Here is a 144,179-nt window from a genome sequence, read left to right as displayed (position 1 = left end):
GCAAAAGAGTTACTAGAGAAGTCAAACTGAGACAATAGTGATGTTTTCCTGAATCTCTTGAATTTCAGAAACATTCCTCTTGATAAACATCTTGGTTCACCTGCCCAGAGACTTCTGTTGAGACAAACCAAAACCACATGGCCAGTCAGTAGTCAATTGTTGGTTCCATGTATCAAGAAAAACAGGTCAGTGAAAACAAATCTGTTGAAGAAGCATTTCATCCAGAAGTCCTACTATGATAAGACCAGCAAACCACTCAATCCTCTATCAGAAGGAGAAGCGGTAAGGATGCAAATGTCCAAAGGTTATGATCAGACTGGGGTTGTGAAAAATATTTGCCTAGAGCTGAGATCATACATTGTGGAATCACAAAGAGCAGAGTTTAGATGTAATCAGAAACATTTGAGACCGGTGTCTGAGCCTATACCACAGCACATAGCCTGTGAGAAAGACTCTTTATCTCACAGTGAGTTGTCCGGTGTTCCAATTCCAGAGGATGTTCCAGAGAATATTCCCATTCCTGTGATGAATCCAAAAGTTCCTGATATGAGTTGTTCACCAAAGACTATCCCTGTTGCTAAATTCAGCCCAGATTGTTATGTTGTGAGATCCAGTCATATCTCCAGACCATGTAATTGATACATGGCAATTTGGACATGAACAATGTGTTTGTTTCTAATGTCTATAATAATGCATGTCTAATGCTGTTTTTACTAAGGGCAATCTTTTTAAGAAGGAGGATGTAGATCAATGTGTGTGCATGTATCTTTAAGAAACTATCCAATGGCTTGCATAAGTGTATAAATACTGAGCACATGCAAGCCTGACCGCCATTTTGTAGTAAACTGTTGAGATGTAAGCATGTATGTATTAAGGTCGGTCTGTTAATCAGTCTGTTTATATGCTGCAATCCATCCTGATGTGTTTCTATGTATTAAAGCATCTAAATGAAATATGCCACCTGCTTGTCATCTATGTTACAGAGGGACGAACGACATATGGTAATGAAGGCCTGTGATTCAGACATTTTATTGTTTTGGCTTCTGTCATTTGGCAGTACTAGCTTGATAGCTAGTGTGAGAAAACTGAGGGGTGAAAGGTGCAGGCCATCACTGGCAAAGCAGGAGGACCTGTTGACCATTTCATCCCATGTAGGTACACACATTGCATCCCTGTAGAATGACACCAGCTTTAGTCTCAGTTGCTGCAGCCTTTTATTTTGTCCATGAATTTAGGCGACATTCTTGGGGAAGGTGGAATACTTCTCAGTGAACAGGCCTTATCTTAATCAGAGATATGAGCAGACACCTTACCAGTGTATATCTGTATTTCCCCAAGGTGGAATGCCTAAGATCATTCAGACCTATGTGGACAACTTCAAGGTCATTATCATATATGGGAAGTGCAGGCACACAAGGGCCTATTGACATCCCAAATCCTGGCATTAGAAAGGCATGTAACTCTCACCCTCATTGCCAGTCAAGTGAGTGTTGTGCCAGTGGAGTCTGCAATGACTAAGACATTCCTGAGATGTGCTTCAGGCTTGTGGGACCTTAGGAGTACAGGCTTGCATTTCAAGTGGCTATGAGTTGCAGTAGGTGCATGTATGGGATTAACTTTTTGATTACATGGCTGATGCAAGCGAGGATGGTGCAACAAGGACTAAGGGGCTTAGGTATTTTTTTACTATCACAGCATATTTAGGAGTGATACTGTGGTTCTATGATAGTAAAGTATTGTTGTAGTGCTGTTTACTGACTGTCAGTAGGGCAGAGAGATTAGCCTCCAGTTTAGATGAATAAGTGCATGTCTCACAGGGAGAATCAATACGTGCTAGAAGTAGGAGGTTGTCAGTAAACATGGAGCACTTGGTAAACTGCCTCAAAAAATTGCTAATAGACTAGCTAAGGATGAGTCTGGGACTCTGTATCAGATAGTGGTATTTAATCTGACTGCTGCTTAAAGGGTGATGGCTAGGGGTGCCAGTGGTATAACAGCAATAATTGGAATAATTACACAAGAGATCTGGAGATGCCTCAGTGCCAAAACTATGGGTCACACATTTCAACTTTGAAATGGGAGAATCAGGTACAAAGGATCATAAAAATCAGGGACAGAGATGCCTAATTAACATAACATATGCATATTCAAATTAGCACATTAATACATATATGTTCAATTACACAAAACAGGACATTATTTAGAGACATTCTTTATTGAAAAAGAGTTATATACATGTCATCACAGAGATATGCACATAATATGAAAATGCTCATATTTTCAGTTTATAAATGCACACTATTTTCATGGTAGAGAAGCTTATACTCACCATACAGACCCCAGCAATTCTACAGTTTTAGAAAAAAAAGTTACTTTACATATATTTGAAAACACAAAAATAAACACAAAAGTATAACACTGAAACAATATGCTTTATGTGTAAATTTACTTTCAGCAGACTGGATATCCAACACTCCCGCAGACTGCATGTACATTATATGTCTACACTTCATACCTCATGGTCAGAATACATCAATGCATACAAAGGAACACAGTTATTCAACTCAGTCTATCAATCAGAGTCATGTTCTGCAGTTGACACTCTGGAATATTTAAGCACTAATCCATGACTGGTTGTGGGTATTACAGGATTAACCCACAGTTGGCATCCTTTATCATGATGGTGAAGTTGGGTTATTGCTATTACATAATGACATAATTTCAGAAAGAAATTGCTTACCTCTCTTAAATAATGTCTTTGCATAAGGGTGCTGAGATACACTTTACAACTTTTTTCTCTCCTAACTTTTCCTTTTAATGATGGCCTAAACAAAAATCAAGAGAAACGAAAGATATTCAGTCCTACAGTTTTTCTCTCATAGAAGAAAAAGTAGTCTCCAAAGCTTAATGTTCAAAGCTGACAAAACAAAACTGCACAAAGAGTTAAGATGGCAAATACACATAGTGAATGCCACCATATAACCCGGATTGAATGAGACACTATGTTTAAACAGTGTCTTAAAAATATAGCTGCATTATTGAATTAATAAAATGTTAATAGTTAGGGAAGTTTGTATTTATTTATTTTTTATTTAATGGAATATTTTATTTTATTTATTTAATTATTTATTTATATTTGCATTTTTAGACACTTTACCAGTGTTTTCTATTTAGCTGAATTTATTGTACCTTTTAATGAAATGTTGCTTCTGATTGGTGGTTACATTGTATAAAATGAAGTGTTTATTATGTGTTTTTTTTCCCTGATGAAGTCTTATCTTTTGAAGATGAAAGCATTTAGATCAATTAAAAGTTTTTTTTTTTTAAGTTTTTGGTTTCCTGTTTTTTAGTCAGGTTGGCATTCTTGATAACAGTGCACTTTCTTCCATGGTGGTTGTAACTCACTGTAGGAGTATGGTACCTTGTTGGATTGATTTAAACTGAGAAGACAAATGCCTGAGGATAACTAAATCCTAAATAGGAATAGTGTGTGACTCCCGACCACACAAAAATAAATAAATAACTAAAATACAAATCACTAAGTATTACATTGCCATGGAAGTGAAATAATAAATGGCTGTAGCTATATAATTCAAATTGTTCATGGCATACATTTATGCAGTCATATGCTCTATGCCCCAAATGACAGCCACCTTCTATGTACCTGTATATTAGTTGACTAGAACAAAAGTGAAAAACAAATGGCCAGGCTACTGTAATATGTCATCGTATATACGTTTCATGCATCCATACCACCAGCCCCCAAAGGACTGATGTGTATGCACATCTGATATTTGATTACATTAGAGTACTGGTATCTATTGTCCGTCATGGCATTGTACAATGCCCTATGCAAGCTGTAGTGACCATTAGCCTCCTTCAACCTCAACTCTGCAGCTCTCAACTGGTTCTTTAGCTACCTTACTAATCGACAATAGGCAACTAAATGGGATAGTAAACTCTCCACACTCCTCCCAGTCTCTGTTGGGGTTCCACAGGGTTCCATCCTTGGGCCTCTCCTTTTTATTATATTCACAAATAGTCTAAACACTGCCACTAAATATACTTCTATTATTCAATATGCTGACAACACTGCTCTTATTTGCTCTGCTCCCACACCCCAAGAACTCCAAGATAAACTGCAAAAGTCATTTCTAGATATTGAATATTGCCTAAATGAACTTCAACTCATCCTAAACCCAAAGAAAACAAAATTAATGATCTTCTCTAACAGGAAATCCAAAGCAAAACCACCTCCCCTCTCCATCTACGCCACTAATGGCAGTATAATAAAACCAGTTAACCACACAAAACTACTTGGTGTCAAGATAGACAACAACCTAACATTCAATAAACACATACCACTCACAATAAAGAAAGTTCACATCAAACTTGGTGCTCTATACAGGGCCAAACCTTACCTTACTCAAAATGCCAGACTTGCCACAGCCAGATCCCACCTCCTATCTACTCTTCTCTACTGTTTACAACTTTTCACTAACCTGCACAAGTCTGATTTACATCTACTTGACTCCTGCTACAACAAAATACAAAATTTACTGCTAATATACCCAACATGACCCATCACTGCCTTGCTCTTCAAAAATTACACTGGCTTGAATTTCCCAATCTGTTATTGCTCATTCAGTTCACCATTGCCCACTCTATTATCCACAAACCTGAAAACTGCCCTGCACTCTCCAACCTAGTGCAACTAAATATCAACCCCCGGGACCCTTAGATCATCCGATAAACTTATACTCAAGGTTAGAAAGTCCCATAATTACTTCAGTGACTCTCTCTTCTCCTTCAAAGTACCCAAACAGTGGAACCTATTACCCCAGAATATCTTAAAAAACACAGATTGTTATAGCTTTAAAAAAATTCCTAAATGATTACCTTACTAAACAATGGCTATGCTCCTGTAATACTCCTGGCTAGTTTATCATGCCTTTGATCAAATGTTTTCTATTCTGCTGTCTTCTTGTCTTACTTCTACCAAATGAAAATGCCACAATGATTTTTAGTTATATATCTAATGAGTTTCATATTACTGTCTGTAATAAGGCTTAAGAAATGTAATGTTTTCTGTTTTACATTCACCTTTTTGTAAATTGTGATTTTTGGCAACTGTCAAACTTTTTCGTATATTGTTTGGAAATCTTTTAAAAATTTTTTGCAATCTTTGTGTACTATTGTTATGGAGCTTATCTCCCCTGGTCTCTGCTGAAAATGGGCTACTTGCCCAGCCAGACTCTACCTGGTTAACAAATGTAAATAAATAATAAAAATAAATTAATTTGTGCACACTTCTAAGGTTTGCTTTTGAGGTACATTATAACCACACTGATGACAGTCCAGCCCCCATATAACTTACAGTGCAATGACAGTTTGACTCTATCTGAGGGTCCAGGACAGAGGTTGGTGACAAGACCCTAAGCCTGCACCAAAATCCCTTTATACAGCTGGGAAGTCTAAGGACCACAAGGTTCCCTGAATCTTTGAAGGACTATGTTCTGTGATGAGTTTTAAGCCTTATTTTTAAAGGTAATTAGTTGTTAACATTTTTTGCTACTAAGCAGGAGAGCTGTGTAGTACCCACAAACAATCAACCTAGGGGCCAAGGTCTGTGAGATGGCAACATTACTTCTGTACCAGTGTGCTAGTGATTAGTTCCTCACATGGCAATACTGCCTGGACCACAGAAACAGCCACTTATGGTATATCATGCCGATATCTGACTTTGATGAAAAATATGTCCAACTTACATCTTGCTACCGCATTGCAACATCCATTCCCTGACATCACATACATGCATATGTAAGCCATAGCAGTGATGGTTTTACACCAGTTTCAGCAAATGCAACACATTGGTACTGCTCTTGTTAAGCCAGGTCACCAACTGTTTACCTGTGATCAAAGAACAAAAGGATGGAGTAAGTCTCTTTTATCACAAGTGGTATGAATGGTATCCATAGTCATTCATTTTGTACACCTCTGATGGCAGACTGTTCATACTAGGCATGTGTTTCAGGAGAATAGCCCAGTTTTCCAGTTGCCCATCCCAAAGATGTTTGATTAACCTACAGAGTCCCACAGTAGGCAAATACAGGCTGAGGGGACTCAAACCCTGGATCCGCAGTTCATAGACTTAATTCTCTAAGACATTGCGATTTAAGGGAAAAAACATAGCTACTATTCCAACCTGCATCATACATAAATATGCAGTCATCTTGCAAACTCAGATTAATGACTGTTCAATTTTATCTTGATATCAAGATCACTAATTTTAAACACAGACAGTACCTGATGTACCCAGCCATTATAGGCACTCAGAAAAAAGGACATGTTGATGAATTTGCTATAGTCATATGGTTGTCACATATTATGATGTGAGTACTGCAGTGCTGGTATACATACAGTCATGTAAACAATAATTATGGAATATAACAGCTAAAAATGGTCAATACTGCCTGACACACACATGTTGGTATTATAGTTCATAACACAGTGTGTGAAGACCATATGACTATAGCAGGTTGTACAGATATGTATAATAATGCACACACCCAGTTGGGAAAACAAAAAGATGGCAGTGCTCACAGATATATATTAACCACCAACAATTATAGCAGAGCATCTCAAATATACAAATAAACAAATAACATTCACTTGTGAAATAACTTCAAAAGGTTGACATACAAGCTTAACTCATTCACTAACACCTCTGATATGTTATGGAGTGTCATATCTTTTTAGCAGCTGACATTCATCCTCACATCACAGAGAGCAGAGCATTTTCTGATGTCACAATAAAATTATAAGCCAGTCTATAAATATCTTGTTTGCAGTAAATACTATTAAAAAGCAACAGACAGCAGTAAAGAATCTTCTTTAAAATTAGTCATTCATAGAGAGCACAGCATTATTCTAATATACACAAATGCAGAATTACAGTCTCTATAAAGTGTCACAAAATTTCATACCCTGGAAACTGTACATCCTAAATATATTTTGTCAGAACTCTAGTTAGCCAGATTAATGAAAGGCAGCATGAATTCCTGTCTGACTGCTAATTTAACAGTTATGTACTGATAACATAGAAAGCATTATACGTTTCCTTATAAATATGCTTATTTCACATAAATAACTATGTCTCAAAATGTAGACCTTACCAATAACATAATCTTCTGCACCATCATGTAAGCTGTCACATAATGCCATGCAATATTTTGTTAAGTCATTTGTTTTTTGAAGCATTAATGCCGAAACTCTCTAGCACAAAAGTTCCTTGACTTTGTGAAATCAAATGCCCTGGAGCAAATTGTTCATACCCCGACAAGAGGAACAAACATTCTAGATCTGGTCCTCACCAAAATGTCAAACAGGTGGACTTCTGCAACTGTTGGACCCTCAATAGTTAAAACTGACCACAAATCAGTCACCTTCGAACTGACACTAACACCAGAACTCACAAAGGGTGAAATCAGATTAAAAAATTTCACCAAGACAAATTATGCCCTCCTAGCTGAAGGTATAAATGCATTTCTAAGCCCCACCCCAAGCTGAAAGTGCTAACTATGCCAAAGTTTACACTAAAGCCCTGTACAATCACTTGCATAAGTGTATAAACTTGGTGTTACGATATAGAATCAAAGCCAGATTCCCAAGTAAAATCAAGCTGCCATGGTGGACTTCCAGCATCAATAAACTCTACAATAAATGTAAAAAGTTGCTATCCAAGAAAACAAAGACAAGGAACCAACAATGGAGAACAGCCTCCTCAGCCTTAATAGGCAAATAAGACAACTTGCCAAATTGTCCAAGAGCTCCTTTGAGAGAAACCTAGCAAGTACTGCCAAAGATAACCATAAGGCCTTTTACAGCTATGTACGTAACTTAAAGGGTAGGACCCAACCGGGCCCCCGCTGAAAACAGGATCTGTGGAACCTAGTTGGACTTTCCCGGTCAACAAATGTTAAAATAAAATTAAAAAAAATGTACAAAACTGGTGGACAACAGACACACTGAACCCACAGAGATAGCGAACCTGCTAACAGATAGGTTTGGTGAAAATTTCACTCCTTATCTCCTCCAAAATTACAACAAACCCTCTCCCAAGCTCCCTCCCACCTTATATATCTGAAGAGCAGGTCCTCAAAGCCCTGTCCAATGCAAAGAACACTGCCTCTGTGGGACCAGATGACATCCCAGGCTGTCTTCTAAACAGGCTAAAACATGAACTATCAAAACCAGTAAGTACCCTTTTCAATCATAGCCTAAAGACAGGGCTTGTTCCTGCAGAATGGAGAACAACTACAGTTATTCCTCTCCACAAAGGTGGCCTAGCAACAGACCCAGGGAGTTACAGACCTATAAGCCTGACCAGTCTCATCTGTTAGGCCATGGAATGTATCATTATGGACCTCATAAATAAAGACATAGGTGACCTCCATACCATGGACCCTACCCAATTCAGCTTCATGAAGGGCAGATCCTGCCTGTTAAATCTGGTGGATTTCTTTGAAAGTGTGACCAAGGCCATTGATGAAGGCAAATATGTGCACATAGCATACATCGACTTCATACCAATCAACCTGTTAGAGCAAGAAATATGGACAAAGCCATAAAAATTGGGAGACAATAGCCTGGAAGTAGGGACAATTTTTAAATATTGCTCTTACAAACTTAGAAAGTTGATAGAATAAAAGGTTTTGCATTAGCATGAATTTTTTGAATGGTATGAAGTCTGAAACTCAAATATCCATCATTATTTTCTGAATTCCATCCTTAATAATTAGCCAGTACTTGCCCAGCCAGACTCTACCTGGTTAACAAATGTAAATAAATAATAAAAATAAATTAATTTGTGCACACTTCTAAGGTTTGCTTTTGAGGTACATTATAACCACACTGATGACAGTCCAGCCCCCATATAACTTACAGTGCAATGACAGTTTGACTCTATCTGAGGGTCCAGGACAGAGGTTGGTGACAAGACCCTAAGCCTGCACCAAAATCCCTTTATACAGCTGGGAAGTCTAAGGACCACAAGGTTCCCTGAATCTTTGAAGGACTATGTTCTGTGATGAGTTTTAAGCCTTATTTTTAAAGGTAATTAGTTGTTAACATTTTTGCTACTAAGCAGGAGAGCTGTGTAGTACCCACAAACAATCAACCTAGGGGCCAAGGTCTGTGAGATGGCAACATTACTTCTGTACCAGTGTGCTAGTGATTAGTTCCTCACATGGCAATACTGCCTGGACCACAGAAACAGCCACTTATGGTATATCATGCCGATATCTGACTTTGATGAAAAATATGTCCAACTTACATCTTGCTACCGCATTGCAACATCCATTCCTGACATCACATACATGCATATGTAAGCCATAGCAGTGATGGTTTTACACCAGTTTCAGCAAATGCAACACATTGGTACTGCTCTTGTTAAGCCAGGTCACCAACTGTTTACCTGTGATCAAAGAACAAAAGGATGGAGTAAGTCTCTTTTATCACAAGTGGTATGAATGGTATCCATAGTCATTCATTTTGTACACCTCTGATGGCAGACTGTTCATACTAGGCATGTGTTTCAGGAGAATAGCCCAGTTTTCCAGTTGCCCATCCCAAAGATGTTTGATTAACCTACAGAGTCCCACAGTAGGCAAATACAGGCTGAGGGGACTCAAACCCTGGATCCGCAGTTCATAGACTTAATTCTCTAAGACATTGCGATTTAAGGGAAAAAACATAGCTACTATTCCAACCTGCATCATACATAAATATGCAGTCATCTTGCAAACTCAGATTAATGACTGTTCAATTTTATCTTGATATCAAGATCACTAATTTTAAACACAGACAGTACCTGATGTACCCAGCCATTATAGGCACTCAGAAAAAAGGACATGTTGATGAATTTGCTATAGTCATATGGTTGTCACATATTATGATGTGAGTACTGCAGTGCTGGTATACATACAGTCATGTAAACAATAATTATGGAATATAACAGCTAAAAATGGTCAATACTGCCTGACACACACATGTTGGTATTATAGTTCATAACACAGTGTGTGAAGACCATATGACTATAGCAGGTTGTACAGATATGTATAATAATGCACACACCCAGTTGGGAAAACAAAAAGATGGCAGTGCTCACAGATATATATTAACCACCAACAATTATAGCAGAGCATCTCAAATATACAAATAAACAAATAACATTCACTTGTGAAATAACTTCAAAAGGTTGACATACAAGCTTAACTCATTCACTAACACCTCTGATATGTTATGGAGTGTCATATCTTTTTAGCAGCTGACATTCATCCTCACATCACAGAGAGCAGAGCATTTTCTGATGTCACAATAAAATTATAAGCCAGTCTATAAATATCTTGTTTGCAGTAAATACTATTAAAAAGCAACAGACAGCAGTAAAGAATCTTCTTTAAAATTAGTCATTCATAGAGAGCACAGCATTATTCTAATATACACAAATGCAGAATTACAGTCTCTATAAAGTGTCACAAAATTTCATACCCTGGAAACTGTACATCCTAAATATATTTTGTCAGAACTCTAGTTAGCCAGATTAATGAAAGGCAGCATGAATTCCTGTCTGACTGCTAATTTAACAGTTATGTACTGATAACATAGAAAGCATTATACGTTTCCTTATAAATATGCTTATTTCACATAAATAACTATGTCTCAAAATGTAGACCTTACCAATAACATAATCTTCTGCACCATCATGTAAGCTGTCACATAATGCCATGCAATATTTTGTTAAGTCATTTGTTTTTTGAAGCATTAATGCCGAAACTCTCTAGCACAAAAGTTCCTTGACTTTGTGAAATCAAATGCCCTGGAGCAAATTGTTCATACCCCGACAAGAGGAACAAACATTCTAGATCTGGTCCTCACCAAAATGTCAAACAGGTGGACTTCTGCAACTGTTGGACCCTCAATAGTTAAAACTGACCACAAATCAGTCACCTTCGAACTGACACTAACACCAGAACTCACAAAGGGTGAAATCAGATTAAAAATTTCACCAAGACAAATTATGCCCTCCTAGCTGAAGGTATAAATGCATTTCTAAGCCCCACCCCAAGCTGAAAGTGCTAACTATGCCAAAGTTTACACTAAAGCCCTGTACAATCACTTGCATAAGTGTATAAACTTGGTGTTACGATATAGAATCAAAGCCAGATTCCCAAGTAAAATCAAGCTGCCATGGTGGACTTCCAGCATCAATAAACTCTACAATAAATGTAAAAAGTTGCTATCCAAGAAAACAAAGACAAGGAACCAACAATGGAGAACAGCCTCCTCAGCCTTAATAGGCAAATAAGACAACTTGCCAAATTGTCCAAGAGCTCCTTTGAGAGAAACCTAGCAAGTACTGCCAAAGATAACCATAAGGCCTTTTACAGCTATGTACGTAACTTAAAGGGTAGGACCCAACCGGGCCCCCGCTGAAAACAGGATCTGTGGAACCTAGTTGGACTTTCCCGGTCAACAAATGTTAAAATAAAATTAAAAAAAAATGTACAAAACTGGTGGACAACAGACACACTGAACCCACAGAGATAGCGAACCTGCTAACAGATAGGTTTGGTGAAAATTTCACTCCCTTATCTCCTCCAAAATTACAACAAACCCTCTCCCAAGCTCCCTCCCACCTTATATATCTGAAGAGCAGGTCCTCAAAGCCCTGTCCAATGCAAAGAACACTGCCTCTGTGGGACCAGATGACATCCCAGGCTGTCTTCTAAACAGGCTAAAACATGAACTATCAAAACCAGTAAGTACCCTTTTCAATCATAGCCTAAAGACAGGGCTTGTTCCTGCAGAATGGAGAACAACTACAGTTATTCCTCTCCACAAAGGTGGCCTAGCAACAGACCCAGGGAGTTACAGACCTATAAGCCTGACCAGTCTCATCTGTTAGGCCATGGAATGTATCATTATGGACCTCATAAATAAAGACATAGGTGACCTCCATACCATGGACCCTACCCAATTCAGCTTCATGAAGGGCAGATCCTGCCTGTTAAATCTGGTGGATTTCTTTGAAAGTGTGACCAAGGCCATTGATGAAGGCAAATATGTGCACATAGCATACATCGACTTCATACCAATCAACCTGTTAGAGCAAGAAATATGGACAAAGCCATAAAAATTGGGAGACAATAGCCTGGAAGTAGGGACAATTTTTAAATATTGCTCTTACAAACTTAGAAAGTTGATAGAATAAAAGGTTTTGCATTAGCATGAATTTTTTGAATGGTATGAAGTCTGAAACTCAAATATCCATCATTATTTTCTGAATTCCATCCTTAATAATTAGCCAGTGATTTGCCAGAAAACCAAAATTTTATGAGGAACAGACAAAAAATATAAGGCAAAAATCAGGACATTCTGCAAAAATCTGGACAGTTGAGAGATATGCTTGACTTGGCAAAGGCTTTCTACAGAATCCCACATTCAGGCATTACCGATAAACTTAGCAAACTGAATGTAAACCCTTTCATTGCAAGATGGGTTGTCAGTTGGCTGCCTGGCTCACAAACCAGACACATACTATCAAAGTTGGTGACTCCACATCAGTCAGCAGACCTGCTACCAGCAAGGTGCCAGAGGGGTCAGTGCTGGGCCCCGTACTATTTGGTATATACTTCTTAGTAGTTCAGGTCAAAACTAAAGGGTTGTGGCTGACCACGTTTGCAGACGACTGTAAACTACGTGCAATCATTGAATCCCCAAATGATGTCAGTATACTCCAGGATGGTCTCACACAGACCAATGACTGGTGTATTAGTCATGGTCATAAACTGAATGCAAATAAATGCATCATCATTCTCTTTGGCACAAACAATGTCCCTTCACACTATCAAATCAATAACAATACCCTAAGTACCCATGAGGTGGTAAGGGACCTGTGGTCACAGATTGACCACAACCTTAACTTCAACCACCATGTGTCTACCATTGTAAGAGAAACTTTTCATGTAGCTCACTTGATTAGCAAAGGCATTGCCTTGAAAGCAAAAGAAGTTATAACCCCCTATAGGTGGGACTTATCTGACCCATAATTTTAATGCCCCATTTGGCATGTACCGTACTAAGCATCTACAGCAATTAGTGAGACCTCAGAGGTTTCTAGCAAAAAAGATCAAGGGCTTCCAGCATGTGCCTTACACAGACTGATTAACATCCCTGTCACTATACTCTGCATTGTGTAGACTTTTTAGGGGAGACTTATGCCTGGCCTACAGAGCAACCCAAGACCCAAACCTAATAAACTTACTACATATCTGTAAATCAAATGTGTTTAGGATTACCCATTCCAGGGACTTAAATATGGCCTACGACTTAAATAGGACATGCTGGAGGGCTAGATTTACCTCCCAGCCACATCTTTGGAACAGGCTGTGAAAGAGAGCAACTCTATGACACTGTTCAAGAGGAACCTGGATCTGTGGATGTGGCACTGTAAATTCTTACTGGGGATAGCGTCCACAACCCTCCTGGACATGGGCAATCATCACTAAAGGTAAGTCTTAGGTATTGACTAGTACCTCTACGACATTACATTAGCAACCCCTTCAATAATGCATAGCTCTCACTTATGAAATTATAAATGTAAATACGCCATTATTGACAGTCTATAATCCACTTACGAACTTAAAGCTTTTGCATCAACAAGAATGTTCTGAACAGATAGAAGTTTCAAAGAAATGTCTGGCAGCAACATGCATTTTCTGAACAGTGCTGTAATACTGTATCAAAATTCAAACTTCATGTGTATAAACTACAGTAATGCAGGAGAAATATGGATTTTTTTATTTATAACTTTACTGTCCCCCTTCCTTTCTTTCAGCTTTTCCATGCAGCTTCTAAAAGAATTACATTTAAACCTTATAATAAAATAAAAAAAAAATAGCTTAGAATCAAAAGCTTACAAAATTAATATAAAACAGCCCAAGGTACATGGATTATCCTTTAGAGATTCAGCAAAGACACATAATTTTTCCATTCCACTTGATACAAAGAGCATGTTGGACATTTTCTGAACAATTCTGAAGAATGGCTCAACCCCTTTGCCAACAGTTAGGGACAAAACAAATAATAATGGGAAACAAAGGTCCAAAATCAATGGCAATTTTTAAACATTACTCTTACTGTAATTATTCATCTAATTAACTTTTAAAAAGTCAATAGAATGAAAGGTTTTGCATCACTATGCATTTTCTGAAGCTTGCGCTATACGTTGCTCATCAATATATACACAGTAGAACATAACAGATGTTTACAGTGTGGCATGTGCAAGGTACCTGTATGCCTATAAACACATATACAAACATATTTATAGAGGTCCTGCATGTAACATATGAACCACAACATTGAAAAGAAGGTATTAATGGAGTGTAGGGTGTCATCTAGGGAGATGGTCAAAACAGGTGTATTGTACATTGTACTGTCACTTGGCATTTCATTATAGTGAGGCAAGCTTGTGACGTCACTACCCTAACAGTCTACACCCAGCAGATGATAGCTGTCAGTGACTTCCACACCTGTAATCCAATGTGCAATTAAAAAAGATGACAGAATGACCCAAAGTAGGACATCCCACAGGAAAACACATACTCTGAATTTTTTTGTCAAAACATATACAAATATGCATTTCTCTCTCTTTCTCTCTCTCTCTCTTTATATATATATATATATATATATATATATATATATATATATATATATATATATATGTATTTGTGTGTCTATATATGTGTGTGTGCGTGTGTGTGCGTGTGTGTGTGTGTGTGCGTGTGTGAGTGTATATGTGTGTGCCTAAGGATCCCATATCATTATATAGAGATTTTAACATAATGTGCTAGGGTGACACACCACAAAACAGGATTTTACCTGACAATATAGGTGTTTCATCAAAGAAATTCATGGAGGACCCATTCAGAACTGCCAGACCAGTCTCAATTTGCTCTGTAGTGAAACATATTTGCCAACGTCTTTGCTCAATAATTCTGGAAAAAGCCAAACATAATGAGGGGAGTTGGACAAAGGCTCAAAATTGGAGACCAATTTTAAATATTACTTCAATTTACTTAAATGGTTAATTGCATGACAAGGTATGCATCAAGATGTATTTTCTGAATGATAAGAAGTATGACCCTAAAAGTCTGACTTTCCTAGCTGTAACACTCAATGACCTAACAGAAAAACATTTTATGAAAGATAAAGAAAACATATGAGACATCAGGGAGATTTGGCAAGTTGCTGCACTTTATGAAAGGTATTTACTTTACAAACACAAGGTGCAGAGTTTGATTCTCACATGGGGCAAATGGCTAGGCTTGAAGTGGCCCACAAGGGCAGTTAGCCTAGTACTAATCTATGATCCTATGAACAAAAAGAAATATGAAACTCTAAATGCCTGACATTATTGATTGACTATGCCCCTCAGTAACTTACCAGGAAAGCAAACATTTTTATGAGAGACAGAGCAAAAGCATAAGGCAAAATTAGGGATGTTGCATTTTCTGAAGAAAAAAGAAGCACAAAACTCTAATGACTGATATTGCTGACTAGTCCTCAAAAATGTTGTGAGGAGCAGGACAAAAATAAGAAGCAAAATCAAAGACATTCTGTGGGCATTTTCTAAATAGTAAAAATGAGACTAATTCTGGATAAAGCCAAAAATGAAGGGAGTCAGACAAAGTCCCTTAAAATCAAGAAAAATTTTTAAATATTTCTTTAATTCACTTAAATGTTAATAGAACAGCATGTTTTGCAACAACACAGATTTTCTGAATGATTTACTTCATAACTGTAATCCTCAGTGTGTTACCAAAAAATAAAAATTTTACAAAAGACAGAATCAAACAAATAAGGCATCAATGAAGTGGATACGTTTTCTGAGCAAAAAGAAGAACTGAACTCTGACGTCTGATTAGTGATTGACTACAATCTTAAGTGAGCAGAAAATTAAACATATTTTATGAGATACAGAATAAAAGTATGAGGTAAAATTGTGGATGTTCTGTGAGCACTTTCTGAACAAGAAGTCAGAAACATCTGAATATTGGCCGACTGTAATCATCAGTGACTTACCAGAACATTTAAATTTTATGAAGAACAGGACAAAAATATGATGCAAAATCAGGGATGTTCATATTATACAAAATACGGCTGTCACATACTTAGCTGTGTAGTTGTGTACTGTTCTTCATCAGAATTAAAAAAAAAGCTTGTCTCTGAAGCAACAAGTTCATAGGTTCATAGGTTCATAGGTGTGTACTGGGCTGATGGCCCTGGAGCATTTACAAGCCTAGCCCATAAGATTACCCTGGCATCATGCCACCTGACCTTAGTTCCCAGTGCCCCTGTCGAGTAGAGCCACTGGAGTGATCCCCAGGGTGAATTTTCTATTTCCCCACCACTCATCAAGATTTCTCTTGAAGAGGGCCAGTGAGGTGCTCTGTTTGACATGTATGGGAAGTCTATTCCATAGCTTGCACAGTCTCTGGGTTATGAACCTGTCCCTCCAGCACGTTCTGTTGATTGTGGTAATGAGGTTGAGGTCTCTGGAGTATGTGGTGCAGAGGGATTGGGATTTCTTTAGATGTAGCATTTCTAACAGAGCTGGGTCAGACATAGCTTTGTAAGTCAAGCAGAGATTGCCTGTAAGTAGGTGATATGAGACAGAGAATAGTTGGGATTTTTTGAGTCTGTCCATATAGGACAAGTGTTTAAGGCCTAGGATCCTCTTTGTGAGGTACTTTTGCAGCCTCTCCAGTTGTTGCAGGTGTTTAGTGATGTACATGCCAAATAGGGTATTGTCCTCAATGATTGGCCTAATGAGAGAAGAGTAGAGGGAGACAATGACCTCTTTCTTCCTGGAAGCAAAACTCTTAGTAATGACATGTGCCACATAGAAGGATTTTCTGACCACAGTGGCAGTGTGGTGGTCAAAAGAGAGGTTGCTGTCAGCCTGTGTCCCCAGATCTCTTATAATGCCTTCTGTGTTCAGTGGACTACCATCGATGTGGAAGTTCATGGGAACTGGGTTTTTCCCAAAGGGGATGACAGCACATTTTTTGGCATTGAGCTTAAGGTCACGGTTCTGACACCAGTCATTGGTCTCAGTGAGACCTTTCTGTAGGATGTCAAAATCACTTGGGAAGTTAATAATGGCTCCCAACTTACAATTGTCTGTGAGCTTTGTCAGCCAGAGTCCCTTTGTGTTGGCCTGGACTCATGAGAAGTAGATACCAAACAGAAGAGGACCCAGGACCGATCCCTGTGGGACTCCATTTGTGACTGGTCAGCTACATTCACACTATGGGTTCTATCTGTGAGCCAGTTTGCAACCCACCTAGTGATAGAGGGGTTGATGCCTAGCTTAGTGAGTTTTTCTATGATTCCTGAATGGGGAATGGTATCAAAGGCCTTGGCCCAATCAAGGTAGGCTGCATGAACCACCTTGCCTTCATCCAGAACTCTGGTGACTGACTCAAAGAAGTCAACCAAGTTGAGCAGGAATGATCTACCCTTCACAAAACCAAACTGTGTGGGATCCAGAGTTTGTAGATTCCCTATATCCTTGTTTATTAGGTCCATGATGATGCATTCCATAGCTTTGCATATCAGACTTGTCAGGCTAATGGGGCGGTAGTTCTCAGGGTTTGTAGTCGCTCCTCCTTTGTGGAGAGGGATGACTATAGCAGTAGCTGAAAACAAAATAAACAATAGCAATCCCCAGTCCTCCAAATGACCTTAGAGATCCTGTGCACAAGATAAACTTCAAGCTCCAGGTGAGGCAAAAACAATCCAGTATCAGCAAACCCAATCCAACTGCTCAGTGTCTGGCTCCACAGCTGTAATCTTCTTCCTTTCTGCTGGGCACTTCAAACAGGCCAGATGCAAAGACTTCCTCTCTGCTGCAGGCAATAACCTGAATACTTAGTTCCTATTCCTGTTCTGCTTAATATGTGGATGCAACATACCTAATAGATGATAGACTGCATCTCAGGTCTGCTGCTGCATGTTAACCAGGGAGGGGGAGGAAAAAGGAATAGTGATGTCATCAGCTGGCCTGGCAGCATGCTAATTAGGTGCAGTAAAGTTGCAGTCTGATTGGCTGAGTCATCTGCAAACAGAACAGAAGTCTTTGCTGCAAGATAACCAGGACTACAAGCAGCCATATTGTGAGGTTGGGACTGTTGCAATATTTTGATATAAAACCAGGTACACCTGGACAACTAAGGATGCTTGAGAGGTATGCTTTGGTTGAAAAGATGGTAGGTGGAGAAATGTGGATAGGTTAAGTATGGAGAATAGTATGAATGACTACAGGCAGCCAGAAATTGTTCCCGATATCATTAGAATGGAAACAAATAGTTGTTTCTAGCACTACACGTGCCATTGTATCTGAAATTTTAGATGTCAGCTTCTATTTATTCAATGGCACAGATAAACAAATAGAATATAAGAAGAAAACATACAGTTCTGATGAGGGCCCCAGACAAAAGTAACAAGAATGAGCAAGGCCTAAACATATGCACTACAACTTACAACAACAGTGCAACTGTATTGTTATGTTGAAGTTTCAACAGCATTGTAATTCTATTATAGGTATATTACACTGAATATGTATAATGCTGGTTTGCCTTGAGTCAGTATAACAGCATGGATAACAAATAGGTTGTGTATACAGTATAATCTAAAATCAGTGCAAAACAGTAAGTGTTGAGGATAATGCATAGTATAACCAGGGTGTCACAATAGTAAAGGGAACTAAGTCTGTGCAAAAACTGATTCGTTAAAAGGAGTACCAAGCATGTAGTTAAAAATTCAGGGCATTAATGGTTTTTAAATGTTTTTAAATGCATTATTTTAGAAAATATTTTTTAAAATAAGTTTCAAAAGTTTTATCAACATATTTATCATACATTATAAGTTTTTGAATGAGAAAGGCAATTAAATATGTTTTGTACTAGCATTTCATTTATTAATTCATTTATAGGTTATTTGAATTATGAATGTATGTTAAATATATTATTATACTATGTAAGGAACCTCAAGTTTATGCACTAGCACTTTAAAAGTCAATTTGGAACATAACATGTGATTTATTAGGATGTATATAAGGATGGTGTGGTAATTGTTTTTTGTTCTGATGAAGTCTGGATAGATGAAAGCGCTTAACCTGACAGTTATTTTTTTATATTAATAAACTATTTGGAAGAAGGAAAAAGGAGGTGGCAATTTTTTGTGCTGGTGCTCAGTCACATTTGTGGAGCAGAACTTTCAAGTGATTCAATTCAGTTTTGTCAAGAAGAAAGTAGATGAAGAAGTATCTATTGTACATATAAAAATAATAAAAAGTAGCAATTTTAGGTGGAAACAGATTAGGCAGAAACAATAAGAAGGGCACATTAAAAAACAAGTCAGTTAAGTCAAATGCATTATTAAAAGAATAGACCCAGTGAATTCACAGCAAAGACTTATTATTCCAATACAACTGAGTGTTTTCATCTCTCAGATGAAATGATACTTTCTCAGGGATACAGAGTGAATACACAAAGCCACATAATTGGAAAACCCTTCCAGTCACATGACAAAAAGGGGCCAATAAAATGCTAAACACAATAAAAATGACAGTCATCCTGAAATAATCTATTTTTAGCTAACTTAAAGATCTCACTTTTAATAAATATTTGACATTAGTGTTATAATTAATGCCAGGATGTATACAAGAGTTGAAGCATATTTGTCAAATCAACTCTACCTTGTCAAGCAAACTCTCAGCATCACCTCCTCTAGAGTGTTGTCATACATAGGCCTGAACGAAAATGGGTGAACTTCTTAAACTATTTGCATCCTACAGTGGTCCTGTTCTTTTTTTTTTTTTTTTTTTACTCAACTGATTTTTATTTTGATGAAATAACACAATAATTTAATACATTCATAACATTCAATAACTATTTACAGTATGAACAACAAAAACAAACCCAACTGCAGCAACCAAACAAAACTGTAAAATTCCCCAAAGCAGGCAGAAGACAGCTCAGTATGCAGCTAAATCCAAAAACTTGATGAACCAACAAGTAACCATACCAAAAAACTTTATTGCAGAGAAAGAAAGTTAGCGCTTTCACGGTAATACCATACTGCTTCTTCAGACAAACATGAATGGGGACAGAATAACTTATATGCAAATGACATCAACTCAAACAGCCTAGCAGCCAATAGAACAAACATTCGTGCAGCCACATTCTCAGCTTAAAGGCATATAAGGCAGATATTTACTAGCATAAAATCTGATAAAAAATAAAAAAATAATAATAAAAACATTAGCACAGATAAAACATGAAAGACATTCATAAATATGTAAACAAACAACAATAAACACCCTATGGCCATTTATTCCTTAATACAGGCTTACTGGGGACATGATCATTCAATCCCATAATTAGGTGTGCCCCCAACTTCAAGATCCACTCTAACTCGACCACCTCAGTACGAGTCACTATATCACCACCTCGCAGACCTGGGCTGATCACACATAATACCTGGAAGACAAAGTTATGTTCAGGGCCAGTAGACAAAACATGTTTCGCTAAGGCACTAAAATCATATTGCTTCTTTATGCAATACACATGATCCCTAATTCTTTCTTTTAAGCTCCTGTTTGTCTTACCAATGTATAATTTATAGCAGCACTGACAATGTGCTAAATAAACCACATTCCTGGTGGAGCAATCAGCAGATGCCCTCAACTTCCACAAGTAGCCCGTGACAGGGTGTCTAAACAACCTAGACTCATCTATAAACTGACAAAAATTGCATTTATGACATTTAGATATACCCATCAAAACTTGGGATCCAGACATAAAATGTCTAGGAAAACATAACCGTTGCCTTAAATTACTGTGGTTCTTATATACAAATCTAGGGCCATCTGCTAATATATAAGAATATCTGCTGTCAGTCTATAAAATATGCCAGTTCCTGGTAACTATATCTTTCACCATATTTACACCATGGGAAAATTTCAAAACAATGGAAGGACAACAATACCTATGAGGTGATCTGATTGATTGCCTATACATAGCAGAAAAATATGGACATGCTCTACTCTCATGCTTGGTTATTCTGACACAAGCTTGATCAACTTCAACTTGGGTGTAACCCCTGATGGCAAACTATTTCTTCAAATCTGACAAACTTCCTTCAAAGTCAGAAGTAGTACATGACAACATTGAGACCCTGAAGGCTTGACCTCTCACAATGTTCCCAAATATATGTTGTGGATGTATACTCCACCTATGGAGATATGATGGTCTATAACAGTTCTTCCTATGCATCCTGGTCAGCATTTTGCCATTCTTCAGCCAGATGTTCACATCCAAGAAATCAACAGTGACTTGGGAACAAGTGAGGGTAAATTTAAAAAAAAATGACTACTATTATTTATATAGATATAGTGACTTGTACTGAGGTGGTCAAGTTTTAGTGGCTCTTGAAGTTGGGGGCACACCTATCTATGGGGTTGAATGATCATGTCCCCATTAAGCCTGTATTAAGGAATAAACCTCTGTAGGGTGTTTATTGTTGTTTGTTTACATATTTATGAATATCTTTCATGTTTTATTTGTGATAATGTTTTTATTATTATTATTTATTTTTATCAGATTTTATGCTAGTAAATATCTACTTTATATGCCTTTAAGCTGAGAATGTGGCTGCATGAATGTTTGTTCTATTGGCTGTTAAGCTGTTTGAGATGATGTCATTAGCATATAAGTTATTCTATCCCCATTCATGTTTGTCTGAAGAAGCGGTATGGTATTACCGTGAAAGCGCTAACTTTCTTTCTCTGCAATAAAGTTTTTTGGTATGGTTACTTGCTGGTTCTTCAAGTTTTTGGAATTAGCTGCATATCGAGCTGTCTTCTGCCAGCTTTGGGCAGTTTTACAACTATTTACAGTATTTACATTCAGCCTGACAAAAAGGATTCAGATAAAACATTTATAATTAAATAATAAGTTAATATATACACTATGATAGTTAGGAAGAGTTTGGTTCCATCTGTAGGGTATAACAGTGGTCCTGTTTTTGATGGCAATTATATGTTCAAACATCTGCTACAAGAGTCAAATCGTTGTTTTACCTATGTAGAAGGCCTCACAGCCTCTGTACAAAGCTAAATACACCACCATGGTAGAATTAAAGGTGGACAGACCATTGTTTCCTATAAAATCTCTTCATGGAAGCAACAATGATAGATAGAGCCTCATGAATATTTATTTTATTTATTATTTATTTAAGTTTGATGAATGAGGAAGTCCACTGGACCAAGAAGAGCCCGTTTTCAGTGGAGGCCCAGGGAGAAAAGCTCCACAATAATTGCAAGTTACAATTCAAATGTTACAAAAGGACATAGTTCATACAGCTAATTAAACATTTCCAGATAAGCTCCATGATATTTGCAATTGGCTTGTCACAATGTTACAAAAGTGAAAATACATAATTCAATACAGAAATTTCAACATTTACATAAAGTGAATATTTTTGTTATAAACTGAATTGTAGATTTAACATTTCAAAATATATAGCTACTAGCTATTAGTAGGTTAGGAAAATATTATGCATGGAGAGGGTAATAGTATATTTGAGACTGGAGAGTATAGTACAATAGATATTAGAAAGAAAATTAGTTTTTAGTAGGGGAGAGATTGTTTTGGGTGGGATGAAGTAAAGGTAGAGGTAGTTGGATGAGTCAGTGTAAGGTGGAATGAGGGGGGAGGGGTTGAATAAACTTGCACATCTTACAAAATCCATATTTGTGTGTGCCTATCCATATAAATGTATTGTTCACCAAATAGTCCTGTTTTATAAATGCCTTTAAATTAAGAGATCTTTCATTAAGAAAAATGGGGTTATATCCACAATTTCAGTTAATTCCTTATTTCCTAAAATTATCTTTTCAATTTGTTATTAAAAAAAAAAATCTCTTAATATTTTATGCATCCATATAATGTGGTAGTACAAAGACATTTATGTATTATTGTTCTTTATTATTACTCTCCAAATTAACAGCCATTACATTATTGTTACTAAGAAGTAAAAATGTCAAGTTTTCTGGGTGACTAGAAAAATCCTGTTGTCAGATGTTAACTTACAAAAGCAAATACTGCTAGTAATCTGGCATAAACTTGCATGTACTTAAAATGAATGTTTGCATGTAAAATCATGTTCCAGTTCTGCTAGGACCAAATCAACATAACACATGACTATAACAACAACCATTGTAACAACAGTTAAATGGTGAAAGTATTCAACTTCAAAATGAAATAATTGTTAAGTAAAATGAGTCCTAAATGTTCACACAGCATTTCAATGGGCCAGGCTAATATGTGTTATATCACATAAAAACTAATGTAGAAAATATATACCCTTTTCATGAGGGATTGAAGAGTATATTGAATATACATCCAAGCAAACAAAATATTTTACATCTGAAACATTAGGATTTTTAAGTTTAAATGTGAACTCCCATGAATTCTTAACATCAGAGTGTATATTTTGTTCTACAGAATTCAATTTATCATCAAAAAAAGTGATTCCATTTTTTGAATTGCTTGCAGCCATTAGACTAATTGGGCAGTTTTCAGTAGATTAATGAATCTTTGAATGCCAAAGAAAGTAACAATGTGGGATGGTTAACTGCAAAAATGTATAAATCCTTACTGATACCCCCAATCATGCAATGTAAAACCAATGCCCTAGTGTACTAAATTAGTATCTTTAAAGAAATCTTGATAATGTTTTTTGGCTTCTCCCATTAGGGGTCACCACAGAGGATCACCAATTCACAGATATAATATAAAGTATAATTTAGGTATAAATGTATCTCTTCTTTGTATCTACTAATATCCTTGATAAAAAGAGCAACACCTTCTTCAAAAATCATAAATCTTGTGCCATTCATAAGTTGTAGTTATTTTCATGCTCTATTTTCTTCATATGTCAAGTTATTAAAAAAATGTTTAGGGTGCTGGGAAATAGTCTAATTTCCTGTAAAACAACATTCTTCAAAGTTTACAGAGTTGAAGCCAAACGTAGAATGAACGTTTTTTTAAACAGATTAGAGGGAGCAGCTACTAATTATTTACATTCATTGAACAAACATTTAAAATTTAGAGCAGAATTCATAAATATTCACATTTTAGTACTAAGCAAATTTGCTTGATGATCTGCCATATGTAGGATATGAGCAATTCAGAAAAGCTATTCAACATGGCAAGTGAATAAAACATGGCTGGCGATGATATATGCTAATGACTGTATAATGAAGTGACAAATATGCTAATGAGGCAAACATATATGGTAGAGTAACACAGAAACATTCAAACATCTCGCAGTGATGCTGCACCTACACTGGATTTGAACACAGCCAGATACTAGTGTTCAGGCAGAGTAAACTACTGATTAATGCTAGGGTTTGCCTCAGCTATTATAAAGTTGTAACTACAAGAGGCTCTACAACATAACTTTACAAGATAATCTTTATAACATAGCTATACAACAGCTAAGCAGATTCATACAAAGTAAAAATGATGCACAGAAAAACAGCAGTTTGTCCTTACCCATATATAGACTGGTCACACTGTGAAGCAGGCATAGGTAACCTAAGTAACAATGTACAAGGGGCAGGGCACAGTTATCATCAATTGCACAGGTGGAAAGTGGAGCACAGGAGGGCATATCATTCACAGAGAAGTATGTGAGTGGGAGTACAGAGATGCAGGGGAAATATCAGAAATAGTACGAAGGGCTTAGTGTGTGTGTATGTGTTTGTGTGTGTGTGTGTGTGTGTGTGTGTGTGTGTGTGTGTGTGTGTGTGTTGTCTGCAACACTCACACCTTCAGCATGGGGTGTAACACTGCACCATGGTCCACTGGACAGGTCCAGGGACTGCTGGATAGAGGATTCAGCTTCCCATGTATTTCTCCACCCATGACAGCTGGCTCTGCCAGGAGTTGTTCTGGCTGTTCCATGGCTCTGGTTACATGTCAATGTGATACCTAACCATGACCAATGTTCACTGAAGATTTACTAGCATGACAATGACCATGAACATGGGGACAGCCTCTCCTGGGTGCAGATTTTTCCACAACTGATGTTGCATTGGAAATGCTAGCACTGCAGGAGCAGCCAGGTCAACTAACTTCTAAGGACATCACAGATGACTGGCCATGAGGACTGCTTCTCATTCCTGAGAGATGACCTAGAGTAAACATTGTGCATTCCAATGAGTATTTCCTTCTATCCAATGGATCAGACAGATGGTTTATACACTCCTGTATATTAACATATACTGCCTGGATCACCCTCACAACCTCTGCTGAGGCTCTGGTGGAAATCGTCTTGATGGCACTGCACATACATTGGATGGCTGCTACTGACACATCAACCTCATGGGGAGGTTGGTAATCACACCTCCAATGAGCTTCATTACCAGAATCCCCTCCCATGTGAACCCTCACACCCATGACTGCTAATGTCGAACGACTTAGCTAGGGAAAGGAACGAGTTGGCTATCGTAAGAAATTTGTCCTTTTTCCCACTGTAGTGTGATCTTGGGTATATATAGTCAGGGGGTGTGGAGGTGTGGGGGTGCATTGGGAGGTGTGGGGGGCTTCACCCCCCACATGGGTATGTTTGAAATACTGTGCTTTGTGTGAGGGACATATTGTTGGGTAACTCATTCCTTTCCCTGTGTAAGTCATTCATTGAAGTGGATATTTGCTGATGTGAACGTTCGCTGTATTAGGGTCAATGAATGAAGGTTCGTAGAAATTAACCTTCAATGAACTGATATAGAACCAAGGAGGGGATGTGGGAATCAAGCTCCCTGTGTCCATCACATACTCGACATCCTCTGACTGTACCAGCTCATCCCTGCCATCATCATCAGAGGCTAATGATCCTCTAACATAAGATGGGGATAGTTCCACAGTGATGATGCCAGTCAAAGTTTCACCTGTGAACACACCAAAAGAAAACATATCCTGTGTAAGTATGACCTGGTACCAAACCAAATATGAAACGAAACATATATATGATATTGGGGTATAACCATGCCCATACTTTCTGCAGAAGGATGTTGCACCTGGATGTCAGTATACCTACATGACACAAGTGAAATAGGGACTATAAATTATAATATGACTTAAAGGTACAGATAGGGCCAGATAATAAGACTACAAACCTGGGGTGACAGCAGTGGAACTTCTCTACAGTCTAGCCACCCCTGATCTGACATCTAGCATCACACTGTAAAACTCTGTGGAGGTGATACTACTGTTAAGTGAGACCAAGAACTCCTCTGTCTTTTTAAGTGGTGATTCCATAGACAACCCACCACCTGTTCCCCACCATTCCCCTGCCATGGTCTCTGCTCTGTGGGTAGCAGCAATATTCATGTGCTACATTTCCCTGATATATGTGTTTTATGATCACTTCTACTCTGACTTTTGCAGTGACTCTCCTTGTTACTGCACTGTTATGATACATTCCAGTCAAGGGTTCAATTCCCATGAAGATTACTTATTTATTTATTTATTTTTTTTGCCATCCATCTGCAAATATGCATTTCCCAGACATATGTGTTTTATGACCCTCTGTCCTCTGACTGTGGCAGTGGGTTCCATTGCTTGTAAACTGTGGATATACTGGAATGTAGACTGAATTGCTGGATTGACTTGCCTCATGGTGACATGTATTCCTTTTTTAATTAAATTCATCAATATAGTCCAAGAGGTTCCCCTACACATGATCGAAATTTCAGAAAGCTGAAACCTATATGGCCAAGATCATATGATTGACTTTTAAAATTTCGATAATGCAGAATGGGCATCGCCGTATAGTGAGGAATGGGAATATTCCCATCTTCTGCACTGTAGTGCAATCCCAGAGTTGGTATATTTAAATTGCAGGGGGTGTGGGGGGGGTGCAGGGGGGGAGCTTGCCCTCCTGTTAGCAATGTGTAGGTAAGTTTTCATTTTGTTTTTTTTTGTTTTTTTACATGGTTGAAATTTCAAAAGTCGAAGATATGGTCTCTGCCATATGGGTTTTGGCTTTCTGAAATTTTGACCATGTATAGTAGACCCAGTCCACATCCTCTGATGTTGTCAGGACTAGTGCAGGTTGGTATATCATGTTGCTTTATTGCATCTTACCTGTCCTATGTATATTTCACATTCCTCAAATCTGATGCATTGTCATAGAAGCTTCTTCATTCTTCTTTTCCAGCAATTGCTTTGGTATGCAACTGTTACCACTTTATGTTGTTCATCTCTCTGGATTCTGTTACTATATGGCAAACTCTGCTCTACCCTCAGCAATCAATGTTACTTTCCTTTCCATTGCAAATCTCACTCTCTCTCTCTCTCTCTCTATATATATATATATATATATGTGTGTGTGTGTGTGTGTGTGTGTGTGTGTGTGTGTGTGTGTGTGTGTGTGTGTGTGTGTGTGTGTGTGTGTGTGTATATATATATATATCTATATATATATATATATATATATATCTATATCTATATCTATATATATATATATATATATATATATATATATATATACACACACACACACACCCCCACACACACACACACACACACACACATATATATATATATATATATATATATATATATTTGTTGCCATTGACTACATCAATCACATACAACTGTGCATGCATACTTTCATGCATTATGGAGGGTGCTTGTGCACTGACATTGTTTATTTCAGCTGTTTGTATTTCATTGCGCCCACAGGGAGGTTTATCACAGCCTAGCTATGGTCTGTGCTGCAGCCACGACGACAGGGTCCTCATCATGCACACTGTCCTGACAGTATGCATATCTGATTAGCATTTGTTATCGTACCAAATAGTTATCACATGACCCAATTCAACAGAGAATAATAATCCGCTTTATTGCAAAGAGAAACACGTACATAGGAGGCTAGAAAATAAAGGTTGTGTCTCCTCAACGAACAGAATCATACATCCTTAATACATTTTCAGTTTAAAAGCAATATTATTGCAACAATCTTGGAACAACCACTAACCAATTAAAAAATAGCACTATAGCATTAATTTTGCTAAGATCTCCTGACTCCTCTTTTATGACTTTACATATTAGGCATGAATTCGGAGTTCTATAATAACTTTCTACAAAGAACATAACTTTTACATTTCTGCCATCAAACCTTTCAACTGTCCAGATTTTCTGGCAAATAACTGAGGATTGAAGTCACTAAATAATGGCATACATTTGAGTGTGAGACTTTTTCTCCTTCAATATAAGAAGAACAATATTTAAAATCTATCTCTATGTTTGGGCCTTTGTCCTCCCATTATTTTAGGCTTTGTCCAAATTTCTTACCCTAAGAGGTTGAGAGGTGTGTTGGCCATGCTAGCAGTTTCTGATACTTGGCAGGAAGTAAATCATCAAGTAGATATTGAAGAATGCTCAGGGAGACATCTCTTTTTTTAAAAACACCTTTATTGAATTATCAGTTGTGACATAGGGAAAATTTACATTTATACAAAAGTAATCAATTAACATTAGCAAATGTTATAGCTCACATATATTACTATATGTCATATAACCTAAACAATATTATACAAATTATTTAATGCCTGCCCCTTTTTTTAAACAAGAAACATTTTTATTACACCATCACTTATGACATAAGCAATCATACATTTATTTAATTAAAAACAAACCACACCAACACAATCCATGTTGCAAGCATTTAACATCACAAACTATACTGACACACTATCAGTTGCAAACGTTATATATTATTTATAATCTACCCAGTCATTTTCAGTCAAACATTAGATAACTCATTTAAGTCAAGACTTTTTTAAACCTCATTCCTCCCCTGTATGTATTGTTCCCACAATTCCCATTTTTCCTATGTAGTTTATTCCTACTGATTTCTAAAGATCTCATTTCCAGTTTTTTTATCTCTGTTACTATATTCACTACTTCTAATATAACTGACTTAGATTTTTACTTCCATTTTCTAGTAATTGCTTTTTGTTAGCCATTACCTAGACAAAACAAGGCCTTACCATGTCTAGGTAATTCTGATTCTGTATAATAGCTGAGAAAAATCATCACCCTTGTCACACCAATCTGCCCACCCAGCACATCCAACAGCACATCCCGCATGGAATCCGCATCCCACCAACCCACCACACTTCTAGAAAATATGCTCCCAAGTACCTCATTCTTCACTGTCACACCTTCAACATTTGCTGTCTACCTGAGGAAAATTTCTCTGGAATCTACTTGTGGTATAAAGGTATCTATGTAAAGACTTCTAAGCAAAAATCCTAAATCTTCTAGATTGTGTTGCATATTTGGGAGACATACATGTATCCTCCCATTATTTCTTTGTGAATTGCTTATCCATTCTCTCTTTCCAGTCCTTTCTAACCTTCTCTGATTGATTCTTACAGTTATCATGCAATATTTTGTATGCTCTACTAGTTATTTCTTTTGTAACACAAACTTATGCTCTATATTCTATTAAAAACTCTACCAGTGCTAGTCTTTTGCTTAGAATCCCCCTATGTCTTTCGGTTTGCCTATTTATTTATTTATTTATTTAAATTTGTTGACCGGGAGTGTCCGACTGGACGTAGGTCCATTTTCAGCGGAGGCCCGGGGAGAAAAGCTCCACAGTAAAATAAACAGACAGTTACATTGGATTACATAGCGAGTAACAATTTAACATAGCAATTACTTACAACATATTTACAGATGAAGAACATAGTACATCAGTAGACAAATTTTTATCTGTGAAGTACATAACAGACATTAACAAATGTTACAATGACAAGTTCTTGCTGTATAATAAGTACTAGGCTTATGAGCATCTGAGCTTGCTATAATCAAGGCAGTTAGTCGAGTGGAGAGAAAGGTAGTGGTTAGATGGGGTGGATGATATTAGAGTGGGAGTTGCAAGGGCATAGCCAGCATGTTTTTAGGTGAGCTTTTAGTAAAGTTTTGAAGTGGCTACATGATGGTATGGAGGTAATTGTGGGTGGGAGTGAGTTCCATAATTTGGCTAAGGCGCAAGAGAATAGTGCTTCACCAGCAGAGTTATTGGCTTTAGTGATCTGCAAGTGATTTTTGTTGCTGGATCTTAGTGGTCTGGTGGTGTGATAGGGTTGGAGTAGATTCTGGAGGGATGGGACATTAGTGGATGGTTTACTAGTTTGTGGGCGAGTGAAAGTTGATACCACTGAAGTAGGTGAGGGAGTTCAAGCCAGCCCAGTTCAGCAAGTGAGAGACAGTGATGACTATGGTAGGATGCCCCTGTGGCGAATTTGGCGATTTTGTTGTAGCAGGTCTCTAGCTTGTTTAGATCACATTGCCTTAGGTTGGTATATATTGGAGAGGCATAAAGTAGGGTGGAGATAAGGTGGGAATTTGCTATTGAAATCTTTGCTGCTTTGGTGAGAAATTGCTTATTTCTGTATAATGCTCCTAGTTTTTTGTGGACTTTTTTTATGGTCATGGATATGTGAATGTCAAATTTTAGTTTATTGTCTATTTCCACTCTTAGCAATTTGGTGTGTTCAGTTGGGTATATAGTGGTGTATATATATACTATGCTATCAATCCTTGAAAGGGAAGGCAGTCTCTAACCTGCAGACTAAATAGATTTTTGGCCTGTTCCCATTCTGTTGCCTTTCTCTCTCTAGTTATTTGCCTCCAGTACCTTGGTTCCTTTGTCAGTTTTTTCCAATAAATTCCACCTTCCTCTTACCTATCATCTATATCCCTAATGGCAGTCATCCCTTTCGGCAGAATCTGCTTTCTCCATTGCCTTGTTGGCTGCTACCTTATGGATATAATATTCAGCATGATCATTGCTATTCTCCTTAAAGGCCTGCATCAAAAATCCCAGTCTCTCATTGTTTCTTGAGCTACCCCCCTGTTTCACATCATCCCTTTCCACTTTGAATTATAGTTTTCTGCTTGTGTTATGTATAGGAGCCTTAATTGTGCAGCTCTGAAATACCCCTTCAAATTGGGTAATTCCAATCTGCCCTGTTCTACTGGAAGAATCAGCTTATCCCACTTGAATCTTGCTGTTTTCCCCTCCCAGATGAAGTCCTTCAGCTCTTTATTAATTGCTGTCCACAATTTCTCTGATTGATAAAGACATGCCTGACCTGTGTATAAGACTAAAGGGACTAAAACATTTTAACTGCTTGTATCCTACTATCCATATCCATATAACAAAGCTTCCATTTTCTCAGTTTTTGCATTATCTTTTGTTTAATCTCTTCCCACATATCCTTAGCTGCCATGCCAGAATAATTTTTAATCCATATTCCTAAATACTTCATTTTATCATGTCCCCATGAATATGGATATTGCTAAACCAATTAATGTGTGGGTACATAATTTATTTTATTTTTTTATTTTATTTAAGTTTGATGACCGGGGAAGTCCACTGGGCCAAGAAGAGCCAGCTTTCAGTGGAGGCCCGGGGAGAAAAGCTCCACAATAATTGCAAGTTACATTTCACATGTTACAAAATGACATAGTTCATACAACTAATTAAACATTTACAGATAAGCTCCATGATATTTGCAATTGGCTTGTTACAATGTTACAAAAATGAAAAGACATAATTCAATACAGAAATTTCAACATTTACATTTTTGTTATAAACTCAATTGTAGGTTTAACATTTCAAAATATATAGCTGTTAGCCATTTGTAGGTTAGTAACATATTATGCATGGAGAGAGTAATAGTATATTTGAAATTGGAGAGTATAGTACAATAGATATTAGAGAAAAAAATAATTTTTGGTAGGGGAGGGATTGTTTTGTGTGGGATGAAGTAATAGTAGAGGTAGTTGGATGAGTCAGTGCATGGTGTCATGGGGGGTTAAGTTGGAGCATGGCAAGGCCATTTCCATTTGGAAGAAAGATGAGACAGTAGCTGAGATTTGAAATTCGTATGGTTAGGTAGGTTGCATAGGTGTGTGGGGATAGAGTTCCACTGCTTAGCTAAGTAGTGGGATAGCAGTAGATGGCCAGGAGGTCATGCAGGTTTGTGGACCTGAAAGTGATTTTGGTTTTTGGATCTGTGTGAGCGGTTGGGAATGTAATGTTTTAAGGATGTAGCGAGAGCTGGGCAGTTGGCAGGTTTAAAGATGAGCTTGTGGACAATGGTGAGTTGTAGGTAACTGAGGTAGTTGGGTAGTTCAAGCCAGTTGAGGGTGAGGAGGGAGTGGCAGTGGTGGGATGAGTTTTTTGACTTGGTTGTAAATTTGGAGATCTTGTGGTAGCAGGATTCAAGTTTGGACTGAGGGCCAAGATGAAGATTGGTGAAAAGAGGGGCACCATACATAAGGGAGGGGAGTAAGAAGGTGGATGCAAGAGTTTGACAAGTAGAGGGGCTTAGGAAGTGGTTATGCCTGTAGAGGGTACCTAACTTTTGGTGGGTTTTCTTGATTGCGGAGTGGATGTGGGTGTCAAATTTTAGTTCTTCAACAATAATGATGCCAAGAAGCTTGGTGTTGGGAACAATTTCAAGGAGGGTGTTGTTTTGGCTCTGTATGGTGATTATGGATTTGTCAATGGAGTTTTTGGTAGGGAAAAAAAATTAGTTTGGTTTTATTTGCATTTAGTGCCTGATGGTTAGACTGCATCCAGGTTTCTGTTTTGGAGAAGGCTAGTTGGGTTTTTGCTAGGAGCTCAGAGGTGGAGAAGGCTGAGCAGATGATTGTTGAGTTATCTGCATATTGGATGATAGATGAGTCTGGGATGGATTGGAGAAAGTTGTTAATGAATAGGTTGAAGAGAAGAGGGCCAAGAACAGAACCTTGTGGGACACCTGTGGATGTGGGAAGGAAGGGGAAGGTTGAAGTTTTCCATTGGACAGCTTGTTGATGGTTAGACAAGTAGCTCAAAAAACAGGTGATGGTGGTGGGAGAGAGTGGTGTAGGGTGGAGAGTTGGGATATAAGTAGGGTGTGTGAGATGGTGTCAAAGGCCTTTGACAGATCTACAATAGTGTGGATATGAACTTGCCTGAGTCACGTTCGAGGTTTATGGTTTCAAGAAAGTAAAGAAGGGCAGTCATGGTGCTGTGGCCAGAGTGGAAGCTGTGTTGGGTAGGGGGGAGGAGAATGTTTAGTGTTAGGTGTACCATGAGTTGTGCTTGTATTTTAGAAAGAGGGGAAAGGATGGCAATAGGCCTTAAGTTGTTGGTATTTGTATTTTTGCCACCTTTGTGGAGGGGGATGATGTAAGCATGGCACCAGATAGAAGGGAAGTATGAGTCTTGTATGGATCTATTTATAAGAATAGAGATGGGATAATTTACTGCTATCACCTTTGTTTAAGCTTCATTAACTTTGTATTGCGAAAAAATTTGAAAAAGTCTCAAAATGTTCCACAACACTGTAATGTCTCTTTCTGGTTTTGATAGGTATCAAATAATATCATCTGCAAATAGAGCCAGCTTTTTTTTTGACTACCATACCAATTATATCCTTGAATTTCTGGGTCCCTTATTTTCTTTGCCAGTGGTTCTAAATATAATGCAAATAATAAAGGGAAAGAGGATGCCCCTGTCTGTTTCCTCTGCTCAAGCAGAAATTATCAGAGAGGAACCCAACCACTTTACTTTTGCCTCTTATCCCTTATATATCCTCCTAACTGACCTTATAAGTTTTTCAGGAAATGCAAATGCTTCTATTGACCTGCTCATAAAGTCTCAGCTTACTCTGTCAAATGCTTTCTCTGTAAAAAAGCAGTACAAATGACAAAAACTGTTAAAAACAAAAACAAAAACAAAAAAAAAACAAAAAAACAGCAGAACGACAATACTCTCCTTCTCAAAAATTTTATTGCGTCAGCGCTTTCATTTAGACCAATATCTAAACTTCTTCAGACATTGTTTTGCTAAATGCAAAAGTTTTTATACACAACCAATTAACTAATTAATTAATATAAAAATGTCATCAGCTCAATCAACTCATGGAAATACAATAAAATATTAAAGCTATACACTTTAAAAATCATCATCGTTAAAAATAATGCGTTCAAATTCAATATATCTTAATAATGAATCATTCAATACTAAGAAGAAACAAATAACTAAACTTACAAAGATCCAACCAAAGGACCAATACACCATTGTGTCCATATTTTATACTTTTGGTGTTCAGGTGGCATTCACCTATCTAATTGTATAAGTTTCAAAGTGCACATAATAGAAGCATACTCATTGAGGCCAGGGTATATGTGTGGAAATGTCCGAATTTGCCATAAAAGTTTGTTTTCCTCTAGCTTTAATGCCCATGGCCCCCCTCTTTTATTAATTAATTCCTGATGCAGAATAGTAAAAATAAATCTATGACTGGGTTATTGCAATATATGCCAAAGCATTTGTAGTAGGTCCTTTGTTTATATGATAAATATGTTCATATATTCTTTGTCTCACCGTTCTCTCCATTTTCCTTATGTAAAAGGACTGATGTTGACATAATGCAGCATAAACAATACCCTTGGACTCGCAGTTAAATTTCCTGCTTATATGATATTCAATGTCTCTGATGTTAATTTTACTGCCAATAAGTATATGTTGACATTGATGGCATCATCCACACTTGGATATGCCTGCATTTTTTATCCTAGCATTATTTTGTAATTCCAAAAAGTCTTTTAAATTCTGTCCACGTCTATATGTTATCTGCAGCAGTTTTTCAAACTTTTTGTTAATATGCATATCTTCTGTCACTAAGGCCCAATTCTTATATAAAATACTTGAAACTAATTTTGCATCCCTAGAATATGTTGTAATAAATTTAGGGCCTATAGTGTCCAACTTGTTTTTGTGCACGTGTTATTATCTAATTTATCAGTTATGGTATAATAACCCTTAGATAAAATGGGCTTAATGTACCCAATATTTCTTTTAGATGCTACTTCTCTATATGTTTGATCGAATAAGCTTATTGGGTATCCCCTGTTGTTAAACATGGATCTGAGTAGGCTACATTCTGCATGAAAATCATCCTCCAGAGATATTATCCTTGATGCCCTTACTAACTGACCTTTCATAACTGCCATCTTCTGATGGAAGGGATGGCTGCTGGAAAAATGCAAACAAGTGTTTGAATAGGTAGGTTTCCTGTATATAACTATTCTAAATCTATTATGAATCTTATCTTTAGATATTTCCGTGGTATCCCCGAAGTCTCAAAACAACCCACTAAAGTGTAGTGGGTCTAAAAACAAAACAGTTTGGATTACTTTCGAATACTTAGTAATGCTGCAGAATTATATATTTTCTATTATTACTTTTTGACTTGACGAGTTTACGTTCGCTACTTCTACTACTATTGTCTGATCTGATTAATATACAGTGATTAACTAGAAAAATATATGGACTGAAAATCTTCCACACAGAGAAGTTTCTTACACTGTTCTAACTTTAGATATTAAGGCATCTAGATGATTGATGGCTTCTGTTTCAAATTGGAAGGTGAAATCCAAAAAATTGGTGAATTTTTTAATTTTTTTCAATAAAAGGTGGAACAGAAATGGCATCTCCTTTCCAAATAAAGAACATATCATCCTGTTATCTAGTGTACCAGGCCGTATTTTCCTGAAAAAGTTGATCTTTAAGTAAGAATTCATGCTCCCAATAGGCTAGCACACAATTAGCAAAACTCCCGCCGCAAGGTGCGCCCATGGCGACACCTGATGTTTGTTTATATACTTGACCATTAAACAGCATGAAATTATTGTGAAGAACCAACTGTAAGAGCATTTCTAGGACATAGACTTACCTCATTATTCTCTACACCCTTAATAGTGAGTAAATTTCTAACCCAGTCAATGCCCTGGTTCTGTGGGATGAGGGTATATAGATCTTTTATATCAACCGTTAAAAAATTATGATTAACATTAAATTCCAGTTTATTAATTCCATCCAAAAATCACCATGAAAACGGGCAAATATGCTCCTCACTTTTAATAATCGGTTTTAATTTGCTGTCAACATATTTAGCACAAGCATATACAATTGATCCCTGTCCATCAACAACTGGTCGAAAAGGTGGGTTGGATATGTTTTTGTGTATCTTGGGAGACCCGAATATAACGGGTATTTTTGGTGCTGCCATGGTTAAATAATGAAGCATATTCAAACCAATACTTCCCTCCAAAAACAAATCACTTATAATATTCTGTATTTGCTTATAGGCAGTGTTTACTTCATTGGTACTAGTTAAACAATAACAGTCATCATCTAAAACACTAAGCATTTTCTGTGTGTAATCATGCTCATACATGAATATAAGCCCTCCACCCTTGTCGGGTTTCATTACTCTAATTTTGCGTAACTTCAGGGATACTAAAAAGTCTAATTCATCAGGGGTTATGTTACCATTAACTTTTTTAATATTATTTCTGTATAAATCAGTCTTCAAGTCCATTTCACAGATACGTTCAAACAGTGCTATAGTAGGATGTAATGGTAGGTTAAACAGGCTAGAGACTTTTAAGTCATGAGTTAAACCATGAGTATTGCCCATAAGAACAGATAGATTTAATTTCCAGACAAATATCTTCAAGTCCAGGATTGTTTTTGCTAAATCAACCCTCTTGTCAGGAACAAATGATAATCCTTTAGGTAACAAATCAACAAAATGTGTGTCCAAACAGAAGTCTGTATAATTGAACACCTTGAAATCACCTTGAGTACTTGGTATGATCATTGGGTTTCTAAGCGAGCCATAAACTACCTCCTTCAGCGGTTCTGCTTCTTTCACTGTTGTTGTCCTTGACGACTGATATTCTGTTGTGGTAATGTAGTTTTTCGGCGAGCACCTTGAAAATCCTGACCGTTAACATCATTCGATATATGGCCTGACACTTGCCGTGAACCCTCGCCATTCTTAATTCTTTCACTTCTTCTCAACTGTTGAGATTGAGCGATGTCGTCAGAGCCTCCATCATCATCATTGGTATCGAGTAGGCATGGATCATGAATGGTCTCCTCAGCACCAATGGAATTCGGAAGTTGCGGAGGTGGGGGATAGGTAATGCCTTGTGCATAAGCATGCATATCCCTATTCAATTTCTTTGTCTTTACCTCTATTGCTCTTTTAATAACAGAGTCTATAGAGGAAAAAATACAACCATAGTTAAATTTGTACCTAAAAAACTCTGCATCGGATGTGATATTCCTTTCAAGAATCTCTAATTCACTTTTAAGGGAGTCAACCTGTATTCCATAATGTTTAATCAGGACTTCTAAAAATTCAATGCCTTGTCTATCAAACAAGCCAATAAGTTCTTGATGAAAGCAGGATTTGGAAATAAGTTCAACAGGGTACCTCCACTGGCACAGTTTATTAGGTACTAGCCCTTTCTTAATGCATTCTTGTAAATAGCTAATCTCCAGTTGGAGCATCCCGTATTTTAATAACTTCGTATTGAAGTTATTTAAATTAACAATAATGGTAGGATTGTTAATTACCAGAGAACTAGAGCTATTAATGTTGTTGTCATTGTTTTTTTTGTTTGTTTGTTTTTAAATGCTTTCTCTGTATCAAGACCCATCAACAACAGTGGTATTTTCTCACATTCTGCCTCCCTCTAGATCATCAATGTTCTATTAATGTTACTGAATGTTTGCCTCCCCTCCACAAAACCACACTGATACATATCTATCAATTTTGACATCACTTTTGTTATTCTGTTAGCCATTATAGGTATGAACACTTAATAATCAAGGTTTAGTATTGAAATGGGCCTCCATGAAGCTGTGTCTGATCGATCTTTACCCTCTTTTGATATTACAGCTACCACTGCTTTTCTCCAGGATGTTGGTACTTCTCCTCTTAAAATACTGTTAATAAAAACCTTTCAGATCTTTATCTGTTTTTCCTTCCTAGCTTCCAAACTTCCACAGGAATACCATCTATTCCTGGGGACTTTCCTGTAGATTGGTTATATATCACAATGTTTATCTCATCTCCTCCTATCCTAACCATTAGTAATTGAGCCTCATCTGCCTCTAAGCTTGGCAGATTTAATTCTTCCATAAACATTTCCATTTGTATCTTTTCTTGATTTCCATATTTCTCTGCTTTATACAGACTTTCATAGAATTTCTGAAATATTTCTAATACCTCTACAGGATCTCTTGTTACTTTCCTTGTTATAGGCTCCCTTAGCTTGGTGACAGCCCTTTGTACTTTCTGTTGTCTCAGTCATTCTGCTAAAAGTTTTTATGCTCTACTGTTATTATCAAAAAGTTGCTTAACATCAATCTTTCTAAACTTGGGCATATTACCGAGGTAATCCCTTATTTTCTGCTTAGCATTCAGCAGTTGATCGTCTTCTTGTTCTCTGAGATTCTCCATATTCTGAAACACTTTACATTTGCCAGTCCCTCTAAATAATTCTTGTTTCTTTTTAACCATAGCTCCCTTTCTTTTATTTCCACCATTTTTTAACTCCACCTTAATTTTATCCCACTCCCTAGCTATATTTTCAGAAGAAATGTCTATCCTCTCTAATAGCTCCTGAATAATCTCCACTACCCATTCCTTAAATTCCTCTCTTTTCAACAGATAGGTGTAAAAGCTCCAGTGTCTCATTTTTATTTCATTACCCTGTGTTTTTATTTCAGTTATTATTGATGCAAGGTCTGAAATAGTTATTGTGTGCATATCAAGACCTTCAATTAAATGCACATGTTCCTGTGAAATGTAAATTCTGTCTAGCCTAGTCCAGTTTTTATATCTTGGGGAATAATATGTAAATTCACTCTGAACTCCTATCACTGAAATCACATATTCCATGCCAATTATTTTCATAAATGTATTCAACAATCTACCCTCCTTTGTCTCAGGGATCCATCTTGTTAATGAAAGCATATGAAAATGAAATACACACACTAACATTTTCCTTCTCTGTATGCCTCACCCTTCACACATTTCTGCTTGTCACTCACAGTGTAGGCTTGGCTGTGATCGCAGATGTGGTGTTTATGAATTTCCAGGTCAGTGTTCCACACTAACGTTTAAGATTAATAAAGTATCTGTTAAATTTATCCTCCTGGTCAGAATGAAGCTGAATTTCTTTGTTAAAAACTTGCAGTTGAGGTACAGAAAAATGTAAATTCTTCTAGCCAGCATCAGCCACTCTTTAGTCGCTGCATCCTCAACCTTTGTTGCCTGATTGTCCTCTCTGGGGAGCATGTTCATAGGTTCATAGGTTCATAGCTTTGTACTAGGCTAATGCCCTGGGGCCTTTACAAGCCTAGCCCATAGGATTACCCTGGCATCATGCCACCTGATCTTAGTTCCCAGTGCCTCTGTCGAGTAAAGCCACTGGAGTGATCCCTGGGGTAAATTTCTATTTCCCATCCACTCATCAAGATTTCTCTTGAATAAGGCCAGTGAGGCTCTGCTTGACATGTATGGGAAGTCTATTCCTTAGCATGGGCAGTCTCTGGATTATGACTCTGTCCCTCCAGCATGTTCTGTTGATTGTGGTAATAAGGTTGAGGTCTCTGGAGCATGTGGTGCAGAGAGATTGGGATTTCTTTAGATGTAGCATTTCTAACAGAGCTGGGTCAGACATGGCTTTGTAAGTCCAAGCAGAGATCGCATCTAAGCAGGTGATATGAGACAGAAAATAGTTGGAGGTTTTTTTAGTCTGTCCATATAGGACAAATGTTTAAGGCCCAGGATCCCCTTTGTGATGTACTTTTGTGGCCTGTTCAGTTGTTGCAAGTATTTAGTGATGTACATGCAAATAGGGTGTTGTACTCAATGATTGGTCTACTGAGGGAAAAGTAGAGGGAGACAATGACCTCTTTCTTCCTGGATGCAAAACCTTTATTAATGAGATGTGCCACATAAAAGGACTTTCTGACCACAGTGGCAATGTGGTGGTCAAAAGAGAGGTTGCTGTCAACCTGTGTTCCCAGATCTCTTATAATGCCTTCTCTGTTCAGTGGACTACCATCAATGTGGTAATTCATTGGAACCGGGTTTTTCCCAAAGGGGATGACAACACATTTTTTGGCATTGAGCTTAAGGCCATGGTTCTGACACCAGTCATTGGTCTCTGTGAGGCTTTTCTGTAGATTGTCAACATCACACGGGGAGTTAATAATAGCTCCCAACTTGCAATTGTCTGTGAACTTTGTCAGCCAGAGTCCCTTCGTGTTGGCTTGTACTTCAGAGAAATAAATACCAAACAGGAGAGGACCCAGGACCGAACACTGTGCGACTTCACTTGTGACTGGTCGGCAGTCTGAATTGGAATCAGCTACTTTCACACTGTGGGTTCTATCTGTGAGCCAGTTTGCAATCCACCTAGTAATATAGAGGTTGATGCCTAGCTTAGTGAGTTTTTCTATGATTCTTGAGTGGGGAATGGTATCAAAGGCATTGGCCAGATAAAGGTGGGTTGTATGAACCACCTTGTCTTCATCCACAGCTCTGGTGACTGATTCAAAGAAGTTGACCAAGTTGAACAGGCATGATCTACCCTTCACAAAACCAATCTGTGTGGGATCCAGAATTTGGAGATTCCCCTATATCCTTGTTTATTAGGTCCATGATGATGTGTTCCATAGCTTTGCATATCAGACTCATCAGGCTAATGGGGTGATAGTTCCCAGGGTCTGTAGTCGCTCCTCCTTTGTGGAGAGGGATGGCTGTAGCAGTGCACCATTTGGTAGGGACAAAGCCTGAGGCGAGGCTGTGATTGAACAGGGCACACAGGTGAAGTGCCAGTTCACTCTGTAGTTCATGTAGAACACAGCCAGGGATATTGTCAGGTCCCATAGAATCTGTGCAGCAGTAATACTGGATGCCTGTCAATTCACTGGAATTGTGACTGGTCCCTTGGGGGGGGGGGGGTAAAGCTGGCACTGAATCTCTCAGCCAGTATATTGACAATATCTGTTGGCTCAGTGTAGAGGTACCATTGTGCAGTAGTTCAGAGCAAATCGGGGTATTGCCGTGGAGATTATTTACATAACTATAGAAGGCCTTGTGGTTTTCTTTACTATCTGCTGCAATTCTGTTTTCATAGCTAGCTTTAGAGGATTTGATGAGGGATCTCAACATTTTGTTGAGGCTGATAAGGGAGTTTTTCCAGTCTTGGGACTTCACCTTATTCTGCATCAGTTTCCTCCTTCTGTTGTAGAATTTGTTTATGGCAGGGGACCACCAGATTGGCTTCCTTTTTTTGGAGAGCATATTGGTTCTGCTGGGTATGGTGAGATCCATGCATTTGTGTATGTGTTCGTACAGTGCATTGGTGTATGAATCGGCAGTCATTCAACTGATCTCCATTTGCATGGATGCTGTGAAGTTAGACAGCTCTGTTTTTAGGAGTCCAAAATCAGCTTTGAAGAAGTTTTTCATGGTGGTTACCTTTGCGGGGGCTAGGGGTGGGAAGGATGTGGATTTCCAATGTGATTAGTTTGTGGTCGGATCTAACCAGGGAGGAGCTGACTATTGGTGTAGAGCAACGGTCACCCATGTTAGTAATGACCAGGTCAAGGATGTTGCTACCTCTGGTGGGGGTAAGAACAAGCTGGTCCAGGGAATTTGAATTAATGAATTTCAGGAAACATTGGGCAAGTGTATTGGTACATGAGTAGTTTTCCCATTTAATGGAGGGGTTGTTGAAGTTGCCCAGTATGAGAGTGTTAGGTTGGACCCTAATGTTCTCCAGGGTGCTTAGGAATGTGGAGTGTGAGTCTTGGGACATGGTTGGGGACCTATAGCAGGTTATGACCTGAATTGCTGTCTTACCCATTGTTGGCTGCACCTGAAGTATCTCAGATGAGTTATATTGGGCTACTAGTCTGGAGGTCTTCTCATCCTTTATGAATATGGAAACACCACTGCCTTTGGAGCTTCGGTCCAAGTTCTGTAACCGAAAGGTGTGGAATGAGTTATAGCCTGGTAGTGCAGGGGTGCTTTCTACTGCCTTGAACCAGGTCTCTGTTATGGCACAAATGTCGATGTTCTCCATTTTAAGGAGTGCTTTGAGTGAGTGCATTTTGAGATTTAGACTTCTACTGTTGAGCAGCATGACCTTCAGATTGCATTTGTTTGTAGCTGTTACGATGATAATTTGGTCTTTGGAACACTGCATAAAAAAGGCACTATAGGGGTGGCAAGAGCCTTGGCCAGTATCTGGAAGCCCAGGAGTGACAGATGCAGGCAATCTCTGGCAAAGCATCGATGTCTGTCAATCATGTCATCCCAGGCAGACAGATACTGGATCCCCTTAGAATGACACCAGAAACTTTGCCAATTGTTGAAATCAATAATTTTCTGCTTGTACTGTGTTATCATTCTGGGTGATGGTAGGATGCTGCTCAGGGCTAGGGTCATACCCACCTGGGCTGCATGATCCGAGAGCTCCTCCATGTCTCTTTTCATGTAGTCCAGGAAGGTACGTCTCAGGTCATTCACACCCACATGTACAATGACAGAGTCATATTCGTACCTGTTGTTGAGGGACCTGAGTGCATGCGTTATGTGGCAGATCCTGGTGCCTGGCAGGCAGCTGTTACTTTCTCCTTATTCAACCTAGTGAGTGGGCCATCAGTGTGTCTCACTATTGAGTCACCTATGATTAGTGTGTTGGGCATGCTGTTTTGCCTTAGGGGCTTTGGTTGAGTGGCACGCTGTTTAGAAGAGTTATGTGTCTCATGATTATTGTTGTGTCGTGATGGTTGAGTGCGTTTCTGCCTTGGAGGTTTCTGCTGTTTGGGTAGAGTTTTACTGAGAGCCTCTGCAAAGGTGGGTGTGCAGTTTGTGTTTTTATGTGAAGGCAGTACTGGTGTGTGTTCTGGAGGGCTAAGTGTTCCATGTGGTGTGGTTCAAGTGTTGACCTTCTCCTCTTGACCAGCTATTCTGGTCTTGGCTGGAGAGTGTGCGGCTTCCAATTTGGATATGTAAGTGCATCTCTCACAAGTCTGAGTGTTGGGAGGTAAGAGGAGATAGTTGTCAGTGAACATGAGGCAGTTGCTACATTGCCTCAGGATGGCCAATTTCATCAGATTAATAGGAGAATGCACAGGGAACTGACCTTTAGACATGCCTGGAGGGGTGGACATTAATAATAAGTACTGGAGCTGTTTCCTTGTAGAACGTTTAGTGCTGGTAGCACTTTTGTGTGCTACAATAATTGCTCAAGAAGTCTGGTAAAGTGCTAGACTAATAAGCTAGTAAAAGTGTAGGAGAGGAGAGAACTAGTAGATCTAAGGGAAAAATTGAAGAGCAGACTTTGGCACCGCTCAGAAGCTTACAAACAATCCTGGATACAGCAAATCTGTATCTGGACTATACTAGTTACAGGAAAGGTGGGAAACAAGTGCAGACACAGACTTTTAAACCAGAAAGTTGAAAGATATGGAAAAACTGCCCAAACTGCCAATAAACTACAATTTCTGGATCAGAAACCACTCCTATTGTGGTAGATAGGCTACTTAGTGCTTACCACTCCCACTGATAAGCTAGGAGGCTTCCCTTCAACACAAAAAGGCTTGGTGGGCTCAGAAGCTTACATACAGTCCTGGATACAGCAAATCTATATCTGGACTACACTAGTTACAGGAAAGGCAGGAAACAATCTTAGTATTTTCTCCACTAAAAAAGCTCTGCCTTCTGATTGGAGCATTATCAATTGTTGCCCTTGCTGAAAACTGTTACTTTCTCTTTCAGGTAAATATGGTTAGTAGAGCATGCTAGGAACATTTACTAAAGTGCTTCTGGCTGCTGAAACTGAATGGAAGAATTATCATGGAAGAAGAAAGCACACAGAAATTTCTTAATGGATAAAATGTATACTATCCCATTTGTGTAGTCATGTCTGCAATAAATTGATTTTATTACTTGTTATGTAGATCAGCCTCAACTCTTATCTGTTTTAACAAAAACTTCATGATAGGCAGGTTTGGTGTTAATATATTTAGGATGTTTAACAATCTCAGCATTCCATTGTGTTTTGTTTTTGAGAGATGAAAGTCTTCAACTGTCTTAGAGTAAAAGCTTTTGCTGTGAAATTCTGGTTATCTTTTTCTTTTTTGTTTAATGTTTTTTAGGGACTTGTACACTGGTGTTACCAGTTTTGTTGTTTTTTTCATTATAAATCAATCCATGAATTAGTATTTATTGTACATCACAGTGGTATCTAAAAAGTGGGTGGCCACGGTGGTGCAGCGGTTAGCATTGCCGGCTCACAGCAAGAGGTTCTCTGGTTCGGACCTCAGCTGGGGTGCCTTCTGTGCGGAGTCTGCTTGTCCTCCCTGTGGTTGTGTGGGTTTCCTCCGGGTGCTCTGGTTTCCTCCCACATCCCAAAGACATGCTGTAGGTGGATTGGACACTCTAAATTGGCCCTAGGTGTGAGTGTGTGCATGTGCGTGCCTTCTGTGGAAGGTTGGGCACTGGGCTGGCAACTCAACACTGTAAAACTGCACTGCCAATCATGGGTGGACAGGTGATCCGCTGTGGAGACCCCTAACCAGGAAAAGCCGAAAGAAGAAGAAGAAGTGGTATCTGAGAAAAGTAGCTCTTGTACAATAATAGTAGAAAAGATACATTAGATAAATATAGATATGAAACAGGGCTATGCTTAAGTAACAGAAAAAAATGTAGAGTCACTTAACTTGTACAGACGTTAGCAAAATAAGCACAGCCGTATCTTGCTGCATTATGTGATGGTAGCCAAAAATAATCTGATGGCAAAACTTGTCACCTTGTTGCAAGTATTTCTGAGTGATGGTACTAGGTCCAATATATGGTGCAACAGAATACCTAAGGAGTAGAAATAACACATACTATAGCCAAGGAGGAACTAGGGATGGTATGGCAGATATGCATTAGGAGGGAGACCTACATGTACTATGACTGATGCACATTATGGGAAAATTAGCTAACCCTCCTGTCATTAAGGCCAAACCAATTCAATGAATATACCTACAATAGCAGGTCCTTGAGGTCACAAAATTAGCTTGTTGTCAGGTCGCAGATAAAAACTGGCCTTGGTATTAGTAGTCATTTCCTTCTCTTTCATTTGTCACCAATGTCATATGAAGATCAGTACAGCACAAAAAGCAGAAATCTCCATCAAAACTACCTCAGGGACATACATTAAAATTACTGTTTAAAAGCCAACACTCGCTTTTGTATTTAGAAATGTATTTACAACAACATCAAGCTCAGTGTAACATAAGTGGGATAGAACATATGTTGGTCTTGAAGAACCCACTATTTTGCCTGTCTGGATGTCCTTTCTAACCAAACCAGTGATGTCCTAAAGAGATAGATAGAAATTCTTAGCTGAATTCTATGAACCTTAGTTAATCCTTAGTAGTGAATTTTATTCTCCAGAGGAAAAAGCCCAACAAAGGCTATTTTCACCAAAAAATCTTTTTTAGTCAGTGAATGAGTGCTTATACAGATCTTCCAAAGTTACAAAGTTTTAATGCAAGTGTGACATCCCCTCTCAGGGCCAGTAATCAAGGAGCCTGAATCCTTACCACTGACACTGGAGAGGGATGTTCACTTGGAATAAAAATAGATACGCACAGTATTTCCAGATGCAGCTCTTTGCATCAAACACAATTTCCCTTAAGAACACATAGGGAATGTACTCAGTCTGGGGTCTGGCTTTCTCTCTGTCTGTCTCTCTGTCTTTGTCCAGATCCCCAGTAAGACTACCCATTGCACAGCTGTAGAGTTGAGGCCTCAGCTGAGTGTCCAAGCCAGGTCCTCCACCACTCTCTCTGTGAAACCAGTTCTCTTTGTCCCTGCTCCAAGCAGCTGACACTCACTCTTTGAGATTTCATTTACACACACACACACACACACACACACACACACACACACACACACACACACACACACACACATATGCACACACGCACACGCACACACGCACATGCACACGTGCACACACGCACACACCTGGGAAAGGCTGGCACAGATTTACTAGCTATGTTCCCTTCTGCCAAGACTATAAGGTAGTTACACTGCCACCAGACACTCCAAAGCCAGCTACTCTAAGGCTCTTACAAGGGTACACAATTATACTGAGTGAAATTAATATTAATACAAATGATAGTGTTTGACCAATGCAATGAGGCTTTCAGGAGTGGCCACAGAGTCACCAAATAGATATTAGTACTGTCAAAAGTTAAAATATTCTCTAAAGGACCAGCCACAATAAAAAGTTTAAACATATTTAATAATACATAATTAAAGCTCATGAAAATAATAAATATCTATTAACAATAAACATCAGAGTTTCAGTCACAGGAAGTATTAAAATAACACAGGTGAATAGATTCATACAAATTCAGGAAAACAGTACTTAACTAATCTCACTATATTTTTCTGACTGATCTAAATAATTACTATTCCCTTGTCACTTACTAAAGCAAGGCCAGATGTAGTAGATGAGAGACCCTTCTTTGTCAGGTTACAAAAACAGAGTGCCTTGAGAATTCAGTCACATCTATTATAAAAACATAATTTTTTGGGATGGATTACAGAATGACATTGTATACATATGGGCATCTGATTTCTGGTTCCCATACTACCCCCTTTCCTAGCAAATGACCCAAAATCCCACACATAAGTGTCAAGAACACACACACATATAGAGCTTTGCTAAGATCTGTTGCAGCTTCTGGAAGTCATAAAACAATAAAACACTTCCACTCTTCCTACAAGAGCTAATAAACCATTTTCTGGCACAGACATTCCTTCTCTGGCTGCAATCAGAACTGTAAGATACAATCTTTATGGCCTAAATTAAGTAATTTAATTTCATACTATTTTTTCAAAGTAAGCTGGATCTAAACTTAATCTCTTTTCTTCCAGTATCCTCTGTTACAGTATTAATTCCAATAGTTATAATACAGTCTGACATATAAGTGTATTTCTTTTTCTGTCCAGCAGGACACACTGCTGGTACATTTTTAACACATGCAGCTTTACTAATACATTTTTCAACACAAGCATCTGTCCAAATCAGTTTGATATACAAATGCCATATAATAATTTACAAATCTCCAGCTATCTATACTGGTATATGTTACACAACCACTGCCCTACTTTTGCTGGAATAGCTGGCAATACCTCATGTTGTCACAGCAAGTTAAAGTATATTTGTCTTTAAGCATATTTGAGTAGCTGGAAGAGGCCAGAGCTCACACGTGGTTGGCTGAAACGGGCCACTATTTGAAGAGATCCTATTGGTGGGATTCCTCTTACATTAATTTAGCATATGATGCTTTGGCTGTTCAGACCAGTTTCCTTACCTTTACCAATCAGTTTACCTTACAAAATCCAAACAGTAAATATTTCTGTTTCAGTGAAAAAGACAATATTAGAGATAAAAACTTGTGACATTCCCTATCATAGTTCAGTTTCTTTTATTTTTATTCTCTGTTTAATGTGTGCTATCCTTTATATTTTATTATAACAGTAGAGATGTAAATAGGGTAGGGAAGGAAGTTGGTGGCTGTCCCAGATGTAAATTGTTGAGGACATGATCAGCAGGTGCTGATGGTGTCTGAATGTTGTACCATCATTCCTAAATGAATGCTGATACTGCATTTGTGATCACAGCTGAAGAACTGAAGCTCTTAGTGTGTAGTAATTCAACTGTAGCAAGCCACTCATTGCTTTTGTAGAGGTTTGCTACACTTTCATAGCAGAAGAGCTTTTTTTGCCTTTGTGTTTAAAAATACCTTATTTTGGTCCTCAGCTTTGATTAGAGAATATCTTTTCTTTGCTCTTCAACTCTGAGACACTTAGTGTGTAATAATTCAACTATAGCAAACTACTAGTTACCTTTGTAGAGGTGTGTTACATTTTCACAGCAGAAAAGCTTTTTTGGCCTTCTATTTCAAAAATATTTTTTGTCCTCACCTTTGATTTGAGAAGACCTTATTTTTGTGCACCTCAGATCTCAGTTGGAGGGTGCTAGTTCAAGGAACTGAATAGCGCACCAAATAACCTACATTTCTGCCAAAGAGGGGATTGTATTTAGTGATGGGTCTGTTAATGAAAGAGTACAGGAATAGGATGACTTTTGTGAATCTTGAAGATATGCTGTTGGAAATTATCTAGGCCAGAGAGAAGGATTTCCTGACTATGGCAGAAACATGATGACTGAATATGAGTCACAGAGAGAGAGAGAGAGAGACATAGGTGTCCATATAAGTACCTAGGTCTCTTATGACTGAGCAGCTTATTTGCCAAAACCCTTTACCCTGCCCTTTTTTTGCATTTGACTTGGTACTGTGTTTGTACACAATGTCTCTGCATACTCCAGCACATGCTGGAGCTATTCAGTATCAGTGGATGAGCAGATAATAGTTCCCAGCTTGCAGTCATCAGTAAACTTAGACAACCATACCTCTGGGATATTGGCATGGATATTTGCAAAATAGATGCCAATCAGGAGAGAGCCCACATCTGATCCTTGTGGCACCCTACTAGTTATAGTTTTATGTTTAGAGAGGGTAAAAACAACTTTCACAACTAGCTGTAGGATGTCTAATCAGAAACCCAGCAGATGATGTGTAAGTTTACATTAAATTTGTCTAATTTTTCAATAACACCAGACGGGGAGAGTGTAAAAATCCTCAGCCAGGTCTAGATAAGCAACATGTATGGAGTGACAACACTCCGCAACCTTTATAAAATTTTCAAAGAGGCTAACTAGGTTCAGAAGACTGGACCTGCTCTTCACAAAACCACACTGATTGGGGTCTAGGTTAGTTAAGTTGTGTATGTCTACATAAATGAATTCTGCTGTGATAGATTGCATGTTTTTTGCATATAAAGTTGTTGAAGCTGATGGGCCTATAAATACATGAGTCTGTTGTGGGGCCAGCCTTGTGTAAGGAAGTCGCAATGGCTGTTCTTCAGGCATCAGACATAAAGCTTGAGGATAGGCTTAGGCTGAACAGTTTAAGTAGAGACTCAGATATGCATACCTGGCATTGATGAGAATGCAGCCTACTATATTGTCTGGCCTCATGGAAGTATTATTTCTAGCCTTTGCCAAAGTAATTTCAGGGGAAACTAAATATTCAAAGATAAAGGGGTAACAAAGTGGATACATCGGGTAAAGTTATAATTAAATTTGCATACTGATATATTGGCTATATGTTTTGGATCAGAATGTGTGATATTGCTATGGCTGAATAGAATTCAGATGATTCACTGATGTACATGGCTAGTGTGCCAGTAAGAAGCTCCCGGACGGTCAAGTTGGGGAATTTTATATACAACTGGTTTCCTAGGAAGTACAGTATTGCATAAGAGACATAATTGCCAGAGAGGATGATATATGTTTTATTAAACACCTGAATGAGAACACAGAATAGTAACATAAATATTAGAGAAGCTTAGATACCTCTTCCATCTGATTTTATGGCTTAAAATTAATAACCGACTAAGGAAATAGGCATCAGACTTTTTTTACTGATTTGTTACCCAGGAGCACTATCTGGTTAAGCAACTTGCTCAAAGTTACAAAGTAATCCTTGTGAACAGCTATGGCAGCTCCCTGAAACTCTCACCTGCAGCACTATTCACTTCACTAGTGAATCTGATCAGCAGGGATACAACCAGTTCCAGAGATACCTATATGGTTTGATATTGAGTTTGGTCTCATGGTGAATACCATGCCACTACAGGTAAGTACAAGCCAACTCACACATGTCTAGAAATTGCAGAAAAATAATAATCTATTGTCTACTGGCAAATTCATATTTGATTCCATGACTGTATGACAGAGGAGTACTGAGCCCTACCCATGACCCAGACAATGAGAGTTTGATTAGAAGCCCCAGCACTAGATTAGCTGGTGAGCAGTGGGAAGGAGTGAAGAGCTTATGTTCATACCTTTCACCTATACAGATCTTCACAGAATGCCCAGTTTTTGTCTCATTTTTTTTGGTCTGTTCTTCATTAAATTTGTGATTTTCTGGATTTTTGTGGCCTTATCATAACTGCAAGGTCTGTCAGTTTCACCAACAGGCAACCCTCATACCCAGCAAATATATCCATTTTACTGACTTTGTGTGCACGTCAGATGAGGGGTTGTTATAAAAAGATAATAATAATTATGGCCACAGCAACATAAAGCAGCCACAGTAAAGTATTTCAATTTATTTCATACATGTGCAAACTAATCCTTCAAAGCCAAATGAAGGAAATGAAACAAAAATGGTTAGATACCTTTATCTACAGACAACCCTCACCCCTACCCAGCAGCTAAGGTCACATTATTGACTGCATATACTTCAAGCACCCAGTTGGGAATAACTCAAGCTCAGCTTCTGAATGGAGGAAAAAAATGATGATGGATCACTTACATGTTCCTTGATGAAAGGCTTGTTGCCTGTATGGAGGAAGGTGTGGGACAAAGCATTTTCTAAGGACAATACTCTTAATTATGTGGTTTTATCTTGTGTGCATCTTTGAATTTACTTTTACCTCTTAAGAATTTACTTCTTAATTCTAACACCTGTGGTTAACTCTTGTTTGCATCTTTGGTTTTCCTATTACCTCAAGCATGTATAAATGCTTTCCTGAGACTTGGGGGAGTGTCTGGTAACTGGTGTGGATGTTGCTGTAGTAACATTTTGTACTATTATCTCCAAACAATGCCTTAATATGCATGCTCTCTAAAAATATGTAGTTTTTACATTTTAATGTACCATTTATCACATACATCCAAATGGGAGCAATGCAGCCATGTGTACTGTTTATTAATACCTCAGCCATGTAGTTGACTTTGCATTCCAATCTCCAAGTCACTCATACAGAGTAGCTGACTTTACTTCTTTTCAGCCAATTTCCACACTGATCCTCACTGAAGTGTAAAACATTTTATCACCACTGCAGCAACAATTGTATTTACACTTTGTCATCAACTGTTACTAAGTACAAATTTAAATATGTGCAGTTAGAGCAGCAAAACTCACCATGGTCACAGTTACTACATTAACAGTTAACCATTTTCAAAGCCAATTAACTTAAAAGTAAAGCTAATACATTTGTATCGTAAACAACGTGTTACTTACTACAGAAGTCTACAAACTGGCTGCTTTTATAATACAGATAAAACCAAAAATAAAGATGCTTTTATATATAATTTGATAAAGGAAGACAGATATTTTAATTTAATTAAAAAATAGATGTGAATAACTTTCAAATGAGACATGTTAGCAAGATTTGTGACTGCAAACATACTAATTAGGCAAATGTCTATGAAATGAGTAGTGGTTTATGTATATAATTATTCCACTTTGTGTTAATGAGCAAAAAAGTTACATTAAATTCATTTATTTTCATATTTCTTCACAAAACTAACAAAAATGACTTTAAAGCAAAACATAATAGCAGGGTACCATGATCTCAACAAATATATTGCAATTAGTTATTTATGAAATTTGTGCTAAATGATATTTGCACATATGTCCTGTATTTGGATTTAAACTGGAACATGCACATAACACAATATGAAAAATAAGTTAATTTTCTTATATAAACACAACAAAGTCACCAAACAAACAGCGTTTACCTCTGCTGAAAAAATACAATCCAAATGAAAATCCAAGCAGCAAAGGTATGGCTCCAGTGTAAACAGTCACTAATTCCAGAAGGTATGTAGTTCCATAGAATAAAAGGCAGAGAAGATAGTCTTTGAGCTCAGCTTTAATGACACTAGCGCTTTCACATACAGCTTCATCAGGTGTTTAACATTTGCTGACATAAACCACCTATATATACTCATTCAAAACATCATGTGATCAAAAAGCAATTCAAATTTAAAGTAACAGCACATTTAAAATATATATGAATACCATAGTTAAAAATACAAATATAAAAACATAATACATATCACTTGCGTAAAGGTCTCTTATGTAATATAGGTCTTATAGGGACTTGGTCATTAAGACCATGACCATGATTCGCCCTAAGTCTGACTATCCAAGTAGCCTCCAACTCTTCCGTTCTGGACCTAATATCCCCACGTCTCACATTATCATATGTCCTATCTAAAACTAAAAATTTAAAAGTATGTAATTCATTTGTATTCACTACATGTTTAGCAAGTGCATTAATAAGGTTCTTTTTCTTAATATTATATAGGTGCTCTCTAATTCTTTCTTTTAATGCGCGATCAGTTTTACCTACATAATATTTATTGCATAATGTACATATAGCAAGATATACCACATGCATAGTATTGCATGTTGCACCGACCTTAATATAAAAATTCTTGGTTGTATCTGGATGTTTAAAAACTATATCTGTGCAAATATAAGTACAATAATTACAGCTGCCACAAGGCTTAGTTCCTGGGACACTAGCTACTGGATTTTTAGATATGTTATAACATAATCTTTTCTTAAGTGAATTCTTATTCTTAAAAGAAAATTGTGGTCTCACACCCACAAGTCTCTTAATATGTTCATCAGTTGTTAAAATATTCCAATGAGAATTGATGACATCTATATACTTAGCTATGTCCCTAGTATAATGTAAGGACATTCTAAGTTTATTATTCACTACTTTTCTAGTCCTTGGTCTGCTCTCAGAGAAGTAAGGTTTAGCTGTAGTAGATCTTAATGTATCCACTACACCAGAGGTATGTTGAATCAAATGTTGTTCATATCCTCTTTCAAATAATTCATTCTCAGTTTGAGTCCTAAATTTCTGATAGTCTTCGTCATTAACATTTAGTCTTGATGCTCTAAAAAACTGATTCTTAGCTACATTTCTAAAAACAAAATTAGGATGCATGCTACATCTATTAAGTAGCTGATTAGCATGACATTCTTTCCTATACAAACTACTAATCAATTTACCACTAACATCTCTAGAAATATATACATCCAAAAAATTTATACCTATGGTTGAGAAATTCAAAGTAAAATGCAAAAAGTTAGATGATGTATTAATATACTCCATAAATTCAAACAATATTTCTTCACTTCCTCTCCATAGGATAAACAAATCATCTACAAATCTTTTATAAAAGGAAATACAAGCAGTGAAGGGACCATTTACTATATATTTGGTTTCCCATATACTCATCACAGCATTTGCATAACTGTTGGAGCAAGAGCTCCCCATAGCAACACCATTTCGTTGCCAATATATTTTCTGGTCATACACAAATATATTATTACATAATACAAGACTCAATAGAGTCTGTAATAAATATATATCCTTTTCATTAAAGTCTCCCATCATATTCAATAATTGTACTACATACTCAATACCTATATCATTTGGTATGACAGTAAAGAGAGATGTTACATCTAAAGTAACAAATATGAACTTATCCAAGGAAGTAATATCTCTCGAGTGATTATACAATTCACTTAAAAATTGTTCTGTGTCTCTTAATATTATACAAGATTTATTCATAATCGGTTTAATACGCTTATCAATATATATAGACAATGACTCAGTACACCAATTATTACCAGCAACTATTGGTCTCATAGGAGGCCTAGTATGATTTTTGTGTATTTTAGGCAGTCCTTGTATAACTGGAATAGTGGGATTAGATATATAAAAAATATTTAGCCAGATCTTGGTCAATAACAGAAGTATATTGTAGCCATTTAATAGTATTTTGGACAGTCTGTATCATAAAATCAACTCTAGCTGTTGTAATATTTTCATAAAAATTAGCATCAGATAACATATCTTGTATTGCTCTATCATAATCAGATCTATCCATTAACACTATCTGACCGCCTTTATCAGTGGGTCTGATAACCAAATTTTCATTATTTTGTAATGTTATCAAGGCTCCATGTTCTTTCCTAGTTAAATTGTAATTCCTATATAGTTTGCTGTTGATGTTTCGCTTATTATACACTTCATACATACTAGAGATGCACAGTTGCTCAAATGCATTAATTAAAGAATTCTGCTTAGGAATGAACAAGCTAGGTCTTCTAAAAGAGTTATCAGACATCACATGAGTATCATTGTACATATTTCTAAGTGTAAGATTGCGTGTAAACATTTTAATGTCAAAAACAATATCAGATATTTGCATGTCCACAGTGGGAATAAACATTAAACCTTTGCTCAACACACTCATTTCATCTTTAGTTAAACTATGAGCAGATAAATTAACAATCAACGTTTCACTTATTGAAATGCTTTCTTTATCGTTAAAGGGCTTGTAGAAGCGTCGCCCAATTTGCGTTTGTATCTCGTGGCACTTCTGCCTCTCTGTTGTAACTTTTGTTGTCCTTGTCTCACTCGACTTATAGATCTCTCCCTCACTGGGAGAGAAAACTGAGTCCCATATTTTTTGTGGCTAGTAAAAAATTACTTCTATCAAAGTTCAAGACATTTCCCTGCTCACAGGGTGATACCAGTGGAGGAAAAGCCACATCAGCGGTTTTATGTACTTCCGCCGTTGTAACAAGTGTTTTTCTATTAGTACCCTTGTCGACTACTGCTCCTGGAGCATTGGATATAACATTAGTAGAAGACTGTACATTTATAACATCAGAAAAAAGTTTACCAGCTTGCAACTCTTGATTTGAAATCTCCGACAGTTGTCCAGCTTCATGCTGCGTGATGTTAGTGCGTCGTGGTTGGAGCGTGCTACGTGATTGGTCATCGGTATCACGTGGCCAAGTAAAGATGTTACCCATTGAAAAATCCTTACGGTCCCGAACAATTTTATTCATTTTAGTCTGAATTAATTTTCTGCCATAAGCAAGAACATTGTCCAAGGTATCATTCATAGGTTTATTTAGAACAGTTGAGCGATACTTGGGCGTTATCAGAGTGGCAACAGGTGAATCTTTCAACTAGCATGGGTTATTTGAAGTTACTAACTGTCTCAGCGAGTAGGCAAGAGAACAAATTGCTGGATGGTATTCAGAGTCGATACCTAGCGCTTTGTTCCAAGTATCGCTCAACTGTTCTAAATAAACCTATGAATGATACCTTGGACAATGTTCTTGCTTATGGCAGAAAATTAATTCAGACTAAAATGAATAAAATTGTTCGGAACCATAAGGATTTTTCAATGGGTAACATCTTTACTTGGCCACGTGATACCGATGACCAATCACGTAGCACGCTCCAACCATGACGCAGTAACATCACGCAGCATGAAGCTGGATAAATCAAGAGTTGTAAGCTGGTAAACTTTTTTCTGATATTATAAATGTACAGTCTTCTACTAATGTTATATCCAATGCTCCAGGAGCAGTAGTCGACAAGGGTACTAATAGAAAAACACTTGTTACAATGGCGGAAGTACATAAAACCGCTGATGCGGCTTTTCCTCCACTGGTATCACCCTGTGAGCAGGGAAATGTCTTGAACTTTGATAGAAGTAATTTTTTACTAGCCACAAAAAATATGGGACTCAGTTTTCCTCTCCCAGTGAGGGAGAGATCTATAAGTCGAGTGAGACAAGGACAACAAAAGTTACAACAGAGAGGCAGAAGTGCCACGAGATACAAACGCAAATTGGGCGACGCTTCTACAAGCCCTTTAACGATAAAGAAAGCATTTCAATAAGTGAAACGTTGATTGTTAATTTATCTGCTCATAGTTTAACTAAAGATGAAACGAGTGTGTTGAGCAAAGGTTTAATGTTTATTCCCACTGTGGACATGCAAATATCTGATATTGTTTTTGACATTAAAATGTTTACACGCAATCTTACACTTAGAAATATGTACAATGATACTCATGTGATGTCTGAAAACTCTTTTAGAAGACCTAGCTTGTTCATTCCTAAGCAGAATTCTTTAATTAATGCATTTGAGCAACTGTGCATCTCTAGTATGTATGAAGTGTATAATAAGCGAAACATCAAAAGCAAACTATATAGGAATTACAATTTAACTAAGAAAGAACATGGAGCCTTGATAACATTACAAAATAATGAAAATTTGGTTATCAGACCTGCTGATAAAGGCGGTCAGATAGTGTTAATGGATAGATCTGGTTATGATAGAGCAATACAAGATATGTTATCTGATGCTAATTTTTATGAAAATATTACAACAGCTAGAGTTGATTCTATGATACAGACTGTCCAAAATACTATTAAATGGCTACAATATACTTCTGTTATTGACCAAGATCTGGCTAAATATTTTTATATATCTAATCCCACTATTCCAGTTATACAAGGACTGCCTAAAATACACAAAAATCATACTAGGCCTCCTATGAGACCAATAGTTGCTGGTAATAATTGGTGTACTGAGTCATTGTCTATATATATTGATAAGCGTATTAAACTGATAATGAATAAATCTTGTATAATATTAAGAGACACAGAACAATTTTTAAGTGAATTGTATAATCACTCGAGAGATATTACTTCCTTGTATAAGTTCATATTTGTTACTTTAGATGTAACATCTCTCTTTACTGTCATACCAAATGATATAGGTATTGAGTATGTAGTACAATTATTGAATATGATGGGAGACTTTAATGAAAAGGATATATATTTATTACAGACTCTATTGAGTCTTGTATTACGTAATAATATATTTGTGTATGACCAGAAAATATATTGGCAACGAAATGGTGTTGCTATGGGGAGCTCTTGCTCCAACAGTTATGCAAATGCTGTGATGAGTATATGGGAAACCAAATATATAGTAAATGGTCCCTTCACTGCTTGTATTTCCTTTTATAAAAGATTTGTAGATGATTTGTTTATCCTATGGAGAGGAAGTGAAGAAATATTGTTTGAATTTATGGAGTATATTAATACATCATCTAACTTTTTGCATTTTACTTTGAATTTCTCTACCATAGGTATAAATTTCTTGGATGTATATATTTCTAGAGATGTTAGTGGTAAATTGATTAGTAGTTTGTATAGGAAAGAATGTCATGCTAATCAGCTACTTAATAGATGTAGCATGCATCCTAATTTTGTTTTTAGAAATGTAGCTAAGAATCAGTTTTTTAGAGCATCAAGACTAAATGTTAATGATGAAGACTATCAGAAATTTAGGACTCAAACTGAGAATGAATTATTTGAAAGAGGATATGAACAACATTTGATTCAACATACCTCTGGTGTAGTGGATACATTAAGATCTACTACAGCTAAACCTTACTTCTCTGAGAGCAGACCAAGGACTAGAAAATTAGTGAATAATAAACTTAGAATGTCCTTACATTATACTAGGGACATAGCTAAGTATATAGATGTCATCAATTCTCATTGGAATATTTTAACAACTGATGAACATATTAAGAGAATTGTGGGTGTGAGACCACAATTTTCTTTTAAGAATAAGAATTCACTTAAGAAAAGATTATGTTATAACATATCTAAAAATCCAGTAGCTAGTGTCCCTGGAACTAAGCCTTGTGGCAGCTGTAATTATTGTACTTATATTTGCACAGATATAGTTTATAAACATCCAGATACAACCAAGAATTTTTATATTAAGGTCGGTGCAACATGCAATACTATGCATGTGGTATATCTTGCTATATGTACATTATGCAATAAATATTATGTAGGTAAAACTGATCGCGCATTAAAAGAAAGAATTAGAGAGCACCTATATAATATTAAGAAAAAGAACCTTATTAATGCACTTGCTAAACATGTAGTGAATACAAATGAATTACATACTTTTAAAATTTTTAGTTTTAGATAGGAAATATGATAATGTGAGACGTGGGGATATTAGGTCCAGAACAGAAGAGTTGGAGGCTACTTGGATAGTCAGACTTAGGGCGAATCATGGTCATGGTCTTAATGACCACATCCCTCTAAGACCTATATTACATAAGAGACCTTTACGCAAGTGATATGTATTATGTTTTTATATTTGTATTTTTAACTATGGTATTCATATATATTTTAAATGTGCTGTTACTTTAAATGTGAATTGTTTTTTGATCACATGATGTTTTGAATGGGTATATATAGGTGGTTTATGTCAGCAAATGTTAAACACCTGATGAAGCTGTATGTGAAAGCGCTAGTGTCATTAAAGCTGAGCTCAAAGACTATCTTCTCTGCCTTTTATTCTTTGGAACTACATACCTTCTGGAATTAGTGACTGTTTACACTGGAGCCATACCTTTGCTGCTTGGATTTTAATTTTCTTATATGTTAATTAAATAAATTCTGAATATAAAAGCAGATACCATGCCAGTAGTAGCAAAAATGTTAATTTTCCAAGTTATCCTCAAACTAAATCAAGTGTGTTCCATTTCATCTGGAAAGAAAGTAAGAAAGAGAATCAAATATTTTCAGTTGTTTCATATTTTCACAAATATAATATGTTTGAAAAGCACTAAATACCACAGCAAAGCGCAAGGTAATCAGAACGTGTACACAGGGTTCAGGAATGCATTATGATGTATACTTGTATTACAGGCATGATTGTAGCTCAGATACAACTTATATTGAACCTCTGGAACTCCCACATATTCCTTACATAATTTCTTCATTGTTCAAGCCATGTTAAATGACACATTGAGCTCAAAACTGCTTGTAGAAAATTTTTATTTTATATAGGATAATACTCAATTATTGTATTAATTGTTTAAGTTGTTAAACTGGTAAACGGTTTTATTGATTCAGGCAACTCTTTTCAGCCTTGCCATTTGTCAAAGGTATTGATAAATTACATGTTCTGTCACTCCAGTGGCACTGTGGAATAAAGCCCTGACTACAGCCCAGATGACCTGTGTTTAATTAACAGTCTGAGTGTTTGATTGGATGACAAAATAGGATGTGCAGCTGGATCTCTGAAAATGTAGCGATGGGCAGGAGGGTAGAGGGGACTGAGGAGAGGTAACTACCCTGTTGTAGAGGGTGGGCATACACTCATGTTGCCCTCCCATTGCTGCCCAGGCTACATACATGATGTCAGCATGTGGGACAGGGATATTGGCCTGTCCACTCCACTGTGTGCCTGCTGGTTCATCCTCCTAAAGCCCTGACATGAAGTGGATGCTCCATGTTCTGGGTCCCAGTACGTGTCACACCTAGAGAAATGTATAAGAGGACAATTATAGGGATTGAAGGTCAGTGGATAAAAAAATAAAGAAAGCAATTGCACCGTATTCCACTTTATCCACTGTTTAATATGTAACAGCCCTGAAGCCATTTGCCATATGTGATACATTTGGAAGAATTGATTATTGTTCTTTGTGTCAGTCACAGGTTTTCATTCTTTGGAACTTTTCTTTCTGAAGATGGGCTATTGCCATATGGACATTTACAGTCAATGACTGTACAAAAATAAATATGTAAACAAATAAATAAATAAACAAACCAAGCAGCAATGTTTTGTATGTATTGAATTATAACATATATGTGAATAGCAGCATTACATTTGTACAGAAAGGTACGGAAGCTACACAATTATATTAAAGCACATAGTGCAACATTATACTGCCTCACAGAAACACATTAATATTTACAGCATTCAGCAAAGCCTAGAGGTCATTTATTTGAATGAAGGTAATTCAGAGCAGATAGAAGTGATGCACAGGGCTAGAATCTTAGCCAGAGTCACTGAAGTCTGTACAGAAAGACAAATCAGAGAGGTAGTTGTACAGTTCTATTTGCAAATTCCCCCTCTGTGTAGAGCTTCTAAGGTAGGATGGCTAGAGTTTCAGACTTCTGGAATAATTTTATTGGGTGGGCACATTCACTGGTAAGAATCCTAAAAGCAGAATTCAGAAGGATGACAGATTGCTGTCCAGAAGATCTTAACAAGTTGTGCAGTGTATTGAATCTTAGTTTATTCAACAAAGGTAGACCATGGCAACATTCTACTAGACTGAAGACTAATTATGACAAGACAAGAGTAAATCTTTCGATTAGAGGAAGCCAGTTATCATTTTTAAGAGAATGTCAGTGATTGCCCCATGTACATGACAGAGTAGTGAAATAATATACTTTGTTTAGAGTGGACAGCAGCAGTGAGGTATTATTGTGGCAGCATGGCTGCAAATGGAGGGAGTGAGGCTGTACATGAATTTTAGAACCAGGATATTATTCTTAATAAATATTCTTTTTGCTGGCTTGAGGAGTCCTGTGATTTTATTGCTAATGTAACTGCTAGTTGTACTATAGCTTCTCTTTTCTACCCAGTAGGGTTTGGGATGACTTGAAAAGCTGAGTCTGTATCATACATATGGAAATAGTAACACAGATTTCACAACAAATCTACTTCATAGTTTAGATACAAGTATACTTGAAGAATATTCTCATTATTAGACTCCAGAGTCTCCAGATTATTTTTTTTGCTTTTTATGGAGATTTTTAGTTTAGAGGAAGCTCTTCTTATGGTAGGAGGGAAGATAGCTTGTATCTCTAGAGGCATCTTTGTAAATAATTCAAGGGGTGCATCCACTTCAGTACACACAAATATATGACAACAATCTGCCTTGGAGAGAGTAAGTGATAGAGATAATTCTTTAGCAGGGGAAAAAGGTCACCCAGTAATAAAAGTCATTTAGCCATCAGTGCAGAGGATGAAGGCCAGGGGCAGTTAATGTGGTGCTTCCTGTAATCCATCCTCCATTTGCCTATTGTATGATGCTGAGCAAGTCACTTAACCAGAGACTGTTCTAGAGTCATTCCTGAAAAGGGAGACTTGTGCCCAGCTGGTTTACCCACTTAACAAATAAAATAAAGCATAAAAAGTTGGATTTAGTTTTCTTCTTTTGAAGATAAAGGAGACCAGAACAACAGGAGATATTTAATAAGTCAGGAAGGGACTCTACACTGAGACATTTGGTCATTGGCTAGAATAATGTCTAATACAAAACATTGCTACTTCTAAGATTTTGTCTGGTAGGTTTTGCAGCCCGCTAGGATATGTCATAAAGCATGATGTTGTCTTTGCATTAGTTAACTCATTCACTCCAATGGAGCTTAGGAAGTTTGCACTGTAACTTCCTAAGCCTTTTGATAGAATAAAATGATGTCCTCACATTTCAAACAAATGTTCATATCTCTGGAACCATAAGGGTTATGAAAGATGTATAAATGGCAAACTCTTCAGTACAAACTATTTCCATAGTGGCAGTATTCTTTAGGTTATAGGTCTTAAACCAAATTTTATAAGTCACAGTAAACACATTATTATATTTGTAATATTTTGTAAACAACTTAAAATATCTTCGTAACCACTCATGTTGCACACATACTGTCAAGCAGCATTTTATTCATCTAGCTGAGAGCTTTTATTTGAGGCTGAGTTCTGTCTGTGTTACCTGGTTGTTGAGGTATTTAGAAAAATGTGAAAATTATATCTATATAAATTAGTATAATAAAAACAACAATTAATATCTATCTACCTGCAGTAGACAGAGGTCAAATATTAATGCAGTTGAGCTTGTTATTATGTAAGCTTTAAGATGAAATCTTTTAAAACTTTGTGCATTGCATGTTTTTTAAATTATTGATGCAAATATAAACAAGCAATATCTGACGCCTAGAGACGTCAGTAGGAGTTAGCTACAGATGCACCCAGAAGCATCACTCGGATGTAATTAGTTAAGATGGTACAGGACCTCTTCAATTCAGATTTCAGTCGCTTAGATCAAAACTACCTTTACTTGAGGAGACAAACAAAATGAGTTTTCAGAGCTTTCAGTTTACAATGGACAGCAGAAGCTACAAGCTTTTATCATGTTATAGAACCCCCCCCCCCCCAATGTCTCCAAATGATCATGCTAGATTCCTGGAACTTTTTAGAAGAAATGCCTATAAACAATACGTCCATAATTCTAGTGAATTCAGTTATCCAGCCATAGACTGGAACACCCATAGGTCTAATGTAGAGTATGACAGTAGAGTTTTCATTTTGATAAATAATAATTCCCTGAATTAACTAGTGCATGAATCCACTAAAGGCCAGAATATTATGGGTCTGGTCTTCAACAATATTGCCTCTACCTGCTCCATTCCTCTAGTCTTTCCTTCTCCAGTTAAATTAGATCACAATCTAATGACATTTACTCTCAAAACCACAATGCCACCTGTTAACAATGTCTCCATATTTAAAGACTCCAAAATTGTAAAGCTTATTTCATTATATGAGTAAGTCTCTAAATTTATATCAAAGTAAATAGTACAGGCAGTCAAAGGATAAAGTGCCTCAGTAGAACAGCAGATCAACGAATGTAAAAAACTCAAGAGGCAAGACCACTGTAACGAAGGAGACCATTTAATTGTAACAAAACAAAACAAAAATGAAGTGAGCGCTTTTGCATTCCTCTGAACACTTCATCAGACATAACAAGAGTACTAAACCATTCATTTAAACACACCATAAACACATTCAAAATTCTATAATAAACCAATCACTTCTCAGATTCAATTAACTAATCAAGAAAACAACAAAAGCATTCCCTGTATATCTCGCTCACTATATACAAATAAAAGTCTTACAACATTAAAATATTAAAATGGTCCCAGAAATTAGTAACATATTTATAGTCAGCAGACATTATATAAATACTATTTATCTAAAATAAATCGAACCAACATCATAAAAGTTCATGGAAGAGTTACTACTACATAATACTCACTAGATGGCAGTGTGTGTTGAATAAAACTACATACAAAATATTAAAAAAAAATAAAAAAATTAAAAAGTTCATATTCTCCTTGACAGGTAAGTCCTATCTGGTTCAAAGGACATTAGGAGTTTAACTTAAATATCTGCAGCAACGTATAGCCACTAAACGGCTAAATATATAACTGAACGACTAATGTAGTAGAGGTCAATCAACTAAGAAGGGTTTCAGAGAAACCCTCTCATTGAGTCCATGACCTTTGTCAGCTTGCAGTCTTAAGATCCATTTAACCTCCTCTTTCTCGGTATAATTCCTAAAATTCCCCAACCTAACAGTTTTATTTGCTAACGCTATTGCAAGAGAAACAAACTGATGTGTTAGATCATTCTCTATAACATGCTTGGCCATCATATTCCTTTAATCTTCCTTATTGATTGCATACAAATGTTCCCTAACACATTCTCTCAAAGTCCTATTGGTTTTCCCAATATAAAAGGAGGTACATTTCTCACATCTGGCTAAATATATTAAATCACATGACCTACAGTCAGCATAATGTTCAAAAGTATATATCTTCCCGGTGTCTGGATGTACAAAGGTATTACCACTGGCCATATAGGAAGACTGATTGCAGTTCCTACAGGGAAATGTCCCCTTTTTAACTGACTGTACCATACTCCTATTGTTTTTATCATAACATAATAACCTTTTCAACAATTCAGTATTTTTATAAGAATATTTGGGGGTAGTCCCTACAAGTCCTGTGATCCTTTCATCCACAGTTAAAATACTCCATTTTTCTTAATAATCTCATGTATCTTCCTATTGTTGTTCATAAAAGAAATTGCCATTCTGCTAGCCTGTCTAAGTGGCTCATTATTTCCCCTTGAATTACCCACTGGGTAGTTGCTTCTCTTGAAAAAGTTTACCTCTACCCGGTCTATTGACGAGACTGTCATCAAACAGCTTCACACATTCATCTTGTTTATACCCTCTGACCATAACTTCTTGATCTAAAGTCTTTAGGGTATCCTGAAAGACTATATCCTGACTAATCAACTAGAAGCCCTAAGGGCCTGACTCTCAACTATATTTTGATATATGTGGGGAGGATGCATACTACTGTGATGTAATAAATTGTTACTCCTGCAGCTTTTCCTATACATCTCTGTATGTATCTCACCCCTTCTTTCCGTATCAGCACATCAAGGAATTCTATGTTTTCAGATGACCAGTTCCCTGTAAGCATCAAGAAACTAGTATTTTTCTAGTACTAGTATTAAACTAGTTTAGTACCATTAATGTATTCAATAAAATTATTTAAAATTTCTTCTGCGCCACCAGACAAGAAAAATATCATCATCCACAAACCACTTGTAATATTTGATATTGTACCCATACTACAAATTATCTATAATAAACATGTTTCCAGTATGCCATAACTAAATTGGCATTCGAGTTGGTGCAGGGAGTACCCATTGCTACTCCCTTCATTTGTAAATAATAAGAATTATATAGGAAAACACATTATTGTTGAGAATTAATTCCAAAAACATAATGCATTTCATTTGCTATGCCAGTATCTGATGTCAGAAGAATGGAAAAACCCAAAGTAGTAGTTCCATCCACTTCCACTGATATGTCATTTTTTTGCATTTTTCCACTGCCGATTAGGGCAGTACAGAGACAACAATGGACTCCTCAGCAGAAAGTGAGGAAGTGCAAGTTTTCAGAAGAGCATTTGGAATTTCAGAAGAAATCTTTGAAACCAGTGAGTCGGACTTGATTGTTAATATATCAAAATATAATTTAAGTGAAGCAGAGAGATCTCTTTTGAATAAAGGACTCTCATTTATACCTTCCAGGAATGTAAATGTTACGGACTTGTTAATAGACATTAAACTTTTTACTAGGAATGTTTGCTTGAAACTATTATATGGAAACACAAATAATGTTGTTAATAATGTATTTAAGAAACCTTCAACTTTTATACCTACAACACATCCTCTTCTTGAAGCTTTCGAGAGAGTTTGCAAGAAGGATTTATTAGAAATCTTTGAGTCCAACAATAGAATTAATAGACATGATTTTTATAATTTAGGTAGGCATGAGTATGAGGCATTGAATGCTTTACAACACAATTGCAGTATTACTATAAGGCCCGCCGATAACATGGAAGGGTTACTAGCAGAATCAGATACTTATAAACTTTTAAACAATCAGCAATTGAATACAATTATAAAAGGAGTACATAGTGAATTATATAATTTTTTAATGAGTAACGTTATAGGAACTGATCTATACAGATATTTTTTAGTTGAGACACCAAGTGTTCCTACTTTTAGGGGCCTACCTAAAATCCATAAAGACTTATTAAACCCTCCCCCATGAGACCTATTGTTTTGAGCAGGGGATGGCTGATGGAACCAATTTCCATATATGTGGAGAAACAGCTCAGACCAGTTGTTGAGGTGACTAATTCCATTATTAGAAATACACAACTTTTTTTGGAAATCTTTTCACAATATGTGACCTCAGTTGAGAATATATCCAAAGCATTTTTAGTTACGCTGGATGTAGTTTCCATATTTACAGCCATTCCCAATGATGTTGGGATAGACTATGTTAGGTTATTTTTAATTGAGAAATTGATGCCCAAAGATATGATAATGAAATGCATTATGTTTTTGGAATTAATTCTCAACAATAATGTGTTTTCCTATAAAATTCTTATTTACAAACGAAGGGAGTAAGCAATGGGTACTCCCTGCACCAACTCATATGCCAATTTAGTTATGCCATACTGGGAACACGTTTGTTATAGATAACTTGCAGTATGGGTAAAATATCAAATATTACAAGCAGTTTGTGGATGACATTTTTCTTGTCTGGGGAGGCATAGAGCAATGTTTAAATGAGTTTATTGAATACATTAATGGTACAACTAGTTTCTTGAGGTTTACAGGGAATTGGTCATCTGAAAATGTAGAATTCCTTGATCTGTTGATACGGAAAGAAGGGGATGAGATACATACAGAGAAGTATAGGAAAAGCTGCAGGAGGAACTGTTTATTACATCACAGTAGTATGCATCCTCTCTGCATATATTGAAATACAGTTAAGAGACAGGCCCTTAGGACTTCTAGCTTGATTAGTCAGGCTGTAGTGTTTTAGGATAACCTAAAGACTTTAGAGCAAGAATTTATGGTCAGAGGGTATAAACAAGATGAATGTGTGAAGCTGTTTAATTATAGTCTCATCAATAGCGAGGGTAGAGGTGAACATTTTTAAAGAGAGGCAATTACCCAGTGGGTGATTCAAGGGGAAATAATGAGCCACTAAGACAGGCCAGCAGAATGGTAATTCCTTTTATGAACAACAATAGGAAGATACATGAGATTAAGAAAAAGTGGACTATTTTATCTGTGGATGAAAGGATCACAGGACTTGTAGGGACTACCCCCAGATATTCTTATAAAAATACTAAATCATTGAAAATGTTATTATGTTATGATAAAAACAATAGGGGTAGGGTACAGTCAGTTAGAAAGGGAACATTTCCCTGTAAGAACTGAAATCAGTGTTCCTGTATGACTAGTAGTAATACATTTGTACATCCAGACACTGGGAAGATACATACTTTTGAACATTATGCTGACTGTAGGTCACATGATTTAATATATTTTGTCAGATGTGAGAAATGTACCTCCTTTTACATTGGGAAAACCACTAGGACTTTGAGAGAACGCATTAGGGAACATATGTATGCAATCAATAAGGAAGATGAAAGGACTGCGCTGGCCAAGCATGTTATAGAGAATGATTTAACACATAAGTTCATTTTTCTTGCAATAGAGTTAGTGAATAAAACTGTTAGGTTGGAGAATTTTAGGAATTATACTGAGAAAGAGGAGGTTAAATGGATCTTAAGACTGCAAGCTGGACAAAGTTCATGGACTCAATGAGAGGGTTTCTCTGAAACCCTTCTTAGTTGATTGACCTCTACTACATTAGTCGTTCAGTTATATATTTAGCTGTTTAGTGGCTATACGTTGCTGCAGATATTTAAGTTAAACCCCTAATGTCCCTTGAACCAGATAGGACTTACCTCTTAAGGAGAATATGAACTTTTGAATTTTTTTATTTTTTTTTTATATTTTGTATGTAGTTTTATTCAACACACACTGCCATCTAGTGAGTATTATGTAGTAGTAACCCTTCTGTGAACTTTTATGATGTTGGTTTGATTTATTTTAGAAAAATAGAAGTTTTAGGAATTTATATAATGTATGCTGACTATAAATATGTTACTAATTTCTGGGAGCATTTTAATATTTTAATGTTGTAATATTTTTTTGTATATAGTGAGCGAGATATACAGGGAATGCTTTTGTTGTTTCCTTGATTAGTTAATTGAATCTGAGAAGTGATTGGTTTATAATAGAATTTTGAATGTGTTTATGGTGTATTTAAATGAATGATTTAGTACTCTTGTTTTGTCTGATGAAGCGTTCAGAGGAATGCGAAAGTGCTCACTTCATTTTTGTTTTGTTTTGTTACAATTAAACAGTCTCCTTCGCTACAGTGGTGTTGCCTCTTGAGTTTTTTGCATTCGTTGATCTTCTGTTCTACTGAGGTACTTTTTACTTTGACTGCCTGTACTATTAACTTCGATATAAATTTAGAGACTTACTCATATGTTATGTCTGATGAAGCGTTCAGAGGAACGCGAAAGCGCTCACTTAATTTTTGTTTTGTTACAACTAAACGGTCTCCTTCGCTACAGTGGTGAATCTCTAAATTTACCCATGACATCACTACCATTGACCCTCTATACAGTTGCTAACTTTACCAAGGAGTTTAGACTAATGCATAGATCAGTGTTAACTAGAGGCAAATTCAATGGGAAATTTAAAAACATGCCCCATTGTGGTCAACTAACATAAACTTTACAATAAGAGAAAAAATGTCTTAAACTTTACAGTAAGGCTAGAATCCCTCACTATGAAGACAGTGTATAAAATATCACAAAGAAACTGAAAAGCATCATTTTTTATTTTATTTTATTTTATTTTACATTTGTTAACCGGGCTAGTCTGGCTGGATACATGTCCATTTTCAGCAGAGGCCCGAGGAGAAAAGCTCCACTATCAGAATAAGACAATACATTTCAAAAAATAAAAACATTCCTCAAATCAATTTTTTACAAAAAGTGTACAGAGACAAAATGCAGTTTGCCTGGACTAATTTAAGTAGGTAACAAACAGAGTTCAGATTAAGTGGCTAAGGAGTTAAGCTCAGGCATAAAAATACAAAGTTGAGTTAAAGGACATCACTAGTCAAGCTAAAACAATTTAGTCGTCGGTCAGTAGTCATGATGTCAGAATAGGTAATTTACAGAAGGAAAGAAACTGTTGGTGTCAAATGTTAAAAGAGCATGTTAGAAGATATAACAGGTAGAATGGTAGTTAAAGATGAAGGAGAAAGGGAAAAGATAGACAGAAAGTGGGGAATAAAATATAGTTAGTTGGGTATTAGTATTATGACAAAGTTACAGGTTGGGGATGTCAAATTGGAAAGGAGAGTGAGGAAACAGGATAGAGATGCAATGCCAAGGTAGTAGGATAAAGAGGGTCAGCTATGGGTAGAAAGAGAGTAGAGAGAAGATGGCTAGAAAGGGAAGTAAGCAAAAAGAATGGAGAAAATGGAGTGAAGGTCCAGTAAAGGGGGCTGACGATGTTAGTCTAAGTACGAATGGGAGTGGAAAGAATTACACAAGTAGCAGACTGGAGAGAGTAATGCAGAGTGCTGGGCTCAGTCAGGATTGGAGCAGGGACATAGCCAGTGAATTAGTAGGTAGGTTTTCATCTGTTTTTTGAAAAGGTGACATGAGGTTAGGGAGGTCAGTTCAGTGGGAAGTTTATTCCAGTAAGAACCGATAGTGTTTGCAAATAGGGAATCACCTGATTTGTTATGAGATTTCACAGTAGTAACTAGTAGCTTGTTGGCTGATCTGAGTGTTGTGAGATTTTTATAAGGTGTGATAAGTTTATTTAGTATGGGTGTATTGGAGGGGTGATGAAGAATTTTGAAAGTGATGATTAGTTGTTGTAGGAGTATAAGGTCCGGGAGTTCAAACCAGTTGAGTTTCTTTAAGTTAAGACAGTGGTGAGTTTGGAAAGGTGAGCCAGTGGCAAATCTGGCTATACTGTGGTAGGCAGTATTCAGTTTCTGAAGATTAGCTTTAGATAAATTGACAAAGGAGGGGGAGGCGTAAGTTAATGTAGAGATAAGGTGAGTTTGGGCAAGGGCTACTCGGGAAGTTGTAGTGAGATAGGGCTTTAGCCTGTATAGGGCACCAATCTTTTTATTGACAGTCTTGATAGTTAAATCAATGTGATAGTCAAAATTTAGCTGGTTATCTATGGTGATGCCTAGGAGTTTAGTGCAGTTGTCAGGTTTGATGACAGTGCCATTACAGGATGTTATAGAAAAGAGATTGGGGTGGATTTAGAGGTAGGGGTAAAGAGTAGTAGTTTGGTTTTTTTGGGATTTAGGAGGAGACAGATATGTTGAAACCATTTTTCTGCTGCAGTGAAGACTACTTGGGTAGTGGAGTGGAGTTCTGCTGGGGTAGAGGCAGAGCAGATGAGAGTGGAATCATCTGCATATTGTATACATGTGGATGTTGGTAGGAATTGGGCAGATTATTGATGAAAATGGAGAAAAGTAGGGGGCCTAGGATAGATCCTTGTGGGACTCCAATAGTAATTGGGAGTTGAGTGGATAGATGGCTGTCCCATAGGACAGCTTGTTTTCTATTAGTCAAATAAGAGTTGAACCACTGCAATGCTTGAGAATCCAGTGATAGGGACTTTAAAGTGTCGAGGAGAAGTTGATGGTTGACCATATCGAATGCTTTTGAGAGGTCCAAGAATAGTGCCGATGAGAACAGATTTTTATTTCGATTTTTATTTATAGTGTCAGAGAAGGAGAGCAGGGCAGTAGTAGTACTGTGGTACGGTCTAAAACCATGTTGAGAGTCTACAAGCAAGTTGTTATTTAAGAGATACTGTAGAAGTTGATGGTGAATACAGCGTTCCATTATTTTGGATAGAGGCGATAGAAGGGCAATAGGTCTAAAATTGGATAGTTCGTTAGAGTTTCCTCCTTTATGGAGTGGAATAATATGGGAGATTTTCCAGCAGGATGGGATTTTGGATTCTGTTATGGTTCTGTTTATTAAGATGGAAACTGGGTAGGCTATTTCGTTTGCAGCTAGCTGAAGGTATTCAGCTGGAAGTTTGTCAGCAGAGGGGGTGCAGGGTTTTAGTTTAGAAAGTAGTTTCTGTATATAGGTTGTAGAGACGGTCTCAAGTTTTAGTGTGTGGGTAATGTTAGGGATGGGGGTAGTTTGGAGGGAGGGGGGGGAGACATGGTGCTTGCAAGTGAGCTGACAGTTTGAGAGAAGAAGTTGTTAAAGGTGTTGGCTATGATGTTAGGTTGGTTTTGTGCTAAGCTAGCTGGGGTAGGTGTTTTGGTGTTGCCTGGGTGGAGTAGTTTATTTATTCCTGACCAGAATGTTTTTGGGTTTTGGTTTTGTTGGTATTGAAAGTTGTAGTTTTTTTTGTCTAGGATGACAAGTTTCTTTGTTTTGTTTCTTAGATGTTTGAAGGTTTGATGGTCAGTAGGGCTTTTAGTGGATCTCCATTTCGACCATGATTTATTTCTAGCTCTCATAGTTTGTTTAGTTATAACAGAGAGCCAAGGAGCTGCTTTGGATCTGACTCTGACTAATCTGGATGGGGCATGTTGGTTTAGAATTTGTAGGAAGGTGTTGTTGAAATGGGTTACTGCTTCATCTATTGGGAGGTATTTTAGAGTTGACCAGTTATATTCTTTGAGTTCATTTTGAAAGGATGTTAGATTGAATGCTGTTTTGTTGTATTTAGTACGATAAGTAGTTTGCTTAGGAATGTTGCATTTTTGTTTGGTGATAAAGGTAAGGAGGTGGTCGCTGATATTATCAGGGAGTATTCCTGTTTTATAGGAGAGGGGATTGTTGTTGGTCAGTATCCAGTCTAGAATGGTTTGTTTGTGGGTGGATTTATGTATTCTAGTAGGGGAGTTAATGGTTTGGTGAAAGTTAAAGAGATTAAGGTGTATGGTGGGTTTGGGGGATATGCAGGAGCTCCAGTCAATATTAAAATCACCTAAGATTATGGTTTCCTGGGGGAAGGTGCAGGAAATCCAGCTTAGGATATTTTCCAAAGTATTGATGTTCTTGCCTGGGGGGATGTAGGAACATATTATGTTTATTGCTTTGGATTTGTTAATTTGGAGTTTGGTGGAAAGTATTTCAGCATTACCTGGTGTGGGGGGAAGGAGTCAATTAAGGCCACCTGAAGTTGGGATTTGTACAGGAGGGCCACTCCTCCACCTTTTTTATTTGGACGGTCTTGTCTTAAGGTACTATAGCCTGGGGGGGTGAATTCATTGTCTTTGGTACTAGGTTTAAGCCAGGTTTCTGTGAGACAGAGGATATCAAAGGCGTAGAAATCAATTAAGGCATGGAGCTGAGTGACTTTGTTGTTAATGCTACGAATATTAAGGTGAGCAATAGTGATCATAATCATAAGGACCATTAAAGCAAACCACAAACAGAGATTAGATTCTGAACTGAACTATAACTGCAAATGCTTCTTTAGCTATGTTAGAAAACTAAACTAGGAAATAACATTCAACATTGCTCTGAAATTTTCATTAATGGAACCCCTCAAAATTGGATCCAAATTACATAACAAATATGCCGGCAAACAAGTCCTCCAAAAACCTCACCCACAAAACACCTACTTTAACATCATTCATCCCAAAATTCCTTCTACCCTTATCATCACCAAATAACTTGTTCTTAATGTGTTTTCAAAAAAACAAAAACACTTCCTCCATGGGTCCTGACAACATATCTGACTGCCTATTAGTACATTCAAGCCTATAAAACTTTGTTGTATACTTCCAGTTAGCTCCCACAGCTCCCTATGACATCCAGACCTTTTTGAGTCTGGCTTCCTTACCTAATTGAATTGCTAGCTAGTAATATACAGTATTAGAAAAGACAAGGAGTTATTAACAAAACAACACAATTTTAGACTGCAATGTCTTGCAGTACAGAAATTAATTGCTGCTTGCCACTTACTATTCATATTTTCATATTTATGTTCGTATTTTCATAACTGAAAGATTTACATGCTGTTGCGGGGTATGGTGTGATATGCCATGGTGGAAGACAGGAAAAATCTGTGGCAAAGTCCATTTATATTTCACTGTACTAGAGATATTGCTAATTGTAATTATGAAGACAAGCAATATTTCCACATTTACTTCTAAACCCAAATGACGTTCAAACCATTGCGTGGCATCAGGTGAAACCTTACACGCTGTTGAAGAAAACTGTAATTAATATTTTCACTGTAAGTTGCACATCTTGAGAGATATTTAGCATTATTAATATTGCTAATTATGTAATTAAACACACGTTTCATATTTCTGTAAATATCACAATAAACATGCACATTTGGTTAACAAAAATGTTGCAATAATATATGTCTAGGTTGCCAAGATATAACAATTTGTTTGTGAAAGTTTAACAAAAATATGCTTCTGGGTTTGTGTGCCTTAGTATTTTATAGTATTTATGGAAAGACTAAAAATGCATTGCCTAATATCACAGTAAATAATTATTTTTGCTGATAACATTGCTATTTCTATGGTTTTAATAGCTTTTATTGTTCACAAAATATTCACATCTGTTTATCTTTGCTTTTTTTAAGTTGTTTTTCAGAAAATGCTTTGGAATGCAAGGACATGTGTAGGCTACTAGAGGTGTGATATTCCAAATCACAAAGGTTTTAATGATGAGTTACAGTGTCATTCAGGCTCTCACCAAACTTCTCTTTAACCAGTTTAAACTAAGCCTAGCCACAGGCATTGCCCCAAATCATAGTGCATTGCTGTGGCATGCCTCTCCAAAGGGGTGCCCTACCATGGACCCTGGAAATTACAGACCAATCAACTCCAACAATTTGGCTTTGTCAAGGGGACTACATGCCTTGTTAGTTTCTTTGAGAAAGTTATGTAATCTACTAACAGTGGTCATGTTTGTTCAAACAGCTTCTATTAACTGAGCTGTAGCATTTGGCACCACATCTTATGATGGATTTGTAAGGAAGCTGACATCCCTAAACAAAGATCCTTATATGATAAGAAGGATAGCCAGATGGCTGAAAAACATAACTCACATAATGCATCAGGTGCTTCTTCAAATAGTAATGGAGTACCCCAGAGGTTAGTATTGGAACCCCTACTGCTTGGCATCTACTATCCCAGTCTCAGAAATGACAACCAGAATCTCTGATTAATTACATTTGTAGATGACTAGAAATTGGTTATAATTGTCAACTCCCTATCAGATATCTGCTTTCTTCAGAACGTACCCTATTTAAAGTACAGAAAATGGGCTTAAATTGAAAAACTAAAAAGTGCAGTATTTTTTTTTTGGAAAAAAGAAATTACCTACAACATATAGTACACAGAGTGCACTCTTACAAAACTAAAAGGTACTCAGGGATCTGGGCACTTGGGTCAACAGTTCCCTCTCCTTTGATCATTACGTCGCAAATGTAACCAGGAAATTCTTCTACTCAGCACAACTAAAAACCAAGGGATATAAAGAGGTTATTATTCCCCTTTATTCAGCACTGATCATGCCCATTATAGAGTACAGTGCTTCATCTGGTATGCATCACACTCAAAATATCAAAAAATTCAAAAAAAAAGAAAAACCTTAGAGGTTCCTAACAAAATACATCACTGGTCTTAAGAAAATTAAGTTACTAGGAAAGACTAGAAGCCCTGTCCCTGTACTCTGTGTCTTATAGACTCCTGAGGGGGGATTAGTGCCTTGTTTACTGTGACATTATAGATCCAGTGTCTTAGACTCCCTATAGCTCAGTAAAACAGCTCAGCTAGTATTCAAACTAGAGATTCATCACCCAGCATTTCCCTTTATAATAAGCTTCCTTCTCAGTTAAGCCCTCCAAACTAAACACAGATGACTGGATGAGTGCTCTAAGGTTGACTACGTGACTAACTGGCCTCTCCCTCCTCAAGGAAGGAGTTAAAGGCTCAGGTGCGGTATTGGCAAGGCATACATGGTTTTTGGACTAAATGGCCATGAAATTGCTATGAAACCTATTAAAGAAAAGTGAGATAGGAGCTCATCAGAGAGGAGAATGAAAGTGGTGGGAAGGTATATATACAGAGCCAGAAAACATGTTTGAGTCTCCATCAGTAAGAATCTAGACTGTCAACCAGGCAGGTGTAACTGTCTTCAGTTTTACTGATAAACAAGGCTGGGTTTGCCTTAGTAATGAGGAATACAATGCATCCCTCCATTTCTCTCTTTGTCTGTCATTTCTGAAAGTCCAGGAATTGTTCTCAATATAGTGAGATAAGGGGAAGTAGATTTCAGCTAGCTTATTGCTACAACTTCAGGTATTTCTTTGTTAAACCTTACTTCAAGAAAATGTGCTGTATTAGTAATGCTTCCAGTGGTAACATGGTTTAGTAACCAGTCAGGAGTAGCTGAGTAGGGCCAGCTGAATTCTGACTAATGGAGGCAGAGGAAGTCAATCCATAATGGCGAAAGGCTAACCTGAAATGGAAGGAGTCATGTAGAGACTTAAAAACAATGGCCATCCTGGCAAGATGAAACAGTTTTACTGAGATATTATTTCAGAAAAATGCACTGTGTAAGCAACAGAAGAGCTCTTCCTGAAATGGCTAGTTCCTGGTTCAGGCAAACAGATTAAATTGAAACTTGTATTGGTGTCAGTAATTAACATACTACCTGTTTAGCTCTATGTTATTGTTCAGTATGGTAAGTCTTTTTCATTTTCTGATAGCATATATTATTAGAGAGAATGATGCAACTGTATTTCTGTATACTCTCTATCCCTCTATCCCTTCCTCGTTTCTTCATCATGCTTTTCTTGGTTAAAATTAAAGTCTTCAGTTTGAAAATAAATATGCAAGTAGAACTGCGGTGGTGGTGCTGCGGTAGCGTTGTCACCTCACAGTTAGACGTTGCACGTTCGATTCTCAGTTAGACCATCTTCTGTGTGTTGACATGCGTGAATGGGCATTCCTTTGTTGAAGGTTGTGCATTAGGCCCGGCAAGCCAGCACGTAAAAATCTACTGCCAATCATTAGCGGACCGGAGTTCCGCTGTGGCGACGTCTAACCGAGAAAAGCTGAAAGACAAGACTTTGAACTGGATAGGATCTTCTTAGTAAATAGTAATACTATAAGCTGCTACTTACCAGAGATCTGCACTAGAGCTTATAGAAAGGGCAGGGAGATGGTTTTCCACTTGTTCTTTCCTTCCTTCCTGATCTACCGTCAGAGTTTATTTTTATGTATTCAACACCTTTCTTCTCCATATGTTTTACAAAGAGTAGATATTAATCACAAACAGCGTCTGTCTGCCACGCTATTCAGCTACAACCTTAAAAAAATTACTTGGTTATCTATGCATTTGTGAGCACAAACCCCTGGTATTCACAACTGGTGGTCAGCACAAAGAAGACATCAAGAAGCATTATTTCACAGATACAGTAGTGGGTGACTTCAATGGCCTGTTTTTGCAGGATCTATGCAGTGGTTTATTTAGGGAGACAGGCAAACTTGTTGTGCAGAAACCTCTTTCCTTATATGGCCACAGATACATCTATATTTCTGACATAACTGCAATTGTTCTATTTAGTCAAAGCCAGCAGACATTACATACAGAGCTTGTGGTCTTACCTGACTCTACCAAATTCCAAGGATTAAATGGCCAATACCATTCATTAAGTACTCAGCAGATGTTGGCACAGCTGTCTAACCATGACTTGTAGAGGAAGGGCCCACTACACCATCATTAATGGCTGTGACCTTGGTTGGTTTGAGAGTCCTTGTTTTTATATAAGCTTCTTTTTCTAAGAAAACAGGGGAATATATTATACTATTCAAAATGACTGTTGTTTTGTTTACCACAGTAAGAAGGTCGTTTTTGTTCTGGTCTGTTCACCCCAGCTTGATATATGCAACAAATGGACATGTACCATTCCCCAAATATTTATTGGATGAAAATAATAAATTCTTCAATTTAATGATATATATATATATATATATATATATATATATATATATATATATATATATATATATATCATAAAAAAGTGAACCACTGGAACTGGTAGTTAAATAGCAGCACAAATAATAAGAAAAACGGCCAGGTAGCCCGAGACTCAAAATACAGGATAGTTTAATATAAAATTTAAAAACTACTGTTAAGCACTTTCATCATTACAGACATCATCAGAACCATTGAATACTACAGTAAACACCATTAACCAATAAAAAACAAATTGAAACCCAACCCTGAAATAAATCCACCAATCCAAAATAGATGGCAAATTCAAAGAACCAATCATTAAGCAGGATAGACCCACGGATATTCTTAATAAGATGTCCTTCATGAGTTGTAGGAAGTTACATGAATCTAAACCATTCAAATATGGTGAAAATGTCACTGACCAATAAAAAACAGAATCACAGTGAACCCTTACTCAAAAGTACCAATCCCAGCCAAATAGGAAATATGGGAAGAAAGCATTGGATGCATTAGGTAATATGCTTAGCACTTGGAAGTACAGAGAAGGCTAGCAAATGCAGCAAGGGATTTAGAAGGAGGTAGAACTTAAAGAAGACAAATATTTATATGAAACGTTAGGTATTTTGAGGTAGAGAGTTTGCACAGAGCTGTATTAAAGAAAATAGAGGTATTGGTAGTTATCTGGAAAATGGAAGTTTTGTCACAGAGAAAGTAGATAGAGGGAGGAGTGTCAGTCTGTAGAATAATAGTGTAAATGACAATTGTGGGAGAATATACAGTGAGATTTCTTAGTGACAGAGATATAAAGTTACATGCATAAGATTAGGATATAAAAAGGTTAAGTAAAGGCAGTGTGACTGATGGTGGAGTTTAAGTTAAGTATGGTGGGGTGGGTAGCCTGGGTTAGGTACTGTTTTAATGTTATTTGGTGCAATTTCAACTAACCTGTGCTATTACTTCAAAAATAAAAGTAGAAATATGTGAAATAAAAATAAATGCAATATTAATTCAAACATTTTAGTAGAAAATATAGAAAAGCATCCTGTAATATTTTACTTTTAGTGCTTATTCAGTTGCCTAATATCTTCACACACAGTATGAATGTAGCTTGCTTCTTCTTCTGGAAGTTGCCAAATGTATGCTGTGCTAACATTACCCTAATCATGACCTTAAAGAAAAGGTATGAAACCTATCCCCTTTAAAACTCCTGATGCCACCCTGCGGGAGACCTGATAGGTGCAGCTTGCAGCATTTATGTAGTTCCTAGTGACCTAGAAATAGTGATTCCACATACTCTCAACACATTACATTTCTTTTCCTTAAGATTCTTCTGTTTATTTGTTTTATTCATTTATTTTGTTTATATTTGCTAACGAGGTAGGTGGGCTGATACAGAGGCCCTTTCAGCCATGACCCGACTCATTATAGAAACAAGAACAGGGTTTACACACACAAAGAATCAACACTTATAATATTTATAAGTACTGCAGAAATGAATGATTTACATATATCAAATCCAGAAAAAGAAGTGAATTCTGCTAAAGAATGCTCAGCAGAACAAAAAACAATGTAAATATTGGAAGAGCGTTGCACCACAAGTATTAGTATTTCATCTGAGTGTTATATAAAATATTGAGCTTTGCTGTTGTAAAAGTCAAGTGGCGTTGTAATTCCCCAGCTTTAAAACATGTGGATGTCATAAAAACAGAAAAAATGAACATGAAAGTGAAGAACCCTTCTGATGTAAACAACGGACAAGCGCTTTCAGCTTTTTCAAGTCTTCTTCAGATCCAAATAGGTAAGCTGGGTTCAGTGTTTAAAAGTTGGTATCATCCAATGAAACAACCTACAGTGAATGATGAATGTTAACCAATCAAGTTAGTCCATTGGTACACACCTCCATAGCTTTCCAACAAACATGAAATTAAAACTCTTTATTTAAAACTCTTTGTTTAAAACATAACATGACAGTTTGACATTTCTAAGACAGACTCAGACATATTTTCAGAAGGAATATTAGTAAAATATTTTCAGTAGGTTCTAGTTAAAAGAACGAGCTCTGCATAAAAGCCAAGATTTGAGAGAAAAAAAGTGAAAATAAAAATAAAAATAAAAATGGTCATTTAGGGCACTTCTTTTTATTTCATTTCAACAATTTCTTTGGAACATCAGAGCCTAAGTCAGTATACCTAAGGTTTCTGGCAATGAAAACAGGTCATGAGTGAGCATAGCTCATTGCTCGTCTATTTTTAAGAAAGGGTTTTAAGAAGTGCCCTAAATGACCATTTTTATTTTTATTTTTATTTTTATTTTCACTTTTTTCTCTCAAATCTTGGCTTTTATGCAGAGCTCGTTCTTTTAACTAGAACCTTCTGAAAAGATTTTACTAATATTCTTTCTGAAAATATGTCTAAGTCTGTTTTAGAAACGTCAAACTGTCATGTTATGTTTTAAACAGAGTTTTAAATAAAGAGTTTTAATTTCATGTTTGTTGGAAAGCTATGGAGGTGTGTACCAATGGACTAACTTGATTGGTTAACATTCGTCATTCATTGTAGGTTGTTTCATTGGATGATACCAACTTTTAAACACTGAACCCAGCTTACCTATTTGGATCTGAAGAAGGCTTGAAAAAGTTGAAAGCGCTTGTCTGTTGTTTATATCAGAAGGGTTCTTCACTTTCATGTTTGTTTTTTCTGTTTTTATGACATCCACATGCTTTAAAGCTGTGGAATTACAATGCCACTTGACTTTTACAACAGCAAAGCTCAATATTTTATATATTGTGGATTCAATATGGTAAAAGCCTGTGATTGAAGCTGTTGTTTTGAAGCTATCTTTTTGTTTAATTAATGTGAATTAAATGGGTGTATATATACTGGTTGAAGTATAAGGATGATATTCCATGTGAAGGCGAAGGCCGAGGTACCAGAATTTTCAGTAAAGAAGAGTTTAAAATCCAGTTTGGCTGCTTCCTTTTGTGTTTTATTCATATGTTTATTGAACAAGAACTAAAAAAGATGCTACCTAGGGCCTCCACTGTGATTAAAGATACAACTGAGTTTCTACAACATCTGTATATAGCTCTAGAACATCGTGATGATCTTGAGAGTCTGCTATTGGTAGCGCTAGACATGAATAGTTTATTCACTTCCATACCAAATAATTATGGCATTGAAGCAGTTAGAGAATTTCTAACTGAAGAGAAGGTAGAATCACGTTTGATATGTGATCTTTTGGAAATCGTGTTGGAGTGCAATGTGTTTACCTATGACAACAGCTACTACTGGCAGAGATGGGGGTTGCCATGGGCACGCCCTGTGCCAATAATTATGCAAACTTGGTTTTAGCCAAATGGGAGAGAGCTTGGTCCAAGGATGCTAATAACATTTGGAATGACCAGATAATTCTGTACAATCGGTTTGTAGATGACACCTTTATTGTATGGAAGGGCAAAGAAGAAGATTTAAGAAGCTTTGTTAACTTCCTGTCACAGACCACTACTTTCCTGAAATTTGATGTAAAAACATCTAGAGAGATGATTGACTTTCTGGATGTGAGATTATCTCTTGATCTGGAGAAGGGAATAGACACTTGCCTCTATAGGCAAGATATGTGGCAAAACCACATGCTCACTCCACTTTTCCAGTATGCATCCCAGGCATATTTTCTCTAACATTGTTGAAAATCAAATTGCAAGGATTTCAAAGCTATGTACAGAAGAGGCAACCTTTCTCCTGGAAGAAGAGAGGCTTATTAATAATTTCAGCCAACGAGGCTATGGAAAGAGAAGTTTAGAACTAAACAAGACCAGAATTAATGACATACATAAAGGAAAAGGCAAACCTTTTTATTCCTCTAAGGTTAGAGAAGACAAAAATACACCATCCCTAGCTATACCTAAAAGAACATCTAACTTAAGGGTCAATTTGACTTACACTATGGACCATGATAACGTATGCCAGGTGATAAAAAAGTTCTGGCCGATTCTAACTTTGGATAAAAAGTTAAAAGAGATTGTTGGAGATAACCCAAGTTTCCTTTTCAAAAATAAAAAGAATCTCAAAAGGATTTTATGCTCAAATGATAGGATATGTAACAACTACGTACATAATAATTCATCAGGAACAAAGAAATGTGGCTTCTGCAAGGTCTGCAATGTAATCAATTGTAGCAACACATTTAAGCATCCAGTTACTAAACAGACATTTGTTTTTCATGGATTAGCTAATTGCCTAACCAGCAATATTGTTTACATAGCTACCTGCACTTCCTGCACAGCATTTTATGTTGGAAAAACTAATATGAAGAATTATCAAACATCAATCTGATATACGTAACGGAAAGGAAATAAATTCTCTTTTCCTTCATTTACGTGAGCATGAGGGACAAAGCTTTGTTTTCATGGTCATTTCAAAGATACATTTTACTTCCAGAGAAGGAGACCTGACCAATCTGACCGAGAGAGAGGAAGCCAAATGGATAATGTGGCTGAGGGCAGATAATCCCCCTGGCCTTAATGGCTGTGTTCCCTTAAAACCCTTTCTTAAAAATAGACGAGCAATGAGCTATGCTCACTCATGACCTATTTTCATTGCTAGAAACCTTAGGTATACTGACTTAGGCTCTGATGTCCCAAAGAAATTGTTGAAATGAAATAAAAAGAAGTGCCCTAAATGACCGTTTTTATTTTTATTTTTATTTTCACTTTTTTTCTCTCAAATCTTGGCTTTTATGCAGAGCTCGTTCTTTTAACTAGAACCTACTGAAAAGATTTTACTAATATTCCTTCTGATAATATGTCTGAGTCTGTCTTAAAAACGTCAAACTGTCATGTTATGTTTTAAACAAAGAGTTTTAAATGTTGTTGTTGCTGTTGTTGTGTCTTTCGGCTTTTCCCAGTTAGGGGTCGCCACAGCAGAACTCTGGTCCGCTAATGATTGCCAGTAGATTTTTACGTGCCGAGTTGCCAGCCCTGACGCACAACCTTCAACAAAGGTACGCCCATTCACGCATCTCCACACAGAAGACACTCTAGCTGAGAATCGAACAGGACAACATCTTACTGTGAGGCGACAACACTACCACAGCACCACCACCGCAGTCCACAGTTTTAAATAAAGAGTTTTAATTTCATGTTTGTTGGAAAGCTATAGAGGTGTGTACCAATGGACTAACTTGATTGGTTAACATTCGTCATTCATTGTAGGTTGTTTCATTGGATGATACCAACTTTTAAACACTGAACCCAGGTTACCTATTTGGATCTGAAGAAGGCTTGAAAAAGCTGAAAGCGCTTGTCCGTTGTTTACATCAGAAGGGTTCTTCACTTTCATGTTCATTTTTTCTGTTTTTATGACATCCACATGTTTTAAAGCTGTGGAATTACAACGTCACTTGACTTTTACAACAGCAAAGCTCAATATTTTATATATTGTGGCTTCAATATGGTAAAAGCCTGTGATTGAAGCTGTTGTTTTGAAGCTGTCTTTTCGCCATTTTGGTTGTTTAGCAAGTTTTGAATACTCAGATGAAATACTAATACTTGTGGTGCAACGCTCTTCCAATATTTACATTGATTTACATATATGACATAAATGCTGACATATATACAGTGCAGCAATGATGTTGGAACCGGTAGATGTGATGAAATTATTTCATATTGTACCAAGTGCAGTTAAAGGCATCATATACGAGAGCAGTAGTGCCACTAGCTTATTTTTTTGTTAACAAGTTAGTGCTTTGATTATACAACATCCGTGAAGCATTTACACTTATTTTCAGTTAGGAGCTGACCTTTTATTTTAATTTATTTTTAAGTAAGTAAAGGTGGTTCCTTTCTTTGTTTGTTAATTTCATAGGTATGCTGATCCATAAAGGACACCTTTTAGGTATATCAGGTACATTCTGCGGCAGAAGGTAGGAATACAGAACACAGAATACACACTAGCAAATATTTTTACCTGAAATCAATGATACAGGCAAAACCACAATGCACAGATATAAGCATTAAGTACATGCAGACATGCAGGGATGAAGTGCAGGTGAAATAAGAACAAAACAGTGCATAATAAACATACTGCATAGTGCAGACATATAACTATTGAGACTGAAAATCATGTAAACCATAAAATGGTACTTATTAATCTTAACATGACAGTTGTCTAAGACATAAGTATACTAAGCAGGGTGGAATATGTATAAGACAGGGTAATGTCTGAACAGTAAAACCTACATAAGAGTAGCTATACCAGAAGCCGAAGAACTGTGTAAAATATGTTTAAGAGAAGGCTGTGGGTATTTATGGGAAGAGAAAGGGACTAATGTAGAGGAAGACACATTTTGTAAGGGAGAGGAGAGATCTATCAAGCAGAGGTTGAGAGGAAGGGGAGAGAATACAGCCATTGCATGTCCCTGCTGCGAAGATTAACACAGTATTCAGGACAAAGAGAGAAAGTGAAGCGTGTATTCACAGAGCTAAGCAGTCTGAGTTCTATAGCTACAGCTGCTGCTGCAGTCTCTCTATTGAAAACATGTCTGTTTCCCACAAGACAACGTGTACTAAAACAGCTGTCTGGTTTAATGCTCCATATGCTGAGTCCAGTAAATTTTATGAGCATCATAGAATATAGATGAGAAGCCAGAATATTCTATGGTAGTGTTAAGGTTGATGTGGCAAACATTTATGAATACCCCTCTCCTCTAGGTGTCTGGTTAGCACATGTCTAGTGCTGGTGCTTCAGTATAACAGTGGCAGAAAGGAGCAGAGCCTGGGGGCAACAAAAGAAAAAACAGAGTCATTTATTTTGATATGTGTTCTGGGTATTGTAAATGACGATGGCATTTTCTTTACTTGAGAGAGAGAGAGTTCCAGTCACACACTGAGGTATTTGAATGAGTTCAGTCTCTTTCTCTGTCACTAGATTGAGGCCATTAATATTACTGGAGGCAAAACATAGTTGAGAATATAGACTCTGCCTTGTTGCTATGTTCAAAATAGGGAAGCAGTAACACATTTTCCGTTTCATTCAACAGCCCTTAAAATGTGTTTTAGTGTAAGTCTGATATATATATACTAAACATAAAGTTCTATCATCTTTAATTAAGAAGCTTAAATGTGAAGATAGCAGCACAATACGATCATGGTTTAGTAGCTGAGAAAAAATCCAGATGCAGCTTTGAGGGGAGCAGAAATTACACATGAGGACAAACTTCAGAAGCAATGTGGGCTGGTAAGTAATTAAATGTAATTCACTGCAACATGCTTATCAGAACAATATGTGTCACTTAGTAGTAAGTATACAACACCCACTTCTTTCTTATGTTAAGAACTCCGCGCGCGCGTGTGTGTGTGTGTGTGTGTGTGTGTGTGTGTGTGTGTATATATATATATATATATATATATATATATATATATATTTTTTTTTTTTTTTTCACAGGCAAATGTTTGATTCACTAGCATCTACTTAAAAAATCATAGATGTTTTCATTGTAAACTGTACATAACAAGAAATGAGTTTATTGTTTCAAGGTTTCATTATAATTTTCTAAGGTGTGTGTAAGGTGTCAGGCTTTAAATAAGTTCAGGGTGCACTCCTCTTGCCCTTTTCTGGGAGGATAAGCAGGTTTCAGCACTATGTGACATAGTCTTTTACTTGTATAGATGGGTAACATTTGTGAACAGCATCCTGAGGTAGGTTGGCAGCACACAAATCTGAAGAAGGCCTGTTTTCTGTCACCATCAATGCTGGTGAAGGTTTTCCACTGTCTTTATTTTAAAAGAAAGTTTCTCAACAGCAGCGTCCACAAGTCTGTCAGACATCACTGAACCTCTGTGCTGCTCAGGGACCCGTTTCTTTTCTGGATTTATGAACTAGTTCAGTCTCTGTGAATCTTGTTTTATTTGATTGACAAGCCTTCTCTCAGATGACCCATTAACTAATTAATGCAGTGTAAGATACATGTCCAAAACAGCTGCCAGCTATATATCAAGGATGCATTAAGGACTATTACAGTACCTTCTCATATAAACATGTCCAGGTGTAAAATGTCTCAGCTATGCATTCTTATCAAAGGCCTGACTCTGAACCCACTGTTTTTTTTTTGAATTTTTGCTTTCAAATCCAAAGCAAGTGAAGCTTGAATCTTAACTTTCTTGACATGAGCATTTCTGCTGGAGCTAAACCTATATGAGGAATAATTCTGTAACTAAACCAGAACCAGGACAGTCTTTGTTTCCATAGTCTCAGCTCTCATTTTGTTCATGCCCATCTTCAAAGTGTAAACAACTGTTTCTTCTAGGCCATTTAAAGAAGCATGAAATGGTTGCACAATGAATTCTATTTCTTTTTATAAAGTTTGGAAATTCTACACCACTGAGTTAATATCCTTTATTATACAGTAGTGCTAGTGGAAGGTGATCATTATTTCTAAACACGAATAACCATCAGTTGTTCACCGATGCATACTTATTGCAAATCAAGCATTACTCACAAAAAGTCTGGCTATGTGAGAAAAAACAAAGGAGCAAAAATCTTTTTTGTGACTGTATCTGTAAACATAAAACGCTAAAGTTGCCATGTTCCCCTCACTGCTAAGTGAAGAAATAAAATTTAAACAATTACACATTTTAAAAGTAAATAACACCCTCCCACACACCACATTTCTGTTCATCAGAGCACAGTAATACACAAGAATTGAAAAAGAAAATCCTTAAGAGTAAGTCAGGAGTGAGCATGCATCCTAACACAAACATGTGAACTCCTGATTCCCATCAGGAAAAAAGTGGCAGCAAGTGCAGTAAATTGATATACTGTGTACATGTCAGCACATAACATGATGGGTGTGTGTGCAGTACATCATCAGAAAGTCATCACCTAGATGACAGAGAAAAGGAAAGATGAATAATGTCCCATCAGACAATTACATTATTTAAAAGAAAAGGTAAGAATGTCCTTTTTAAAATGATGTCATTCTATAATAAAAAACAACTCTTGCTTTTGTGGGGGTTATGCAGGATTTACATATGACTGGCTTTGTGTGATCATTTGGACTTCTCCTTTGTGATCAAACTGCACCAATCAAGGATAAATCTTACATTACTCCATCCAAACATGAGTTATTCCTAAATCAGACACTAGCATTTTTTGTAATACAATGTATGTAAAACCTTTATTTGAATGTTTCATTGGCTGCATGCAGCAAAGCAGCTCATGCCATGGATCTATTTGAAAAGACTGAATGGCCACAACATCGAATCCCATTCTGTCAAGACCAGAGCATTGAAGAATACAATTGTCGAAACTCAATTATTTGAATCTCAGCTCATCGAATCACAATAGTTGGCCAACAGCTCAGATATCATAGTAACCCAGTGATGGAAAAAAGTGATTAGCATATCAGCAATTATTTTAACTGAAAGCAATCAACAATTAGAGCACTACATAAACATGTACACTGTATCCACCAGAAGTGTTAAACTGAAACACCTGTACTGTACTACAGACTTACTTATTTTGTGCAGATAACAAGGGAAATAATACCCCCTTTGGTATGTATAATATGCTGTTAGTAGATGTTTGTATTCAAACTGAATTATGCACAGACATCTGAGTTCTTGGCCAACTATTGCGATTTGATAAGTTGAGATTCAAACAAGCTGGCTTTCCACAATTGTATTCTTTGAAGCTCTGGTCTCGATTCGATGTTGTGGCCATTCAATCTTTTCAAATAGATCCCATGCCATATACACCCATCCACTTTGCAAAAAATATCTATCAAAACCAGAAATATTTCTGCAAGAGAAGAACCAGCACAGTCTAAATGCAATCCAGAGCATGGATCTTCAGGCTACTTCCAATGGTGTACAGGAGCATTTATTGATAATTTACTCTTTCCTTGATATTCATTGCACTATTTCTTCTTCTTCCACATCCTGATTCATGATAAGTAAACACTCATTTTGGACATTCTAGGAAGAATTTGATGTAATATTTAAAGTACTGCACAGTGACCTTGCAGTGGGATTACAATGTTAGACTCCCATAATTTTCAGACGTCTTTGACCCTTTATATTAGGCTTCTGAAATAGATATGACGTAAACCTTAGCTCAGTTATTTTAGGCCATCCTTACATAACATATTCCTGCACTAGAAACAAAATGGCATCTCTTTCAGTCTATTGTCTAATTTATTCATTATGTAGTAGTGTACAATCCCCAGCATGTATCATCAGTACTTGGCCAGATATGTTTAAGCCTGTGTTTTTTTTTCGAAACAGGTAAGCTATTCAGTGCATAAGCTTTAGCATGGTGCTATAATGGCCAGTAAAATGCATTTGGCATTTTCTCTAACATGAATTGTAGCTGTAATTCCTTTTAACTCAATGCTTCCTAGATAAACGTACTCAGTGGGAAATTGAACTTGTTGTGAAGTCCAGAAGAGCATAGTTGTCTGAACAAGAGATCTCCCTTTGCTCCTGCAATTTGTTATACCTCAGACCTCTCATCTTTTTCCCCAAATCCCTCTGGTGTAGCACCTACTTCCACTATGGACCACATACAACATACTATGACCATTTTACTTCCATTATTACATCTATAGGTCATATATCAAGCTATATCTTTAGCTTACTATGGACTTGTAAGAGAAGCATGTAAAAAGAATGCTTATATGTACAAAATCCAAGAGAAACTGTGGTAAACACATCCAATCTCTCCACACAATTCTTGTTTGCTTCCTGCATTCAAAGGCATGACTTTCCACCAGAAATAAATGTTTATATGAGTTAAGCCCTACCCCTGGATTCCATGTATTGCAAATTTGTTTTTCTTTTCCATCTAAAAAATGATGTTCAAGCAGTAAAACGTTAATTGATATTATTCCTTGCTGCATTCATCCTGGCTTGGATTACATACTGCACATTTTTTTGCAGCCAGTCATACTTCTGCTTCTTAGTGCTGCATGTAGACACTACTGGGCATGCTCAGTAGAGACAGAGATGTGTTTTTAGTGCCCTTAACAATGTCTCTTTGGTTCCACAAAAAGCCAGTTTCTGTATCACTTTATTTTGATGCTACCACAGGCACTAACTTCTAGTAACAAGATGAAGGAGAAAAGAGAGATCGTGTAACTGCTGAAAGTAGGGAAACACTGATGCAGATTAACTGATCAAAGTTCCACAGGCAAATCTTTGGTCAGAACAGTTCACAGTGATGTTCTTCATATTGATCACTGCTGCAGTAGCTTTAGCTATATGGGCTATATCCTGCACAGAATATAACAGTTGGCCAGCTTCCAAAGCATCAGCGTACATTCCATGTACCCAAACTGTAAATCAGCTTGAGCAGAGCTGACTAAAAGGCAAGTTTGGGTGTAAAGCCCTTCAGAGCTTTACTGCCGCCGAAGAGTACACTCGCCTGAGGCTTCTGGGCTTGATGGTCAGGTTGTGCTTTCCTTAGCTGGGCAGATAAGTTTCCTTTGGGGAAAAGACTTCCATTTTCTTATTTTTTTACTGATGTTTTGTGACTTTCCTCTTCACAAGTTATTTTAAAGCTAGGAGTATTGTGTTTTAATGGATTATCTCAAGACTGTAATGTACTTGTAAATGGTGCACTCATTTCTGTCAGTTTAAATTTAGGGTTATCTGTGGAGAAATTGTGTTTATTTTAAGGATGTGGGCTGTTTGAAAGTGCTTTTTACTGTGTTTTTTTCTGACAAAAAAAAAAAACAGTTAACTTTGTGGACAGGTAGTTTTCCTGGCATTGTTGCTTCTTTTCACCAGGGTGGAGGCACCATTTTCGGCTTGACCATGGAACACATTGTCACTCCAATCCTTCTTCCAGCCACAAAAAGAAAAAGTTAAGCAAATAGCCTTTGCCACCACAACAGGTCAGCAATTTGCCTCAGCAGTGGGGGGGGGGGTGACTGCTATGGTCATTTGTTATACCTCAGACCACTCATCTTTTACCCCAAATCCCTCTGGTGTAGCACCTACTGCCACTATGGACCAGGGGTTAGCCACATCTACTGCAGCTGTTGGGGTCCCCTCAGTGGACAAGGGAGAACCACTGTTGTCAGTCATGGGGGAGGGAATAGGGAAGCAGTAGCTGGCATTAGTTTAATTTGTAACAAGGTTGGCCCCATTTTCCTGTCAAAAAGAAACAGAAAACCAAGCATGTATCTACTCCTCAAATGTTTGGATAGGAGTAGTTTATTGGGACTGGCTCGGGGTTGGATTCAGGCTATTGATCCATCTTGTAGAGTTGTTTCTGATAAAAGAAAAAAAGATGCCTCCTTTTCTGAAAAGGTTCAGAATTGTGAATCTGAATATAAAGATGCAAGGATGGACTCATGGTTTTGTCATCAGATTTTTGACTTAGACTCAGAGGAGAGCTCTCTTTGGGATGCTCTCTGTGGGCGTTTCTCTTTCTCTGAGACTATTGCTAGAATGTCCCAGTTGTCCCAGTATTTTCAGTGGGAGAACACTTAGGTTTCTCAGTCCCTCAAAAAGTACTATGAGTTGTTACAGAAGGATTTTCCAGAACCTACACCGATTCCTCCTGTCCTGTATGCTTTAGAGGATGTATAAAGTCTTTTACATTTTTATACACCATTCCCACACCTGATCCAGCAGTTATTGCTGCTAAAGCACTTAATTAACTCCAATCCTATTCTTTCTACTAAGGATGGGAAATGTGTATACTTTTTCAACTTTTAATTTCAGGCTCATATGTTAAAGTTTATTCTGACATATGGTGAAAGTATGAGGAATGTTTTATCTGCAGTTTCTTCTTCTGAAGACAAATCTGCTTTAAATAGCTTAATTTCTACAGGTCAGTACTCATTGTTTGCAGTGTGTATATGACTGTTGATACTTCTTCCAGGGCTATGGCCACTGGTATAGTTTTAAGGAAATTTCATTGGCTACATTCTCAGAACCTTCCAAGATAATGTTAAAAATGAGATTTTAAATTCTCCCTTGGATAGAAATTTAGTGTTTGGCCCTCTGCTTGAGAGGTAGTCAAAAAGTGTGATGAAAGAAGCAAACTGATTTGGGGAATCTCTAAGATTTTTTAGCCCTCCTTTTACAAATTGCTCAAGGGATTTTCTTTCTCCTCATCCAGTTTTGACAAAAAACATAATAAACAGTTTCAACAAAATTCAGGTAAACAGATGTTTAAGAAGTGGCAAAAAGGTTAGAAGAAGAAGTCTCAAACTTCCCAAAACCAAGGACACTCTAATAAGTATGAATGACTATTCAAGAGACCTTGTGACCCCCACCCACCTTGGCCCTCTTTCTCTTCCAGAAAGTCTGAATCTCCATTTTTCTCTTTGGCAATAGATTGCTTCAGACAAATGGGTTCTAAAAATCATTCATCAGGGTTACAGATGACAGTGGTTGGAAATTCCTCCTTTCTAGGGTATCATTCTTCATCCTGCAGATCAAACCGTGTTTTTCCCACCTGTTCTTCATTACATGCTGCCCCAAGCAGTGATAGAACCAGTTCCTCCTTCCCAGGTGGGAAATTAGTTTTATTCAAGGATGTTCCTAGTCCCAAAGAATGAAAACATTTGGAGACCAGTTCTGGATCTTTCTTTCCTAAACATGTTTGTGGTAGTGCCCAAACTCAAAATGATGTCACTTCACAACCTGTTGCCTCCCCTTCATCTTTCATGTTTCCTGGTAACACTAGACTTAAAAGATGCTTATTATCACATTCCTAGTCATCCAGACTTTGGGCATTTCTTAAAGTTTTTATGTGTCTGATCACATTATCAGTTCTTTGCCTTACCCTTTGGACTATCCACTGCACCACGAGTGTTCACAAAGTGTCTAGCTCTGCTTATAGCTCATTGCAGGCTACAGGGTATCCACATTTTTCCATATTTAGATGACTTGCTTATCTTTGCAAAGGCTTTTTCAAAATGCTAGGAATATCTCTCTTGGGTGAGAGATCTCTTGAACAAGCTGGGATTCCAAGAGAACATTCAAAAGTCTTTCTTGACTCCTTCACACAGGATTGTGTTCCTTGGATGTCAACCTGACACCTCAGTTCAAATAATTTTTCTTCCACAGCAAAAATTAGATCTTTGTTTAGATATATTTATAAGTTTGTCCACTCAGACCTTAGTCACTGTGAGGGAATACCTCTGAATTTTGGGTCTCATGGCATCTATGATTCTCATCATACCTCTGGCAAGACTCCACATGAGAAAGATACAATGGTATCTGAAATATCTTAGGTTCTAGCATCAACACCCATTATCTTTGCAGATCTGAGTACTGGGGTTTGTCAGAAGAGAAACCACTTGGTGGAGACAACAGATATCCTTAAATCAAGGTCTCTCCTTCTCCCTCCCTGCTGCAAAGCAGTCAGTAACCACAGATGCTTCAAACTTTGCTTGGGGAGCAGTTTCAGGGGATATAAAAGTGCAGGGGGTGTGGGACACCATGGACAGATACAAACACATAAATATCAAGGAGATGCTTGCCCTGATTAAGGCACCCAATTCTGTGAACCATCTTTGGTCCCCGGGATCCTCTTCAAGTGATTTTATTTATTTATTTATTTATTTTATCTGACATTTCTTTACCGGGAGTGTCTGAGTTGACCAAAAGTCCATTTTCAGTTGGGGCCTGGGGAGAAAAGCTCAAAGAACAATACAAAGATCAAGAGATATACAGTTCAAAAAGATTACAATACAATAAAGTTCCAAGAATAATACAAAACGTCCAGAGATGCACATCATCTTCAGCACATTGTTTCTGTATGTCCCATTTAGCACAACTGGCACTTTGATTCTTTAGAACAGCATTCATGTGGACTTTAGTTCTTGCTATTGCAACAATACACTATTACCAGTCTTTCTAATTTGAACATTTTAGGGTCCTACAAATACCTCATGCTTCTGAAAGTGTTGAATTTGTACTTCCTATACTGACAGCAGTTTTAAAAACTGAACTAAGATTTGCTTCATATGCCATTTTTTATAATCTTCACTTCCAATACCCCTAAAAACTCAGTTATGTAGACCCTCAGTGTTAGCTCTAAACATAGTTTACTACTTCACCTTTATATCACAGTACGTTGCATTCTCAACTGCCTTCTGATTACAGTAGTTAAAACAGAACCTCTCTGCACCAGTTAATGATATGGGTTCAAAATATCCATTTAACGTTTCTACAGTTGAATCAAAACGTTTATTCTATGGTTTCAGTGATTGTAAGACATTTCTTAATAGCCTGCATGCAGAAGCACACCACTTCAAGCAGTAGCATGCTTATCAGATAAAACTTTTGCAAAAAAAATTGTTCAGTATTTTCAAAATATGCAGAATGACCCTGTGGCACATTCAAGCTCATTAGTTCAGTCAACTCTGTCAGCGTTTGCAGCTAATCCGTTTAATTAATTTTCATAAATTTAGTTTTGCTGTAATGTACCAGAAAATACACAAGAGATTGCTTGTATTTCAAATTAAACCTTATTTAAAAATTGCTCTATTCCAACATTTGCACAAAAGTGGCAAACAAGGTCACAGCCGATTATAGCAACTTCACTCTTCCGAAAAGCAGAATATAAGTACCTAATACAGTAAGTGGCATGGAAGAATCTATGAAATTATTGTGACAATCAAGTCAGATGTAAAATAAAAATCCAAAGAGTATAAAATGAGAATAAAAATAAAGAAAGCAGAAAGATAAAGTAAACAATAATAATAATAATAATATTAATAATGATGATGTCCCCAAAATAAGACATAGTGAAAGTGATACAAAAATCTTCCACAGCAATAATTACTTTCTTGTCGATTAAGAGTCAAGTTCTCACTTTTGTCATACTTCTTGTATACAACCACAAAAGTTAGAGATGCATCCAAGTATGTATTACACACTTCTCGATCAAGCTGCAACAACAGCCATATACATCAGAGTATGCTGAAAAAATATAGATCCACTTAATCCTTGTGGGATTTTTTTCTGGTGAAAGTCTGACTTGTTTGTGTTTTTAGGTCTGCTTTTAATTTGTGCATCTAACTAAGTGGCCATCTGGAGTAAATTTTCAGAAACCGTGGACAGAAAAACAATTACGGCATAAAGGGATGATGTAGTTCACCTGAGCAGGCATGACTTCAGCATTGATCCCAGAAAGCTTAATAGCAGCGTATAGACAAGCTCGGTAATGTGCTTCAGCAGTATCTCTGCCATAGGCCTTGTCTGCCCCCACACCACAGTAATAAGGGTCTTGATGTCCAGTGAACCTATTGGATGGCCAGCCAAACAAATGTCCATCAGTACCCAGCAGAGTATATTCTTCTCCATACCAAACGAGGGAACTTGGTCTGCTATCATCTTTATAATCCTGTTACAGCTGTAGTGAAGGTTAGTATCTGCAGATTTCCTATTGTACATCAGGACTTCACAAAGTACCAGTTTGTTTGGGTCTTTTCAGAAAGGATCCCTAAACATAGTGGGTGGAATGAGGTACATGTTACTGTTTGAGCCTTCGACTTAGTATGTGCTGAAGCTATCGAAGTTCTACTCTGACAGCTCAGCCATGCTTTTCGGCTCAAAGTCCAGAGCTCTGGCCTTGCAGCAAAGTCCTTCTCCAGTCCCATCAATCCAAACATACATAGCCTGCACTTTACTTCCTTGTGTCAGTTCCATGTAAATCTGCTTTACAACTTTGCTTAACTTGGAACTAGTGGACAATGCCATCTTGTTGTTCTAATCTGGATGTCTAAGTGCTACGCTATATGATACCACAGTGATGTGGTACATCAACAGGCAAGTGGGAACCAGGTCATACCCTCTTTTCCAACTAGCCATGTTAGCTTGGGATATAGCTTCACAACATAATCTCACTCTACAGGCATCCTACATTCTGGCAGAAAAAAAATATTGTGGCAGACAAACTGAACAGGACCAGGTCAGACCCTCATGAATGGAAACTAGATCTGGGGGTCTTCCAAGATTTGATTCATCTGTAGGGACTCCTCAAGTAGATGTCTTTGACTCCTCTCTGAACAATCAACTGGCAAAATTCTGTTTCAGGACTCCATGCAAGAAGGCCTGAAAGACAGATGCCTTTTCTTTTCTTTGGACAGGAATGTTCCTGTATGCCTTTTGACACTTTCCACTAATATCCAGGGTACTTCTGATGATTTAGAAGGAATCCCCAAGATAACTGTGACAACTCCTTTCTGGCCCAAGCAACCATGGTTCTCCCTTCTTTTGGAAATGGCCAGGGACAATTGCCACAAACCTCCTCACAGAATGTATCTACTCACACAAGAATAGGGGTGTTTGATACACCCCAACATAAATCATTTTCATTTGACTGCCTAAATGATGTCTTAATTTCCTTCAGGTACCTGTTTTTAGAGGGCATGTAGTAGGTACTAATGGAAGCAAGAAATCCTGCTATACTAAAAAATCATATATTAGCAAATGGAAAAAGGTTTTCCTAGTTGGTGCCAGCAACATATCCAGCACCCATTTGGGGATAGTTGTTCTCTAGTTTTACAATACTTGTTTGAGTTACTATACTATAGCCTTTCTTAATCCTCTGTCAGGGTTCATTTATCAGCCACTTCAGCATGTCTGCCCATGAATCCTCTTCTTTCAAGGCAGTTGCATGTCAAAATGTTCTTGAAACGGGTTTTGCATAAGAGGCCTCCAAGTAAACCTGTAGCCCCTCTATGAGAGCTTAATTTTGTGTTAGAGAAGCTAACACTTGCTCTATTTGAACCAGCTAATCTAGCTGACTTGAGGTTCTTAACATGAAAACAGTTTTATTGATTGCTCTGACCTCTGCAAGAAAGGTATCTGAGTTGCAAGTTCTTATGGTGAGTCTTCCTTACCTCAGTTTCCACAAGGACAGGGTTTCTTTGAGAACTAATCCTTCTTTTAGGGTCTATATCAGTTGAGCGAAAACCCCTTTACGTGAACACGAATATGTTGAACCGCATTGGGTGAAGTACATAAACCTCGAACGTCCAAAACCACGAATTCCGAAATGTCGATTTGTTTTGGTTGTGCCATCTGCGGTATAGCTCTGTAACATAAGTGTGCAATAGATAGGACTTTAGGGTTAGGATTTGGGTTAAGGTAACTACATAGATAGGTGCTCCCAAAATCTTGTTGGTGACTCCAATTGGTCACGACAGCACTGGTTCCCTCTACTTCTACATCTCACCAGGGGCAATCATCACAAGTTACCTCACAGGGTGGATCTCCTCACACAAGACGAGGGGTCTCTCATCCATCCCTACCTGTCCATGCTTCAACTGACACTGTGGGTGATAGGGTTTTGATTCCTCATAGACATCTTTTTTTTCTGAGGGCGTGCTGCAAGTCCTGCAGGAGGCCAGGATACGTACCCCTAAGAAATCCTACTTATCTAAATGGAAGAGGTTTTCTATTTGGTGTCTTTCTCGTGACCTGGACCCACTTTCTGTGGATGTTCCTTTGGTTCTTTCTTATTTGTGTGAATTGCTCAATGTTGGTTTGGCCTGTTCTTCTATTAAGACCCAATTATCATCTCTTTCTGCTTATCTGCCCTTAACTCCCCCATTAGCTTCTAGATTTGAGGCTAAGCAGTTTCTTAAAGGCATCCTTAATATTAGACCTCCCAGGAAGTCTGTTCCTCCTCCCTATGATCTTAATTTTGTTCTAGAAAAATTGACTCAGGCTCCTTTTGAGCCTGCTGTTTCAGCTTCCTTGCAACATTGTTCTTGGAAGACAGTTCTTTTGTTAGCTCTTACATCTGCCAGACGGGTGTCTGAGTTGCAAGCCCTTATGGCTTGTCCACCTTTTTTGATATTTTATGAGGACAAGGTGTCCTTGCGTACTAATCCTTCTTTTATACCCAAGGTGGTTAATGAGTTGTCACTTAATCAGTCTATTAATTTTCCTACCTTTTTTCCTCTCCACAATCTGACAGTGAGAGGGTGCTACACACCTTAGATGTGCATAGACAGCTCAGATTTTATTTGGATAAAACTAAAGCTATCAGGAAGTCTGACCAGTTATTTGTTTCCTTTCATCCTATGTCTTTAGGTTTGGCTGTTTCCAAGCAAAATATTTCCACTTGGATTTCAAAGGCTGTTTCCTTTTGTTACACTTTTCATGGTGTGAGCCTTCCTTCCTCTATTATGACTCATTCCACTAAAGCTGTGCTTTCTTCTGGTGCTTTTTTTTCAAAGGCTTAGATGCTAATTCTATTCTTGAAGCTGATACCAGGACTTGTGTGCATACCTTTACCAAACATTTCCAGTTGGATGGTATCTCCAGAGCCAGAGCTGGTTTTGCTGCTGCTATTCTTCATGGCTTCTTAGAGGGCTCTGCCGCTTCCTCCTCCCAGGCTGCTTCTTGAGCTTTTGCACTCTATCATTAGTAAGGAATACTGCAGTGGTGAATGTAAGGACATAGTACAGTTGTGTAAAATCTTACCATAATAGTAGATGTCCTTGCCTTCACCGCTGCACTATTCACTCCATCCCTCCATCCCTCTGGTCTTTTTCCCTTCCTGGCTGTGCAGATTCTCCTTGGTTTTCCTTGGACTGCTGTTCCTAGGGTCTATATTAGAACAGCAAAGGTTTAGCTTGTCGCACACCTAAACATCTACAGCTAAACAGTGAAAGCTTACAACCGTGAATGGCCACTTTCACAAATTTTTTCACAGGGAAAAATTCTCTTGGCTGTTATTGAGAATTTGCCCTTTTCCCCAATGTAGAGTGATCTCAGAGTTGGTATAGTTAGCTGGGGGTGTGTGGGGGGCACATCTCCCCACTTAAATAGGGTTTGAAAGTTTGTTTTAGTGTCTGACGGCCAAGCATTTTTTTTCCCTATGAAAAAATTCATGGAAGTGGCCGTTTGCGGTTGTAAACTTTTGCTGTTTAGCTGTCGACGTTTAGGTGTTCGACAAGCTAAATGTTCGAGTGTATATAATATAGACCCTGTTCCTACTGGAGCAAACTGTTCTGAGGATGGTACACCTGAATATTACCTTTATGGCCTACCATACGCAAGGACTAAGCAGGTGACGTTCAGCGTACCTTAAAGCAATGGAAATCGTTTGTAAACTGGCCGAACAGAGGGCTTCACAGCAGAGAATCCCATTAGTAAGGAATACTGCAGCTGTGAAGGCAAGGACATCTACTGTTATGGTACAATTTTACACAACTGTACTTTCTGATTGCTCTGATACTATTACCATAAGTTAGTCTGGTAGCAATTGTTGATAGACCGTGGATATTTATTGTACTTCAAAGGTTGCACTCTTCTATTCTGCTTCTTTCCAACCTCTTTATCCTACCAAGAGTCGCTCTGTGATATTACTGTTTGCCAGCTGCTTTCCCACTGAATGTCAGCAATACCTATGAGAAACTGGAGGCATTTATTTACTGTAATCCACTACCTTAATGTGTTTGTGAGTATTAGGAGTCATTATGTTAACCTACTGTGTTAAGTTTGCGTGACAGAAATGAGAACTGTTTTCCACAGACTTTCCTGGGATTCCACAAATATCAGTGCTTTATCCAATGTACTCACTTGCCTTCCACAATATTGCTATTTGTCACTTACCATGTATTAACTCTGCTTGAGATACATTTTGCCAGCAGTTCTCTACCTTCAGTGCTTTTACATACATTGCATCTGTTTATATGTGCTTTCTTTATCTTGATTTAATCATTCAGGTCTTGTATCATTCTGCCTTCATCTTGCCTTATGTCTTACCACTGTTATCTGCTTAATAGCTACTGTTTCTCTAATTCTTGTACCTGTTAATTCAGCTGCTTACCTCTTACCTCTGTTTTAGTGATTTTGGGATGCAAGACATTTAACTGTATTATTTCAACAGACTTATTTTCAAACATTTTTATCTCTGATTCATACATTCCTGGTTTCACCAAATCTGATTACTTGCTGCATCTCTATTGGACCTTGTCTTTGGAACCTTTTATTTATAAGTATAATTTTGTTTTGTTTTGCTTTTGTTATTTAACAAGGTTGCTCAATATGTGGGTCCAGATTGTGTGTAATAGCTCTACCTGCTGTCCTGTGATTCCTTGAACTTTACCATCTCACTTGCTTTTTTATTAGCAATGTTGCCCCTGTTATTGTTGAGCATTTACTGGATTTTTTGCATTGGACCTAACCAGGATTTTTGTTACAATTTGCTGCTAATATCATTAATATCTGTGACTTTGTTGAATCATTTTTGACATTAATTAACATCATTAATATCTGTGAGTTTGTTGAATCATTTGTCAACATGACCAAATCACCTAGAGTCAACTTTTACACTGCCGAATCACCAGCCCTAGCACTGTGATCCATGTTCTCCTGTCTAGAGGACACTTTGCATCATACCCAGAGGGTGATTGACCACACAGCCTCCACTAAATGCTTAAAATCTAACAAAGTGATGATGATGGCTGTGAGCCTCATCACTTCCTTATTTGTGTAATGTACATGTGACAATGCATTATCCAGTATATCTATTGGGTAACATCGCATGCCTCATTTTATTTTTTATGATACCACACTGTGACTATTTACATGCCAAGGCCCACAGAAGTGGACTTGACATTACTGTTTCACTTGCACCACTGTATACTGTGCGTGACTCCATATGCAGTGGTGTGGTGTAGTGTGGCTGCTAATGGTGGTTTGCTGACATCTAAGTCACTGTTGGTGGACACTGAGGTGGTCACTGTCAGTTCTGCTGCTACTCTGCTGAGGGTGTCTGGGTTATGCCACCTGGCCTGCCTGGCAATGCTGGATCACAGTGTCAGCATGCAGCATTCCATAAATATTTGGTATGCTGTAGTGGGTGCAAATGACAGTGTCCCCCAGATGTGCAGGCAGGGGAACATTGTCTATAGCATGCCAAACAAATGCTCATGCATTTTTCTGCTTCAAGAATGGGTGCTGTACAGCTGTTTAGCCATATCCTGTGGGTTCTGTATGGACATTATCAGCCGGGACACAAGGGGTAACCTGTGTCACCTGTAACACATAGGGAGAGGAAGGAATGATTTTCAAAGGATGTTAGTGTTGTGTACCTGCTGTGTACATAATTTTGGCTATATAGGTGCACTAGTATGCCTATACTTACCAGCTAGATATCCCTGTTGGATTTCTCCATGCATGAGCAGCAATAGAGATAGCGTGTATGCCATATGTTGCAATCATGGCCACTGCCAGGGTACTTTGCTAACACATTTGTTATTTATTCTTGTGTGTCTCACACAACCTGACAGTAGATGGAATGGTATCCCTTCCTATTGATGCACCTCTGTTCAGGAAAAACAGGTGGGATCTTTATTCTCACATGGGTGTATACCTCTTAACTTCTTAGTGCAAGAAATCTGAACAAAGCCAAAAATAATGGGGGTGGGAAAATGTTAAAAATCAGGGACAAGCTTTAATTATTGCTTTTCTAAACTTAAAAGGTTCCTAGAATAATAGGTTTTGCATTAGCATACATTTTTGAAAGATATAATGACTGAAACTCAAATGTCTGTCATTATTTAGAGACGTCAATCTTCAATGTTTTGTCAGAAATCCATAACTTTTATGAAGAAGAGACCAAAAATATGAGGCAAAAATCTGGACATTCTGCAAAAATCTGGTCAATTGAGAGGCATATATGTGTGCACAAATGGTTTCTACCACTTTGGAATAGCACACAATATAACAGACAACACATGCTGGTGGATGTTTCCCCTGCTGAGTTGGGTAAGCAGATGTACCCCTTCTGGAATAGCCTGAGTATTCTGGAGGATGGTGCCTGTTAAATACACACTGTGTCCTCAGTTTTGCATTGAAAAGTCCCTGCAGTCAGTATGGTAAGTGCTGCACATGCTATGGTATACATGGTTATAGGAAGTCCATGCATATCTCAAGTTCTAATCTGTTGTCAAAACATGTCTATTAGAACCATGCCAGGATTTATACCTCTCTTAAGTAGTGAACAGTGATCATCTGTCTGTACCATTTTTGGCTGCATATATATCCACGTTGCACATTAGAGGGACTGTCACTTGTGATACCCAAATGCTGCATAATGTATAAAGCTGCTGCTGCCACTGCACTATTTTTTGGCAAGCTGCTTGCCTTAATACTCAGATGCAAGCACCTGTGCAATTTTACAGACAATAACTATGAATCCTAACTTGCTTTCCCATCCTCATTGTCATGTCACCATGCACTTACTGGACAGCATTTCTTCATTTGCATGTCATTCTACCCCCCCCCCCCCACCTCTCTCTTTATATATATATATATATATATATATATTTTTTTTTTTTCATGCCTTTTAGTCTATTACCACTTAGTGTAATTTTGTTCTCTGATTCATTACCTAGCTTTGAGTTCTTGTTTTTGGCATAGGACCATACTAAATAATTCCAGTGAAGTCTCTAAATTCCCTCTATTGTTTTATCCCTCACTATACTGCTAGAAGTGTGTATTACTCTTTTTTTTTAAATCAACTATACTTTTTTTATTCAGCAGTACAGTTTTGAATGTTTATCTCTGCTGACATTTTGTTTCTGTGTCTAACTTTATTTCATTGCTCCACTCTAACTGCATAGCTAACAGTGTATATATGTGCATTTAGACAATGGGCAAACTGTACAGCAATACTCTGATTGGAGAACGAGTGTTTTCCAGCAGGATATTAATGTACAAGTAATGGCCACTGAGAAGAAAGAGTCCATCGCTTCACAGCAGCTTATCAAGCTGACGTGGAGCTCTAACTGAGGAAGGGGAACAGCTGCCATTATTTTACGCTCGCTAAGTAGCATTTTTGCTGTTTAGCGAGTGTAAAATATAAAAAAAGAAGACAAAAAGGTATGTGTGTCTGTGTGTGTTTGTCTGTGTGTGAGTGTATGTGTGCATGTCAGTGAGAGTGAGCAAACCATTATTTTACACTCACTATGCAGCGCTTTTGCTGTTTAGTGAGTGTAAAATAAAAAGAGAAGAAAAAAGAAAATGCAGCGTGTGTGTAAGAGTGTATGCATGTATGTAGGTAAAATACAGAGAGATAGAGAGTGATCGTGTGTGTCTGTTTTTGTCTGCATGTGTGTGTGTGAATGGGTGCATGAAAGCAGAGACTGTATGCATGTGTGTGTGTGTATGTGTGTGTGTGTGTGTGTGAGCGACAGAAAGGGAGAGAGAGAGAGCTGGATGGAGAGACTGAGAGAAAAAAGCAAGAGTGATGTGTGAGTGAACGCATGTATGTAAACAGAGGAGACTGCCTGTGAGAGAGATCGAGAGAGAGAGTGAGACTGAATGTGTGTATGAAAGCAGCTGGAGACTGTGAGAGATTGAGAAAGAGGATGAAACAGATCTTGTGTGAGTGAATGTGTGTATGAAAGCAGAGTTGACTCTGTGTGTATATGTATGTATGTGAAAGCAGAGAGACTGTGTGTGTGTGTATGAGAGAGTGAGAGAGAGAGATCTCGACTGAAAGAGAGAGAGAGAGTGAGAGACAGAGAGAGAGAGAGAGAGAGTGAGACCGATCTTGTGTGAGGGAATGTGTGTATGAAAGTGTGTGTGTGTGTGTGTGTGTGTGTGTGTGTGTGTGTGTGTGTGTGTGTGTGTGTGTGTGTGTGTAGGGTTACCACCTGTCCCACTTTGCGAGGGAGAGTCCCTCTTTGGGCAGTTGTGTCCTGACAAAAAATATTAAAAATGGCAAATGTCCCGAGATTGTAGGACATAATTATGTCCTATATTTTATGTAATAGTTGCATAAAACAGTTATTCTGTATCTAAAATACCTAAGTGTTATACGAAACAGAATAAGCAACTAAAATGCTACAAGAATAAACCTTTATTTAGGCAAAAAAGTTAAGTTCTATCCTTTGTACTGACCGTGGGTATGTGTCGGCCTGTAAAATCTGATGTTTGTCCCAAAAATATCCCACTTTGGCCATTTGAAAAGGTGGCAACCCTATGTGTGTGTGAAAGCAGAAGAGACTGTGTATGTGTGTATGCGAGAGAGAATGGGCTCTATGTAAAATTGTTGTGTTTCACCTACTTATTTTTTTAAGCACTATATTATTTTTTTATATATATATTTGATGTAAAATGCTTCCTCCAACACCATTAACATATACTACAGCAAGTTTGAAACAGTAGGCAGAGGAACTATTTTACATTAAAAATATATAAAAAAATAATACAGTACTTAAAAAAATAAACAAGTAAAACACAACAATTTTACAGCTAGCCCATTGATAAGCACAATAATACACTCCAGAGTGTGTGTTAATGTGGTATTAACACCCTTCCAGGGGTGTAGAGGCCCTCCATCTGAGTGTCGGGACTCATAACACCTCTGGGCAGGCATTAATTACACATTAACACACACTCTGTCAGGCATTATTACTTGAATATTTTATTTGGAATACCTTTGGTTGTTCTTGTAGTGGGGTGCCTAGGGGTGCAGCCTTTATTATTGTTTTCAGCATGTTAAAATGCATTACTGCTGCCAGTTTCTCTTCCTTATATTTGGTCATTCACAGTTAGTCTCACCAGTCAAAGTGGGTGATCATTGTGCCTTTGAATTTCTGCTGGCAATGACTCAAAGTACATAATTACACAGACTATTGTCTGCCTTTTATAGGTGTATGGTGGCTAGTGCTGTCTGTTATTGTCAGCTTGCTGCAGTGTATTGCCATGCCCAGTTCTTCTTTCCACTACACAGGAAGTGTCACCAAAAACCATAAAAATGAGGTTAGTAAAGTTTAACTCTGTGACATAGAATGATGAAGACCTGAATATGCTCCAGATGGCCACTGTTTGATTAGTGGCACTAGAAGATGGATGGGGGATCAGGGACTGATAAGACAATGCCAGATAATCTATCCTGGGTGGGCGGGGTGGTCATTGGGTGTCTAGCTTGCAACATTATGGGTCAAGCAAAGTCTGTTGTACACATAGGCAGGAAGATAGTCTTGTGTAGTTGCATGCCTGTAAAAAGCACAATCCACAGCACCATGGAGAATGAGATATCCAACCAAAAGTTTTTTTTCTAAAACCAGCTTTAATCCTTAAAAGTATAAGTGCTTTCATTTTTGTACACCAAAATCCAGACAGAACTGTTTAAATCTCACTCCATGAAGTTAGTAACTTTGGTTGGACATCTCATTCTCTGTGGTGCTGTGGATTGTGCTTTTTTGCTGGTTTGTTTGCTGGGTCTGCTTTTTCAATAGTTGCATGATTGCATCACCCCAAGAAGCAGTGATTGTGGCAAGAAGAACAGGGATCAGCCTCACACATATAATGGCTTACACTGAGCTTCTGATTCTTATCTCACAGGGTGTAAATGGGTTTATGGGCTGTGGCCTTGCATAGGGAATAAGTGGGCTGTATGGTTCTTGTCTTGGTCAGGGAACAAATGGGCCATCTCTCACAGTGATGGAGAATGAATGCATCAGTTGAGAACAAGGAGCAGTGTTGAATATGGGCACTAAGGGTGTCTAAAAAAGAGGAAAATAAAATGTGCATATCCTGCGCTATACATTTTCTTTTTGTTCTTGCTGTTATAATTATTAGTGATATTCGCATATTAATGACATTACTGCAGGAGACATAGCTGTGGCAGAAGAGATTAAGGTGTGATCTCCAAGCTTGCCTGATTTAATGCAACAGTGCTGAGAAAAAACAGCATGAGGTATACATTCCCTGAACTCTGATGATTGTTGATGCAGATTATGGAAAATAAAACATATTTTGTTTTACAGTGTGTTAAAGGACACGGCAGCTATACTGCAGGATGCTAGTAAAAATGATACAGAAATAAGGATTGTAAAATACATGCATCCTGAGCTATATAGCTTTGTTTGTTTCCAAGTTATGAATACAATCACTATTTGTATAGTCATTAACATACTGTAGTTTCAACATGAAGGTGCAAGCTTCCATTGTAAACTAATATGAATTACTCTATGGGGAGTGAAGCCATCTATGTGGGAAGTATATTCTGTGAGATACAGAAGACTGTGAAATGTTAAAGAATAATATTATATATCGTAATGTTTCATGTAATGTAGGGGATTATGAGCAGGTCGCTGATCATAACCTGTTTATTATGTCTTTGAGACATGGATGCCAATAAATTTACTTCTTCACCAAAGCTTGCATTTGTTACATTCGGGACTAGTGCTATAGTAGTACTTAAATGATTTGTCCTTTTCCAGCTATCGGAGCATAATCACTGTACCTCATGCATTACAAAGCATTAACGAACCCAAAAGCAAGCATGTGAGTAAACCCCCATGCAAACATAGGATGATAAAAAATGACACAAAAAGGAGATGGGTATCATGCACACATTATGAGATATAAACTTTAGTTTTTCAGCTGCTATAAATATTAGCAATATTTGCATATTAATAGCAGTATTTCAAGACTGATGACCCCATCATTAGGAAGTAAGATGGCAAGTGGAATCTAACATGATGCAAAATGTGTACACAGTGTAATCATCATTACAGGATGTGCAGGTTTTAATAACTGAAAAATGTTAGCAGAGGGCTAAGAAATGTGAAATATTTTTCATATTTTTATTAACAGTGTAAGAAAAAGTGTGAAACTATCATGTTGTGAATGACTATGTAGTTAGTAAGTGTTAGAGAAAAAAGACATTACAAACTCCAGGTAACAGACACAGAACCTATATAGACAGCTATTTGTTGGAGGCAGAAGTTACTGATATTTATAATGCTGTAATACTGAGACCAGTATCTCATGAATTGTAGTTCATACACTAGGAAACAAGATAGCATCTCTAAGATAATATGATTTAGTATGAATGCACAGCAAAACCATTGTTGTGGAATGTACAGAGATTGAGATATTGAAGAGTATGAGCCATTTGCTACATGCACATTAATACTGGAAATGGAGTATGATGCTGTCATGTTTGGGGTGGTCTATGCAAGTGGTTAGTGTGAATAAAAATGTCTCTAAAACATGGTGGGAGGCAAACAAATATTTAGGGATATAAGTGATTGGTAAAGCAGTTATTAGTATTAACAATAATTTCTTACAGGAAGGAATGTACTGACTTCAATCTCATAAGGCTGAACATTATGAAGTAAGGATTCATCTTCAAACTGATTGCTTATGGTAGGTATTCACAAGGAAAATGTCACTGTGGAAAGTACAGGACTTGGATTGTTAAAGAGTATTTTCAAACTGTTATGAACATTATGAACTATATTCCATATTTCCATTAATAAACCAAACTGGAGTATGAAGCTGTCATGTTAGGTGGCTATGCAAGCAGTGGGTCTTAGAAAAATATAGCAAACACTCTTGATTGAGAGAAACATAGCATGAAATGAAACTAATTCATTTACATTGTATCAATATTACTATTGTTCTCATATTGACATTAATAAATCATGAACATTTAGTTATGCATTAGGAAACAAGGTGGTTTCTATAAGCTAACATAATGCTATGCTATGGAACAGACTCCCCATCCACATAAAAAGTTTATCTCTGTCCATATTCAAGTGCAACTTAGAGCTATGGATGGGAAGCTGAAATTTACCCCAGGACTAGTCTCTATATTACTAATGGACAGAGGCAGCACTCCTAAATGCTTTCTCCCATGCATAGGTCCCTCCATGTTACCTGTGGCACAATCCCACTTATTCTCATTAGAGGTAATATATAATTATTCACTATGAGATGGCTAAGGCCAATCTCTAACCAAATGGGATAGGTTAATTCAAACACAAAAAGGGAAACTAGCTTGGCTTAAAATGGCCTACAAGGACACCAAGCCTAGTATTTTCTTTGAACCTATGACCAATTAGATGGCATCTACACTGACAACACCACAGTGGGATGTTCATAATTTGAGTTAATGAAGTGTGTTTCCAAAAGATTTTGAACAGTTTGAAACATTTTATATATTTATATTAATAATAAAAAAATGGAGTGTGATACAGTCATAATGGGGGGGTTACGGGGGTTATGCAAGGGATGGGATTAGAAGAAAATTATATTACATCCATTTGAGTAAGACAAATGCAGTCACAGATCTAAGTTCATAGGTAGGTTCATGGGTAGGTACTGGGCTATCTGCCCGAAGGCATATATTAGCCCAGCCACGTTGTGCGGTATTCACCGCCCCTTTGGTTAGTTCCCTAGGCCCTTGATCTAGCAGCTAGTACTCTTGGCCCCTATCTAGTAGAGCTGTTGGTATGATCCCTGGTGTGAACTTTCTGTTACCCATCCACTCGACAAGGTTCCTCTTGAAGAGTGATAGTGAGGGGCTCTGTCTTATGTAGATCGGGACCTTGTTCCATAGCAAGGGAAGTCTTTGCGAAGGGAATCTATCCCTCCAGTATGTTCTATTCATTGCTGTGCTGAGGTTTATATCCCTAGAGCGTGTGGCTCGAGTAGATTTGGTTTTGCTAAGATGGAGCTTTTTCAACAGTTCTGGGTTGGACATGGCTCTGTATGTTAGACAGAGATCGCCTCTGAGAAGGCGGTATGCAACAGAGAAAAGCCTTAGTGTTTTCAATTGTGCTGCATAGGGCAACTGTTTGAGGCCAGTAATCCTCTTAGTGAGGTACCTCTGTGGTCTCTCCAGCTGCTGGAAATGCCTAGCCAGGTACATTCCAATTGGTGCATTGTACTCAATAATGGGTCTGATGAGGGAAGAGTAGAGGGGCACCACTACATCCTTAGATCTTGATGCGAACCCTTTCGTGATCAGATGGGTCACACAGAAGGATTTTGTAACCACCTTGGCAACATGGTTATGAAAGGAAAGCTGACTATCTACTTGGGTCCCTAGATCCCTTATTACTTCTTCAGATTTCAGGGGGTTACCTCCTATGTGGTAGTTTGCGGGTACTCTGTTTTTTCCAAAGGGGATTACTATGCATTTTTTAACATTTAGCTTGAGACCATGGCTTTGACACCATGCATCAGTCTCATTAAGGCCCTTCTGGAGGATATCCATGTCAGCCAGAGACTCTATTATAGCACCCAGTTTGCGTTCGTCTGCAAACTTGGTCAGCCACAGCCCTTCAGTGCTTGCCTGTACTTCTGAGAAGTATATGCCAAACAGGAGGGGCCCCAGGACAGAGCCCTGAGGCACACCACTCGTTACTGGTCTGGCTTCGGACATAGATCCCACTACTCTTACTTTGTGGGATCTGTCTAAGAGCCAGTTTGCGATCCATCTTGTGATGTAAGGGTTTATGCCTAGGTTGGTGAGTTTATCAATAATGAAATCCAAAAAGTTGAACCAGACCAAGAACCACAAAATCCACAGCCAGGAAACCAAAACCAGCGAAGATAGTTAATCCTTTATTTGGATAGCCACAACCAACATAAAACAAATGCTTTCAATCGGTTAATACCGAGCTTTTTCAAGTTAACAAAGTAATGCAGTTAGCTTGAATATATAAGAAACATAAAACCACGTGTTTGAGTAAATTGGCATAATTAACTTAATTAAGCTAAATGTGATGGAACTTTATTGTTCAAAATCGCTAAACGACACGTTCATGCCGATAAGTGTTAAAAATGCAAAATATATATTATTAAAAATGTATATTAAATAAATACATTTAAATATATGCATAATATTAGTTTCAGTAATACATATAAAAATATCAACAAATCTGAGGAGCAGTCCTATTCATAAAAATCCAAATGAGTTATAAACAAGAATTAAAACTGTTAAAAATGTACCAGTTTAAAACATTTTTTAGTTTGTGAATATCTAAATATTTGAAGTTAAATACCTCATGTAAATAGATAAAAAATTATAATAATAATAATGATGATATTCACTAAAAACATTATAAAAATATTGTAAAAAATACAATAGTGCAGGTCACATTGTGAAAATCGAATCCACTAAAATAAACCCGTATACAATTTGGTACAACCACTATATAGTCTAATATAAATCCAACCAAAAAAGTTTCTATAACCGGGCCATCCTCAACCACGAGCAAACAGCAAACACGCAAAGACAGCAGATGGACATATTGGATTTGCAGCCCAAGGCTTTTAATTTTAATGTTTGGACTGGGCGCCAATTTTCATTCAACCAAGGTACTTTAGCTCCTAATGTTTTTAATAACATTGAAAGTGACTTTAATACCCTGAGAGACAAGCTTTATGCTTATAAAAGAAACCAGTTGGAGATTAACTATCTCAGAGAGTGTGTGTCTGTGAAGTGTGTACCAAAGGGTTTGCGCTGTTATAAGTTCCCGAATAATGTACAACCGGGCACTTCTTATTTTAACAAACTTTGTGAAATATTTGATAGAGCTGGACTAGTTTTGAATGTTATGATAGCTGAGTATGAGGCAAAAGCCGATACTCTGCTGAAAGAGCTTAATGTAATGAATAATTCTTTGGTTAATGACAGTAATTTTTTGACTGTTAAAATCAGTTATGATAATGTTTTTAAAGAAGTAGATCAGATTTGTGTAAAGATTCTTAATCGTAAGGTGCACAAACGGGAAAGGGACTTAAATGAATACAGGGAGGGTACAGCGTACCTGCTCCCTGGCAAGGCATGTAGGGACAACAAACAGGTCCAAGAAATGAACAATCAAGCTGATACATTTGATAATCACCCTAGTTTTCCTGCCCAATCACTCTGTAGGAGTGAGAGATTAGCTGAAAAAGGAAGAAAAAATTCCTTTCATGATTTTCATCAAACCCCCGACAGAGCAGGGGGGAGGGGACTGAGGCACTATCAGCAGGGATGGAACAACAGATACAAATAAGAGATGATAACACTTTGGTTGACAGAAGTAAGTTAGATGATTTTTGCTATGTGAGTGGTGACAATTATCCCATTATTAAAAAGGACAATTTTGTTATTTACAACTACACAGACATGGAGGTGAATCACCATATATTTGGGCTATTCACACAGGGTTTCCAGTTTGTTCCTTTGCGTTCTTTCAATTTAGCTGATGCCCTTGTAGATTTGAAACTTTTTGTAAGACATCTAAATCTCACAGTTCATTTTAAAGGGCAACCATTTGTAAGTACTGAACTTTCTAGAGCTAGCACATTCAATCCACCTACACACGCTTCCATTAGAGTATTTGAAAAGTTGGTTGAGAAGGATCTTAGGATGTTATACTCACAGGCTACACATTCATCACCTATCAATTTGAAAGTAGAGGAGGCTCGGTTGGTCAAATACCTTAAGGAGGAAAACATTAGGGTCATGAAACCTGATAAAGGTGGTGGAGTGGTTCTTATGTATAATTCTGATTATGACATCTACCTTTATGGAATGTTGCAGGACACAGAACAATATGAGATAGTTTCCAGGAATGAGGTCAATCTTGCTATGTCCAAAATTAAGTTTATGCTAACTGACCGTTTATTGCAAGGTGCAATCAATGAAAAATTATTTAACTTCCTGTATGTTAATAAATCCAAGACTCCTGTAATTTTTGGGATCCCAAAGATACATAAAGGGTTGGATCCACTGAAGTTCAGACCTATTGTTTCTGGACCGGGTAGTATAATGGAGCCATTGGGCAAATTCATTGATTATGTAACAAAGAAATTTGTTTCCTCTTTGGGGAACATTTGTAAAGATTCCTGGGACTTCTTCAAGGGCATCCAACCCCTATTTTTTCAGCCTGAACTGTTAATGATCACTATAGATATAGTGGAGTTGTTCCCCAGCATTCCCCACTCCACTGGTTTGGAATGGTTCAACGAAGTACTGGTAGCTGAGGCCCATTTAGGGAATAGGGTTACCAGTTTGGTAGTAGAGTTTATGGAAATTGTGTTAGAGAACAATTTCATTTACTTTAATGGAGAACTTTATAGACAAAAGAAGGGAGTAGTCACGGGTGCCTCCTGTGCCTCATTATATGCAAATGTGGTACTGCATAGATGGGAACAAAAGTTCATTTTCTCAACCAGTTGGGTTCATTTCATAACACATTATAAGAGATACCTGGATGATATCTGTACCCTATGGAATGGGACCCTGAACCAGTTTTTGGATTTTTTCAATTACCTTAATTCCACCACTTCCTCTCTATCTTTCACTTATAATGTTAGTGAAAGCGAGTTACACTATCTGGATGTAACTCTTTTTAAGGACAACTCCAACCACACTTTTCAATCTAAGCTTTTCAGGAAACTAACCTTTTCCAATTCGTGCCTACATTTTGAGAGTGAACATCCTTTTTACCAAAAGGAAGGTATTATCAAGGGGCAATTTATCCGGGCCCCTAGGATGTGTAGCACCCATATTGATTTTTTAGATGAAATGGATTTTTTGAAATTATTACTTTTTGAAAGGGGCTACCCCAATTCCCTAGTGACTGTTTTGGCCCAGGAAATCATAGCAAACAGGGACGATAGATATCCCCCCCTGTTAGGTATTGGATTTCCACAAGTATCCGAGGATATAACTGAGGACCAAGTGGAACAGCACAGTCACTTTATTTACACGTATTCCCTCAGTTCCTTCAACATTGAGAATGTGGTACGGAAACACTGGCCAGTTCTTACTCTACATGATGAGTTAAATAAATTGGTACAACCACACCCTAATTTTGTAAGGAAGAGAGATGTCAACCTTAAAGAATTATTTGAAAGGAGGAATATTCCAAGATCAGCACTAGGTAATTCTAAGCGTGGCACTTTTAAATGTAGTGCCTGCAAACAGTGTAATGTCATTATCAATGACTCGACCATTTATATTCCATCGAGAAAATTCCTTTTCAATTCTACTTGTTACTCTAATTGTGGAACAAAAGGGGTAGTTTATTTAGGGATATGTATATCCTGTTTCAGTTTTTACGTAGGAAAAACTGAGAGACCCCTTAGAAAGAGAATATATAAACACCTTTATGATATCTCCAAGGAAAGGGAAACTAACGCCTTTTACAAACATCTTACTTCTTGCCCTAAAATGGAGCTTAAGTTTATGGTGTTAGAACAAGTGGCACCAGATGCCAGAGGAGGTGATTGGGAGACCACCTTAGAGTACAGAGAACTCCTATGGCAGCTGAAGCTGGACGCTGGTAAATCACCCGGCCTTAATGATAATATAAATATCAACAGTGTCCTTAAGTTGAGGATGGCCCGGTTATAGAAACTTTTTTGGTTGGACTGATATTAGACTGTATAGTGGTTGTACCAAATTGTATACGGGTTTATTTTGGTGGATTCGATTTTCACAATGTGACCTGCACTATTGTATTTTTTACAATATTTTTTATAATATTTTTAGTGAATATCATCATCATTATTATTATTATTATAATTTTTTATCTATTTACATGAGGCATTTAACTTCAAATATTTAGATATTCACAAACTAAAAAATGTTTTAAACTGGTACATTTTTAACAGTTTTAATTCTTGTTTATAACTCATTTGGATTTTTATGAATAGGACTGCTCCTCAGATTTGTTGATATTTTTATATGTATTACTGAAACTAATATTATGCATATATTTAAATGTACCTATTTAATATACATTTTTAATAATATATATTTTGCATTTTTAACACTTATCGGCATGAACGTGTCGTTTAGCGATTTTGAACAATAAAGTTCCATCACATTTAGCTTAATTAAGTTAATTATGCCAATTTACTCAAACACGTGGTTTTATGTTTCTTATATATTCAAGCTAACTGCATTACATTGTTAACTTGAAAAAGCTCGGTATTAACCGAGCGAAAGCACTTGTTATATGTTGGTTGTGGCTATCCAAATAAAGGATTAACTATCTTCGCTGGTTTTGGTTTCCTGGCTGTGGATTTTGAGTTTATCAATAATACCCGAATGGGGAATGGTGTCAAATGCTTTAGCAAGGTCAAGGTAAGCCGTGTGCACCTCTTTTCCCTTATCTATACCCTGAGTAACTGTCTCAAAGAAGTTAACTAGGTTCAGGAGACATGATCTGCCCTTGACGAAGCCGATCTGTGTGGGATCAAGTGTTTGGAGGTTCCCAATCTCTCCATTTATGAGCATAAGTATTTGTTTGATGTATATTATTTAATGCTAACAGTATTCTAATATTAGATCAACCCTGTATCATTTCAGGATAAAGCCCTTAATGCTGTCCAGATGTACAATGTTTGACTTGTGACATGGGCACTGCAGAAGCCACACACTGAGAGGGAAGTGACTGGCCAGTGTCAGCTAAGCCATCTTGCAGTGAATGAGGCAGGCTAGGCTCACTGTAATAGCCATTTTGAGATCCTGGCAAGCTGCATGCTGCAAGTGGGTTTGCTGCTTGTTAGGACATTGCACTTACATGGTGGTATACTTGTATCTACTGATGCAGCATTTAAGGTTGCAACATTACTGCAAGGTAGGTGGGTTAAGACACAATTACTGGCAGGAGTATGATGCTTCACCAGCATCTTTAATCTCTTCAGTGGTCCTGGATGAGGGCAGTGTTGAGCCAGGGGAGTCTATGGTGGGTCCACTAATCGCAGTGAATAAAGAGTGGAGCTGATGGTAGTTGATAGGCAGATGCAAGTTGGAGTAAAAAAAAAACAGTGTTCTAATGTTCAGCCTAATGTCTCATGAAAATAGGTTGTGCTTTAGGGAGCAAGGTATCATCTGCAAACTGACATGATTTGATAGGCATGTATAGTGAAACAATCACTGTGGGATATTCAGGACTGGAGTTTTTAAGAAATGTTTGAAAAAAAAAATGAGAACTGTAACATATTTTCCATATTTACTTTAATAATGTAGAAATGGAGTATGGCAGTGTCATGTTGGGGTAGCATATGCAACCACTACATGCTAATTAAAAACTTACATTAAAACATAGTGGGTGATTTAAAGGGATCCAGAGATATAAATATTTGTTTAATATAGCAGTTATTAGTATTAGCTGTATTTTCATATCTCTGTTACTATTGTAAAAGATGTGTGACCTTCAGGCAAACAAGTGATGTGCCTTTATGCATATCAAGGCACATCATTTTGCCATGTGTACTTGTCATGTAACATGCACAGTTTTGTAGATAAATATTGTTATTTTGATATATTGTGAAAATATGATATGTTATAATTTATATTTATTTTGCAACATCTAAAAACAGCATTATGCTACTGGAAAGCACTTGAACAGCTGAATAAGTTATGTACTGATATGTTGGGTCTATTTTCCACACTTACAGAAATATACTTCTTTGTTTGACCATAACACTACTATTTTTTGTCAAATGAAATACTTTTTTCTTTCATAGGTTCATAGGTTCATAGGTAGGTACTAGGCTATCGGCCCTAGGGCCCATACAAGCCTAGCCAAAAAATGTACCCTGGCTTTCGCCACCCAAGAAATTTATTTTCCTATGCCCCTGTCGAGCAGAGCCACAGAAGTGATCCCCGAGGTGAATTTCCCATTTCCCATCCAATCATCAAGATTTTTCTTGAAGAGTGCTAATGAGGAGCTCTGTTTGACATAGATAGGTAGTCTGTTCCAGAGTCTCTGGGACAGGAATCTATCCCTCCAGCATGTTCTGTTTATTGTGGTGACAAGGTTTAGGTCCCTAGAGCGTGTAGCTCGGAGGGATTGGGATTTCTTTAAGGGTAGCATGTACAACAGCTTTGGGTTTGACATAGCTTTGTATGTTAGGCAGAAATCGCCCCTGGGTAGGCGATATGCGATGGAGTAAAGCTGTAGTTTTTTGAGACGGTCTGCATAGGGCATCTGTTTGCGGCCAGCAATCCTCTTTGTGAGGTATTTCTGTGGTCTTTCCAGTTGTTGTAGATGTCTTGTGAGGTACATACCAAAAGGGGCATTGTACTCTATAATGGGTCTAATGAGTGATGAGTAGAGGGGAACAATGACCTTTTTTTTTCTTGATGAGAATCCTTTTGTGATGAGATGAGCCACGTAGAAGGATTTCCTGACCACTGTGGTGATGTGATTATCAAAGGAGAGACTACTGTCCACCTGTGTCCCAAGGTATCTTATCATATTTTCGGCATTAAGTAGACTACCAACTATGTTGTAGTTCATGGGTACAGAGTTTTTACCAAAGGGGATGACAATATACTTTTTGGCATTGAGCTTCAGGCCATGGCTTTGACACCAGGTATCTGTCTCAGTGAGGCCCTTTTGTAGTTTGTCCACATCGTTAGGAGTTTCGATTATGGCTCCTTGTTTGCAGTCATCTGCAAACTTTGTTAGCCAAAGACCTTCTGTGTTGGCCTGCACTTCAGAGAAGTAGATACCAAACAGGAGAGGACCCAGAACTGAACCCTGTGGTTCTCCACTTGTCACTGGTCTGATGTTGGATTTGGAATCCGCTACTTTCACAGTGTGGGTTCTGTCCATGAACCAGTTGGCAACCCAACTTGTGACATAGGGATTTATACCTAGTTTAGTGAGCTTATCTATAATTCCAGAGTGGGGGATGGTGTCGAAAGCCTTGGCGAGATCTAGATAAGCTGTGTGAACCATTTTACCCTCACCTATGGCTTTGGTGACTGCTTCAAAGAAGTCAATCAGGTTTAGCAGACATGATCTGCCTTTTACAAATCCAAACTGGGTAGGGTCCAGAGTTTGGAGATTACCAATGTCTTTGTTTATGAGTTCCACGATGATATGTTCCATGGCCTTGCAGACCAGGCTCGTCAGGCTAATGGGGCGGTAGTTCCCGGGGTCCATCATGGCTCCCCCTTTGTGGAGTAGGATAACTGTCGCAGTGCACCATTCAGTGGGTACAAAGCCTGAGGTGAAGCAATGATTGAACATGGTACTTAGGTAGGGTGCCAGTTCATTCTGTAGTTCATGTAGAACACAGCCTGGGATATTGTCAGGTCCCATGGATTCTGTGTTCTTGGCTTTGGAGAGTTTTTTTTTTTACCTGTGCAGCAGTGATTATAGGAACTTTGCATTCTTCCGGTATAGAGATGGGCCATCTAGGGGGTGAGGGGGGGGGGGTAAAGTTAGCACTGAACCTATCTGCTAGGATGTTGGCAATATCAGTTGGTTCTGTATATTTAGTGCCATTGTGCTGTAAATTTAATGTCACCAGATATACTTTTGACAATAACACTTGTGCATAGCCTGTTATCTAACAAGCAACTTTCATATATTACATTTTTGTAACTTGCATTTTTTATAAGATACTACAGATTGTATGAAATGTGCTCTCCATGGACAGTGTGGGAGAAAATCTCTCAAGAAGCAGACCACCTTCTTGGTTTAAAAGACCTCAGTTAAGGAAGGGGACTAATTAGCCACCTCATACTCAGGACTTGGTGAGTTAACACACCCATTTTTTATATGTACTTTAGCTTTTCAGAAGCATCTTCTATATTTTATAGAGTTTGAAGCAAATAATTGAAAGCCTTACACCAAAGGTTCACTGCCAATAACGTCCAACAAATTAATAAAATAAATATAAAAGGCAGGAGCCACCAGGCCGAATCACATATTAAAACAACAAGAAAACAATAAAACCAGGTGCACTATGAGCGCTTTCGGGTCCAAGCCCTTCATCAGATAGTTAACATGACAATCACTATTTAAAATACTGTTCAACCAATCAAACATCAGTATTGTACCCTCCTTTTTCTCAATGCAGGTTTTAAAGGAACAATTCCATTTAGACCAGGAGCCTTATCAGCCCCTAGTCTGATAATCCACTTCATCTCATTATATTCAGTGTGGTTAACTATATCACCCCCCCCCCCCCGATATGGTTACTTACAACCTGTAATACCATAAACAGAAAATTATGCCCTGTAATATTAATAGAGCACCCGGTCATACCAGTATTCAAGGCCTTACCAAAAGTTCATAAAGATGCATGTAATCCACGCCTAAGACCAATTGTATCAGGCAGAGGTTGGGTGACTGAAAATATATCTATATGGGTAGAATGTACATTAAAACCTATTTTACAATTTTTCCTAGGATATTGAAAGACACTGCTCAATTCATGGTATCGTTACATGACTATTTGCATATGACTGAACTTGGTGATTATATGTTTGTTAGATTAGACGTGAACAGTCTTTTTACTGTTAGATGTAATGAGTATGGTATAACAGCAATAGAGTAGGTACTGTCAGATAAAGTGGGGATAGACTTTGATGCAAACCAACACATTTGTAAGTTGTTGAAACTAATATTGGAATACATCTTTATATGCCAAGGGAACTATTATCAGCAAAATCAAGGTATTGTGATGGGCACACCTTGTGCCAACTCATACTCGAATCTTGTTTTAGCGTATTGGGAGGCTCTGATAATATTTAATACACATCATGAATGGAAGGCACAGATAGGTTATTACACCAGATTTGTAGATGATGTGTTGTTGGACACAAGATGAATTAACATCTTTTGTCAGGAATTTGGAAACAACTACAGATTTGTTGAGGTTTTCAATGAAGTACTCTGAGGTTGAAATAGACTTTTTGGATTTACGTGTTAATAAGTGTTCAGATGGAACTGTAGAAACATCATTGTATAGAAAAGCATGTTGGTGAAATAACTTATTGGCATTTAACAGTATGCATCCCAGGCATACATTTAATAATATAGTAAAAGGACAGGTACATAGAATATCACTTTTATGTACTAGAGACAGCACGTTTAACCAGGAGGTTATTGATTTTAAAAGTAATTTGAGGAGAAGGGGCTATAGACAGAAGGACTTTGAGAAAGTAATAGCAGAGAACAAATATAATAGAGAGAACACTGCTAAACCTTGGTTCTCTGCACAATGAAATACTATAGAAGAAGCAGGTTATAACAATGGTATGCCAGGAAAAAAATGATGGATTACGAATGTTATTTACATACAGTAGTGATGTGGGGGGAATCTATGAAATTGTTAAAAGAAAATGGAAGGCCTTACTTACAGACGCAAAGATTGGTAACATTGTAGGTAAAAGACCAATGTTTAGTTTTAGAAGGAATAAGAATTTAAATGATATATTATGTCATGAACCAGGCTTGCAAATGAATTGTAAACCCAAATCCCAGAATATAGGTACTTTCGCCTGTAGACAATGTAAAGCTTGTACATATATTATTAATGGCAATTTATACATCCGACAACAAGCCAGGAATATTATCTGAATGACTATGTTGATTGTAAAACACAAATTGTGGTTTATTTAGCTGTATGCCAAAAATGTACTTCGTATTGTGTAGGAAAGACAAATTGTAGATTAAAAAATAGAATATTAAAGCACATTTCAGATATAAGATTAAACAATGTACATAATGCATTATTCCAGCATATCCAAAATAATACAGGACATACTTTTCTATTTATGGTATTACAGGTTGTAAGTAATGGAATTGTTTATTTAAAACCTGCATTGAGAAAAAGGAGGGTACAATATTGATATATGATTGGTTGAACAGTATTTTAAATAGTGATTGTCATGTTAACTGTTATCTAATGAAGGGCTTGGACTTGAAAGCGCTCATAGTGCACTTGGTTTTATTGTTTTCTTGCTTTAATATGTGTGATTCGACCTAGTGGCTCCTGCCTTTTATATTTATTTTATAGAGTTTCAGTTTGACAGTACATGTACTTTACTTCTCACCAGTGTATATTAATTGTATTTAGCTGGTTTCTCTGAGGTAGCCTGGAGTCAATACCTTTTACTATAGTCAAAGATAATTTTTCCTTTTGTTTATTATAAGCAACTTCCACTTCAGCAGGTCCATAAAGGTTTTCTGCACAGTATCATTCAGTTGCAAAACTGTGTTCCTTATCTGTCCAGGTTTTTGTTCAGTTATGCTTGCACTTCTTCAGTTGATTTGTTTGAAATTCACAGATTTTTCTTCTATATTAATTTATGTCAGGAATGTGATAGCTGTTCCTGTAGACAAACATTTTAGGGTATGTACAGATAATATTTTTTCAAACACGTTCTCTTTGGCAAAAATAAGCGAAAATTCACTGCTAAGATTCATTTCAGATTTTTTTGCTACAGAATTTTTGTAAAACAATTTTTTCAGGTTCAAAGGTTGTTATCTGTGCAAGCATGACATATTCTGACTTATATTTCTTTAGACAGCAGTGATCCATTTACCATGTGACTAGCTTTAGCTTTGCAGCAGCTATACTCTTAGCATAACTACTGCAGGGCTCGCCATCCGGCGGTGTAAACCTTGGCTTGAGATGATTCAAACTGTTGAAGTGACAACCCGACCCCATGTGCAAAAATGGGAAAAGGAGTTGAGGATGGATGGATGGATGGATACTTTTGGGGTAATACTATGTAATGTCCTGTTCCTTTACTTGGTTACATACTAATACTAACTGTTTAACTTGCAAATCATGTGCATTTTTCTTTACTTTTACTGCCAAAGTAATATTTAATGCATTTCCAAATGACAATTTACTTTTTTATAATAACTTTCACAGCCATAACTAGGTCATCTGGCATTGGTGCCTGGACAAACCCTTGTTTGACTGACACCCCCTTAAACTGAAGCTGAGAACCAAAAAAGGTCTTCCTAAAGTAAAATATCCCACATACAGCTCCGCTCTGTTACTGTAGCAAAGAGTTTATGCAAGCCTACAGTTAGTAAACACAATAATCTGCTAGATGCCTGTGATACAGCAATCTCTGATTTCATTAATGAATTCTGTACTTGTGCCCTATCAGTAGATATTGATTTACCCCTTAGAGGACACAACTGATGTAGCTGCTGCTTTTGACCTACATTAGTTAATTCTATAATAATCTTAATATATGCTCAGTCTGATTTGCCAACATTTGCTATAATGTCACTTCATAGTAACAGTCCTGGGTTAATTTTCTTAGTTCAGTCTAAGATTGGAATAACATTTATATCACTCTAGTACTTCATTGTATTTATTCATAAAATAATTCTACAATAACCTGATTAGTGGAATATATGCATTTTTACTGGTTTAAGATGTGTTAGAAGACTAGCGTTTTTGCTTGAGTTCTTTCTTAATTTGTAAGGTATTTAGCATTATAGCAGTTCCTTTCTTTTATAGTAATCTTCTTGTGACTTCGTTTTAAATCAAGTGCAGAGTCAGTGTTTCTATTTTCTTCTTTTCATGTTTTCATGGTTATGTTAATGTGAAATGTGGGGTCTTTAAATGTGTAGACCTCATCACAATTAATTAAAATGTTAGATAAGACAGCAGCAGTGGCAACACTGGTGCTCATGGTTTATTAGCTGAGAAATCGTCCAGGTATAACTCTGTGGGGAGCACAGCTACCAAACATGTAGGAGAGGTTTAGAAATAGCTTTGACTGGAAGCTAATCAAATATACTTCAAAGCAGTATGTTTCCTCTTAACAATGTGCATCTGCTAGGATAACCATTTCATAGCTAACATGCTAAAAACTACCATTGCTGCAATATACATTTTCAGCCTCAGAAAGCATATAGGGTGGTATATACAAAAGTATCCTTAATCTGCACACTTCTAAATTTTTTTGTGTGCCTTTTGTTTGTGTGCCTACAAGTCATCAACCTCCAAGCTATAGCTTTGCCATTGAGGCAGCCATAAAGTTTGCTTGTGCTCTTCTTATCAGTATCCCAGCAATGAGGACATCTTCCATTTTAAGCTCCAACTGCTCCACAGGTGGAAGTGAACCTGGTATCAGTGCAGGGGCCACTATGCCTCCTGATGCATGTACATGATTCTGTGCACCTGTACATGAAACCTGCTGTGTTCACAGCTTGGGGAATCAAACAAATGCTAGAGGACAATCTCCAAATATCACTACCCATTCTTTGAGGGATTGCAGTGCAGGATGGCCCTGTTCTACCTCTTTCCCTCAGTAGCAGCATAGAATGGCCCTGGTTCTCCTCTCTTTCTAAGGAGCAGCATTTTATGGTCCTGTTTCATCTCTATCCCCAAAGGATCATCATAGGATGGCCAGATTTCACCTTACCCTCCAAAGAAGATGCATAGGATGGCCTTGTTCTCTGTTCCACCTCTTCCCAAGGATAAGCAGATGATGGCCCTGTTAAACATCTCCCCCCCAAGGATCAGCATAGAATGGCCATGTTCCAACTCTCTCCCCTCAAGGATCAGCATAGCATGGCCATGTCCCACCTCTCTCCCCCAAGTATCAGCACATGATGGTCGTGTTCCACCTCTACTTGCAAGGAACAGCATAGGACAGCCTTGTTCCACCTCTTCTCCCAAGGAGCTACATAAAATGACTGTGTTACATCCCCCAAGGATTACCACAGGATGGCCATGTTCTACCGCTTGCCAAAGGATCAACACATGATGATCCTGATCCACCTCTCACCCCAAGGAGCAGCATAGGATGGCAGTGTTCCACCTCTCCCCCATGGCACTGTTCCACCTCTCCCCCCAAGATGCAGCACAAGATGGACCAATTCCACGTCTCCACCCAAGAAACAGCATAGGTTCATAAATAGGTAGGTTCATAGGTAGGTACTAGGCTATCAGCCCTAGGGCCTATACAAGCCTAGCCAAAAAGATACCTTGGCTTTCACACCCAAGAAAATTATTTTCCTGTGCCCCTGTTGAGCAGAGCCACAGAGGTGATCCCCAGGGTGAATTTCCTATTTCCCATCCAATCATCAAAATTTTTCTTGAAGAGTGCTAATGAGGAGCTTTATTTGATATAGATAGGTAGTTTGTTCCAGAGTATGGGAAGTCTCTGGGACAGGAATTTATCCCTCCAGCATGTTCTGTTTATTGTGGTGACAAGGTTTAGATCCCTAGAGTGTGTAGCTCGGAGGGATTGGGATTTCTTTAAGTGGAGCATGTCCAACAGCTCTGGGTTTGACATAGCTTTGTATGTTAGGCAGAGATCACCTCTGAGTAGGCGATATGTGATGGAGTAAAGCTGGAGTTTTTTGAGACGGTCTGCGTAGGGCATCTGTTTGAGGCCAGTAATCCTCTTTGTGAGATATTTCTGCGGCCTTTCCAGTTGTTGTAGATGTCTTGTGAGGTACATTCCAAAAGGGGCGTTGTACTCTATAATGGGTCTAATGAGTGATGAGTAGAGGGGGAACAATGACCTCTTTTTTCTTGGATGAGAAACCTTTTTGTGATGAGGTTTGCCACGTAGAAGGATTTCCTGACTACTGTGGCGATTCAAAGGAGAGACTACAGTCCACCTGTGTCCCAAGGTCTCTTATCACACTTTCGGTGTTAAGGAGACTTCCACCTATGTGGTAGCTCATGGGTACAGAGTTTTTTACCAAAGGGGATGACAATGCACTTTTTGGCACTGAGCTTGAAGCCATGGTTTTGACAACAGGCATCTGTCTCAGTGAGGCCCTTTTGTAGGATGTCCACATCGTTAGGAGTTTCAATTATGGCTCCTAGTTTGCAGTCATCTGCAAACTTCATTAGCCAAAGACCTTTTGTGTTAGCCTGTACTTCAGAAAAGTAGATACCAAACAGGAGAGGACCCGCGACTGAACCCTGTGGTACTCCACTTGTCACTGGTTTGAATTTGGATTTGGAGTCTGCTACTTTCACAGTGTGGGTTCTGTCAGTGAGCCATTTGACAACCCATCTTGTGACATAGGGATTTATACCTAGTTTAGTGAGTTTATATATAATTCCAGAGTGGGGAATGGTGTCAAAAGCTTTGGCAAGATCTAGATAGGTTGTGTGAACCACCTTACCCTCGTCTACGGCTTTGGTGACTGCTTCAAAGAAGTCAATCAGGTTTAGGAGACATGATCTGCCTTTTACAAACCTGAACTGGGTGGGGTCCAGAGTTTGGAGATTACCAATGTCTTTGTTTATAAGTTCCATGATGATATGTTCCATGACCTTACAGACCAGGCTCATTAGGCTAATGAGGCGTTAGTTCCTGGGGTCCGTGGTGGCTCCCCCTTTGTGAAGTGGGATAACTATTGCTGTGTACCATTCAGTGAGCACAAAGCCTGAGGTAAGGCTATGATTGAACATGGTGCTTAGGTAGGGTGCCAGTTCATTCTGTAGTTCATGTAGAATGCAGCCTGGGATGTTGTCAGGTTCCATGGATGCTGTGTTCTTGGCTTTGGAGAGTGTGGTTTTTATCTGTGCAGCTGTGATTATAGGAACTTTGCATTCTTCTGGTATAGAGATGGGCCTTATAGGTGGTGGGGGGGGATAAAGTTAGCACTGAACCTTTCTGCCAGGATGTTGGCAATATCAGTTGGTTCTGTATATTTAGTGCCATTGTGCTGTACCTCAGAGAAGATCTGAGTGTTGCCATTGAGATTCTTGACATAGTTATAGAATGCATTGTGGTTGTCTTTAGAATCAGTGGTGATTTTGTTTTCATAACTAGCTTTGGAGGATTTTATGAGGGATCTCAGCTTCTTACTGAGGCTGACCAGGGAGTTCTTCCAGTCATGGTATTTTACTCTTTTTTGCAACAGTTTCTTTCTTTTGTTGTAGAGTTTGTTTATGGCAGGGGGCCACCAGATTGGCTTCCTTTTTTTGGATGATAGCATCTTGGTTCTGTTAGGGATAGCATGATCCCTGCATTCATGTAAGTGCTTATAAAGTGCATTTGTGTAGGATTCAGCAGTCGTACCTCTATTGTCCATCTGCATGGGTGTTGTGAAGTTTGCCACTTCTGTCTTAAGAAGCATGAAGTTGGCTTTGGAGAAATTTTTTACGGTGGTTTCCATAATGGGGGGTTGGGGCGGGATGTGGATGTCTAGGCTGATTAGCTTGTGGTCAGATCTGACCAACGAGGGACTGACCGCTGGTGTGGAACACCGGTCACCCATGTTGGTAATGACAAGGTCTAGGATATTGCTGCCCCTGGTGGGGGTGTGGATAAGTTGATCTAAGGCATTGGAATTTATGAATTCCAGAAAATGTTGAGCAAAAGAGTTGGTACATGAGTAGTTTTCCCAGTTAATGGTGGGGTAGTTGAAATCACCCATTATTAGGGTATTGGGTTGTACCCTAATATTTTCCAGTGTATCAAGAAATGAGGAGTGGGAATCCTGGGGCATGGTGGGGGATCTTGCCCAGAGTTAGCTGCACTTGGATAATCTTGGATGCATTATGCTGAGCAACTAACCTGGAAGTGTGGATATCCTTAATAAATATGGACAAGCCTCCACCTTTAGTGTTTCGGTCCAGGTTAGGTGGCCGAAAGGTGTGGTATGAATTATAGCCTGGTAATGCATGGGTGCTCTCTGGAGCCTTGAACCAGGTCTCTGTCACTGCACAGATGTCGATGTTCTCCATTTTAAGGAGTGCCTCGAGTGAATGCATTTTGAGGTTTAGACTTCTAGCATTGAGAAGCATTACCCTCAGATTTTGCTTGCTTGTACCTGTTATGGTGGCGAATTTGTCATTTGAACCTTGCCTAAAAAAGGCACTACAGGGGTGGCAAGAGCCTTAGCCAGTGTCTGGAATCCCAAGGGCGACAGGTGCAGGCCATCTCTGGCTCAAAGAAACCGATTTGAGTGCTAAAACACAAAAACTGGCTAGTTCTAAGGGAAAATTTGAAGAGCAGACTTTATGGCGCCAGGAATAGTTTAACCCTAGCTAAGCGGTGATGCATAAAGTGTATTTTTTTTATACAACAGTAGCAAATGAGCAAACTGATTTAAACAAATTGACCAATAAAAAGCTAAAAACTGAGCCCTGTTCCAGCAGTCTTCGATCAGACAAGTTCTAACTGCACCCTCCTGCCACTAGGGTGCAGGGAAACCTTCTCCAAAAAAAGATGGTCTGGATTAGTGCTCAAGTTATACAAACAAAGCTAGATTCAGCAGGTCTGAATTTAGTCTATGCTACAGCAAAGAAGGTGTACCAGTTTCAGAAAGAAACAGTTCAAATAAGCAGGCACTATAAGCCTTTAACCAGAAACTTCCAGCTCAGAAGGGCAGAATCTACCCTCTCCTCCCACAAGAGTGCAGACCACACCTTCTTAATGTAAAATAACTGGCCTGAAGCCCAAGTGCTTAAACCAGAACTAATATACTCTTAGAATAACAGACACTAAGCCTTCAATCAGCAACTCCCATCTTAGAAGGATGTAAACTACCTGTCCTGCCACAACAGTACCTTCTTAATATAAAACAACTGGTCTGAAGCCCAAGTGCTTCAACCAAAGGCTTACAATAACAGTTACAATTTAATCAGGCTACTAAAAGCAGCAATAAAAGCAGCAGAATAAATGCAATAAAGTAGGAAGAAACCCAAATACAGTAAAAGCAGATGAATAAAGTGCATTTTTTGTATAACAATAGAAAACTGATTTAAACAAATTACCCAGTTAACCACTAAAAAAGCTCAAAACTGAGCCCTGTTCCAGCAGTCTTCAATCAGACAAGTTCTAACTGCACACTCCTGCCACTAGGGTGCACGGGGAACCTTCTCCAAAATAAAGATGGCCTGGATTAGTGCTCAAGTTATACAAACAAAGCTAGATGCAGCATGCCTGAATCTAGTCTATGCTACAGCATAGGATGGCCTGTCCCACCTCTCCCCACAGGGATAGGCATGTTCATCCTTGATATGTCAGCCCCAATAAGTGTTCACGCCACTAATCAAACTGGATTGCTTAAGATGTGGAGATAACTTTTGTCTATGCCAATCGAGGTGACTAATACTTCTGTCTTTGGCAATAAAAAACTTATTAGGTGTATTAGTATGAAAAACAAGACATGCTGGAGGGATAGATTCCTGTCCCAGAGACTTCCTATACTCTGGAACAAGCAATCCATCTATGTCAAGCAAAGTTCTTCATTAGCACTCTTCAAGAAAAATCTTGATGAGTCGATGGGAAATAGGAAATACACCCCAGGGATCACTTCTGTGTCTCTGCTTGACAGTGGCACAGGAAAATAACTTTCTTGGGTGGCATAAACTATGGTACCTTGCTGGCTAGGCTTACGAAGGCCCTTGGGACAATAGCCTACTACCTACCTATGAACCTACGAACCTATAAAAATATGCTTGTAGAATATTATGCAATGTATCACAATGCACTCTGGATGTGTGGGAGACACAGCTTGAATTGCCTACTTCCACTTGACTGGCTCTGCAGGTCAAACCTTTTTTTCCTCAGTTGGAGACTACAGCTTTGTGTCGGCATCCTTCTAACACACTCATTTACACAACCATTTCTTAGCAAAAGCATCCTTCAGATGAGACATTAAGCTAACGTTCCGTCTGCCTGAGTTGGTGGTATCTCAGGTGAATATAAAAGTATATATAAAATATGCTTTTATATTCACATATAAACATTTACACAAATATAAAAGATCCAACTGTAATTATCAAAAAGAATAGGGGTCTTTTATCTAACACAACATAAAAAGACCCTCCCCGGGATTCATCAATGAATTTTGTTCGTTCAGGAACAGTGTAGCCATTCCTGCACAGAATATGGCCACCGAGCGATCCAGCAAACAGCTGATCTGACGTGCATGAGCATGCCTACATGGATATGGTTGCAGAATGCTAATTACCTCATTTGCTGGTGAAAACCATGCAAATGAGGTGAATTAGCGATTCACCAAGCAGCCAGGTATCCATGCAGGAACAGTGTTATTTGCAGAAATGTATTCTGTTACTAAATGAATACATTTCTGCAAATAAGAAAATGGAGGGATGACAGCTCTCACAAAAGCTGGTATTACAGTGGTTAGGCATGCCAATGGCCAAATATATGGCCATTGACATAGAAAACTGTTTATTTGTTATAAAAATCAAACTTTATTTTTTGGCCGATCTCGGCCATTTAAGCATAGGGCAGCTGCGTGCAAATGGGATCAGGCGGAAAATTAAAAAAAAAGTGAAAAGTCAATTTTAAGGGAAATCCGCATTTTGCCATTATAGTATATGGCATGCAGAATGAAAACAATTCCAGGGAACAGTGGTTGTCAAGGGGAAAGGCTTTGTGTAAGTGCAGTAGCTATGGACTAATGCAGAGGGGTATGCAAATGAGGGGAAATTTACTGAATCACAAAAATCTTATAAGTCCCAAACAGCACCTAACCGTGTAGGTGCTCTCGCATTACACCATCATGCGAGAGCACCTACACGGTTAGGTGCTCTCGCTCTCCCATCATGCGAGAGCACCTAACCGTGTAGGTGCTCTCGCATGATGGTGTAATTAGGAGGAGCAACAGACATGAAAAGGGTGTGTGTAAGGCATGTTGTAAGCACATTGGAGCCCCAAGGCACAGAGATAACCTTAGCTAAGCATAGCTAAGCAAGGGGGTGTGTCTGAGGCTATATTGTCCTATTCTATGAACTGAGGAGCATGCTTGCACCCAGGGGAGGGCCATTTCATATTGTTTACATAAGCTAAATAGGTTTGCGCGGTGTGCACTGGGTGTAAAAAAAAACAAAACAGGAAATAGCAGGACTGTTTACATTTGGGCACTGGGTTTGAGCTGCATGCCTCAGGGCTTAAAAGGGGAGGAAATGGGAAGGGGAAAAAGAAAAAAAGAAAAAAGAATTAAAGCAATCAAGTACAAATAATATAGCTGGCAGGTGGAATGCATCATAGTCAGCCAATCATACAGACAGCATCTGCAGCACAACAGTATAAAGTTTGGAAACACCTTATAGTCTGTTTTTTTCCCACAAACTCTGCACCATTGATGTACACATGCAGGGGAATTTTATCTGGAAAAATGTTAGGGGCTGCCATTGCTTTGATTCATCAGTAAGTGCTAGAGGCTGAGGGCAGAGAGGAAGATAATGCTGACAACAGCATCAGGCCGAGGAGGAAGAGAAGAGTGTTCAGTCCCAGGGGTAACTTACCAGGGGTTACATGATCTGGATATAGTAGAGTCCTACAGGGTGGACAGAGATGTACTTCAGCAAATCACTGAGCTGTGCCGGCCTCAACTCAGACCTAGAACCAACAGAGGGGAACCCATCCAGTGGACACCAAGGTATGTGTAGCCTTAAGAATTCTAGCTACAGGTACTTTCCAGAGACCTACTGGGGACATTTTTGGGGTCTCACAGGCATCTGCATCCAGGATATTGCACCAGTTCCAGGATGCCATGCTACCACATGCCAGTGAGCACATTTACTTCCCCAACACCTGTGAGGAGAGGACAAGCAATATGCATCTCTTCCACTGTGTAGCAGAACACCAGGAGGTACTGGGTGCCATAGACTGCATGCACATTCACATCAAAGCACCATCTGGTGAACAGGGTAGGGTCTACATAAACAGCAAGGGATTCCCCTCCATCAACTGCCAGGTTGTGTGCAATGCCCAGGGCATTATCATGAATGTGTGTTCTGGCAGCCCTGGAAGCTATCACGACTCCCACATCTGGGATTCATCACAGCTGCACCAGGCATTTGCCAGTGGGGACATCCTGTATGGTCATCTGATGGGGAATACTGGCTATGCACTGGAGCCGTGGATGATGACACCCATCAGAAATGCACACGCGCCCACCCACACAAGAATGCCATAATAAGGCATACGCACAAACCAGGATCATTATAGAACATGTGTTTGGGATGCTCAAGTCATGTGTCTGCTGCCTTGACATATTTAGTGGAGCCTTGCAGTACTCTCTAGCCAGTATTCCCCATCATATGCCATGCTACACAATATGATCCTGTGGAAACAGCTGCAGCAAGAACAGCATAGATAAGGGCTACACAGCCCACCACCATTGCCAAGGTCCCCACAGGCACAGAGGGACTGACAGCAGGAGGCCCCTGAGCCTGATCCTGCAGGCAGACAGAGGCATACCCAGCATGCTTAGGTCTTGGCAGCACACACACTGACACTGTAGGGACCCCAGGGACTGACACCTCTCTCTGACTTGCATACACTGTAAAATGGATGACATACATATCACATTACCTGTAACTTACCATGTATAGGCAGTGTACTGTATATATACAACATAAGCGGCACTCAAGTACCATTCTCACAACTGTCACAAGCACAAGGTTAGTCAGTCTTCTTAACAATAAATGAATGGATTAGTATGCTCTGCTAGCATATCTATGGTAATGCTGCATGCATGCAAGAGAATGGGGTGGCCTACTGGGATAGCAGCACACAGCTGACAGTTATGTGGGACACCAAGAAATGTCTGGCCAAAACTGGCCTCCACACACTATGCAGTGGCACCCAAGGTGGCAAATCCCACAGCAATATATGTGTGGGGACAACTAACTGGGGGATATAGGTCACAAGCATGGATGTCAGGATGGGGGTCCCGTAACCACCCCTCACACCCACACAGCAAGTCAGCTGTAGAAAACCACAGAGAAAGGTTTGGTAAAGGCACACAAATGACAACAATATTGAATTAACCCCCTACAGACTCGCACAATGATAGCATAGCAGTATCCACAGTTGCAGTAAGGATATGATGGGTAAGAAGTCCAAAACCTCAAATGTATGCCAGTACAATCTGACCTGGGCTCTTTACTAATATGCCTCTAGTCCCCAAGACAGGGCAAAATAGTATGGAAAATGGAACCAAAATGTAAACAAATATCAGCACAGTCTGTGCAAATGTGTACAGTTGACAGGTGTGTCCTCCCCCATATACCCACACAAATGCAGTAACATGTAAGTTTGCAGGAAAATAGCAGCATAGCACACATTGGCAGGGCTGTACCAATATACATGAAAACATGTTGCCTGTCCACAATATGCAGGGGTCAATGAGCTATGTGTATGTGTGGTTAATACTCTCTGGATCTTGCCAGCACATTCTCCTTGCAGTCGTGTTGTAGTGCCCTAGGTACAGTGCTGCCTCTGACAGGCCATGCGCAAATAACTGTAGTGCCAGCTGTTATGTATGTCAGTGACACCCACTGCTCTGCCACTGACAATCCTAGATGTCACAGTGCTATGTGGAATATACTACACATATTACTGACATCTTGAATAATGTGTAGCAGAGGTGCCAAGGCTTTTGGGAATATAAGTGCTTTGTGGGACTGTTGCCAGTGGTCATTCTCAATAATCTTTTTTTTTCTTATGTTTGCTTTTACATATAATGGACATGCCTGCTCAGTTGAATATACTCTGTATCCACATCCATAACTCTCAACCTCTGACAGCAAGATGTCTGGATAAGGGCAGAAATAAAAGTGGAACAAAGGCACAATGATAGGCATGTGCTGAAAATATTGCCCTTATATATTGAGAAAGTTGTTAGGGTGAGGGGTTTGCAGTCATAGGAATTGTCTGAATGTTATATATTCTGAAACAGTAATGTCTGTATTATTTTGTAACATCACACTTCAATTATATGTAACTAACTTGCCATAAGAACACAAGTTTACATAGAAAGGGTGAAACCTCTAGCCAAACACCTGGACATCCTGCCAAAAAATGTACAGGTGAGAGGTATACTCACACAAGGATATGACATCTCAGGTTAGAAAGAAACCACACAAGCAGGAGATCCCCAGCCAGTATATCACCAGGTTTCTGGACTGTTTACACAGCCGTGTGTCATTACTAAACTGGCTGTAGCCACACCTGACAAATGGCCTTGTTGGTCAAGAATTTACATAGTTGCCCTCATAATATTGGTCCATGCATCATACAACTAGTATTCCCTTGATAAAGCACTGTGATGATCTGAGGATGTCTGGTACTAGGTAATGACACAATACATTGCAGTTTCAGACTACAGATATGTCAGAAAATGTCTGCTAGACAAAACAAGTACCCTGTGGAAAGTCATGTGTACTCTGAGAGGCATGGCTGTAGCACAAAAAACCCTGGACTGGAATACACCTATCTCTAGAATGGAGTCCTACTCTAACTGCAGAAGGTCACACTGGGCATGCTCCTACACTTAGGGAATCCCAGGACATGTTGGAACCCACATCAGAATATATGACTGTATTGTGTATATATGTCTGTGCATACAGATAGCTATGCACACCTCAACTGCCCCCCCCAACACACACACATCAGACAGAATTACCCTCAACTAGCTGTAGGTGGCCCACATGTGATATATCTGCATCTGTTGCATGAGATACACACACATATATATGGGCAACAGATAACATATGTGAAGCATAAACACACATAGATGTGGGGAACTGAGAGACAGACAGTGATACATAGAGAATGACACACAGGGGGACACAAACAGAGTGAGCCACACACATGGATACCTTGAATGGCATACAGTGATCTCCTGCTGTGGACAGTGGCATACCAGTTTTAAACAGTTGCACTTGCCAGCATAAAAGGTGAGCCCCATTGTGTAACAGTACTGAGGCTGGGTTTATAATATCACATCACTTGCCTGTGTGTGTTTGTGTGTGTCCATAGGTCTAAGTTTTAGGAGACTCTTCCCACTCAGTACACCTCACATTGCCCTACTTCACAAGATATGCTGCTGTCATTCACCTTAGAAGTACTATTGGACACTGACCACCCCTATAAGCTCTGTAGCCATGTGATAACTGCATAACATTATAGTACAAATGACTAAATAGGTAGGCGTTCTTATCTCAATACTGGCAACTGTGTGTGTGTGACAGTTGTGCATGCAAGAGCGAGGGAGTGTTTGTTTGTAGGTGAAACAGTTTTAGGCCATTCCCACCCACAACACTTCCCAGTGCCCCATTTTTTCAGTCCTGCTGATGTCATTCCCCTTATCAGCACCTTTGGCAAGTTGCCAGCTCAGTAAGCTCTGTAGTGTGTGTGATAACTGTGCAACAGTATAGTAAAAATCACTAGTTAGACAGGGGTTAGAATCTCAGATCTGTCAAATGAGTGTGTGTGTATGTTTATAAGAAGAAGTATTTTGATGTCTCCCACCCACTGCTCTACTTTATCACTCCTGCTGATGTCATTCATCTTATCAGCACCTTTGGCCAGTTGTCAGCCCAGTAAGCTCTGTAGTGTGTGCGATAACTGTGTAACACTATAGTACAAATAATTAGATAGGCAGGGGTTCTACTGTCAGATCTGGCAAATGTATGTGTGGGTGCCTAAGTGTGTGTGAAATTGTGTATGATTGTTGGGAGAAGTGTTTTGATAAGTCTCCCACCCACTGCCCTAATTTATGAGTCTTGCTGATGTCATTCCCCTTATCAGCACCATTGTCCAGTTGTCAGCCAAGTAAGCTCTGTAGCGCATGTGATAACTGTGTAACACTAGAGTACAAATAACTAACTAGGAAGGGGTTCTACTGTCAGATCTGGCAAATGTGTGTGTGGGTGCACAAGTGTGTGTGTAAGTGTGTATGTTTGTAGGAAGAAGTATTTTGATAAGTTTCCCACCCATTGCACTACTTTATGAGTCCTGTTGATGTCATTCCCCTTATCAGCACCTTTGGCCAGTTGTCAACACAAAAAGCTCTGTAGCGCATGCGATAACTACATAACACTATAGTGCAAATAACTAGATAGGCAGGGGTTCTACTCTCAGATTTGGCAAATGTGTGTGTGGATGTATAAGTGTGTATGTTTCAGGAAGAAGTATTTTGACATGTTACCTACCCACTGCCCTACTTTATCAGCCATGCTGATGTCACTCCCCTATAGGCTAATGGCCCTGGAGCCTTTACAAGCCTAACCCATATAAGTGCCCTGCCATTGTGCCACCCAATTGTGCCACCCAACATTAGTTCTCAGTGCCTCCATCAAATAGAGCCACTGGAGTGATCACTGGGGTGAACTTGCTATTACCCATCCACTCTTCAAGATTTCACTAGAACAGGGTCATCTAGGTGCTTTTCTTGACATGTATGGAAAGTCTATTCCAAGCCATATGCAGTCTCTGGGTGAGGAAACTGCCCCTCCACCATGTTGTGTTGATTGTGGTAATAAGGTTGAGGTCCCTGCAGTGTGTGGTGCAGAGGGATTGGGATGTCTATAGATGTAGCATTTCTAAAAGAGCTGGGTCAGACATGGCTTTGCAAGTCAAACAGAGATCGTCTCTAAGTATTTGATACGAGACAGAGAATAGCTGAAGTCTTTTGAGTCTGTCTGTGTAGGACATGTGTTTAATGCCTAGTATCCTCTTTGTGTGGTACCTCTGGGGCCTTTCCAACTGTTGCAGGTGTCTAGTGAGGTACATGCCAAATGGGCCATTATACTTGATGATAGGCCTAATGAGGGAAGAGTACACAGAGACGATGACCTCTTTCTTCCTGGATGCAAAGCCCTTGGTAATGAGATGCTACACATAGAAGGATTCCCTGACCACAGTGGCAATGGGGTGATTAAAGGAGAGGTTGCTGTCAACCTGTGTCCCCAGATCTCTTATAATGCCTGCAGTGTTCAGTGGGCTCCCATCAATGTGGTACTTAGTGGGAACTAAGTTTTTACCAAAGGGGCTGATGATGCATTTTGTGATGTTAAGCTTCAGGCCATGGTGTCCACACCAGTCAGTGGTCTCAGTGAGGCTTTTCTGTAGGATGTCTGCATCACATCTGGAGTTAATGATGGCTCCCAGCTTGCAGTCGCCAGTGAACTTGGTCAGCCAGAGTTCCTTTGTATTGGCCTGGACTCCTGAGAAGAAGATGCTGAACAGGAAAGTACCCAGGAGTGATCCCTGTGGGATCCCACTCATGATTGGTTGGCAGTCTGACTTGGAGATCACTACTTTCACACTGTGTGTTCTATATGTGAGCCAATTTGCAACACCCTAATGATATAGGGGTTGAGGCCTAGTTTGGTGGGTTCATCAATAATACCTGGCTGAGGAATGGTATCAAGAGCCTTGGCCAGATTGATGTAGGCTGTATGCAGTGCCTTACTGTCATACACAGCCCTGGTGACTGACTCAAAGAAGCCAACAAGGTTGAGCAGGCATGATCCCCCTTTCACAAAGCCAAACTGTGTGGGGTCCAGAGTTAGGAGATTACCTATATGTTTGTCGATCAGGTCCCTGATGCGCTCCATAGCTGTACATATCAGACTCATCAGGCTAATGGGCTGATAATTCCCAGGGTTTGTAGTCACTACCTCTTTATGTAGAGGGATGACTGTAGCAGTGCACCATCTGGGAGGGACAAAGCCTGAGGTGAAGCTGTGACTGAACAGGGCACACAGATGTGGTGCCAGGTATCTTTGTAGTTCATGGCCGGCGGAAAACAGTACTCAAGCCGCTGAATCACTTACAAATGCCTTCTACCAGCACCTGCAGGACTGCATGGATAAGGCAATCCCAAGCAAAACAAAGACTCTTTGTACCAAAGGCAAGCGTCCAGTCTGGTGGACCCCAGCCATAAACAAACTCTACAACAAAAGGAGGAAGCTACTACAAGATAGAGCAAAATCCTTAAAAGGTAAGACACCCTTGATCACTATAAGTAAAAAACTAAGAGCTCTCATAAAATCATCCAAAGCAAATTTTGAGAGAAAAATAGCTAAAGACTCAAAAGACAATCATAAGGCCTTCTTTAGCTATGTTAGAAACCTGGGAGGAACCTCCCAGATATGCTCAGAACTAGTTCAAAATGATGTGAAGATTACTGATCCTACAGACATTGCCAACATACTGGCTGACAGGTTCAGTGCAAACTTCTCCCCCTCCCCAAAGGAGAGATATCTATACCAAGCGATTGCAGCCCTCAAACATCTCCAACGCCCAAGTGAGAACTGCTCTCTCCAAAGCAAAAACACAGCATCCATGGGACCTGATGGTGTCCCCGGCTGTGTGCTCCACAAACTCAATGAGGAATTAAACCCACAGCAAGGACAGCTGTTTAATCATAGTCTTACCTCTGGATGCACCCAGGAGTGGCGCACTGCAACTGTGGTCCCACTTCACAAAGGCGGTGCCTCCACCGACCCTGGAAATTACCGCCCATTAGCTTGACAAGCCTTATCTGCAAAGCCATGGAGAGGATCATAATGGACCTCATAAATAAAGACATAGGAATTTGCAGACTTTGGATCCATCCCAGTTTGGCTTTGTCAAAGGCAGATCATGCCTTCTAAACTTGGTTGACTTTTTGAAACAGTCACCAAAGCCATTGATGAGGAAAGGCAGTCCATACAGCCTACCTCGATCTGGCGAAGGCCTTGATACAATACCCCACTCGGGTATCATTGAAAAACTCATCAGCTTAAATGTTAACCCATACATCACAAGATGGGTTGCAAACTGGCTGAGTGACAGAACCCACAGGGTCAGAGTTGCTGGCGCCATGTCAGACTCAAAGCCTGTCACAAGTGGTGTACCACAGGGCTCAGTCCTGGGCCCACTCTTGTTTGGCATCTACTTTTCCAGTACAAGCAAACACAGGAGGGTTATGGCTGACAAAGTTTGCAGATGACTGCAAACTGGGCCATAGTAGAAAACACATCTGACACAGATATCCTTCAGAAGGGTCTCACAGAAGCGGATAACTGGTGCCAGAGCTATGGCCTAAAGTTAAATGCCAAAAATGCATAGTCATACCCTTGGAAAAACAAGGTTACCCCTAGCTACCAAATAGGTGGCAATCCACTGAGCATAGAAGAAGTTATCAGGGACCTGGGGACCCAGGTTGATAGTAGTCTGTCATTCGACACCCATGTAGCTAAAGTAGTTAGGAAGACCTTCTACATTGCCCACCTTATCATGAAGGGATTCTCATCTAGATCAAGGGAGGTCATAGTCTCCCTATACTCATCACTCATCAGACCAATGATTGAGTACAATGCCCCATTCGGAATGTATCTGACCCGACACTTGCAGCAGCTGGAGAGGCCACAAAAGTTCCTCACCAAAAGGATAAAGGGTCTCAAACATCTGTCCTATGCTGCCCGACTGAAAGAACTCCAGCTCTATTCAGTCGCACGCTGCTCAGAGGTGAACTTTGCCTAACATACAAGGCCATGTCAAACCCAGATTTGATGAATGTGCTTCACCTCAAAAATCTAGATCCGTCAGAGCCACAAGGGCGGGAGACTTAAACCTCGACACGGCTATTAATAGGACGCGCTGGAGGGATAGATTCATCACCCAAAGACTCCCTATGCTGTGGAATAAAATCCCGGTATATGTGAGGCAGAGCACCTCGCTGGCCTTGTTCAAGAGAAATCTTGACCAATGGATGGGAGATCGCAGATATACCCCAGGGATTACCTCAGTGTCACTGCTCAACAGAGGCACAGCAAAATAATGGGTATAGTTCCCCATACTAAAGGGGTGGCGTAAGCCACAAAACTATGGGCTAGGCTTGTAAATGCCCTCGGGCAGATAGCCTAGTATGAACCTATGAACCTATGAACCTATGGAGAACACAGCCACAGATAATTTTGGGTTTCAAGGAAGCTGTATCCTTGCCCATGGACAATGCAGGTTTAATTTGGATGGCAGTAATCCTGGGTGCCTAGCATTCTTCTGGCATTCTGATTGTTCCCCTGGGGGGGAGAGAAGGGTAAAGCTGGCACTGAATGTGTTGGCAAGAATGTTGGCAATATCTGTTGGCTCAGTATAGGAGGTAGCATTGTGCAGTAACTCAGAACACTTCTGGGTATTGCCATGGAGGTTCTGGATATAACTATCAAAGGCTTTGTGACTGTCAGTGCCTGCTGAAATTCTGCTGTCATAGCTGGCTTTAAATGATTTCATGAGGGATCTCAAGTTGTTGTTGAGGCTAATAAGAGAGTTTTACCTCTCTTGGGATTCCACCTTTGTTTGCAACAGTATCTTCCTTTTGTTGTACAGGTTATTAATGGCAGGGGACCACCAGATTGGCCTCCAGTGTTTGGAGGAGAGCGTCATGGTTCTGTTGGGTATGGCTAGTTCCATGTATTGATGTACATGTTTGTACAGTGCATTTGTGTAAGATTTGGCAGTCCTGCAGGTATTTTCCATTGGCATGGGTGCTGTGAAGTTAACCACCTCTGTTTTTAGGAGTCCAATGTCAGCTTTGGAGAAGTTTTTCAAGGTGGTTACCTTTGTGGGGGATGTGGGTGAGATGTAAATTTCCATGGTGATTACTCTATGTTGGATTTGTCCAGGTAGGGATTGACTACTGTTGTCAAGCAATGGTCCCATATGTTAGTAATCAACACAGGCCAAGGATGTTACTTCCTCTACTGGGTGTCAGAATGAGCTGGTCCTGGGCATTGGAGCTGATAAATTCCAGGAAGCGTTGGGCCAGTGTACTGGTGCTTGAGTATCCTTCCCAGTTGATGGAGGGGTAGTTGAAGTCCCCTAGTATGAGAGTGTTGGGTTGGACCTTGATAGATTCCAGGGTGTTGAGGAATGTGGGTTGAGAGTCTAGGGACATGGATGGGGACCTAGATTGCACTATTACCTGATGTCAGTTGTACCTGAAGTATCTCAGATGCATTATGCTGGGATACTAGTCTGGAGGCATGCATATCCTGTATGAATATGGAGACACCACCACCTTTGGAGCTGTGGTCCATGTTTTGGGGCTGACAGGTGGGGAATGAGTTATAGCCTGGTAGTGCAGGGGGTGCTGTCTCCTGCTGTAAACCAGGTCTCCATTACAGCACACATGTCAATGTTCTCAATTTTGAGGAGTGCTTCGAGTGACTGCATCTTGAGATGTAGATGTCTTGTGCTGAGTAGCATGACCCTCAGATTGCATTTATGTATAGCTGTTATGGTGATAATTTGATTTGGAACACTACCTAAAAGGCACTATAGGGGTGGCACGACACTTAGTACCTGGAAACCCAGGGGTGACAGATGCAGGCCATCTCTGGCAAGCCATCACAGTCTGTCAATCATGTCATCCAAAGCAGACAGATACTGGATCCCCTGAGAATGACTCCAGACACTTAAGCCAATTGTTGAAGTCAATCATTTGTTGTTTGTACTGCGCTATCATTCAGGGTGACAGTAATATACTGCTCAGGGCTACTGTGAGACCTGTCTGGCCCACATAATCTGAGTGCCCCACCATGTCTCTTTTCATGTAGTCCAGGGAGGTGTGTCTCAGGTCATTCATACACACATGGACAATGACAGAGTGATACTTCTAGTTGTTGTGGAGTGACCTGACTGGGTGTGTTATGTGTTGGATTCTGGCACTTGATAGACAGCTGGCTGTTACTTTCTCCATGTTCAACCTACTGAGTGGGCCATCTGTGTTCCTCACTATTGAGTCACCTATGATTACTGTATTGGGCAAGGTGGTTAGCCTTAGGGGCTTAGGTTGAGGGGCACACTGTGTAGGTGAAGTATGTGTCCTGTAGTTTGTGCTGTGTTGTGCTGGTTGAGTGGGTGTATGTCTTGGTGGTCTCTGATGTTTGGGCAAATGTCTATTGAGTGCCTCTGTGAAGGTGGATGTGCGATTTTTGTTTGCTTGTCAGAGCTGTGATAGTGGGTGTTCTGGAGGGGTATGTGTTCCATGTAGTGTGATGCAGGTGTTGACCCTTCTCCTCTTGACCAGCTAGTCCAGTCCTCACTGGAAAGTGCATATCTTCCAATTCAGTGATATAGGGGTATCACTCACAAGTCTGAGTACTGGGAGTATAGAGGAGAGGGTTGTCTGTGTACATAAGGCAGTTGCAACAGTGCCTCAGAATGCCCAAGTGCACCAGGTTAATGGGAAAAAGCACAGAGAACTGCACTTTAATCATGCAAGGAGGGGTGGTCATAACTACTCAGTACTGGAGCTAATTCTGTGAGGAACAATTACTGCTTATGGCACTCCAGGTGTGCTAGAATAATTGATACAAAAACCTGTTGAAGTGCAAAGCTATTAGGCTATTTTAAGTGCAAGAGTGAAAGAACTAGCAACATCCAAGGAAAAAACTGAAGGCAGACTTTCTGGCACATGTAATAGTTTACCTCAACTGTGCAGTTATCAGCATCTTTGGCCAGTAGTCAGCCCAGTAAGATGTGTAGCATGTGCGATAACTGTGCAACACTATAGTACAAATAAGTAGATAGGCAGAAGTTCTAATCTCAATACTGGCAAGTGAGTGTGTGTTTGTGTGGGAATCATATACTATGTGGGTTATATCATGTTGATTTGTCTACTACCCTGTAAACTTCCTGTCACCCTACTTTATTAGGCCTGCTGATGTCATTCACCTTAGAAGTACCTTGGGACTAGATGAAATTATGTAAGCTCCATGGCATGTCTGATAACTGTGTAATACTATAGAAGAAATAATGAGCTAGGTAGGGCTTCTAATCTCAATACTGACAACTGTTTTTGTGTATGTGTGTGTGTGAGAGAGAGAATCATATACTCTGGGGGTTATATCATTTTGAGTTGTGTACCACTAGGCCTACTGATGTGATTCACCTTAGAAGTACCTTGGGAATAGATGCAATTATGTAAGCTCCATGGCGCATTTGATAACTGCATAACACTACAGTAGAAATAACTAGATAGGGAGGAGTTCTAATCTCAATACTGGCAACTGTGTGTGTGTGTGTGTGTGTGTGTGTGTGTGTGTGTGTGTGTGTGTGTTTTTGTGAGAATCATATACTGTGGAGGTAATAACATTTTGAGTTGTTTACCACCCTGTAAACTTCCCACCACCCTACTTTACTAGGCCTGTTGATGTTATTTACCTTAGAAGTACTTTGGGACACGGTGAAATTATCTAATCTCCGTGGCACGTCTGATAACTGCGTAACACTATAGTAGTAATAACTAGATAGGTAGAGGTTCTAATATCAATACTAGCAAGTGTGAGTGTGTGTGTGTGTGTGTGTGTGTGTGTGTGTGTGTGTGTGTGTGTGTGTGTTTGGGTAAAGATTTTATCTTGTTTGGTTGATACCATTTTGATGTGTGTACCATCCACACCTGTTTACCACCTCCTAATGGTATTACTTTTTATTGCTTGGTAATGGCATCTGCCTTACATGCAGCATGTTAAACCATTATGAAGGCCATACCAGTCCTCTGTACAGATGTGTATGGAATATCCAGATGTTTGAAACCTATATGTGGTCTGTGTCCCTTAACAATGCCCATGTATGTGATATTGTTGCAAAATCGGCCACAGTGAGTGTAGTGACATACATGCCAGCATCAGGTAGCATACCTGACTAAAACATTATGCTGATACAATGTCTACTACCTATCACTTGTCCAGACTTGTAGTTGCAATACATTACTCCTCATGCTATTTCTGGTGGGTTATCTCACCATCCATGATGGCATTCAGAACGTTACATGATGTAAGAGGTAGTGTGCTATGTCCCATGCATATAATCTATGTGTTGCATGTCATGTGTATGCAGTACTACAGTACATCAAAGTGGGAATGTAGGTTTACTAATTTGTCTATTGCCAACTCTGTTTTTTTTCTGTTTGTACTTCCCCTGTGTCAGTCCTTACTATGTGTATGCAAAGGATATACCATTTTGTCTCCCTGTTCCACCTGGTGAACTCAGGAGTACATACCACAAACATGTCTTAAACAGTATCATGCATGCCCCCATCAACTGCATCAGGGTTGAGTGTATGGAATAGAAATAGCAGGGCCAACAGGTATTGTCTGGTGAATCTGTTGCAGTTAATATAATGGCTATGCTTGTGAGGGACCTGCTGACATTACTGCAGTAACCTGTTCTGTATGTATGTATGAGCCTGTGGTAATGCACAACACTGAGGTGACATGTCTGAAGGCTGCCTGTCTGTGACAAGGAGTATGTATGCAAGGGCACAGTCTGACAACAGTGTCCCTCACACACTGTTGCATGTATACACACCTGGTACATATACATATAAAGCTGTACCTTGCCTATTACATGGTCGGTGTATTCTCACTAAGCCATACTCCCTCTTGAGAATGTCTGCAGGGCCACAGCCTGTAGACACACAGACACCTGGAACACAAACAGAATACAGCATGTCAGACTACATTCAGTCAGTGGTACTAACAGCAATAATGCATCCTGGCTAATAAGGTACATACACCTGTATGTGTACCCATAACAAATGCAAGCAGACAGAACCTTACATAGTATTATATAGCTACACTGTACTATATTCACCCTGTGCATCAGACCCATATTAGCATGTCCCTGCATTGATGTTATGGATGACAGGAATGTGGCACAGGTATCATCATATGCACAGGGTGTGGTGTGGGTTTGCCAGAGGCCTAGGCTGGGCCTTATGGTTGACATCATGTGTGTGTGTGTTTGGAGGGTTATCCAATAGATGGACTGTGCAGAGGTGCTGTGAGTGTCTGGAGGTGACTTGCCTGTGATACAGATGTGTGTGTGTATGTATGCACACATTCACGCTATGTAGCTGCCCTACACAGGGGTATGTTGGACAGCTGTGGACCGTACATGGCAGGGTGTCCAGTTCACAGTCTCTGGCCACAGACATGGGAACTGTTCCTGCCAGGGGTATCACTGGCACCACCAGGCACAAGGCCAGATGCAGTACTGCTTCCTGATGGTGACTGCTGTCTGCTGGATCTGTGGCCATGAAGGGACTGGCCAGGACCACATGCCCATGGCCTGCTCTGGTGTGATGTGGATAACAACCCCCCTCCAGTAGTGCTGGTGTCACTGCCACTATGGGAGTGTGAAGGTGCATGGCCCCTTAGACTCTCAGATGTTGTTGGTGCTGGCCTACATCCATGTGGCCAATGCCCATCTCCCACCACACCCTGTTGCACAGACATGTTATGGTCGAGAATTGCCAAGGTCTCACCGCACTGTCTATTCATGACCTCAGTATTTTGATGTGTGGCCTCAACAAAGGCATGTATGTCACCACGTAAACCAGGAAGAGTTGCATCCACCACCCTGGCTATTTGTCTGGTGTGGCTTTCACTACATGGCTGTGCATCCACGACAGCCTGAAACATGTGTCTGGTGGCACTTGCAATAGTGGCTTGATGAGCAGCAGCCCTCCTGTGAGCACCCCTGTCCAGCTGCCCGTGTGGGACCTCACCTGCACTCTGGCTATGGACAGTGTCTACACTCACACCTGCCATAGACACCACACAAGCCTGTTCCATGCCATCACCTGCCAACTGTCCATCATCTGTGGCCACTGGTGACAGGGTATATGTGGGTATTGTCACTGTGTGTAGGGATGGTGTGGACAAGAGTGGGATGCCAACCAATGGCACAGATTCAGCCCCTGACAACCCCACCTGTACCTCACTATTCCTATCATCATTGTCAGAGTCTGTAGAGACAATGACATCAATTTCCAAGCGGGAGAAACCCCGAACCTCATTGCCACCTGTGAGGGGAAGACAACATATGTACATTAATACCTGCACTTTGATGTTGGCTGGTACACACACGCACATACACACACACACGCACATACACACACACATGCGCATGCACACACGCACACACACACACACACACACACACACACACACACACACACACACACATGCGCACGTGCATGCGCACACACACACACACACACACACACACACACACACACACACACACACACACACACACATACACACACACTTATAGATGAGGTGGCACACATCTGTTACACAGACATCACATTACCCAAATGGTGACATGTATGACACATGGCCCCCAACATCATGCATTGCAGCCAGTTTTATTACATGTAACTAACAATATAGAGCTCTGGGATACATGAGTAGTGTAATAGGTGATGGCCCTTCCCCAGCACAGACTGCACCCATGTACACATCATTGCTGTTCACCTGTATAGTACAGTGGCAACTACTACAGAACATACCTCACTAATGTACAGATCCTCACAGGATGTGTAGATGTCTGGCTCATATGTTTTCTCTGTTTCTCATAACCCTTGTGTTTGTCTGATACATAACTGGGATGATCTGAGGAGTGACATAACTGATTAATGACATACATTTGAGTTTCAGACCTTCAAACCAGCAGTAAATGTGTGGTCACACAATTCCTGTTACACCACCAACCTTCTAAGCTTACAGTGGATATGATAAGTGTACACAACCCTGTTAACATGCCATGTACTTGTAATATATAATATGAGACCTCAATAATGCATTCCAATATATTACCCACCTTTCATGTGATATATGACCTGTACAGTCCAATCAATAAACAAACAAATGTGTTACGTGTAAAATCTAATGAATGAAATATGTACAATATGGTGGTTGCATAAGTGTGCACACCCTTAAAATGATACTTTGTTGAAGCACCTTGTAAGTGACTTACAGCATTCACTCTTCTGGGAAGATGTCTATCAGCATGGCACATCTTGACTTAGCATTATTTGGCCAGTCTTCCTTGCAAAGGTCCCCCAACTCTGTCAGACTGTCAGGGCAGCTCATGTGCACAGCCCTCGTCAGGTCACACTGGGGTTTTCCTATCAGATTTAGGTCTAGGCTCTGGCTAGGCCAATCAATAACCATGGGTGTGTTCAGGTGGAGTCATTCTTAGGTAGCTTTGGATGTATGCTTTGGGTCTTTGCCATGTTGAAGGCTGGCACCCCTTCCCATCCTCAATGTTCTTTTAGATGCCTGATGGATGTGGGCCAGATGGGAGTGTTATTTTGAACTGTTCAGAATTCCCACCACTGTGACTATAGGCTCAGTTCCGGCTTTAGAACAGCATCCCCACAGCAGGCCAATGCCACCAGCATGATTCACCATGGGGGTGGTGGTCTTCAGGTGAAGAGAGGTGTTGCTTGTGCACCACACATACCTTTTGGTATTGTGGCTGTGAGGTCGCTCCATAGTCTCATTACACCATAGCACATTTTCACACATGCCTTTGGGGGAGACTTGATATGCTGTATTGCAAGTTGTATCCACCCTTGGATGTTTTTTGGTGTGGGTAAATGCTTCTATCTTCTGAAACCTACCCCGTAGGCCAGACTAATGCAGAATATGGGAGATTGTTCTCACATGTAGTACACAATACCAGTACTTGCAAAAGATTCCTGCAACACCCTCAGTGTTGCTGTATGTCCCCTGGCAGCGTCCCTGACCAGGTTTGGACATGTCTTTTCATCAGTTTTGGAGGGACGTCAGGTTCTTTTCAACAGCACTGTTGTCCCATATCCAATCCACCTTTGGATGATTGTCTCCACTGTGTTCCATGGTGTATGCAATGCTGTGGTAATGTTGTTGTACTCTACTCCTGAGTGATACCTTTCAAATATGAGATCCCTTTGCTGCAACTGAGCAAATGCCATGAATATCCTATTTGGACAGCAGACTGTTGTTTGGTGTCACTCAGAGTGCCTTTAATTGATGACAGGTGTGTACCCAGGCAGACTGAATGCTGTCAGTGAATCATAAGCTGCTGCAATAAAATATTATCTGAAGGGTGTGCACACATATGCTTCCAGCTTATTGTATGGAATGTATACTCCATATCCGGTGCCCAACAGTTTGGTTGGCTTTACAAGTGAATTGTTCATATTATGGGTCACACTGAAGGTTGGGAAAGGTGTGGATTGACATATTGTGGTCTCAATTTGTATATTTCACAAACACCTGGAATCTTAACAGGGGTGTGTACACTGTTTATATCCACTGTATAAGAGTAATGTTTCACACATCTCTACCTTAGACCATCTGTCCCCTCATTTTTCTGGTCTCTGTCCAGAAGTCTTGCACTGACAGGTTGTGAGGTATGCTACAGGAATGTTACATTCTCTTTGGATAGGCTCCTGTGTTGACCACTGTGATGCAATGCAGTTATCCCCACCACAAGTGAAGATGCACATAAAGCAATACGGCTGTGACTGACAGTTGTGTGCATGGTAAATTGTATGCCCTTCACATGCCTGGGGTATTGGCAAACCTCAGCAGAACAATTCCATACTCACCAGCTTCAGGCTGCTGGCCCACATGCAGACACGAGGGACCTAGGTAGTTGTGGGAGACAGGTATTGTCAGCAGACTCTCATGTGACATTGGTACAGGATGGATGCAACATGTCTGCACATTTACAGTACAACCCCCAATACTACACAATTTGTTGTCCTTCACCATAGATGTGCACTTCTGTGCATTAGAAAACCCAATTCACAACTGCAATCTGACCCACCACATGCACGTAGATACTCTACAGATACAAGTATATCTGCTACACTAGTCTAGTAATCTCTACTGTGGCCTTACCTGCATGCTCCTCATCCAGTGTCTGGGTGCCACCCACCACCAGCATGTGGGGGTCTGTACCCTGATGTTGTACTGGGATGGGTACCCCACGGTTGGTGAGGTGTCAGTGGGGGCTGTATGTCTGGGTCCTCACCTGTGGCTGTGTGGTCCTTGGCAACAGCAGCAGCCCTTTGCTGGGCACTGAATATGAGGTCGGTTGCACGATGCTGGACCTGATCGTATGTTCATGTGTGCAGACCGACATTGTTTACCCAGTGGACAAGGTCATTCCAGAGGATGGTCCTCTCCTGCAGATGTTGTTGTGTACTGCCAAACATTATACCATGGTTATCGATGATGGTTGTGATAATCAGAGTTGTCTCTGCCTCTGTGAAAGGCGGATGCCTCGCATGGTGCATTTCACCTGGAAGACATAAACAGGGAAACACATCACAGGACCTCATGCAGTTGGCAACAGTATGGAGAGAAATTGCACATCAACAGTGGATATTTGTAGCCACCACTCACAACCACACTATACCCCAGTAATCTGTCAACACATTATCAGCTTGCATCGCACTCCTGGCCCTGATGTGTCATATGCCCCCAATGAGGGACAGTTAACCGCATAATCCTTTATTCCTTATTCATTTATGTGTGGAGGGATGACAGTGGCCATCTTCCATGTGGATGGGGTGTGGATGGTGCCGAGGCACAAACTTCTTCAGAATAAATGAACCACACATGTAAATTTAAATACATACTCCTGCTACATACGTTCATAGGTTCATATGTAGGTACAAGGCTATCTGCCCAAAGGCATTTATAAGCCTAGCCAGAATGTGTTGTCATTTGCTGCCCCATTAGATTAGTTCCCTGTGTCTCTGTCCAGCAGAGCCATTGAAGTGATCCCTGGGGTAAACCTTCTGTTTCCCATCCACTCATCAAGGTTTCTCTTGAAGAGGTTTAGCGAGGAGCTCTGCCTAATGTAGATTGGAATCTTGTTCCAGAGCATGGGAAGTCTCTGGGACAGGAATGTATCCCTCCAGCATGTCCTATTTATTGTTGTGGTGTGGTTTAGATCCCTGGAGCATGTGGCTCGAGTGGATATGGTTTTCTTTAGGTGGAGCATGTCCATCAGTTATAGGTTGGACATGGCCATGTATGTCAGGCAGAGATCACCTCTGAGTAGGCAGTATGCAACTGAGTACAACTGGAGTTTCTTTATTCATGCTGCATAGGGC

General features: G+C 38.8%; 1 pseudogene; it reads right to left on the bottom strand.

Moving 5' to 3' along the window:
- Positions 1 to 36,930: 36,930 nt before the first annotated feature.
- LOC122803907 lies at positions 36,931 to 92,720 on the bottom strand (annotated as a pseudogene).
- Between the last annotated feature and the right edge of the window lie 51,459 nt (positions 92,721 to 144,179).

The sequence above is a fragment of the Protopterus annectens genome, chromosome 6.part0, assembly GCF_019279795.1.
Source record: "Protopterus annectens isolate FY-2018-M chromosome 6.part0, PAN1.0, whole genome shotgun sequence".
NCBI lineage: Eukaryota > Metazoa > Chordata > Ceratodontiformes > Protopteridae > Protopterus > Protopterus annectens.
Note: the sequence above shows the minus strand (reverse complement) of the source record. Positions and strands in the feature narration are given on the sequence as shown.